Here is a 122,198-nt window from a genome sequence, read left to right as displayed (position 1 = left end):
CTCCTCCTAGTTTATATTGAAAGGATAATTAAACAATTGAATATGCTTTTTCATTTATTATATATATATGTATCATGACTTTTAGTAAGTCTCTTCCCGTAAATGAGAAGTTAGTCACTACAGAATAGAGAAATTCATATATTGTTTGTGACTTTACTCTTATTCTAATCAAGGAAAATTCATCTATTGTTGTTTAAAAAAATAAAATGTTGTCCTTTAATAAAAAGTTTCTGTTTTATTATTTTATGTTCTTGTACATCCAATGATTTTGATATTTCTGTTATATTTTATGTTTTTTTTTACTACTCTCAATTTATTATATTTCTTTCATAACTTAAAAAGTGATTGCAATTTTACTAAATGATGAAATTTTATGTTTTAGATTTAAATTTTTAAGATGATCACTAAAAAAAATATTTTTACTCTGGATAAGTATAAATTAAAGTTTAAACTTCATAAATTTAGCTTAAATAGAAGTTTAATTTCTTTAAAATAATATTATTTTAATTTTATTTTTCATAATTATAATTATTTTAATTATAATTCTCCTAATTTTAGTTATTTTTATTTCAATCCTTCTAAATTTTTATTGTTTTCATTTTGGTCCTTTTATTTAATTTGGTCCACATAATTTTTGCTTTTCTATTTTGGTCCCTACTACTTTTTGTCTTATTTTTTTTTTGTTAGATTTAACAATCAATCTGACGGTATGGACAAAAATGAAACAAATTTTTTTTACAGAAACACAAATTAAAAAAAATTAAAAGGATGACTAATGTTAAAAAAACCTCCAATATTTTACATGAACTAAAAATTTATTTAAATTAAATTTATGATATGAATATAAGATACTTAATTTATCAAAAATATAAAACACACATACGTTAATATATATATATATATATAGTTGTATAAAAATATTAAATTGTGTAAATAAAAAAAATTACAAATAAACATAATTTATAATATAAAAATATAAATATGTTCAATAATAAAAATTATAACACTTAAACGTGATTATAATATAATCTATAACTATTATAAAAGAGATATAGGAGATGTAATCGTTTTTTGGTCTTTATTTCTTAATGGATCATTATACTTCTAGATATATAAAAAAATCTTAAATTTTTTTTAAATAATTATACCCAACTTTTTAATATTTTATTAGTGAATAATTATTAGAGGCACGAACTGCTCTACCCCTCTATATATCATAATTTAACTGTTTCAATTTAATCATTTTCTATCTATCATATTAGTAAAAATAATTACTTTAGAAAGGATTGTAAGAATTTCAGCTTCTTCAACACTCTTACATGATTATTTATCACATAGTTTTTTTTTTAATAATAAGGAGGCATAAATCCTTTCAACAAATTCAATTTTAAGAGTAAAATAATATTTAAATTGATAATCAAACTCAGATCTTAATTAGTTAAGATATATAATCCCTTTGACGGGGTCCAACTTTTAAATCATCACTTAATTTAGAGAAATAAAAAATTATACAAGAAATTTTACATGATAGAATTGTACGAGCACAGCGGTCTACGAGAAAGTTGACACCAACTAATTCCCACTCGATTATTTGTCAAACAATGCATGACTTCCTAATTAAGATATTTTGTATAAACCCACGACTTTTTGTCACCGATAATGATATATACACCTTCCATTAACAATGATTAGACTTTTAACATTTTAAAAATATTGTAAAACAAATCATATTTTTACTTTTTAATATAATATTAATTAATTAATTTTAATTTATTCTTTCATAAGTTATTTAACTATGAAAATTAAAATGTTATATTTATTATAAAGTGAGCTATTCTAGTAAAATATTAAAAAGTAATGTAATTATTATTTATAAAATTCATAAATTTTATATATTAGGAAACGGAGGGGTATAAATTTATTTAAAAGCCACGTTTTTTGACAGGAATAACTTCAACGTGATTGTTAGAAAGAATAATATTATATGCATGACAAAGCTAATAGATGTGGAAATTAAAGGAGCGCTCTTTTTTCCTTCATAAGACTCTTTCATGAAAAAGACGGAATCACCGCTTGATACTGAGATTAACATCGTGTCTTTAATTTTCAATTCAAAGTCGTCGTCTTTAATTTACCGGAGAAACCATGTTGATGAAAGAGATGAACCATTTGATACTTATCTTAAACAGATCCTTGAGTTAGTCTTGCTTAGCTTAAGTTGTGGGTTTATCCAAAAATATCTTGGGAATTGGGATCTTGGACTCCATCGTTATCCGTTTACTTATGCAACTCTTAACTTGTGTCTATATTTCCGAATTCTAAAACACGTTCAATGGTATTTCTCTCTCACATTCCTTTCGTATTCAACGTAACTCTATGATAATTAATACAAACACACTATTAATTCTTCTCCAACAAACTAATTCGTGGATGTGGGGCATGCGCACAGAAAATGATCAGAGCCATGTCTCATCATTCATCATTCTACTAATTAGTAGATTTTTGAGTTATACCTACATTAAACATTTGTAGGTAAATTTCTTTTTATAGTTTTACCTACACTAATTCAAGTCTATAGGTAAAAGTGTCTGTAGGCATAGGTTATTTTTTTTTTTGTAGTGTAATATTCCAGACGCTGCATCATCCAAAACCTGTTTCAAATGCTAGCTAAGCTATGCTTTTGGGATCACACCTCTTGTTGCTTATGTATCAACATTTTAACATGAATACCAGGAAATTAAACCGATAACTCTCGAATCACATTTACTATATACATTTTTTTTTAAATATAATATTGATACATATCTATCACTAAAAGTAATAATTAATTATTTTTTTTAAGATCCTAAGTACACACAATCCAACATATTCTGACCGCAATCAAGATTTGAATTCTTGGCAAATTGATTAGATCATATCTTGGAGTTTCATTTCTTTTGACAGTGTTTAATTATGATGGATAAAAAAAAATAAGAATTAAAATGCTGCAACCCTAAACACAATCAAGGACTCCGGTGGCAGTCTGCTTATGAATTGAATATGACTGACTATATGAGAATGTATACCATATACGTACCATCCAATGTATATATAGTGCTTATAATTTTTAATCGATTGGTAAAAGTGAACACGAGTAAGCAGACAACTAACACTCCATTGAATTATTTCACGGGACCTTAATAGCGGGAGAGTTACAAAAATATATATGGGTGTGTGAGACTGTCTAAACATGTTTCTGCCTTACTCATCAATATCTTCAAGTTATTTTTATTATTATTTGCATTGTTTATCATTTTCTATCTTATTTTTGGTGGCTTGCAAGGTGGTGGCTCTGTTGGATTTTGGCTATTGAGTGTTTTAACTTTTCAAAATGCAATTTAACCTTGATTCCGGCCAGAAACGAATAACCTCAACCAATGTCTAATTTAGAATGACAAAATAATGTCTAATTTAAGGTAGAAAAGGTTTTTGTACTTCGTCACTTCAAGCATGCCAGAGTTTTATTTATTTATTTTTATTATCTAAACTAAACATATATTTCGAGCAATGATAAGAGACTAATTCCTTTCAAAAAGAGACAACTTGTATATTTTAATAAAGTCTGTTTACATATGCATGCATGTGAGAGTTTACACACTAGCCACAACACGAAAAGTTTTTAGTAATAGTTGAAAAATATTATCAAATTATGTATAAATGTTACTAAATTATTTTAGTAACATATTATCAAATGTTGTATGTAGTCCATGTTACTAAAGACTTTTAATAATATTTTTATATAATTAAGTAATATTTTTTAAATATTATCAAATTATTATTTCTGTAACATTTTAAAGATATTGCTAAGTTTTTGTTAACTTTATAAAATGATAATTAATTTTAATTTAGATATTATTATCAATTATTATATTTTTAGGTCTCTTAAATCCTTAAGAGTTTTTCAAGAGATTAAAGACATTATTAATTACTCACTACTATTTATATATCAAATATTAAAGTTTATTTATCTTAAGTATAATTATATGATTATATATACTCTTTTTATGAGTCATTCATTTATTTGATGTGAAACTTTAAGGCTTAAATATATTTTTAGTCCCTCAAATTTAAGGTAAATCTGTTTTTGGTCCCTCAAATTTAAAATTATTGTTTTTAGTCCATGTAATTTCAAAAAATCTTATTTTAATCCTTATATTCAAATTTTTTTAAGAAATTTATCAAATATTATTGCATAAAATCTACTTATTGGTGTCCATATTAGTGAAAATATTACATTAAATTCGGTTGATATTGTATAATTGTTTTAATTAGTCACTTTCAAATATGTTATTAGTGACCTAAGGGACTAAAATAATATTTTTAAAAATTACAGGGACTAAAAATAACAATTTTAAATTTGAGGGACCAAAAACAAATTTTTCTTAAATTTGAGGGACTAAAAACATATTTAAGCCAAACTTTAATTATGGATAACAACTAGAGATGAGAGAAATATACTTTTTTTTATTTGATGTGGGACTTTGATTCTAGAAGTAATTATAGTAACATTTTTCAAAAAAAAATGTTATAAAATAACTCATGTGACATTTTTTTAATGGGACTTTGATTTTGAAAATAATTAAAAAGAATAATATTAAAATAAAAAATATTACTCTATCTATAATGAAACTTTTCAAAAAAAATGTTATAAAATAACCTATTTATTTAATATATAATAACATTTTAACAAATGTAAAAAAGAAAATGTTACTAAAGAGTTAAAATATAGTAGTGATCTTAGTCTTCCCTTACATTTCCTACGGAAAAAAATTCACAATGACATGTTTAATTTCTACATATCTTTGATCATTTGTTGTTCTTCTTCATAATCATAACCACAATGTTGTTCCATATGCATGAATAAAAAATGAGTGTGTTGTCATCTTTGTTCTCTTGTGATAATAGAGTAAATGAGGATAAATTATTTGTTTATTTAACATTGAAGTGATTCACCTGATACCTACACAGATTGCTTTGACTTCCGGCTCAATTCCAAGTAATGATCACCTATTAGTTGTAAAATCTCCTCCCACAAATTTTCTGAAGAATCTGATAGTGCCCAAGCCCCCGCAACATCATTCAAATTACTACGTGATCCAAAGCATAGTCTAGGGATTACCTCTTTAAATCCTATAGAAGCTTCATCTTCTCTATTTTCAACCAAATCATGTTTACCTCAAGTGGTTCACTGAAATGCAGAAAACAATAGTAGTTAATAGATCATGATTTATAAGTTTCAATTGTTTGATTTATTTTTGTGTTGAGGACTGTTGATAGCAATTCCAAAATGTCCTCCTTGAAAGTGAATCTTATCGATTCTGGTTAGGAGGTAGTAAGACATGTTTTTGTTGGTATTTAGAGTTTGAAGAGTAAGGACACCTTCGATCCACTTAATGAGTTTTTGATGATAAAGAATATGGAAGTCATGAGAATATTTTGAAATGTAATATAGCACAACCATTTGGGGGCAGAGTGCTTGACAATTAATGTGATGGCTTTTAAATATATTGAAGTGGAAAAGACAGCACTATCATGAGAGATGCATTAATTACCTAATTTGCTTAGGTTAATAGGTGGACAATTTTAGCATGCATGTATTATGTTGTTGAGTAGGAAGCTTTTAAAGAATTACTTTGCTAGATAACTTATGCATTTATTAAGATAACTTATGCACAATATTTACAAAGGAAAAAAAAATATAATACTAGGTTAATAGATCCTGTAAATTTCTAATTTAAAAATTGAGTTAAACTAGATCCTTTGTGCCCTCTTTTCTCTTTAACCTCTATTTCAATCCTTTTTGATACGTTGATATTCAACTATACACAAATATATGAGTAAATAAAAATGATTGAAATATATTAAAGGAAAAAACATATATTATTCTTTAATTATAAATTTAATGAAATTTTTATCATATATAGATTAAATTATATAGAATAACAGAGAAAAAGGAGAGAAACAGAAAATTTTATGAAAATGTAACTGATTCTTGATATTGATTTAGTGGAGCAAAGCCACTTATTTATAGGACAAATACACCTATAACAGACTAACCACCCGAGAGTCAGTCTTGCAACTGCTCTCTTTACAGTTCACTCACATACCCCCTCACAAACCTAAGTTGGGTGAGCAGCAGAAGATAGCTCAACAACTTTGAGTTTGTCTCGCAAAAGTAAAAACCGGGCAGATGACAAAGGTTTTGTGAGAGCATCAGCCCACTGATCTTGAGCTGGAATATGTTGAACACTGAGTTGCTTGGCAAGAACCTTTTCTCGAACAAAAAACAGGTTGATTTCCATATGTTTTGTCCTAGAATGAAGAACAGGATTGTGAGCCAGAGAGACTGTGCTTTGATTGTCACAGTAGATAACTGGAACAGAGAAAGAAATTCCCAATTCACGAAGAAGAGTTTCAATCCATAGCACTTAAGCAGTTGCTTGAGCCAGGCTTTGATATTCAGCCACAGTACTTGATATGGCAACTACAGGTTGTTTTCTAGACCACCACGAAATTAGATTTGGTCCAAAAAAGATAGTTGCACCAGACGTTGATCTTCTGTCATCAGGATCAGCAACCCAATCAGCATCACAGAATGCATGTAGTTGAAACTTTTGAAGAGACCCAGCAGCCTGAATGTGTAACCCATGATATAATGTACCTTTAAGATACCTTAAAATCCTTTTTACTGCATTCCAATGACTCTCAAGAGGACTTGCCATAAACTGACAGACTTTATTGACAGCAAAACTTATTTCAGGGCGGGTTATTGTAGCATATTGCAGTGCTCCAACAACTGACCTGTAGAATGTAGAATCAGTCAACGTATCAGACCCATGCTTAGACAGCTTGGAAGTAGAAACCATAGGTGTTGAAATTGGTTTGGCTTCAAGCATGTTAGTTTTCTGAAGAAGGTCACGAATATACTTGCTCTGTGTGAGAACTATAGAACCATTTGGCTGGTGTTTGACCTCTATTCCCAAAAAATAATCCAACTTGCCAAGATGTTTTAGAGAAAATATAGTATTGAGTTGACATATGAGGTGTTGAGTAAACTGAGATGAACTTCCAGTGATAATAATATCATCTACATAGACCAAAAGATGGACAATATTGTTATTTATGTGATAAATGAAAAGAGAAGGATCACATTTGCTAGCTTTGAACCCAAATTGCAGCAGAGTAGCTTGTAATCTGTCAAACCATTGCATGGGAGCTTGTTTCAGGCCATATAGGGCTTTGTTTAACTTGCAAACCATAGTGGAATCAGTTTCAAAACTTGGTGGTTGCTGCATATAAACAGTTTCATCAAGCAGACCATTTAAAAAAGCATTATTAACATCTAATTGATGAATTTCCCAATTGTTTGTAATAGCCAAAGTGAGAATCAGCCTAATGGTTACAGGTTTAATGACAGGAGAGAATGTTTCATTGAAATCAAATCCTGGTTGTTGATGGAATCCTTTAGCCACCAATCTGGCTTTGTACCGATTCACAGTACCATCAGGATTTTCTTTGATTCTGAAAACCCACTTACAGCCTATAGCTTTCCTGTTTTGTGGAAGATTAACAAGTGTCCATGTGTTATTGTTAATCAAGGCATTATATTCTTGTTGCATAGCTGCTAACCACTTAGGATCCTTCAAGGCTTGCCTAGCACTCTTTGGTTCAGACTCAACGAGAAAGATAGAGGAATGTAATTTAGGTTTTGAAATCCCAGATTTAGATCTAGTTTGCATAGGATGAACATTTTGAGATGTGAGAGGTAGAGAAGATTCTGTATTAATAGGAGACACAAGAGAACTAGTATTGTTAGACAAATTTGTGATGGGAGAGGGGTTGAGACTAGAATCTGGACTGGAATCATGATTGGAATTAATCGTGACAGCAGGAATACCAGAATTGTGTACAGCAGATTGTGGAGATAATGTTTTTAGGACAGGGATTGAGGCTGAAGTAACATGTTGAGAGGAATCTACTGAATGTAATGGTGGATTGACATTATTGGGAAATAGATCATAATAAGGAAATCTATATTCATTGAAAACAACATCTTTGGATATGAAGATCCTTCCTGTTGGAGAAAGACATTTATAACCTTTGTGAGAGGTGGAATATCCCAGAAAAACACACTCATGAGACCTAAAGTTTAGTTTGTGATTGTTATAAGGTCTAAGAAGGGGAAAACAAGCACAACCAAAAGTCTTTAGAAATTTGTAATCTGGCATCTGTTTGAACAAAACATTATAAGGGACATCAAACTTGAGAGAGGTAGTTGGTAATCTGTTTATAAGATAAACAGTAGTAGTGAAGGCTGAGTCCCAAAATTTTAAAGGCAGAGAAGCATGACTGAGCAATGTTAAGCCAAGTTCTACAATATGCTTGTGTTTTCTTTCAATAACCCCATTTTGATGATGAGTATGAGGGCAAATGAGTCTATGATTAATCCCGAGATCTTTCAAGTATTTGGTAAAGGGTCTAAATTCACCTCCCCAGTCAGTTTGAAGATTTTTAAGAGGAGTATTAAACTGTAATTCTACCATGGGTTTAAACTGTTTAAAGACAGTAAATGTGTCACTCTTATTTTGCAGCAAATATAACCAGGTAAATCGAGAATGAGCATCAACAAAACTTAGATAATATTTGTAGTTATTTGAAGACTGTATAGAGGTTGGTCCCCACAAGTCACTGTACACTAATTCTATAGGAGTATTATAGACAGATTCAGACAAAGAAGAAGGCAAGCGATAGGCTTTTCCAATACAACAAGCAGCACAAAAGAACTGATCATTTTTATTCAAAATAGGAACATTACATTGTTGTAGAACAATTTTCTGAACATGAAAATTTGGATGTCCTAGTCTAGCATGCATAAGGCCTGAGAACTAGTTCTAGAATTATTCAAGATATCAACATCAGTATTTACATCATTAGAAACATTTGACACTAAACAGGTGACAGAAGTGCTTGGAGTAGCTTGAAGTTGAAGACTGGGAAAGCAATAGAGACCATCAGGACCCACTCTGCCATGTATCAAAACTTCATTGGTGGCCTGAGATTTAACAAGACAGTGAGTAGAATGGAATTCAAAAAAGACAGAGTTATCCTTGGCAAATTTACTAACACTGATTAAGTTTTTGGTAATATTAGGAACATGCAGCAGATTATGTAAGGCTAAAGAAACTTTTGGATTATGTTGAGATAAAAAGAATGAGGAACCAGAAGAGTGGATAGGCAAACCTTGACCATTGCCAATGAAAATTTGATCAGGACCTTCAAAGGGACTGATCTAGTGAATATTTTGTTGATCTCCTATTACATGAAATGACGCACCAGAATCTGGAAACCAACTTGTAGGATTTGGAGCATTATTCGTGTTGGTTACCATAGCATTTGGTTGCTGAGAAGTTGATCTGGTGTTCGGATTCCATTGACTATAAGTTGGCCTGTTGTTCTGAGTCCACTAATTATTGGATCCATTATGCGAAAAAAATTGTTGTGGTTGATTGACATAACTCTGTTGTCCAACATTTCCACTAAACGAGTTTTCATGATTCTGAGAAAAATTGCCTTGAAAATTGTAGGTAAAGATAGGTTGATAGTTTTGGTCAAAACAATGATAGCAATTTGCTGCAATATGACCAATCTTACAACATACTTGACACTGAATGCCTGAATATCGTCCACTACGGCCACGACCACGACGACCACCACGGCCGCGATACGCATTTCTTCCACCATTCATATTTACATCAGCACCTTGTGAAGAATGACTAACCTGATTGTCAACACTACCATTTTGCTGAAAATTAGGGTTCGAATTAGGGACTTGTGTGAGATTGACTGCAGCTGATTCAGATAAGAGTTTCTTTTTGTATTTTTGAGTGCGCATTTCATGTGCTAACAGCAACGCTTCCACTTCTTCAATTGAAGGAGTATCGAATTTGCTTTCAATAACAGATATGATTGAACTATAATCTTGCGATAAACCTTCAAGAATCACATCGACATGTTCTTGTTGTGAAACTGATTCTCCAACAGATGCAAGAGCATCAACCAAGGCTTTAATGCGAAGAAGAAATTCTTCCATAGTTTTTTCTTCAAGCAAAGTAGATCGCAACTTTGTTCGTAATTGTCGAGCCCTAGCTCGAGTTTGTTTGTGAAAATAGTCATGGATTTTATCCCAAACTTGATAGGAATGAACACTTCCTAATACTCGCGAGAGAATTGCAGGAGATAAAGAACATTGCAACCACGACATAAGCATTTGATCTTGTTGCTCCCAAACTGTATATTCTGGATTGATTCTTCCTTCATTTCGATCATATTCGTTTAAGAATCGCAAAGGAATTTTCGGACACACCACAAAATGTTGAAGACAATGAGCCTTGATGACCGGTTCGATTTGTTGACGCCAGAGCAGAAAATTCATTTCATCTAGTTTCGTTGAAATCGTGTGCGCGAAAGTGATTGGCGCAGAGGAAGAGAGGTTGAGAGATGAATCAGCCATTGAGATCGTCACGCTCTGGATACCATATAGAATAACAAAGAAAAAGGAGAGAAACAGAAAACTTTATGAAAATGTAACTGATTCTTGATATTGATCTAGTGGAGCAAAGCCACTTATTTATAGGACAAATACACCTATAACAAACTAACCACCCGAGAGTCAGTTTTGCAACTGCTCTCTTTACAGTTCACTCACAAATTATATTTTTATCTTTTATCTTATTTTTAAAATTTATTTTGTTTATTTATCTTTTAAAATGTTGACTTTAATTCTTTATCTCATAAATTTGGATAGATATAGTCCTTTTGAAATGATGATTATTTACAATTTACAAACATAATTTTGAATTCATTTTTTTAATGATTCAAGACTTGAAATTTGTCTAATTAGATTTTTTAATATAAAAACTATTAAATGCAATTAAAGTTCAAACAAAAAAATTTCATAAACATGATGAAAATCCTATAAAAAAAATTAAAAAATTTCAATTTCATATTTTTTTTCTAGTTACTTGTGAAATATATTTTACACACAATTTTCATTAATTTATAATTCTTTTAAATTCAAAAAATAATTAAATTTCATAATTTTTATATAGATAAATTTATTGTTACAAATTTTATGTCTTAAATCAATTAAAAATTGATTCAAAATCATATAACAAAATTAAAAATGGTCATTTTTAAAATAACCAAATTGATCTAAATATAACAAATAAAAGATCAAAATAAATTTAAAAAATAAAAATATAATTTAGTCTTATATATATTATCACAGTAAGACTTCAATTATAATGAAAGAAACACTTATATATATATATATATATAGTATTGCATCTAAATTTTATCTTGTTATTTTTATATCTTAAATAAGACATAAACCTTATGTTATCTTAAAAAACCTAATTCAGAGTAACTTGTCGAAGCATTGACATCAAAAGCATGCAATGTACGACGTAATTAGTTATTGTGTAAGATTTTGTGTAAGATTTTTTTGTTTTTGTACCATAATTAACTAGAGTTATTATATACATGTTGACGTGTTTTATTTAAGAAGAATGAAAGTTCTTGCTTTGTAGAGAGTTAAAAATATACTTCATTTAAATAGAAGATATGCATATAAATTTGACTCGATTTAAATCTTAAAATATAAAAAAAATAAATAAATAAATAAATAAATAAAAAAGTTATGATTTACATACCACGGTTTGTAGTTTCATAGATTTCAATTAATGGATGTAATCATGGCTGCATCTCCTGTTGAAGAAAATGGCTCCCACCAGAACTCCCCAAAATCCAACGACAAATCCAATTCCCAAACCCATGCAGAACCACGAATATACTTCTGATTTATCACTATCATCATTATCTTCTTCTCCAATGGGCTTTGTAGTGTTGGAATTTTCATCTTGTGAACATGTCTTTGTAAGTGGGACTCCACAGAGATCAGGATTGCCGATATAGCTAAGGTTTGTAAAACCAAGTTGGGTCCCTAATGGGATTTTTCCCTCAAAATTGTTGAATGACAAATTCAATACCTCGAGATAATGCAAGATAGACATGGTCTGAGGAATTTCTCCAGAGAAATTATTTCTTGAGAGATCGATGGACTCCAATGGTTTCAAGTTACCAATCTCTTGTGGTATGGTTCCCATGAATTGATTATGGGACAAATTCAAGGACTGTAATCCAGACAACATAAACATCTCTGAAGGCAGACTTCCAGACAATTTGTTGTTTGAGAGATCAATCACAGTCATCAAATCAACATATGATAACTCATTTCCTTTTATAAGAATCCGAATGCTGCTGATAATTTTTATGTGAAAACCTGAAAAATGAAGTATAAAGCCGACTCTTCGAGTTGAAACATAAATAGAAAGCATGGCTGTGATGTTATGTAAGCAATTGGGTATTGGTCCTGATAATCTATTACTTGAAATATCCATCACCATTAAAGAACGAAGTTGGCATATCTGTGTTGGAATATTTCCACCGAAATGATTAGGTCCCAATTTAAGACCTTTAACACTTTGCCCCAAGCTTGGTATTACTCCAGAAAGATTATTGTGACCAAGATCGAGTATCCAAAGATTCTTGCAGTTTTTTATAGAAAACGGTACCTCTCCAAAGAACTTATTGCTTCCAAGATGCAAAAAACGAAGGTTAGACAAGAAGATTGAATTAGGAATCTTGCCTGTTAGGTTGTTGTGTCCTAAATTAATAAGAACCAATGATTTCCAATTATTCCAACAATTTGTTAGTTCTCCAGATAAATGGTTATAAGCCACGTTCAATTGCACTAAATTGCTTTTATCTGCCATATTATTGTGACACAATGTAGGAGAAAGTGATCCTGACAGTGAGTTATTACGCAATTGTAAAACAACCACTTCTGATGATATATGAGGCATGCCACCTTTTAAATTATTGGCCACTAGCCAAACAACTTTCGAGTTTAACAACACATTTGACATGTCCCCATTGATTGTGTTGTTTTGCAAAGAGATAAATTCAAGTTGAGAAGAAAAATTCCAAAACTTGTCAAGAGGTTCAAATGAAGCAGATGAGTCTTCAATGGTTAGATATTTTAGAGAAGTCTGTGTGAATAGCCATGCAGGAAGTTTGTCTCTCATATAGTCCAATCTAATACGTAAAAGTTGAAATGGAGGCACCCATTCAGGATCAAAATCAAAGACCAAGGCCGGAGAACCCATGGAAAACTGCTTCAAATTGGAAAATGAAAGTAAATTTCTTTTAGATACATTTCCAGTCAAGACATTTTCTGCAATTTGAAGGGTCTCCAAGTTGATGAGTTGCCCAAGTTTGTCTGGAAGATTTCCATTCAATTCATTTGACTCGAGTATCAACTCGACCAATGATGATACGTTTCCCAAACTTGTTGGGATTGGACCAGAAAAAAAGTTATGAGAAAGATCAAGTTTTTGTAGTTGTTCAAGTTGTCCTAACCAATTTGGAATGGGTCCTTTGAGATAATTATGAGATAAAACCAAGGACTTTAATCTTCTAAGATTTGGCAATGTTTTAGGTAATTGGCTATGCATCTTATTTTGGCTAAGGTCAATATGAGAGATGTCACGACTAAGATTGAATAACCAACTAGGCAACTCGGACGCAAAATTGTTTTTAGCTAGATTTAGAACTTGAAGTGAAGTAAAATTAGCATATTGAAGAGATGGATAAATGTTTTCAAGTTGACAACTCTCTAAATGTAACTCTAGAAGTGTAGGAAGCATAGTGACTGATTGAATCCAATCAATTTCCCTATGAATATGAACACCACCAAGGCTAAGATATTGTAATGAGGAAAGACGTGAAAGCCAATGGAGATTATCGACAAGAAGATCATAATTATAGGATAAATCAAGATAATGGAGGTTGGTCGAGTTTCCACACATATGGGGAGGGTTACCTCCTGACAAGTCGTCACATTTTTTGCTACTCGTTGAATTATATTGCATAGATTTGAAATCATTGTTGCTCAAGTTTAAGTAGCTCAAAAATTCAAGTTCCAGCAAATTCAAGCTGAATTCACCTGTTAGGCAGTGTGATTTGTCGTCCTCCTCTATGTAATCAACAAGTTTATGGTGATTTGTATGACAAGGGAGATTAAGTTCTGAGACTCTAGCTTTGATATTATCACACTTGACTCCAGTCCATTGGCAACAGTCTAATTTTGGAGACCATGAGGACAGCATGCCTGAAGGATCTATGACTCCTTGTTTGAAGTGTAGGAGTGTGTTCATGTCCTTCTCGCTGCAATGAATCTTTGAACTGCACATGACAGAGTTAAACATGATTGAACATAGTAAGCAAAGTAAAAGGTACTCAATATTCGAGGGAGAGGCAGCCATGATCATGCAAGAAGATGTGTTGTGTTGATGATGGGAAGGCATATTCAGTCCAGTACAAGCATATATGTAGTTGAAGTAAGTCTGCCAATGTCATTGTGTGGAAATTAAATTATTAACTAATCCAATGGCTTTCGAGGTGTATGGGCACGTGGAGTGGGGTTTAATGAGGGAACTCTTACACCACATGATTGAAATGGATCAGATTTTTATAGTTCTTTTAATTCTAAAAGCACTCAATTAGTCTTATTTAATTTTATTTTTCAATAAAAAAAAGGGCTAAAATAAAAGTGACTCAATTAGTTTTGGTTAACTGAGTTGAAAAATATGGTAAATTTCCTGCATATCCCATGTATTGTTAAAATTCTGAGTCGATGGACCATCCAATTTCTCCACTATTTAATCTCTGATAGTTAATAATGTTTTTAGCAGAAGGTGGTGGGCAATGCAGATAAGATATTGGGAATAAATGGTGGGGTTGGAGAGCAATGAAATAATTGCCTTATCGAGAAAATGCAGTGCAAGAAATAAACGTGGATAAATGCGGTTGTAGTTTTCGTCCCACTACAACTTTTGAGCAGTGGAGTACTCATATATTCCCTTCACAATCTGCACAAACAGAAAAGGACACAAACCTTTTAGGCTTTTTCAAGTGGAGGAAGAAGATCGTCATTCATATTCGAGTGTATATAACTTTTTCATTAAGGCCGTAAAATATCAAGTCCCATATGCATGGATCATGGATGGACAACTAGAGGAGAAATTAAATAATGATAAAAACTGTAACAAACTTTTATGTGAAACAATCCAAAATATAGTAGTTATACAGTAGTAAAAGTAAAAGAGAATATATCCGTAGAATAAAAATTGAGGAAAATATAATTGATTTTTTAAAAAATTTAAATACGTTTTTGTCTCTTAAATATATAATTTTACAATTTTAATATCTAAAATACTGTCATTGCATGATTTTAGTTATAATAAATGTATATTATTTAATACATGAATAGAAATTATAATATATATATATATAATTTAAATGTCAAATTAATAATTACAATATTTAAATAATTAAAATCTTACAATTGTGATAAGATTAAAATTATTTAATAAAAATTTGAAGAATTAAAATCGCTTAACCACTATATTTTAAGAAAAAAATGCATTTAATTTCTTTTACCTTCCAAGTCTTTATGTATATTTTCTCTTGATTTTCTATTCTTTTCTATTGATATGGTGTTTGAACTAAAAAAAAAATATATATATATATATATATATATATATATATATATATATATATATATATATATATATATATATCCGCAACTTAGAAACTATTATCCTTTTTATTATAACAAGTATCCTTTTGTGAATAGTCGTTCAAACCTTGTACTGGCGGAAGACTAATTTCATTATCATTTATATATTTTTCAAGTTACGAGGACGATTTGTTCCATAATCGTTTTATCCACGAATGAGTTTACATACTTCCGTATATCAGGGAAAAGAAGTATTTCGTCCCACAGCATTATAAATGAAAAAAAAAAATGAAGAGCGAAAATAGAAGTTAAATAAGAAATGTGTAGATACTTTGAAATTAAATTTTATATGTAGTCAATGGAGTAAAAAAAAAAAATTTCACATGTACAGCTAATAAAGGCAATTCTCTGTTTTCATGTAAATATTTTGATTGAACTATTTTATTTTCTCTATTATAATTCACTTTCTCTTTTATCTCAACTTCCATTTTCTCTCATTTTTTATCCAAATAAAATAAAGATACAAAATACCTTTGAGCCAGTGATAATAATATAACTTGTGTTTAAAGGGAAAATAATAGAAAAAATATATATTAAAAAAGATAAATTATTATTGTATTTATAGATTATATAATATAGATTTAAAAGTGAAAACAATTTTTTTAGGGGACGGTGTTCTGTTTGAGCAATTGACAACCAAAACGAGTATACACAGAAAGATCCAATCTTTGAACAGAAGAAAATATTTGCAGGAAGAAAAAAAAAATGGACCCTAATCATGCTTTTCCCACTTCAGTCATCGTCCTCGGGATCAATCACCATTCTCAGCTTCCTTCTGGATCCAGCATTGTTAGGAAATGCACTAACAGCCACTTCATCCTCTGAATCTGCCAAGTCATCCATTTGCTGATCTTCTACTTGGGAGGAATCCATGGAACCAACTCGATTTTCCCTGCAATACAAATTCAATTCAACCACCAAAGTAATCAAATTAGGCCATAAAAGAAGCCTGAGATAAACTGTATCCGCGTATTTCTAATTCTACATTGATTTATAGATTTTGTTGCTTTATGTTAGATATGAAAACACTGAAAGAATATACTATATCAATTCAGCCATCTTCTATTCAGACACAATCTGTTTGACCCCACTACAATTAAACAGGAAAAAAAGTAAACAAAAGCAGTAAATGTTCCGTACAAGCAAACAGTTAATAGGAAACTCAGGTAGATTGGTGTTCATTTCCATAAACCAGATTGTTGTGTTAGTTTAGCTGAAGCAGACATTGATTCTTATTAACATCTGAATAACAAACGTTATTACAATTTATTGTTAAACAAATAGACTAAATACCCAGGAATGTTCAAACACTAAAACCAAAATTGTCTGCCTAAATAATCAAACTAGTGAAAGGTGCTATTGCAACAAGAAGTCTTTTCCCACTAGGTGGCAAAAGTGTACCGTTAGTCTATTACCAAAATAGAACCTCATTGTTGCCACGATTATCCAAGAAAAGTGAAAGTACGGAATATTTACTTGAGAGCAGAGCTGAGCATTTCATCATCAGAATTATCTCTTGTCGATGTATCCTTACTGATGCGTTCAGGTAATTGTTCAGTAGACGATTTGCTATTTATTTTTTTCCTAAATTAAAAAAAAAAAGGACAGTTAATCCCAAATAAAATATAAGTTTAGATATACAAGAAAAGTCTATCATTTTTTTCAAGTCAAAGCAGATAGGATCGGGAAGAATTACCAGATCAAACTAAATTCCTGACAAAGCATTTATGAACCTATCACTAATCTGTGAACTTCTGGTCTCCTAGAAAAGGAAAGGCAACGAACATTACCTGAGAACAGAGCTGAGCATTTCATCATCAGAATCATCTGTTGACAATCTATCCCCACTGGTATGTCCATGCAATAATTTGCTATTCTCCATTTTCTTCCTAAAATTATAAACATTAAACAGTAGTTAAAGGGAGGAGAACTAGGAGACACTCATGCAGCTGGTCAGCACAATAAAAATGCATTTGACAAAGTACTGAAATTCAGTTGAAGCATATATTTATGTATATGATTCGAAACAATGTCTATTGAAGAAATGGTAAATGGCCTTTTGCAAGTTTCACATGACGAAGAGTGAATATTATTTTGCAAACAGGTGGAAGAATTAATGCCTCAGCTTTGTAAAACTACAGACTAAACACAACATTACCTTTTTACCAATGATATCAATGTCTCATCATCAGACTCATTCATTCTATCAATTGAACCATCCATGAGATCTGCACCTTTTGGGTGCATTTTGCCTCCAGAACTCTTCTTCCCGGGAATAGATAAACCAAGCTGCTTAAGTTTTCGAGAGACTTGGGCAGAAGTGAATTTACCATCCTTATCCAGTGCATTGGCTATCATGTAACTACATCTTCTGTGGTCCTTGAATCTGCAGAAATAACAACCCAAATATTAACAGAAAATCTAAATTCTTCTGTTATTAGTCAATTTGTGCAAAATATTATTGAAAATTCAGAAAACATGGAATCTTCTTATTTAACTATCTGTTCAGAAATCCTCAAGTAAATAACAGAAAGAGATCAAACGCAATCTTCCACCAAGCAAAACCAAGTTAAGTGGCACTCACTGCTCATATAGAACTTTGATTAAAGCTTCCTGGTTTTCATTGAAAGCTCGAACTCTTTTCTTTTTTTGCCTGTAAATATGAAATTGAACACACTCAGAAGAGCTAAACATGTTTAATACATTAACATGTATGTAAAAAAAATTGTTGAATTAGGATGAACAATAATGACAAAATATGTCATTTCCAGGAGTAAACATAAATTTAATTGAAAAAATCCAGTAATTATTAATAAGCACAAGAGTAATATAAACTTACAGGGGCTGAACCAACAGGCTTCCCTCCGAATTCACTGATTTTTTAGTTTCTCGTGTTATTCCGTCACCATCTAATTGTTTAGGACTACTAGTAGACAAAGGTCCGTCACCATCACCCTTCTTTTTCTTATGTGTAACTGTTAGTCCTAATCTTTTTAACATATTGGAAATTTGAGCTGGTGAAATTTTACCGTCTGGATCTAGCACTTCAGCTATACGACGACTGCATTGTTGGTCTTCTTTGAATCTAGAATATTTGGAGAAAGGAAGAACCATTGATGAAAACAGTTAAATCTTATATGCAAGAGAGAAACAAAAAATTGAAAAGCTACGACTCAGTCTATCATGCTGACTCCTTTAAGTATGTTGGTATCAATGATGTTAAAATATATAAAAGAAAAAAGACTGAATCATTCTCCAAAGTTCAGACAAAAGTTAGATCTGGTTAAACCTACTTCTCGTAGAGATTTTTAATTTGTCTTTCCAAATCACCATCAAGAACAAGTTTTTTCTTTTTCCTTGGAGCTATTTGAGATCCATCTTCCATCAATTGCTCCCCACTGTTTTGTCCAAGTGAACCAAGTATCAGAAACTACAAAATCTCAAGTAAAATTTGATTTTGATGTCAAATTGTAAACGTACTTATGGTCATCTTTGCCACTGTCACTGCCAGAGGTAGATGCAAAGCCTTCAACATCATCAAGCCTGTCTCCATAGAAAAAGCAACGAATAAAAAAGTTGTCTCATTGCAGATAATTCTTTGCGGTATACTTCCTTGTCTTGATCAAGAATAGTTATGAACCAATCAAGCATAAATTGAAAATTGGTTCCACATTCTGAAAATGGTCATCTTTCCAAAATTTTCCCAAAAGAGATAGAAAGTACAAATGTTACATAAGAAGCTTACAAGTTTGAGAATTGTATCTTACTTGTATCCTGAGCCATGAGTAATTATAATATCAGCTTCGTCATCACCAAGTGCATCAGCTATGCTTCTACGAGTCCACGCCCTAGCTGGGGATGAACCAATTTCTTCTTCTCCTTGAGTGCTATTCCAATTCATACTTTCTTTCTTCAAATGGCCAAGCTCACTCAACATATATTCAGCATTGATGTAATGGCATTCCCGTCGAGTCTTCCAGAAAAGGACTTCCACAAACAAGAGGGGCTGCTTTTTCATTTTCTTTAGCATCTTTCTGACCAAACAAGTCAGGAAATCAACTATACTTGCATATTCCTTGCAGGGACATGACTTTTGTTCAACAAGGATGTCATAAAAAGTTGTGAGCAGTGACAACTGCAAGAATATATCAACAAGATTAATAAATAGTATTCAGTATTCACATTCAGAAACTACAAACTCATTGAAGATGAAATGCTTTCTAGACATAACCTGGTAAAGCATAGGATGGAGTTCAAGGTCATCACTTATTCTCTGCAGCATGCTTATTATGTAATGATTTGTAGCAAGGGAATTGCTCTTGTAAAACTTGAGCAACCAACATAATTTCTGAATGATATTGTGATTCGCAAAGGCAGAGACCACCGTTGAAACTTTGAAATCAACTTCATTAATTGCATTTAGCTGCTCATCTTCAGAAAAATCATTAGTGCCATCCAACATATCCTCATTAACATGTTCATAATTTGTGGCTTCCATTGGTTCCAAACCAACTTGAGAGTTCCCATCTTCCTCAGCATGATTTTCATGTTCGTTATCATCAGGGCCAACATTATCCCCAGTGGTAGGCATTCCTGCATTTGGTAGGAATTCCTGCGGGGGCTGATTTTCTGCTGATTGATTGACAGTTGAGATGCCAGTTTCATTTTGAATGGAAGAATGATCTCCAGTTGGTTTGTCTCCTGACTCTACTCCTTCTGGAAGTTTCTTTTTTTTTACTTTCCTTGATTTTTTAGACACCTTGAGTTTATAAGATATAAAGTAGAGAAAAGGATCAAAATTTAGGAAAATTTTAGACAGTATGCTCTGCAGCATATCTTTTAATGATTTTTTCTGTACATATCTGTATGCATGTATTACATTATTAATTATTAATGTCAAGGACCAACTCTCCTAAAAGTTTGAGCTGTTAGTGAAGGATCATTAATGGCCTTATTCCATTTCAAACAAAGCCAAAAGTTATTACTTTAAATGTAAAATTGAAAGCACTGAACGATTAGGGTATTGCACATGATGTTGAATCGATAACTATGTGGTAAGGTGGTAACACCGTAACAGGCAACTCACCTTGTTTGTTCTAGATCTTAACACTTTATTTCAAAGATATAACTAACTTTTAACTTGACAATTGCATATTCATAGACATAAACACATAATTTCAGCTTACCCTCAATGCTCCTCGAGACTGAAGAATATCCATCAGCTCAACAACCTTGTGAATCATTTCTACCAAATCTGCAAGATCACTGACAAACAACAATCATAAATATAGCAGCAAAAAAAGAACAGTGGATTATACACACAAACACACAATAAAAATATGTATATAATAAAATCACTATTATCATTGGAGTTACATATGACAAGTGACAGCAATTGAACCTCCCATGGCAGTCAATTTTGCATACAATGCATTTGAATTGAAAAGTGCAAATTAGTTGAGTTGATTATAAAGGAGAAAAGTTATTTGATTGGAAAGAAAAGTTTTTACACTTTATATCACAATGCAGCTTTCCACCATACTTAGCTTTCTAACAAAGTAACCGTTGACACTCATACACCAGAAGAGTATATTATGCTTTATTTTTTTATACAAAGTATGAACTAAAAAGACATAAGAAGTTGTTGACCAATAAAGGTCCTTTGAATAGCCTTTTAACTATTCTAGGACCAGAAGGCTGCTGAAATATAAGTTTAAGACATGAAAAAAGAAGTCAATATGTGTCAATGATAAAGGAATATGAATAAAGAGGTCAAACCTTTTGGGTTGCTTGTGGGTGTCAAAGGTTTTCATCAAATTCAATAGGAACTGAGTCATCCCTTCCTCTGTCTGATCATAAAATAACTTGTACAGAAGGATGCGAGCTGTTTGTGGCTCCTTTGAGTCTTCAGGCAACAATTTAAGTATCAAATCCAGCATACGGATCTGAAAAATCAAGAAAAAGGGCAATTAGGAAACATTTAAGGTTATGCACAGGGATGGGGTGGGTTCTTGTCACCAATCATATGCCTAACTTAATGTAATGGGGAAATTGCCGAATTTATAAAATTAACCAAAACAATAATAAATCAAAGTGTGAGCCATGGAATGCAAACAAAAATGGAATAAGATGAGATTGACAAAGAAAAACTGTTTATAGAAGTGAATTAGCTAGTTAGATATATTTACAGTTAACCTAAGCACCTTGGTTAAAAATGAGTGCACAGAAATAAAAGAAAGAACGTCGAAAGATGTCTATTTCCACCCCATGATGTAAGGAAACATGCAAAAAACTAAATAAACAAATCATAGCAGAACATATTAAGATTTGGTAGTGCATATCACCATGTTTTTCAAAAGAGAACCAGCTGCAGATAGAAACCCGTAGTCATTTGTTTCCTTTAGACCATCATAGGCATGCCGCCACTTTGAAATGACCAATTGGAACATTGACTCATTCAAGGATGCTGCAATTGGGCCACATATTTGACCACTGAAATCTGATGTATCTGCATCTTTATCACCAAATGTCTCAAAGGTGTCCCCTCCCTCCTTGGTCTTATTAAGAAAAGAACATATGTAAGAATGACATCTTTTCTCAATTGTGTAGATTGAGAAATCACGTATTGACGTATATGCTATTTACAAACAAAGCAGCAAATGATACCTCACTTCGGTGAGAACAAGAGATGCTGTTAATTATAGTCTAATTTCATTTTGATTTCCCTTTGTCCAGCCAAAATTTTTCATGTATAAATTTATCATTCAGCACAGAAATAATGACTAATCTCATATTCACCTTAATAAAATCTAATATCAATGATCAGGAAAAAGAAAAAAAGCAAGAAAATCAAATCAATTGAGATTTTATCTTCTTGTTGTTTCCTTTATTGTATTATGAAAAAAATAGTAATTAGTATGCTCTACTATAGATGTAAGACCTATAAACAATCATTACAAAAAAGTTTGCTTCAACATGCTTTGAGAAAATGAGAGTTACACCAACTTAAACAAATCAGAAATTCATTATGCTTAATGCTAAAAGCTAAGTAATTAGATTAGAAAACAGCTAAATATGCATGGAGAATCTATAAAATCCCAACATTTTCATGAATAAGAAATTCTACTTGATCCAGACCATGAATACTTAAAAAGTTGCATTTAATAGTTAATGACTTGATGCCTCTAACCAAGGGGGCAATGTTAAGTATTTCAGATTGAAAGAGAAAAGGAGAAAAGTATGCTGAGATATGCAATTCACATATTATCATTCTCACCTTAGAAGCTGAATACTTGTAAAACTGAAATGAGGTGACAAATTCAGCCACTTGAAAGAAAACAACAACATCACTTTTTTGAATTGACGGATGTTCCTTTTCAATATCTTCACGAATGGATCGCATCAAAACTGAATCAGGTTCAAATTGCAGTGACATTACTTTTAGCTTTTCAATTGGAAACCAAAAGAAGAGAAACATTTTCAAATAATACTATTTATTCTGAAAAATAAATCATACCATTGTATCCCCCAGAAAGAAACTGATTCACAAATCCCTGAAGCAACTCCAATATATTATCTTTTGTTGAAGGCAACCTTGGATGATCCCACGCAATTCTTTTGGTTGGACCCCGAGTGACATTTTGTGCTTTAAGCAGCACATTATGAGAAGAATTAGGATTTCCCTTAAATACTGCCTTAGAACCATCCTACCAAACAGAGACAACCGTTATCACTCAAGTCCATCATGATAAAAGCATCACTAGGGCAAAAAAGGTAGTACCATGGTAAACCGAGCAAATGTTCCACTAAATTGAGAATGTCGACATATATTGCTGAGCTTACAAATATTTCTTCTCTTCTTTTCCTCCTCCATAATGGACTGGAGACTATTTAGAGAAGTCTGGGGGTCTTCATCCGCCTAAAATGAAGTTTACAAAATGTAACTGACAAAACAAAATACTACCTAAGAATAAGATATAACAGCCTTAGATAGGAGCAGTTAAAAGAGGAAATCATCACACATTCCACAAAACCTTAAGTTATGTTAGCAAAGCACATTCCAGAAAGAATAATCTAAATTAGTAGGTTGCTCCTTGCCAGCTTGGGGAAAAAAGACATTAGTCACAATGAGAGGGCTAACCTTTGATCCCTTTGAATGTGCCCTAATAATTAGCTCCGGGTCCTGACCCACAAAAATGTAATGGAAAATTTCCAGTAGAAGCAAGTTATCCTGACGGAGATAAACATTCGAACCACCAACATATTGAGATATAACCAGGATTATATCCATTACATTCTCGCGAAACAAAAGTTCCAGAAATCGGTCTCTCAACGACAAAAACTGAGTAGCAAGTCCCCCTGACTTCTGGTGCAACGGAATCTCTTGAACAGCTAAGATATTCCTAAATAACGTAAGCACTAGCTGTACCAATTTCCAGTCTTCCTCACTGAATGCATTACTGCACACAGACAATTAAAAACACACAAATAAGCAAGTATTCCACCTCTCTCTTTCCTTTCACACTCAACGACAACAACACCGGGAAAAAAAACACATTCCAGTTCAGAACCACTCACCGTTCCAAATTCTCAAGCGGTTTTTCCAGAAACGACACTATGACTGCAGCAACATCACTGTTCGTCACTGCAGACTTCAAACCCCACAGATACTCCAACTGCTGAGGTATATCCGTCGAAGAAGGCTCGATAGGCATCGTCAGGAACACCAGAACCTTAACTGAGAGAAGAGAGGAAAAAAAAAACTAGTACCAATCAACCAAAGGCCAAAAACGCATTCAATAATAAATTCAGGAAATTGAAATAAGATAATAATAAAACCTGCATTCAGAAGCAAGTTACGATCCTCGTGGTAGTACTCGATGATAGGAATCAAGTCCTTGGAAACGGTGTTCCACTTGCAAACTTGCTTGAAGACGTCGCGCGTTTGGGGATCGTCACGCCGCAGAAACCTCAGCAAGTCTTTCAGGTTATCTGGAAATCGGTAACGAATGTGAGCAACGAGGAACAGGAAATTTTCACCGAATCGAATTTTGAAAAATAAAATAAAAAGGAACATCGGAAATGCGAGAGATTCTCACCGAGACAGTATTCGCCTTTGGTATAACCAATTCGGTTGCCTTCAAGGTCCTGTTCTTCGGTTCCGAGGCCGGCGCAGATTAGGGATAAGCCTTCGGTGTCCATGGTGTTGAGAACCAGAAGATTGGGTTGTTTCGGTGACGGAATTTGGGAGTGTGGCTGGGGTTTTGGGATCTAAAAGAAGGTGTGAGTTGCGTTGAGTTGAGTTGAGTTGAAGAATGCGGAAAATCTTCCCGCGCTTTTCAGAGTAGGACCAGGGAGACCAAAACGGTGTCGTTTAGGTTGATGGTTATTTGGGCCGTGGGCTTTAATAACGGGCTATCGTGGACGGATATTGAGGTGGCTGGTGATAAACACACTTCCATTTTTATATAAATACACCTCTCTTTTTTTTTAAATATATGAAATCCCTAAATTACCCTTATTTGCACCTTTTTTCTTCTTTTTTCCTCCGTGCACCTCTCTTCTTCTTCCTCCTCCACACACACACCTCTCTTCTTTTTTCTCCTCGGCACACCTCTCTTCTTCTTTTTCCTCCGTGCACCTCTCTTCTTTATTTACACCTCTCTTCTTCTTCTTCCTCCGCACACACACCTCTCTTCTTCTTCCTCCGCACACACACCTCTCTTTTTCTTTCTCCTCCGCACACGCACCACTCTTCCAGGGAGACTGATCCCATTAGAAACAATATTCTATGTTTGGACTTGATCCGGACATTTGGCTGCATAGAACATCCTTTTTCTTACTCTTCCTGGGGGATCATGACATCATGTTGTCTTATACTCTTATATTAGAATACAATATCATGAAGTGGATCTATTTCAACTAGACGTTCCCAATCTGTATTAGAATAACAAATCGCCTATGTATTGCCTTTGGCTTCATAAATAATCCCTTAGTGGGTTCTCCGGATGGATTTCACATTCCAATTTCTGTCACATGTACACATACTTCATTGTTCATGGCTGACTAACGTTGCTTTTGAGGTTCCCTTTAATTTTACTGCCAAGAATAAAAATCATGAGCAAAAAGGGAGCTTTTGTTTTCATTTCCTTTACTTGGCTTTTCAACTGTTTACTTGGCTCTTAGAATCCATGGGATCAGTCTCCCCAGAAGAGAGGTGCGCGTGCAAAGGAGAAAGAAAAAGAAAGGCGTGCGTACGGAGGAAGAAGAAGAGAGGTGTGCATACAGAGGAGAAAGAAGAAAAGAGGTGTAAAAAAAGAAGAGAGGTGCACGGAGGAAAAAAGAAGAAGAGAACTGTGCGGAGGAGAAAAAAGAAGAAAGGTGTGAAGAGAGGTGTGCATACAGAGGAGAAAGAAGAAAAGAGGTGTAAAAAAAGAAGAGAGGTGCACGGAGGAAAAAAGAAGAAGAGAACTGTGCGGAGGAGAAAAAAGAAGAAAGGTGTGTGTGCGGAGGAGGAAGAAGAAGACAGGCGCAAAGAGGAAAAAAAAAGAAAAGAGGTACAGATAAGGGTAATTTAAAGATTTCATATATTTTTTTAAAAAAAGGGGTGTATTTATATAAATATGGAGGTGTGTTTATCACCAACCTATTGAGGTTTGCCAACTGTTTGAGTTGAATCCAAATTATTTTTCATATGTTTCAGGATTAATTCATTTTTAATTTAACATGTTTTATAATCAAAATATTCTCTCTGTCAAAGAAAAAAAAATCAAGATATTCTTAAAATTTTAAAATACTAAAACTACACATTGTTGACAACTTAGTTTAAATACATTAATAATATGAAGAACAAAAATTACATTGTTATCCATAAACTTTATGTATTATAAGATCAATACTTTTTATAATAATTATTTAAAAAATTATATATATATTTTTAATTAATTGATAATATAAGAAGTATTTATACTAACAATGCATTAAAAATTAAAGTTTATTATTAATTTCTCCCTCAAGTTTTACAAACTGTTTTCTTTTTTATATTAAAAAAAGACAGACTACTCCTAAAAAAGCAAATGTAAAACTTATCAATCACTGTTAGCAAAGAAGATTATAAGAGAGAACCAGAGGTGGCTGAAACATTGTCGTTTTTTTTCGAAAATAAGATGGCTGAAGAAGACCCGGGAATAAGATTAGTTTCAAGATCAAAAGAGACTATTAATACATGTTAGTTGTGAATTAAGTTTACTAAATTTTCTCTTATAAAAACTTTTCCAATTACTTCTTTATCAATTTATTTCCTTAGAAAAATTTGTATGTAAAGAATGAATGATGATGCAAACTACACAATTATAATTAATAACAAGAAATTAAAAGTGTAGGGAAAGAATAATTACAAACTTGATTTTATACTGGTTCGGTCAATCCTGCCTACATCCAGTCCTCAAGTCTCTCACTTGAGATTTCCACTACTCTTGTAAACCTTACAATAAAATGAATCATCCAACACCTCGGAACTTCCTTTCCTTGTGTTGAGATTCAAACACCAACAAGGAGAAAAATCCTTTCTCCTTTACAGATCCAATGATCTATTAAGTATTACAGAATGACTCTCTTGAAGAGTGGATATTACACTTTTATGATCTTTGATGAACTCTTTAGAAATTTTGCAAATGATTTTTGGCCAAGTGATTTGTAAAGATTATTTTCACAATAGAGTTCGTCACCTTTCTCTGAAAAATTATAGGTATTTATAGACAATTGTTTCTTGAGTTATGTCTTTTCATGAAGAGTTGTAACTCTTTATAATTTTTCAGAAAATAGGCTCTGGTAATCGATTACAAGACTTGGTAATCGATTACCAGAAACATGTCACTTGTTTTGGCTTATGAAAACTTAAGATATAAAAAGCTTATATTTTACAGTTAAAAATATTTTTGTTTAATCTTTTGAATACTATTTTTGCTTTCTTTTCAAACAACTTATTCTTATATTCAAAAGTATTAAGTTTAGGTTTTCTTGAAATTCTTATTTTAATGGCCAAGTGAAATTTGCAAATTCTAAAAGTTCATTTTACATACTAAGCTAAGCAATCAAGACTTATATAGTTATCACTTGAGATTTTACTTCTTGATCAGCTTGCTTTAACTTGACCTTTATTTTCTTCAATGTTTTGGCATCATCAAAACTTTGTGCATATTTTCTTCCACGATACCAATTAAAAGTAATTTTTAATATAATTATTTAACAAATTAATCTGCTCCGTCCATTTAATTTATAATAAGTTTAATGGTATTAATAAATTGTTGCACTCATGAACCATATGTTTCCAACAATTTAAAGCGAATAAGAACAAAAATAAACATGTCTAAACTCATCTTACTTTAACCCACAACATAGTCAGTAAATACTAAATAAGGTGATAGGCCGTTAACAGGAAATCTGAAACTATTTTGACACCTACTAAAGGTTACTAATCACGCCAAAGCAACAAAGAAAAACCATAATTTAGGAGGTGGTTTGTTCCAACAAACAATACGGGTGATTAGGACTCAAAAAACATTTTGTTTCATAATTTAATCACCGTAATATTAGATAGATACTTAAATACTTGGTTGCAAATCACAAGTTGGTAATGAAATAAACGCATTAACTGAACACAAGAGTTGCAAATCAGAGTGTTACTCCCACTTCTTGTTGTAGTATTGGAGAACAAACTGTTGCTTTCCTTTCTTAAACAGATTCTCTGCGTCTCTTGCTAGTCAGTGTCGTATTCATATTAGTCCTTCTGTTGCTGCTCTCTGTATGGACTTATTAATCGAATGACAGAAATCTTACGTTATATGACTCTCTTTTTTTAGCAGATTTTTATTATTAAATAATTTTATCTTAAAAAAAACTACCACTCTTTATTTTATTTTTTAAGAACAACTTTTGTTTATTTTTATGTGTTGTTTAAAATTTTTATATATACAACCCACAAAATCACAATGGGTCAACGGATTATAAAGTAAACAGTATTTTGAATATAGTGATTTTAACGATGTCAATAAATTTATAGTCTAAACTTTTAATACTTCTAAAAGTCTCTTATCATTTAAGGGTTAAAGTTAATGATTACTTATAAATCATCTTTCCCTTCATTCATCAAAGCATTTTTTAAAGGACCAGATGATCTAACAAACATCAAAATAAATAATGTTAGAGAAAAATATATACACTAGAATGAGGTTAAGGATTTATGATTAAAATTTTTGTGTCTAAAAATTTCACATCACTTAATAGTTAAAAACAATAATCATTTATAAACACCTTCTTTCTTAATTTCTTGAGACAACGAGATATATAAAATTATATTAGGTCAACAAACATCAAAATATATAATAAATCAAATATTATAACTCTAACAATGTCAAGAAATTTGAGATCGAAAAGTATATATTTTTTTAAAATTAATAAACTATAGAGATATTAATGGTTACTTTTAATCATTCTTAAATTACTCTTATTTTTTTTTCACTAAAAAGATATAATTCATTATCATCAATTATCTTTTAAATTAACATAATTTTATATTATAAATCAGAATATACAAATTTTTATTTAACATTTTTAATATTTCTCCTATTTTACATTTTAGATAAGTATTTTCCATACCACTTCAGCTTCTAGTAAAAACACTTTTTTCTATACCACGTAGACTGTTTTTTTAATATTTATTTATATACTTTTTTTTATAAGCACTTATCTTTTAAATTTATCTTTTCACTTTTATCTTACTTCTAAATTGAATATCAATAATTTTTAATAGAAATTATCAATAATTAAAAATAATCGTATTTAACAATTTAAATTATTTATTACAAATTTAAATTATAATTTTTTATAAATATTTATTTATTATAAAATTGAAATTTAATATTATTTATATATTTAAACAGTACTATTACAAACTTTAAGTATATTAAAAAAAACATATATCCTATTTAACGCTAATACTAATTAGACGTACACATTGCTATAAAAGAAATTCATTATTAATTAATGAAAAATATTTACATGTAAGATTTTTTTTTAACGGTTGATACTTATTAGTTATTATGGATAATAACGGATATTTTTTATTATTGGCTAGAATTTATATTTTTTAATGACAATAATAAAAATTCAAAAACATTGTATATACATTATTTCAACCTTTATTATTATGTTATCTATAATAATTATGAGTATTCATTAGTTAGTGTATAATTATTAATTTTTATTATGTATCCAATAGTCTCATATAAATGATAGATAATGACTCTTTGACTGTGTCATCCTTAAAAGATTATTGAAGTAGTATGTTGTAACTCACGTGATAGATCATTTTGGATTTGACTAAACATGATTGAGATCCCAATTACTAAGTATTTGTGTACCCATTTGTCTTAAAAGTTATTTAATATCAAAGGTGATCAAGTTGGGAAGTCCATTTTGAGTCTAATCCTAAGTCAATACTATAATAACACTAGCCATTTTATTAAGGGATCTCTCCAAACCTCTTCATAGTTTTCCGCTCAAGTCTAGGAAAGTTGTGTACCCTCCTAAATATGATTCTAAGGTGATACTATAAGGATGTTAGTCAATTTATCAATCAACCTCTTTGAACCTCTTCGCGCTTTTGCACTTGAGGCTTAAGGGATGTATACATTCTTAAGTTTGACCTCGAGTAAATATTATAGTAATGTTAGTCAATCTACCAATTGACCTCTTTGCACTTTCATACTTGAGACGTAAGGATTGTGTACCTTATTAGGTTCGATCCCGAGACATCATTATAAGTGATAAATTGCTTCATCAACTAACTTATTAAGGTTTTTCGTGATAGATACTTAAGGTTGAAGAGTTGTATATCATCTAAAATCTAATTCATAATCTTTGTATAGTCAACACATATCTAACATGTTTATAGAAAGAGACAATTTTTTTTGACTTTTTTCATCTTGAAATCATATTTGGAATGATAGGTTACCAACTTTTATGCAAGGTTGACTCAAATCCAACTTGACAAAGGGTGAGGAATTGAGTTTAAATGTTCATTGTATTATCCCCTTAAATTTCTTTAACGGATAAATTGATCAAGTCAATAAATACAAGATTATGACCTAAAATTTCTAAAGTAGTAATTGACATGTATATATATATATATATAAGGATTTTTTTTAAGGTTTAGAGTGTCACAATACACTTTCGAAAGTTTTAAACTTAGACACTCGTTAAATTTTCTATAAAAAAATATTTCATATCATAATAATATATAATATTGTTTTTAGGGTTTCAAACCCTAGATTATACTTTTGAATATTATAAATTTTGACAATCACTAGTATTTTTTTATAGGAGATCATCCATATAAGAATAATTATCATAAAATAAATCATTAATTTTATTATATATATGTATACACAAATAAAATCATAAATCTAAAATAACTAAATACCTATTGTAAACAATTTTAAAATTCAATTATAGCATTGACTAGCTTTGAAGGGCATGGTTTAGGGAACTAAACATATCATGTTAAGCGTCTCTTCGATACAAACGAAGTGGTGTCGTGTCTTGAGTCCTTCCCACTTTATATTTGTCTCATAACCCAACCTTTGCCGAACTTAACGGCGATTTCTCCAATCCTTCAATTCCACCTTCATCTTCTCAACATCCTCTCCATCTTTATATTTTCACACCTTCTTCACACCCCATTTCCTTCTCTTTCTCTCTCTCTCTCTTAACAATGTCTCAGGTAGTGGCCACTCGATCCATTCACACCTCCCTCACGCGCCCCACTTCAGGATCTGCACACCACAGGGCTCAAACGTTGTTGAAGCCTCCAACTTTTGCTTCCAAAGTGCTCCCACTTCAAAGGAACAGCCCCTCCAAGGTTTGTTCCCGAAGTTGCCTCGTCAATGCAAGGAAATCTGCACCCACTGAAGTCGTTCCCGTGTCCCCCGAGGATGATTCAAAGGTTCGTGCCTTCTCTCTCTCACTGCAATTTTTAGGAAAAATATGATGGGGGTGAGAAAATTTGATATTTTGGGAAGGACCCAAAATGAAAAATGATTCATGGGCATCTTGTGCTAGTGTTAGCGAGATAAAGAGATAGAAGAGGGAGAAGCGTAGATGTGATAAATGATATGATGCAACAAAAAGAGAGATAGAAAGAGACGAAGAGGGTCAACCAGATGTACGAAGAGTGTTCATGTTTTATTACTCAACCCAAAATAGAAGTAGAGTAATGATAAACATATACTTTTGGGGTGGATTGAGGTAGAAAGAAGTAAATGTCTGAAGAGAGAAAGTGATAGATGTAAAAAGTGATGTGATAGAAAAGGAAGTGAGAGATATGAAGAAAATTGGGTGAACATGAGATGAAAGTGTGTGTCTTGGGACTTGGGAGTATTTTCCATGAAGTAAGTGGAGGTGGTTGAGGAAATCTTGTGATTGTAACCCTTTTCATGTTGTGGTGAATAGATTGAGGAGGAGTTGCAGCACTTGCGTGGTATACAGCAACTTAGTGACACTTCTGTTGGAATGTGGTCCAAACCCACGTTTAGGAGGAAGACGAAGATTGTTTGCACCATTGGTCCTTCTACCAACACCAAGGAAATGATTTGGAAGCTGGCTGAGGCTGGGATGAATGTTGCCCGTTTGAATATGTCTCACGGAGACCATGCTTCTCATCAGAAAGTTATTGATTTGGTTAAAGAGTATAATGCTCAATCCAAGGACAATGTAATTGCAATTATGCTTGATACCAAGGTAATAATTAAGTTCTTCAAGTTATTGTTTTTTTAAGGATACTTTGGTCATGTCATATTTCTGTGATCACAGTTTAATTTTGCTGATATGTATTTTTTTCTCGGTTTTCAGGGTCCTGAGGTTAGGAGTGGAGATTTGCCACAACCAATCAATTTAACAACTGGGCAGGAATTCACTTTTACCATCCGGAGAGGTGTTGGAACTGCAGATTGTGTTAGCGTGAACTATGATGATTTTGTCAATGATGTGGAAGTGGGGGACATGCTTCTTGTCGATGGTATGGAAATTGACTTATTGGTGAAAATGTTTGAATTATAAACAATTTGTTTTGTGCTCATGGAATGATAAACCACCAAACATGGGACTAAGTTATTCTTTTGTGGTTTTCTTTAACATTTAGTCTCTGGAAAAAATTGTGATCTAAGGAATGAGTCTTCCAAGGCAGTGTAGCGTGGTGGTTTTCTGGTGCAAATATGTTATAACCTGTCTATACATCTTGATCCGTTTGTATTTTCCTGAATCATTACTGGTTGTTTGACTTTATCAACATGGTTTTGGGTTGAGGATAAAAGCATTACATCTTACCCCCATCTTTTATCCTTATACAAAGTCACAAACTTGTGTTAGATTCATAAATCATTAATTATGACTTATAAAAATTTCAGTCAACATAACATGAATCAACTAACCAAACTATTGGAATATGTATTTGTTTTTCTAATGAAGCATATGATATACTAGAGACAATGTTTTACATAATGCATTTATTGTATGTGTAGCATTATTATTGTTGGACTATATCTTTAGTTGCCTATTTATCTCAGAAAGAGTTAATACCGAGTCTTTGATGTGTACTATTGCGTATGATGTAGGTGGTATGATGTCTTTGATGGTCAAGTCTAAGACAGAAGATTCTGTGAAATGTGAAGTTGTTGATGGAGGAGAGCTCAAGTCAAGGAGACATTTGAATGTTAGAGGAAAAAGTGCAACACTGCCTTCCATCACTGGTTAGGTTTTGGATTATTATTTATTCTTATTTTTGATAATTTTTTTCTGCCTCTTTGTACACACCTCTTCATATGTGTGGGTACTGGCCACTAGGTGAGGATTAAGGTTATGTTGATTTCCCAAAGACATAATATTTGTATTGATTTGCTACAGAGAAGGATTGGGATGACATCAAATTTGGAGTGGATAACAAAGTTGACTTCTATGCTGTTTCTTTTGTTAAGGATGCCCAAGTAGTTCATGAACTGAAGAATTATTTAAAAAGTAAATATTCAAGATACTTGTAACTTTTTTAATAAGTCCATCCTATTAGTTTTTTTAATTATTTTGAAATATGATAAATTCTCCACTCAACACTGCAGGCTGTGATGCTGATATACATGTCATTGTAAAAATTGAAAGTGCAGACTCTATACCAAACTTGCATTCAATTATTACAGCATCTGATGGGGTGCTAATCTAATCCTTAAACTATTAACATTATGGTCATTGCCAGATTCTGTGAAATAGGGTTGATTTAGCCCATATTGTAAAAACATGAATCTTTATATATGGAGTGTGTTTTGTTTAGAGGTTGTGGATTACGTTTGTGGAGCACTTGTTTACTGAATGTTGATGTTGAACTGTCTACTTTTGCCATCCTGTTTAGGCCATGGTTGCAAGAGGAGATCTTGGTGCAGAGCTTCCTATTGAAGAGGTTCCACTTTTGCAGGTAAAGTCCTTTTAAACTGAAATAATATTAATGGTAAAGATAAATTATCAGTTGGTTTGCTTCCATAACTGGAAATCAATTTGAGTTCTTCTAAATATCCATTATGCCTGCTAATATAGGAGGAGATAATCAGCATATGCCGTAGCATGGGAAAGGCTGTTATTGTGGCAACAAATATGCTTGAAAGCATGATTGTTCACCCAACACCAACCAGAGCCGAGGTATCTGATATTGCAATTGCTGTTCGAGAAGGTTCTGATGCCGTGATGCTTTCTGGGGAAACTGCTCACGGAAAGTAAGTAATAATTCAATGGCTTGATGTGCCCAAATACCTTTATGGGCGATATTCCCCAATTTGAGTTCTTACAAATGAAAGGAAATATCAGTCAAGTTAGTGTTACCTTAAAAATTTAGGTTTTAATTATTTGCGCAATTGAGAGTAGGTATTGTGATTTTACTTGCTAGAGTATCAATATCCGGTTTCATTAATAGCATTGAATCTCGGTGACTTGGATTCTTGGAAGACTAATCTAAAGCAAGAGCATTCATGGGATGTGACAATAATAATTACATTTATTATAATGCAGGTTCCCACTAAAAGCCGTGAAAGTAATGCACACTGTAGCATTACGGACTGAAGCCACTATACCTGATGGTCAAATGCCACCTAATATAGGTCAAGTATTCAAGGTTTGAAATCTAAACTCAATGACTCTGACTTTTTTTTAATCACTGTGTTCTAATTTTACTCTTGGAACTAAAATGTGTATTTATTTTGGTACTGTGTAGAATCACATGAGTGAGATGTTTGCTTACCATGCAACCATGATGTCTAATACCCTTGGAACCTCAACTGTTGTCTTCACTAGATCAGGCTTCATGGCTGTCCTTTTGAGCCACTATCGACCTTCAGGCACCATATTTGCCTTTACAGATCAGTAAGTTCCTTTTTCCCTCTCTCTTGATACAATAAGAAACTAATTTAATCAGTAGCCAAATGCATCTGTGCCTAAATACCTTTAAGAGATTCTTTCTAAATGTATTTGGTAACGGGGTTCCATCCTTTGTTATTGTATTTTCCCTTAATATTTAGTTTTATCATTTTCTAAATTGGATGTCTGTGCTTAGTAACAAATGAAACTGATTATGTGGTGACTTATAAAAAATGATTTCCACAATCTAAGAGTTGGAAGATATATCTAATGAATCAACTATTTTAAAGGTTCATGATGTTCTGCTTTTTCAGAAGCTGTTTGAACTTTGAAGTAGTTCTTAACCAATCAATCTGATTTCTTATGTTGAAGTACATATTCAATTGAAAACCGTCACCTAATTATTGTTGGCCACGCAGAAAGAGGATACAACAGAGGTTGGCTTTGTATCAAGGAGTCTGTCCTATTTACATGGAATTCTCTGAAGATGCTGAAGAGACTTTCACAAGAGCCTTGGATTTGCTGCAGGTAATGTTTGGAGGATATCTTCAGTGATTGAAAATTTGAAATGTTACCTAATACCTGTAGAAGCATATAACCAGGTTCAGAGTTCTTATAACAAGAGTAAAGTTCTTGTAATAGCTTTCCTCTCATGTTCATACTATTGAGGCCGGTTCTACATTCAAACATTCAACCATGTCAATCATGCAATACTTTAACCTCGTTACCTGGACCTTTATGCTTTATACTAAGTTTTTTGTTACTGGTAAATAAACAAATGCTTCGGCCTTCACTTGCCAGAGCCAGTTACTAGCAACAGTTGGGCGTCCAATTGTTTTTATTTCTTTTCAAATGGATTGTTAACTTGTTGCAACAAAATGAAATTCTTTCACTTGTTAAGTACACTTGGAATGAGATACAATGCCACTTATATAATAAGGTTCTTTTGGGGCTAAAAAAGCATTCACATGACATGTACAATTCCCTTTTTATTTAGTTTGTTTTTATGATCATATTCATTGGTGTTGTTTCCATATGCAGAAGCAAGGAATGGTGAAATCAGGAGAAGAAGTAGCACTAGTACAAAGTGGGAGGCAACCCATATGGAGGTTCCAATCCACTCACAATATCCAGGTCCGAACGGTGTAAACAAAAAAGGTGAAGAGAGGCTTTCAGGACACACCACATTTTAATTTTAGAAGAGCATGCTCCCTTTAGTGGGTTGATGCCAATTGCATTTTGGTTGTTTGTTTGTTGCCTAGGTTTTTCTTTTATTGCCTTCTTCTTGCCATTTTTTCGGTGATTTTCTATATTTAGCACGGACATTAGACATATGTTAGTACTTGTCATTGAATTTTTTATAAGAAATTGGAATGATAAATGCTTTCAGTCACATCCTGGGACCTGGACCGTGTCACTCACTCAATCGTTCAGTTGTTATATTTAATATCCAAATTATTTGACCATCATCTATTATTAATAATATAAGGGGAGAAGTTTTTCCACAACTTTTTATTCTTCAAAATTCTCAATTCTCTTCCCTCTAAAGTTTCTTTCAATAAAATCAAATATAAATGTAATTATATAAATGTTTATTATAAAAATAAAATAATCTAATAAAAAAATTAATTAGTTTACCCCAAAAATATAAAATCAATACTAATAATTACTATATTTTTCTAATATTATATCATAACAAATATATCAAAATTAAAGAAAAAAATTTAGATTAAAATATTATAATAATTAGTAATCATGATTAAATTTTTGCAATAGTATAAAATAAAGTGCTATTGAAAAAAATGAAAAGACAAATATATAAAAAGTAATATATCAAAATTAAAGAAAATTTTGATAAAAATATTTCAATAATTAAGACAAACAAATATATTCTGTCAATGAATGAAAATAATTTAAGGAAATATTTTTTTTCTTTCAAAATCCCTCCAAATATATCAAAACAAAAAGAAGAGAATAAATATTCTTTATATATTATATTTTTATCAAAACAGATTTTTAATAAAAAAAATAAATATATCAAAATTCTTATTGAATGCAAAACTTATATTATTTATTAATAATTACTAAATGTTTTTTAATGAAATAATATTTTTTCAAAACTTCCTTCAAATATACTAAAATAAAAGGAAGAAAATGAATATTATTTATATATTTTATTTTTATCAAAATAGATTTTTAATAATTAAAACAAATAAATATATCAAAATTCTTTTTAAATGTAAAAGTTATTTTATTAATTAATAGTTAATAATTACTAATAATTATTATTAATGATAATTACTAATTATTTATCGTTCTAAAAATATGTTACTCACACATTAATTTTCTTTTACAATGAATTGGAGAAGAAAAAGTAATATGCAATAAAATAGGCGATATGATGAAGTGAGAGAGGGTGGTGAAATAATTGTGTAGAACTCGCAAAAATTTGGTGTTTGACTATTATTATTTTTTATTTAAATGTCTTAATATAAAGTAAGTGCTTTAGACATTTTGGTTAATTTGGATTTTGAACGAGGCTTATGACACATCACGTGCTGCTCAGACATTTTAATTAAATAATCATGTAACCCGTTTTTTATATAAAGGTTTGTAAGCATGCTTTAACATTTTTTATTCAAATTGTTGGCCTATAGCAGTTTTAAGACCTATCTTGGTTTTTATAACCTATTTTAGTCCAGAGCTAATTCGGTGGAATCTAGGTTTTTAAAATTAAATCGTGTATTTTAAGTTGGTTTTACCAATTGAATGCCATGCAATTCCTTAAAATATTTTTTTTTGAAAATTATTAATAAATTGTTAAAATTATACCAACTAATTTTTACATAATAACATAATAATGTTATTGTTCCGGCTAAAGGGTAGACTAGAGTTTCTTTCTAGATTAAGTCTTAGAGTCAGAACATTCAAAAGTGTAATCTGCTCCCTTAGCCTTATGGTTTTAGGTTTTATATTTTCTTGTTCATGGGCCTCGTGGGCCCCGAGAATGTGGGAATTTCCTTAACCGTTTCTATTGGGAATATTTGATTATTAAAGATAGGATTTTCATCCTTAGTTCACGGATCAAACGCGAGAGGTAATACCCGCTCGGGTATTGGCTGAGCTCACCCAGGCCGATCCTATAATGGCCGAACTCACTCTGGCCGATCTCACCCACGTGACCAGATAAGATCGGGCTTTTGCCGAGATCACCCCCATGGAGGGGGATCAGGTCGGATTCCAATCGGGTTCACCCTTGCAGTAAAATCATATCAGTCCTTTTCCGAGATCTACCACATGGTGAGGTGAGGAGGGTCTCGATTATTTTCCTGAGTCGTATCGAAAATAAATCGATACGGTACACTTGTTTTCTAGCCCTAACCCTATAAGGCAAAAGAGCTTTAATGGATTACTCTCCGGGACCATATCGGAAATAAACCGAGATACAGTTATATCAAAGTTATATCAATATAATTCTTTTGAAACATATATATCATGAACTATTTTTTAGGTGTAAAAGTTTACAATCTATAACTATCAAAGTATAGTCTCCTAAAGTTGATAGTCTACACTACACTTCACTTTATGAATAAACAAAGAGTCATAGACCATAGCTTTCGGCATTTATGACTATCACGTGGCACTATCATTTATGCGAGTACATACCATTACTCTTGGCGGTAAAAAAAGAAAAATGTATAGAAAGAAATAATAATGTGATAAGCAATATAATGAGAAAAAAAAATGAGATGAAGGATAAGAAAAGAAAATGAAGAAAAACAAAACAAATGTATGTTTACAGTTTTTCTAAATATTTACTCTTCTAATGGTGCAGCTTCTATTGAAGATAAGACAGCCCACGTTTCTCATAATCACAAGCTCCCTTTAACTCGTTCTACTCTAAAACCTATACATTTCCTCCAATTGGGTCATCCTACATATCCACGCGCAACACGAGTGGGTGGGCCAAAAAGGAGAAGTACTAGGCCCAGTTATAATTTTTTTTTAAAAAAATTATAAAAATAAACCTCTCCACACTTTATTTACAAAAGTTGATTCCTTTATGTAACACAGGTCAAAATTCGGTTTTCGTCGAGTCAAATTCTGACCTGACTATAGTAGTCTTCCCCACACTTTTTTTTTCGTTTATAATTTTGAAATCACCGAAAATCATTATAGTTAAGTCAGAATTCGACTCTTCGAATATCAAATTTTAACCTGTTACAATAAAGGAATCTACTTTTGTAAATAAAGTGCAGGGAGGTTTATTTGTATAATTTTTTAAAAAAAATTCTAAAACAGTAAAAAATTCCCAATTATACTTGTAAATATAATTTGGCCTAAATTACTCTTGTGCTCCTTTAATTTCTTTCAAACGATGCAATCTTATTCTTTTTGTTTAATTGAAACTAACAACTTAACTTTTTGTTTCTATTATACCATGTGTACTGAACTTGGGAGATGTAGTGACAACAATAGACTTCTCCATATTTTCTCTCATGTTAGAGGGATGGTTTTTTAGTACAGGGTTTACACACAAAAAAAAAAAAAACTACACTTCCTTTCATTTCTTTCTTATTAAGCACATCTAATTTTTCAACTTGTTTACCATTTTTCACATTTTTTTTCTCTTCTCTTCCACTTTTCCTTTACTAATAACACACCCTTAGTAAATGTTAAAGGTGCAAAATAATACTTTTTTTTTACAAAATTATTAATTCTAACAAAAATTACTCTTTCCTGTTTGCAAATGGTGAATGACTCATCAAAATGTCGAATACAAAAATCTTTCTCAACTGGAAAAACACTGATTCTATCTTAAACTTCTTGTTACTTAAAAGGGAGTGTTGTAAGTTATAAACTGATTCTATTAGTATTTAACTATTAACTATATGACTGGCAAACCTTTGTGCTATATGCAACCAATGAGTAGAAAGAGTTGATGACTAAAATTTGATGTTTGGAAGGAATCCTTCGTCCAAAATGCACACAGCTAATCAATAGAGACTTGTCATAATATTCTTCTGTTTCTTATTTATTTGTTTATGATTATATACGTGTTGTTTCCATATATGCTGAAGCCAGAAAGCACTTAATTTAAAAACCGACAAGCAACCCTTATATATGTTTATGCAATGGACGTACCAATACGGAGGTTCAGGACATGCTATATGCAATTTTGGAAGAGCGTATTCCTCTTTCATGGCTTGATATATAATGGTAGCTGTCATGTCATTGAAATTTTGGTCAGAATTTGGAATTGGAAACGCTTTCAGCCATGCAGGACTCAGTCTTTCATTTAGCTGCATTAACATCCGAATTATTAGGCTTTCTTAACTGCCTTTAAAGAAATGTAAACTTGCTTTATATTTGTCTCATGCATTTCAACATGGTTGGGCTAGTCTCGAGTTCAAATTTGATTATTTTATTAAGAGGTATGCTTTCTAGAATTCACTGAACCTTTTGGTTTACTTATGCTTCTGTTCTCTCCCCGTTGCCATTACATCTCTTCCTTAAATTAGATATCATAATTAGCTAAACCTTTCCCATGGATAAGCTCTGCCTTTACCTGTGCAACTTGTTTTAAAATATATACCATTACTTAAGTTGAAAGTAAATGAAACCAGCGAATGTAAAGTTATAAAAAAAAAAAGTGCTATATATTCATTTCATGTGGCCACAATTGCAGATAACAAACACGTTTGGAAAAGTACAACATTATTCTTTTTTCTCAATCATTAATCTTAAAACCAGAACTTGATGATAATAAAATCATTGGTTAATCAATTGCCACTACTACTACTCTTCACACGCTGCCAACAATTGAACTACTATACCCGTTCTGGACATCATAGAATCTTGACCACAGCATCACCCCACCATACTTTGGCGACTTCTTAATAACCGGCAAGATCTGAGAGGTCAAAACATCGGCGGGAACAAAACCGCTTCCAGCGGCGGCCGGAGCCGCCGGCAACCCCAAAAAGAATTTCCCTGCTGGCACAGTACTAGTCCACCGGTTCCATGAACTCACAAGATTACTTATGTTACCATTAGCATACTGACACGGAGGGTTATTGTAAAACTGAACCCAAACAAAGTCAAATAGGGCAGTGTCAAGGGCAGTGCCCAAGAACCTATCAGGAATAGGACACTGAGGTGCAGCACTTAGGTACACCCTCTTACTATACGCCTTGAGAAAACGTGCAAGGTGGTCATAGTTTTGCGTGGAGCCAAGTTCAATGTCAAAGTCTATGCCATCTAACACAGCATCACCTAGTGGCCTTGACGATGACTTGCCACCCAAGAAAGTGTTCCACAAGAAAGATGAAACGTTTCTTGCATCCTCAACGGAAGACAAAGAATAGCTTCCAACTCCACCACCTATGGAGAGAAGTACCTTGATGCCTTTGCTTTGGCAGTCTTTGATTTCGGGGCTGAATTTTGTGCAGGAATTGGTTGCAGGGTTGCAGTGGCCAGCGAGGTTCATTTGTGGGGTTTGGCTGTTGCCGAATGTGTTGAGAAAGGCTATGTTAACGTGAGTGTATTTTCCTGTGGCGCATGCTTCGGCGAGGGTGCCCTCGTTGCCGTTTTGGCCCCAGTAGATGGCTATGCCACCGCCGTGAGAGGTTGAAACGAGAGTGGAGAAGAAGAGGAGGGGAAGGAGAAGATGTGATGCATGATGAGAGGTTTTGGTCTTGCCCATTTTTGTCTTTCAGCTTTTGGTGTGTTCTGTGTTGTGAAGGGTTCCTTGTGCTTTTGATATTTATAGACCCAGTGATGGCTCTTTGCAGCTTTTAAGTTTGGAGATTGGAATGAGCTTCCCATACGGGGAAAAGGTCAAAGAGCTTTAGTTTTCCCTTTTCAACAACTCCATTTTTGTCAATTAATAATTAAGGAAAATGTTGAGTATACGATAATATATATAACAACAACTGATAAAATTAATTTGTGGGGTCTGTAGTATATCGTTATCACTATGTTTATGATTATCTAGATGAACAAAAACAATGAGAAGAAGGGTAATTATTGAAACTCAAAAGAAGTATGATGTTATTATTGTGTTATTTTCTTCATGGTTTGCTTAAAACTGAAATCAGTTGACTCGATTGCATTTGCATGACGTATGAGCTGGTTACCTTATAATAATTAATTGCAGCAGAAATCAAAAGAAGTATTGATGCAACCTGCCACACTGTCTCCTTTCTGACCGATTCTTGTGTCTAAGATATCCCTAAACTTTTCTAAAATGTAAACTTATCTATGAAATCTGCAGATTCGAAATTGAAAGTAATATCTTTGTTGATGTCAACTAATTGACATTTTCAAAACTCCCCCTTTTCAATTTATTCTTGCTGTAAACTGATTCCCTTAAAGTTGACTACACATGATGAGCTTCAGCGTTATTGAAAAGAATGTCACTGGCACTGCATAATTATACATATACTCTCGCATATAGATAAATTTCTTTATGTAGTCACTAGTCAGAATTAATTATACCATACATGCACGCTAATTCTATCATGTCATACTTATGACGATGAATTTACACCAAGCAAAAAGTTTATCTTGTTATTTATACACTAAGTTGACCAAGCCACGCTTTTGACACTGAATGTGCGCTTCACATCATGTTCCCCCATGTTCAAACCACTTGCAGCCATTGTGGACTGAATTTGGATTATTATTTTGACATTTTGAGACTACTACCATATTCAAATATTAATTTTTCCCTACGCCCTAACATTATTCCTTTTGACATAAATAAATCCACCGAATCAAATTAATTCAGATTTATCGGATTTCTTCAATTATATTTTTCGACTATCACTATCTAATTCATGCCACTAGTGCAAATAATTCTTAAACTACTTTGATATTATTAATTAGTGAGAAGGGTAGGTAACAATTTTTTTTAAGATATTCATTTTAATATATTTTTATTATTAATTAAAAATTATAAAATTATAAGTGAAATTTATTACTTATAAAAATTTATAATTTTTTAATAAATATCAATTAATAATAAAGATCGTTTTAAAATCTATTCCATAAGTCATCTCTTTATAAAAATTTAAAGGCCATTTTCAAGGACATATTAGACTATGCAAAAGAAAATACTCACATCAATTAGTGGTATAAGCAAATCAATATATATATATATATATATATATATATATATATATATATATATATATATAAATGAGGAACAATCTATTAGGATTATGACTGTGTTATTTGTCTTTTAGAGAATATATTTATATCAAGAGAGTTATATCTTTTTATTTAAGGTATTTGGAATATTTGCACGTACAATTTTATAATAGTAAGATATTATTTAATTTGAATTTTTACCAATGGAGTATGTATATATTTTATAATTTTTTTTCTTATTCTAACAATATGAGACCTTGTTTGTATCCCTAAAATCTTCTTCTCAAACAAAGGATTTAATTTCTCATTCAAAGAGATTTGTCTTTGAATATCATTATATCATTTTTTTTTATAATCATGAGTTATTGGTTGTCACTGAATTCAACTAGCGACTCTAATACCACTGTTAGAGTTATGTTTTATTTTTTTAATTTTGTTTGAGAAGATATATTTATCAAGAGAGGTATTAAAGCCTTGCAAGTTGATTTTATAAGGTTGAGTTAGGCCTTAATCTGCTTTCTTAATATGATATCAAAACCTACTTAACGATTGTTGTTGAACCTATCATATCACTCTCTATCAAGTTGTTATCAGATTTATACAAATTTCACGTACAAGATGTCCGGTCCTCAACATGAAGGAGGTGCGTTGGAAATCTCATATCAACTAATGATAAAGTCCTATATATATAAGTGGGGGACATTCAAGTTATTATTAAACTTACAAACTTTACACTCTAAGGCTTTGTTTGGATTTGAGGATGGAAAAGGAGGAGTGAAAAAGGAGGGATTTGAAGGGAAAGTGAGGTTGTTTGGATTAAGGGAAAGTGTAGAGAAAGTTTGTGAGTGAATTGATTGATGTGATAGATAAAAATAAATTTTTAATTGATAATTTTGTAAGATTACTATTTTGCCCTTAGGTTAAAAAAAGTTTATAATTATTATAATTAAAAGATAAATATAAAAAATTTAACTAAAAAAATAAATATAAAATCTTAATTTAAAAATAATTTAATTTAAATATTTTCTTTAAATTTAATGATAGATAAAAATTAAAAATTTAATAGATGAATACGTGATTTACACTTTTACCCTTGAATTAAAAATGAGTATAATATTATTTATTGTAAATAATAATAATTACAATAAAATTATATTAATAGGTATAATTTATTAAAAAAATAATAAATAATGTTAATAATAATAATAATAAATATTAGAAAAATAATAAGAATCATAATAAATAATAATACTACTACTAATTATAATAAATAATAATAATATTAATAATAATGATAATAATAATAATATTTATAATAATAAATAATAATAACAAAATATATTATGATAATTATAATTTTTAACATTATTTTATTAATATTTATGAATGTTATTATTTTAATTTTATAAGCATGCATTATTTTATTTTATTCACTTTTTGATGTCAATATTTAAATAATAGAATTTTCTTAATATAAAAAAATATATAATAAATTTTTTGAAAGTTAATTAATAAATTAATAAATTATTAACATAAATTAGAATGAAATTTTTAATTTTAGAAGTTAATTTTTACCAATTAAAAAATTAAGAAATTTTTAACATGTTGCATTTTTAAGAAATTGGAACGGCCCGTTCTCAACTAGGGTTTTTAAGCCAATTTACTATTCTGGAACGGCCCGTTCCAATTTGGGAACGGCCTGTTCCAGTTTTGGAACGGCCCGTTTTGGGCAAGCCTGGAAGCGAAAAAAATGGCACATAATCGATTATGTATGACACATAATCGATTATGTGCCATGCATAATCGATTATGCTGCCACATAATCGATTATGTGCCCTGCATAATCGATTATGCACGTAATTTTCAGAAGGGTTTTTACATCTTTCAATCCTTGCCAACGTGGCTTTCTTCGCTTTTCTTCACGGTTTATCGAAGAAGCCTCCGTACACCTCTCCCGCTTTTCCTCGCTTTTCTTTCTTCGTATTTCGCTAGAAACAAACACCTTCCATCTTCGCCTTTCCTTCATCGTGTACAGTAAATCAGTGGAAGCAAACAGGGGTTAAATGTTTAGTCCTCGACGCAAGAGAGGTGTGTTAAAAATTCTACATCGACTAGTGATAAGGCCAACAAAATATATATAAATGAGAGTTTGCACATTTTATAAATTAATTTTATAGAGTTGAATTAGGCTTATAACTCACAATTTAAGAACATCACATTATACACACACACACACATATATATATATATATATATATATATATATATATATATATTGTATGATAATGAGTTTTCCTTCCATCTTTTCAAATTTCTTCCAAACCCTATGTTGGACAAAATTTAGTATTTGGGTCTTTGATCTACCAATAAAATAGGAAAACCTAAATATAATTTGTGACTCTCGGCGGCCTTTGTTCAAAGAATTCTTTCTACTTCATTAATCCTGGTGCTAGGTACTTTTCAACTACATGAAAGTTTCAATTTCTCCAAATTTATATTTTGGCATAAAAGCTAGCTTCTAGAATTTTATAATATGGACAAATGACTCGCCACTTCTCGTGTTGCCCCTGCATAATGATAGTGTAGGAACAAAAATGAAATTTTATAATATCTTCTATTTTTAAATAAACGTTACCTTTTGTGATAAAAATCGACGAAGGAGAAAATTAATTGAATTTGTTTCTTTTTTATAATAGTTTGGGTGCCTTTTGCACATTAAGTTTTATCCTTCCCACATGCAAGACCTCAGAGTACGTCCAAATATAATACATTTTACACTAGACATCCTACTTCTAAGTACGCTTTCTTGCCAATCCAATAGAAAACAGACAGAAGAACTACGGTAAAATACATGTTCAGATCCAATGAGATTCAGCAGACTGGAAATGAGACCAATATTCCTTGACAAGCTTCCCAAACAGTGATCCTTCTCTCTTTATCAACTTCATTGGCTCATCATACTCCACCAGTTTCCCTGAAATCACAATCACTCTTTTATTTTCTTTAAAGACTATGACTCACATGTGCGATCAAGCACCTCAGATTTTACATCTTCCTAATTTTGTATCATCAAAGCTAAAAAACTAAGTCTAGTAAACTCGCAGTGGGTTAATGTGAACCTTACCATCACTGATGGCAAGAACCTTGGTGCAATCCATCACAGTTGGTATCCTGTGAGCTACCGTGATCACCGTACAATCTGCAAACTCTGTCCTAATGCTTTTCTGCAAAATCAAATCAGTTGCATTATCAATTGACGCAGTTGCTTCATCAAGCACCAATATCCGACTTCTCCTGAGAAGAGCACGCCCCAAACAGAATAGCTGTCGTTGTCCCATGCTCCAGTTTGCTCCAGCTTCAACAACTGTATAATAATTTGTTTCTAGCTATTAGTACTTAAACACGAATTCGTCACTACAAAGTTGTAACAGCAAAACATGAAGTGTACCTGAAGAGTCTAATCCCTCTTCTTTCTCTTGGACAGCCTCTTGCAACTGACACTTCCCAAGAACCTTCATATGGAAGCTACAATCAGTTCAAATGTACCATGGAAAGTAGAGATAAACAAACATAAAAGACTAAACATGCTGAAAAATATTGAAACGTGTATTACCTCCCATATCTCTTGATCAGAGTGTTGAGATAAGGGGTCCAAATTGTATCTGACTGTGCCATTAAAAAGAGTAGGATCCTGAGGTATAATACCAAAACGCGACCTCAAATCATGGAGACCAATGGAGCTAATGTCAATGCCATCAACAATGATTTTTCCACCTGCTGGCTCCACAAGACGGAATAAAGCACCTATAAGAGTGGACTTCCCACAGCCTGTCCGGCCAACAATACCAATTTTGTGCCCTCCTTCAAATGTGCATGTGATCCCACGGAGTACTAGTGGTGCATCTGGCCTGTAACGTATCTGGTTTGATATCAAAAATCAAATTATGTACTTACAGTTCAAAGTGTTCAACTCCAATTTTTCAGGACATTGTGCAACTAGTTTTAAAATATAGTAACAGATACCTGCAATTCATTTATTTCTACTCTACCAGCAATAGGCCAATTTACAGGAGGACGTTTTCCTTCTATTACTTCTGGAGCTTCACTTGGTATATGCATATACTGATTTAGCCTCTCCACTGATATTATATTATTCGCTATATTGCATTGATTTTGAATCGAAAGTACCAAGGAACTGTTAAGTGAAAGGCCATAAGAGAGAGCCATGCCAATAAATCCTGGAACAACATCATGTGTTGAAATTATAATACTTGCATTAGACTGAAAGTGCATTTTCAAAACCAATGATAGCAAAAGTCTCACCAGAGGTGCAAGTTCCAGGTGGAAGTACAACCATGAAAAGTGCTGCAGATGCAAGAACCACTGCACTGACTGTTTCTAACCGTTGAATCAACCACTCATTTGCTGCAAAACTATGGAAGAACGGGCTAGCATTGACATCAATTAGATCAAGACTTTTTTGAAAAAAACGATCTTCCTCGTCAAAAGCCCTTATTGTCACAGCCCCAGCGGCGGATTCAGCAAGATGGTTAGCCACAAAGGATTTTGTTGTGCCATTCATCCTCATCAGTTCTTTTGCAGAGGCAAAGTAATATCTCTATTTGAAAGAAATTATTACATTAGTATGTCGATTTTCCACTAAGAGAATTTTAAATCTATGAAAATTGATTACAAAGTTACTAAAATAAAAAAGATAAAAGAGTTCCTATATTATGAATTTTCTTTATGATTATTTTCTGGTGAACAGAACTCCCGGTGTATCAAACTATCAATATCCGACTACCCATTTCCTGTACCTGTATTTCCTTAATTTGTAAGTTAAACCCTGACTGAATCAGACTCTATTATAAACTTCAAAATTTTACAGATGGAATAAGTTTCAAAAATCTATATTGCAATAAAAATTCAGGTCTGAAATCTATTTATGTCATGCATTCATCTAATGTCAAAACATAAATTGCGTGGTTAAAAAAATACATTCTCAAATTAATTTTAAAAGAAACAACAAATTATCCATGCAACATAATCCAAAGAAGAATTTGTTCATTACCTGCAAGCGGATTGCAAAACAAATCATTGGTATGGAGACAAACAAAACTTGCCAAGTAACAACGGCTAAAACTGCAAGACTAGCATAAAAGTTCATAGTAGGTGCCACTGCGAAAAGAATGCCGAATGGGACATCAAGGTCCACAATGCTGAGATCTGAGGAGACCTAGACAATGAAATAATAGTCAAAATATTAATGCTTCCATTCATTGCATTACACTGTAAGGGGAAAGAAAAACTGTTTAATATGCTTACCCTGCTAAGTATCCGTCCTAAAGGAGTGGAGTCATAAAATGACATGGGGGCACGGAAAAGGGAGTACAGTAGCTGTAAAAATAGAGACTTTGATGAACGAAGACACAAAGCAACTGTAGTAAGACTTCTTATCAACAAGAACATTGTTGAAATAATTCCAATGAACAAGTAAACTAGAATCAATTGCAAAGTGCTGACTTGAGGATTGTCAACATTTGCGGCCATCCATGAGTTCTGCAATGTTTGGCCAACCACAAATGTTAGTTGACAAAGAGCAGCCACAGAGAAGTATATATATCCTTTGTTCTGATTAAGATACTGTATATATGGTTTGAACCCTTGGTCTCCTTTCTCTCTCTCTTCTTTCTTAATCAATTGATCACCTTTTGATGCTTCATAATGCTGCTCCGTATGTGTTTTTCTAATTTCTCCAGCCCTATTTGAATGTTTCTGAGAAGAAGTAACATCCACAAGCCGGTCAGTACCTGCAGTCTCTTTGTGTGCATTCACTAGTTCCTGAAATGCTTGGCTTGAGCTCAACAAATAGCCATAAGGAGCAGCTTCTATGATTTCCGCATCTGACATCAACTGTAAACAAATAAATCATTACAGCTATTCCAATTTTCAGTCAGCTGAAGATAACAAAACCATAGCTTCAAACTTATTAAAAATTTACAACCATTAATTATAAGCAGAAAAAGAAAATGAAACAGAGACGATAACCAGTGCATTAAGATGAAATAAATTACCAAAACAGAATCAAACGCCGGAAGGAAATCAACTTGATGAGTCACGAGCAAGACTGTCTTCCCAGCAAGTCCTTCCATTATGTATTCCTGTCCAGTTGAAAAGCCATCAATCAGTAAAAAGCAAATAACACCAAGATATAAATGCATTATCTGAATAAAAGTTGTGTACATTAAACAAATTTGTTGCAGTATGTGCATCGACAGCACTGAATGGGTCATCTAGGAGGTATATATCAGCATTCTGATATAGAGCTCGTGCAAGTTGAATTCGCTGCTTCTGACCTCCACTCAGGTTGACTCCTCTCTCTCCTATTTCAGTGAGATCACCGTGAGGAAACAACTCAAGGTCCTTCAATAGGGAAGACCTGTGAAGTGTTTCTTGATATTTTTCAGAATCCATGGCTACTCCAAACAATATATTCTCTCGAATTGTACCTGACTGTATCCATGCTGTTTGAGAAACATAGGCAAACTTCCCATAAACTTCAATCTGTAATTAAGATACACAAATCAGATACCTATTGGCTATTAACCTAATCAATAAATAATAATTATAATATCACTACTCTAATAAGGACAGAATAATGCACTCTAGTAAGTTGAATTTATGTGCTAGATATTTTAACCAATGAAAAGTATCACAAGTGGCAAAGTTTATAATAGCCAAAAAGGAATAAAATCTTACTGTCCCCCGAGTATTAGGAACTTCTCTGAGAATTGCTGCTAAGAGAGTTGATTTGCCTGAGCCAACCTCTCCACAGATTGCCATCTTTTGCCCAGGTCTAACCTCCAAATTTATGTTTCTCAGTGTTGGCTTTGATACATTATCTTCCCATGAAAAATCAGCAGACTTGATTAAAATCGAACCCCTCATATTGTCATTGAGAGACCTCTTTGTGACATTTGCACTCAGAAGTTCCGGTGCCTCCAGGAATTTTACAATTCGAGAAAATGCAACTTTTGCCTGAATGATTACCCCAATAACATCAGGGATGACTCTAATAGGATCTTGAACAAGGCGCAAAGTTGCCACAAAAGTGAAAACATTATTTGCATGTAATGGAACATTGAGAAAGTAACATGCCCCAAAGGAAGCAGCAGAGACCAAAACAGGGGAGGACCAAAAGAGAAAGGTGCTGTATGCCTTTCTTAATTGCACAGCAGATAACCATTTGAGTTCCTCATTCCTTAATCTCTCTATAGCATTTCTAAAGTTGGTTTCCCACGCATATAACTTCAACACCTTCATATTCACAAGAGCCTCAGAACAAGCCTTCAATCTCTCATCTTGTGCCACCATAAGTTTGCTTTGAAACTTGTGTTGTAACTTTGCAAGTGGAGTATTGCAAAGCACTGTGATTACTATCACCACCAAGGAGGCAATTGTTGCCATCCCAACAGCACGAAAAAGTATTACTAATGAGATACATAGCTGAAAGCTAGTTGTCCAAGTCTGGTGAAACCAATAGGGAAATTCACCAATTCTATAAGCATCCACAGTCACGTAATTCATTATCTCGCCACCAGAGTGCATCAATCTAGCAGAATTGGATAACCTCAATTGCTTTCTATAAATTGCGGCAGTTAGCAATGACCTAACTTTCAGGCCAATAAGTCTGCAGCGGAAGTACCATTGCCTTTGTGATAAGGATTCTATGGTTTTTGCAAAGAAAAGTGAAATGGCCAACACAAAACCTTCATATTTGAAACTCTCGTTACCCTCAGAAACCAATATAAAAGAATTCAGAAGAAGAGGTCCTGAAGACTGAGCAAGTACCTTAAGCACTGCAAAGAATCCTGATATTAAAATTTCTCTCCAATGGCATAAAATTATTGTCCTCAAAACTGATGGCTGAGAGGATGGGTCCTTCTGTTTCTGTCTGTTCAATTGATCCCGAAACAGCAAATAACAACTTTCTGCTTGATCCTCCTCCCGCAACTTTGGAATGTCTTCATCCTGAAGTGTTTTCTCTTTTCCTATTTTCATCAATGGATTCAACCACCAAAATGACATTCTGCTGAAGAATCCAGTTTTGGCAAATGAGGTTACATATCTAGTTGAACCGTTTTTATTGGACTGACCATTTAAGGGTGCATAAAGACTTTCATCAACTTCATTGTCAGTGTCCTTATACTTGGATTCCTTATACGTGCATAATAACAAAAATATTGCCCCGGGAAAAGATAGAATATCTAAAACTACCTTAAGGGATACTTCTCTGCTACTAATAGCATAAAACAATGATGAAACACAGAAAATACCAGACACCAAGAAGATTAGAATAGAAGAAAGCCTTGACAGTGCTCTTGGAAGTCGTTTCAACTTAAGACTTATCATAAAACTCACAAACAACCATATTAATCCATGAAATATTTCTAGCAACCACCCATTAAGAGGCAACACAGTTTGTGTTTTCCCCAAACATTCCTGTAAATCCCAAATGCCTAAGCACAAATGCGCCAACCCAAGAGCACCGTTGGCCATGGCAGAAAGTAGCTGAAAATATGAATATCTTTGCACCTGTGTTTGACCATGAGACGGTTTTAATGTTGACTTCTGAATCATAATGAATAAAAGCATGATAAGCAGCAGTACATCAAAGCAAGAGATCAATAAATGGTTGACACAGGTGGAAGGATCAATGAGAAGCCTCAAATCATAACTGCAAAGCTTTCTTCCAGCCTCTGAACAATCAAATTCCCCACAAAACACGCTCCAAAAACCCGCCATTTTCCTTGACTTCTCTTTGCTCCTCAAACTCTGTAGAAAACTAAACAGAAAGGGCAATCAAATCATGCCTTTGTTGAACAAACCATTGTTCTAAAACATTGAAACTAAAATCCATGAATAGTTTATCAACAAGCTTCAGCAAGAAAAACACATTTGAAAACATGTCCATCGCTAAGTTGATTATTAAGAGCAACAATAAAAGGATTTAAAGCTTAGACAATAATGAAAATATATATTACCTCTCCATTTGACAATATGAATAATTTTTTGATACTAGTTAGATCAAGACTCTAATTCTAAAGAGAAGTGAACTTGGAAATACAAATGTGCACATACAGTCGTCACTTATCACCAACATGCAGTAGTAGATATGATAATGGGAAATCATAAACGGGCAAGGGTAGCACGAGTTTATTTTCTAAAGTGGAAGACTAGCATTATCATATTCTTGTAGGCTAACCTAAAATTCACGTGAAAATCACTAATTTCAAAATAGGAAACACTAGTTTAACGAGACTCATAAATTTCACTGGGAAAAAATATATTTAAAAGTTCAAAATTATCAGCGTTCCTGCAATAGAGCTGTCGGGGTGTCCAGAAAAATATTATGTGGTTTCATACAAAAATTTATATTTGATTTAATTACTCTAATAATTTAATTAATTTCTTAATAATAAAAACCTGTTATAAAATAATAATCATAGTTATTGTGAGTTATAATAAGTATATTTTATTAATTCATAATGGTGGAACTAATCGAAAAATTGAGGACTATTATGGTGCAACCTTACTTGGCTGGACATATTTATAGACACAGACACATATTTACCTTCTTCTTTTTACCAATTTTTAAAATTAAAAATATAATTGTAATAAAAAAATTGTATTTTCCTTTTTAAGTATTTTTTTGGGACTCTTTATTAATAAGGATCTTAGTATAACGTTAGTTAATTTTTCTTATGTAAAACGACAAGGTTATAGTATTGTAGAAGTTTCTTTTTTAATGATAATGATATCTCTTAATAATAAAAAAATAACTTAAGTTCAGACAGAAGATGGTGAGAGAGAATCTAAAGATTTGTACACACATTGTGTAAGGAAACATGAAATAGAAGAAAAGCATAAAAAACAAATGCCCAGTTGCTGTTCTGAGTGCGACGACGCGTTGAACTATTGCTATAACAATAATAAAAAATAAAAAGGGGGAGACATATAAAAATAGATGAATGGAAAACGAGACTTAATTTAATATGATATCATAAAGTAAAATAAACAAATGTAAGGCACGAAACCTGAGATGGTCGGTTGCCAAAAATCTTGCATTTGTCTCTCAGCCAAAACCGTAATGGATAACTTTGCCTTAAACAACCCAAAAGGAAAAAACAGAAGTTTCCTTCTCTCTTGGTCAGTATTGTTAAAGTTCTGTTTCACGAGATATGATGTTGATTTTGGGGATTGGAAGGTGAAGAAGGTGAGGACTGAGGAGTGATGGCTTAGGAATGTGCATTTACATGGCAATGATCTGAGGCTCATAGTCATAGCCAAGCACCATGTCATAATGACTCTGCATTATTATATGCTACCTCTCAGTCTCACTCACTTCATTATTGAAATATTTTCTAATATACTTCCATCCTTATATCAAAACCAACTAGTCATTCTTTACCAAAAAACAAACCAACTAGTCATTACTGCGACTCTTGCTTTACTGAATACTTAATAAATTAAAAAAAATACTTTAATTTAAAGTATTTTTATTAAAAATATTTAACGCTAGAGGTGTTCATGAATCGATTTTTTGAAAAATACAAACCGAATTGAATTGAACTATTTTCTAAAAGTAGATCGGTTAATCCATTTTTTATAAAGTGAATCAGTTTGATTTTTTTTTTAAATATGCATCAATTTTTTTTAAAATTAGATTAGTTCGGTACGGTGCAGTTATCCATTTTTCACTCATATATGAATTGGTTTTTTTGAAAAATCAAACTGAACTGAACCGATTCACTTTGTAAAAATGGATAGGATAACCGAACTAATTTTATAAAGTTCAGATTTTTTTTTCAAAATGGATCGAATTTTTCAATACAAATTAGATCGGTAACGGATCGATTTGGATTAATTTGAATTTTTTGTATACCCCTGTTTAATACAAATTACATTATAGATTAATTATACTATTAATTAATAAAGACAATATCACTTTTATATATACTAGAATCGAAGCACTTTGTACCTCTAAGAGTTATATAAATAGTTACATTTTTCTTTATTTTATCCTTTATCCATAAGGAATTATTATATAACGGAATGGAGAAAAAAGCTCAAAAAATAAATGGAGACAAAATCAATTATTTAAAATTATATTCCCTTTATTAATAGTTATATACACAATCCCTACAAAATTAAATTACTTTTCTTTTTTAAATTTTTCCTCTCTTTTATATAAAAACTAAATACTTTACATTTTTTAAATAATCACTCACTATATTAACTATTTTCTTATATTTTTATTTTTATTTTAAGATAGAGAGATAAAATGTTTCTTTTCTTTTGGTTCTTATAAAAAAAAAAAAAAGTAACATTTTTTATTTGTTACGTATAAAAAAAGACTAGACGGGATAGCTTTAATTCCCGCATATAATATTCATCTTAGATATTTTTTTTAGTTTTTGTGTATGAGGCATGCTTGAATACTAATATTTTGTTTGGGTTGAGAGTGAAAATAGAGTAATCAAATAGAAAGAAAATAAATAGGAAGAACAAAATAAAAGAGAAAAAAAATGTATTATTTGAATGGATATAAATAACAAGGAAAAAAAATTAACAAAAATTATCTGAATTTGTTTGGACAAGTGAAAACAATAAGAATACCATCTCAATTTTTTTGCTCATGGTAAGAAGACTATGCCAGACTAATGGCTAAAATTAGTTGGAATAGCAGGGTTTATGATAATATCCAATAATTTTTCCAATTGTGAATCGAAAAATGTTGAGCAACACAGAACTCACATATTTCTACAGACGAGGGGAACATCACCACATAGAAAAGTTTTCTACTTTTTGGTTGACTATATTTGGCACTACAGTTGTTTGTTTCACTCTAGCAGTATGCATATTTTTAAATAGTTTGGATGCCTTTTGCGAGATTAATTGTGCAGAAAATAACGACCACCATATTATACAACGTGAAGTGTCGCCCAAAAATGTTCAATTTAAACGACAATTGATATAATACAACTTTCCACTGTGAAATAGATCACGTCATTCTAGAAAATGTTACATTTGATTTTGAATACCTTTCCACCATTTTCTTCTTAGTCCCCTCATTCCTTCCCACTTCTCAGGCCTTAGAGTTTGTCTAAATATTATACATTTTATCCTAAGCACACTTTCTTGGTTTCTTGCCAATCCTACAGAAAAAAAAAAGAAGAAGACAGAAGAGCTACCCTAAAATACATGTTCAGATTCAATGAGATTCTGCAGACTGGAAATGAGACCAATATTCCTTGACAAGCTTCCCAAACAGTGATCCTTCTCTCTTTATCAACTTCATTGGCTCATCATACTCCACCAGTTTCCCTGAAATCACAATCACTCTTTTATTTTCTTTAAAGACTATGACTCACATGTGCGATCAAGCACCTCAGATTTTACATCTTCCTAATTTTGTATCATCAAAGCTAAAAAACTAAGTCTAGTAAACTCGCAGTGGGTTAATGTGAACCTTACCATCACTGATGGCAAGAACCTTGGTGCAATCCATCACAGTTGGTATCCTGTGAGCTACCGTGATCACCGTACAATCTGCAAACTCTGTCCTAATGCTTTTCTGCAAAATCAAATCAGTTGCATTATCAATTGACGCAGTTGCTTCATCAAGCACCAATATCCGACTTCTCCTGAGAAGAGCACGCCCCAAACAGAATAGCTGTCGTTGTCCCATGCTCCAGTTTGCTCCAGCTTCAACAACTGTATAATAATTTGTTTCTAGCTATTAGTACTTAAACACGAATTCGTCACTACAAAGTTGTAACAGCAAAACATGAAGTGTACCTGAAGAGTCTAATCCCTCTTCTTTCTCTTGGACAGCCTCTTGCAACTGACACTTCCCAAGAACCTTCATATGGAAGCTACAATCAGTTCAAATGTACCAAGGAAAGTAGAGATAAACAAACATAAAAGACTTAACATGCTGAAAAATATTGAAACGTGTATTACCTCCCATAACTCTTGATCAGAGTGTTGAGATAAGGGGTCCAAATTGTATCTGACTGTGCCATTAAAAAGAGTAGGATCCTGAGGTATAATACCAAAACGCGACCTCAAATCATGGAGACCAATGGAGCTAATGTCAATGCCATCAACAATGATCTTTCCACCTGCTGGCTCCACAAGACGGAATAAAGCACCTATAAGAGTGGACTTCCCGCTGCCTGTCCGGCCAACAATACCAATTTTGTGTCGTCCTTCAAATGTGCATGTGATCCCACGGAGTACTAGTGGTGCATCCGGCCTATAACGTATCTGGTTTGATATCAAAAGTCAAATTATGTTCTTCAGTTCAAAGTGTTCAACTCCCATGCTTCAGGACACTGCAACTAGTTTTAAAATAGTAACAAATACCTGCAATGCATTTATTTGTACTCTACCAGCAACAGGCCAATTTACAGGAGGACGATTTCCTTCTATTACTTCTGGGGCCTCACTGGGTATATGCATATACTGATTTAGCCTCTCCACTGATATTATATTATTTGCTATATTGCATTGATTTTGAATCGAAAATACCAAGGAATTGTTAAGTGAAAGGCCATAAGAGAGAGCCATGCCAATAAATCCTGGAATAACATCATGTGTTGAAATTATAATGCTTGCATTAGACTGAAAGTGCATTTTCAAAACCAATGATAGCAAAAATCTCACCAGAGGTGAAAGTTCCAGGTGGAAGTACAACCATGCAAAGTGCTGCAGATGCAAGAACCACTGCACTGACTGTTTCTAACCGTTGAATCAACCACTCATTTGCTGCAAAACTATGGAAGAACGGGCTAGCATTGACATCAATTAGATCAAGATTTTTCTTGAAAAAACGATCTTCCTCGTCAAAGGCCCTTATTGTCACAGCCCCAGCGACAGATTCAGCTAGATGGTTAGCCACAAAGGATTTTGTTGTGCCATTCATCCTCATCAGCTCTTTTGCAGAGGCAAAGTAATATCTCTAAATAAAGTAAATTTTTACATTAGTATGTCTACTTTCCACTAAAAGAATTTTAAATCTATGAAAAATGATTACAAAATTACTATAAAAAAAAAAGAAGATAAAAGAGCTTCCATATTATGAATTTTCTTTATGATTATTTTCTGGTGAGCAGAACTTCCAGTGTATCAATATTCGACTAACCATTTCCTGTATATATGTTACCTTAGTTTGTAAGTCAAACCCTGACTGTATCAGACACTTCTCAGTTATTATTATAAACTTCAAAATTTTCCAGATAGAATAAGTTTCAAAAACCTGCATTGCCTAAAAATACAGGTCTGAAATCTATTTGTCATGTATTCATCTAATGTCAAAACATAACATTGCCCGGTTGAAAAAAGATACTCTCAGATGAATTTTTAAAACAACAACAAATTATCAGCGCAATGTAACCCAAAGAAGAATTTGTAAATTACCTGTAAGCGGATTGCAAAATAAATCATTGGTATGGAGACAAACAAGACTTGCCAAGTTACAACGGCTAAAACCGTAAGATTAGCATAACAATTCATAGTTGCTCCCACAGAAAATAGAAAGCCGAATGGAACGTCAAGGTCCACAATGCTGAGATCTGAGGAGACCTAAACAAATAAATAACAGTCAAAACATTAATGTCAATGTCCACATTGCATTACACTAAAAGGGGAGAAAACAACTGTTTAATATGCTTACCCTGCTGAGTATCCGTCCTAAAGGAGTGGAATCATAAAATGCCATGGGGGCACGAAAAAGAGAGTTCAGTAGCTGAAAAAATAAAGACTTTGATGATTGAAGACCCAAAGCAACTGCAACAAGACTTCTCACCAACAAGAATATTGTTGAAATAACTCCAATTAACAAGTAAACTAGAATCAATTGCAAACTGCTAACTCGAGGATTGTCAACACTATCAGCCATCCATGTGTTTTGCAATATTTGACCAACTACAAATGTTAGGTGAGAAAGAGCAGCAACAGAGAAGTATATATATCCTTTGTTCTGATTCAGATACTGTATATATGGTTTAAACCCTTGGTCTCCTTTTTCTCTCTCTTCTTGCTTAATCAATTGATCGCCTTTAGATGCTTCAAAATGATTCTCCATATATGTTTTTTTAATCTCTCTAGCACTATTTGAATGCTTCTGAGAAGAAGTAACATCTACAAGCCGGTCAGAACCCGCAGTCTCTTTGTGTGCATTCACGAGTTCCTGAAATGCATGGCTCGAGCTCAACAAATGGTGATAAGGAGCAGCTTCTATGATTTCCCCATCTGACATCAACTGCAAACAATGAAATAATTACGCCATGCTGATTTTCAATCAGCTGAAGATAACAAGAAAAAAAAAGAATCATAGCTTCAAACTCATTAAAAATTTACAACTAGTGCAAGACCTTGCAGTCACTCCATGCAAGTATGACTTTTTACTTTTTGGATGAATATAGAGATTTTAATAAAAAAAATTGAAGAAAAGAAACACAAAAATTGAGTTGAAAATAGAAACCACATTTATTTGTTACAGCAATCAGTTTTAACAATTCAGAAGTTAAAAGAAGAGAGAATAAAGATTAAATAGAAAAGAAAAGAAAAAGTATATTACGTACTTAAAGGGATAAAATAGGTAAAAAAAAAATAAAGTACAAACCAAACTGGAGTATTGCCTTTATTATTATTATTATTATTATTATTATTATTATTATTATTATTATATTATAGATAATAAATAATATATATAGATTAAATGAAACAATGACATAACCGATGCTTTAAGATTAAAGAATTTACCAAAACAGAATCAAATGCTGGAAGGAAGTCAACTTGATGAGTCACAAGCAAGACTGTTTTCCCAGCAAGTCCTCCCATTATGTATTCCTGTCCAGTTGAAAAGCCATGTATCACTAAAAAGCTAATAACAACAAGAATAAATGTATTTTGAAGAAAAGAAGTTTTCATTACATTAAACAAATTTGTGGCAGTATGTGCGTCAACAGCACTGAAAGGGTCATCCAAGAGGTATATATCAGCGTTCTGATATAGAGCTCGTGCAAGTTGAATTCGCTGCTTCTGACCTCCACTCAAGTTGACCCCCCTTTCGCCTATTTCAGTGAGATCACCGTGAGGAAACAACTCAAGGTCCTTCAATAGCGAAGACCTATGAAGTGTTTGTCGATATTTTTCAGCATCCATGGCTGCTCCAAACAATATATTCTCCCGTATAGTACCTGTCTGTATCCATGCTGTTTGAGAAACATAGGCAAACTTCCCAGAAACTTGTATCTGTAAATCAGAAAAGAAAATCTATGAATCAAATTAATTAATAACTTTACTACTCTAAGGAAGGACAGAAAAATAAACCATTGTAAGTTGAATATATGTGCTAGATATCACTGCTGGCAGAAAGTGAAAATGAAGTACATGTTATAAGTGATAACCAATAAAAGTATCAATAGTGGAAAAGTTTATAATAGCCAAAAAGGAATAAAATCTTACTGTCCCCCGAGTATTAGGAACTTCTCTGAGAATTGCTGCTAAGAGAGTTGATTTGCCTGAGCCAACCTCTCCACAGATTGCCATCTTTTGCCCAGGTCTAACCTCCAAATTTATGTTTCTCAGTGTTGGCTTTGATACATTATCTACCCATGAAAAATCAGCAGACTTGATTAAAATTGAACCCCTCATATTGTCATTGAGAGACCTTTTTGTGACATTAGTACTCTGAAGTTCAGGTGCCTCCAGGAATTTTACAATTCGAGTAAAAGCAACTTTTGCCTGAATGATTACCCCAATAACATCAGGGATGGTTCTAATAGGATCTTGAACAAGGCGCAAAGTTGCCACGAAAGTGAAAACATTATTTGCATGTAATGGAACATTAAGAAAGTAACATGCCCCAAAGGAAGCAGCAGAGACCAAAACAGGGGAGGACCAAAAGAGAAAGGTGTTGTATGCCTTTCTTAATTGCACAGCAGATAACCATTTGAGTTCCTCATTCCTTAATCTCTCTATAGCATTTCTAAAGTTGGTTTCCCACGCATATAACTTCAACACCTTCATATTCACAAGAGCCTCAGAACAAGCCTTCAATCTCTCATCTTGTGCCACCATAAGTTTGCTTTGAAACTTGTGTTGCAACTTTGCAAGTGGAGTATTGCAAAGCACTGTGATTACTATCACCACCAAGGAGGCAATTGTTGCCATCCCAACAGCACGAAAAAGTATCACTAATGAGATACATAGCTGAAAGCTAGTTGTCCAAGTCTGGTGAAACCAATAGGGAAATTCACCAATTCTATAAGCATCCACAGTCACATAATTCATTATCTCGCCACCAGAGTGCATCAATCTAGCAGAATTGGATAACCTCAATTGCTTTCTATAGATCGCTGCAGTTAGCAACGACCTAACTTTCAGGCCAATAAGTCTGCAGCGGAAGTACCACTGCCTTTGTGATAAGGATTCTATGATTTTTGCAGAGAAAAGTGATACGGCCAACACAAAACCTTCATATTTGAAACTCTCATTACCCTCAGCAACCAATATAAAAGAATTCAGAAGAAGAGGTCCTGAAGACAGAGAAAGTACCTTAAGCAGTGCAAAGAATCCTGATATTAAAATTTCTTTCCAATGGCATAAAAGTATTGTCCTCAGAACCGATGGCTCTGAAAATGGATCCTTCTGTTTCTGTCTGTTCAATTGGTCCAGAAACAGCAAATAACAACTTTCTGCTCGATCCTTCTCCCGCAACCTTGGAATGTCTTCATCCTGAAGTGTTTTCTCTTTTCCCATTTTCATCAACTGATTCAACCACCAAAATGACATTCCGCTGAGGAATCCAGCTCTGGCAAATGGGGTTACATATCTAATGGAATCCTTTTTATTGGACTCGCCATTTAAAGGTGCATAAAGACTTTCATCAACTTCATTGTCAGTGTCCTTATACGTGGATTCCTTATATGTGCATAATAACAACAATATTGCTCCTGGAAAAGATAGCATATCTGAAACCATCTTAAGGGACGGTTCTCTGCTGCTAATTGCATAAAACAAGGATGAAGCGCAGAAAATACCAGAAACCAATAAGATGAGAACGGAAAAAAGCCTTGTCAAAGCTCTTGGAAGTTGTTTTAGCTTGAGACTTATCGTTAAACTCACTAACAACCATGTTAATCCGTGAAAGATTTCAAGCAACCACCAATTAAGAGGAAACACAGTTTGGGTTTTCCTATACCTTTCCTCTAAAACCCAAATGCCTAAGCACAAATGCGCCAACCCAAGAGCACCATTGGCTATGGCAGAAACTAGCTGAAAATATGAATATCTTCGCACCCCCCGTGTTTGACCCCGAGATGGTTTTAACGTTGACTTTTGGACCATAATGAGTACAAGCATGATAAGCAGCAATACATCAAAGCAAGAGATCAACAAATGGTTGATGCAGGTGGAAGGATCAATGAGAAGTCTATAATCATAACTACAAGGCTTTCTTCCATCCTCTGAGCAACCAGATTCCCCACAAAACATGCTCCAAAAACCTGCCATTTCCCTTGACCTCTCTTTGCTGTTCAAACTCTGTACAAAACAAAAACAGAAAGGCAATAATGAGCAAATCTTTTGCCACCTCTAAATAAAAGTAAAGAGACCAAGCATAGACAATAGTAAGTGGTCATGTAACATACGCTAAAACTCCACTTGTTTTATTTATTAGTACGACATTACTTGTTATATCTATCATTCCAACTATATTTTTTTCATTACAATCTTTCTCGTGTGACACATACAAATAGAGGAATGGAAACGACATGTTTAATTTAATAAGATAAGAGAAAAATGGGAATGAACAAACCTGAAATAATGAGTAGCTAAAAGCAAGTAATCGGCATGGAAGGCGTTGTTGGTCAGAAAAAGTGTAATGGACGTTGAACGATCATTTCCTTCTTCCTTGTTCCGCGAACGTGAAAACAGAGCAAAGAGGTGAAGAAGAAGAAGAAGAAGGTGTGGCTTAAAGAGTGAGTGAATGCATCATCCATTTATAAATACAAAGGAGAGGAAGGAACGATGTCGTCATTGCTCACGTCGGTTACTGTGTTTTCTTCTGATTCGATTCATGTTTCATTTCATTTGCTTCAAAAGGTTTAATTTTAATGTATAATTAATTGAGTGAATTATTTATATATTGTTAGTGAATTTTTTTTTATACGGACAACTAATTATATATTTTAATTGTCTTATATCATTATTAGAAGTAAATTTTTTTTTTTTAGTTCGTCCCTGGAGTATAACAGTGACGAATCTCCTTACGAAGGAGACACTTCAAAAGGTGAGATAGCTGGCCCCAAAATTTAAAGCGGCTGCATACACAAGACAGGATTCGAATCTCTGACTTTACTTAAGCGTGAATCAACCCTTACTGGTGAACCACACGCTTGAGATTAAAAGTAAATATATTTATAATAATATAATATAATTAAAATATATAATTAATTATCAATATAAAAAAAAATTTAGGTTAAAAGAATTGAAAATGTATTGATGATTAACCTAGTTAATTTATCTGCTTTGAATTTTAGTTTGCCGTCCAATCAACCCCTTTTTGTCATCATACTGCCGGGCTTAACTATAAAAGACAAGTCATTCTTCTCCGCTCAATTACGTAACTTTACTAAAGTAACAAAATAATCTAAATAAATTATGAAACTTATCAAATAAATGATTTTCAATCTATTTCAGTCGATGATAATAAAAAGTGTTATGCCTAGCATGCCTTTTTTTATCTTTTATCACTCCCTTTCCGTGCGTCCAGTGGGAACTTGGAGTGTCAAATTAAATTTTTTATTAATTAAAAAATAATAAAATTTATCATTTTCTTTAATTTTTTTTAATTTTGTTTTAATTAATAATATGATAATATATAAATATAATATTAATATATATATATATGAGTATATATAAAAAAATTAATATAATATTTAATTTTATTAATATATTATTTATAAATATCATGAAAAACATATTTTGGTGCAGAATATTGTTTATTATATTTATTGAATATAATATGGTATTTACAAAACTAAAAATAAAGTGATTCTTCATTATATACTACTAATTAATTTATTTAGTAAAAATTATATATAATTAACTTTGATAATACTGTGAACATTATATTTATTAATATATTGCTTTTAGTGTCAAATTATGTGCATTCAATATATATTATTAAACTAAAATACAAAAAGAAATAAAAAAAATTATATAAGCACTTAATTAAATATATATATATATATATGAATAAGAAATATGTTCTTTATATATTATTATTTATTAACTGTAATACAATTTTTATAAAAATAAATAAAGTGATTCCTTTCTTTCTTATATAGTATTACTTAACTGATTGTTTTATATAATTGAAATTTTCAATACTATAAAATATTATATTTATTAAATAATATATTTATTAAATTTATCAAATATAATATATATTTATTAGACATATTACTTTTCATATCAATTTATGAATATTATATGTATTATTAAAGAAAAATACACAAAGACAAAGAATTAATTTCTTTTTGGTACACATGAGAGAAAGGAAAAGAAAAAAAATAACCTAAACCACCCTCATTAGAAGTTGATTTCCAACCAGTCAACTAAAAGCAAATGTTCAATGTACATCGGTGGTAAATGAAAAAAGATTAAAAAATTTGTTTGGTAAGATAAAAAAAAAAAAAAAGGGAGAGAAGAGAGGAATTTCTACACACATCTTAAAACTAACAACTAATAACTAAAAATTAAAATCTTAAATCCTAAATCTTAAACTTAACTTTTTTTTTTTATTAAAGTAGTATTACTCTTGTTTAATTCACAAGAAAATGAAAGAAATTTTAATTTTTTTTAATTTTATAACCTTAATTAAAAAATGTAACCATTAAATTGTATATAATATAGTAACTAATTTTCTCAAATATTGTGAACATATATATAAAATGAATATTTTCATCTTAATATAATTTATTTCATAGCTAAGTAAAAAAATACAAATAAAAAATATCTTCTCTCAAAGTGATTTATTTTTAATTTAAAAATACAAATAAAATATTTTAAATATTATATTAAAAATATTTCAAAATATCTTTTTCTCTCAAGAACTATTGATCTCAAAAGAGAATATTAGGAAAAAAATTCTATTTTTTTTCCTAAAAATGTATCAAATAAAAAAAGTTATTTCTCCTACTCCCATCTTTCATCAACCAAACATTGTTTAAAGATGCAAGAGATCCTCATAAAAAACAATTGGGTCTTTGGCATTTTGATTGTGTGAATAGGGGTCGCAATGGAGCAAGTATGAGTTTTATTATTATCATTCTCGTTTTTGTATTTTATATTTATTTTCGTTTTTATATTCGACAAGTATGAGACTTATGTTTTTATTTTTGTCTCTGTTGGATATTAGTTATGCTTGTATTCATCCTGTGTTGTTCAAAAATTAATAAAATATTAAAAAAACTAAAATTTTAACATAGAATAAAAATTATAAAATTATATTAATTAAATTTCATTTGAAATAAATTTAAAATAGAGTAAGAATTACATAATTATCAAGTAAATTTTACAAAAAGTAAATGATAGGTATATGTATATTCATCTCCATTTTTATTAATCTATATAAAAAAAAGTACTTGTAATGTGTAATCAATAATTAGTAATAAAAAAAATAGTGTTATGATTATAGTCTAAAGATTGTTTAATGTGTTTTTTTAAACTCGAGTCAAGTATAATGTGTCCATGATTTTAGGAAAAGTTAAAAATGCTTGGCTGGGACAATCTTTATATGTCAATTTCCCTCCAAATAAAAAAATGTCAATTTTCCAAGGTCGATGACATGTCATGTCACATCACTCAATGTAAGCAGTAGGTTTGTCGGTTATTGACACGTGTTCTTTTCTTCTTTAAATGTACCCCTATGTTGTCCTAGTGTGCTACGGCTCTACCAACAGTTGTAGCTGATTTTACCACTAATTTTAAATTAAAAAATTTAAGCTTAAAAATGTTTTTAATTTTGTAAAATGTACAAGTTTTTTTTTTAAATTACAATAAATTTTTTTAGTTCTTATTATTATTATTTTTTTACATAAAATAACCTTATTTACCTAATAAGAACTAAAAAAATTTATTTAATCAAAATCTTGTATCTGAATAAAATGTAGATAAAAGTTTGGAAAATTATTGACAGACACTAGCTCCATTATTAAACGACATCTACAAAAATAAAATATAAATTTAATATACGTGATATATAATATGCTGAAAATAAATAAATAATAGATATTAAGAATAAATGATTACTTTATTCCTCAAATTGAAAGACACAATTGTATTAATCTTGAAACTTAAAAATGTGCTAGGTATTATTGAAAATACAAATCGACAATAACATTAATTCAGAAATAAATAAAAATATGTAACTTAGATATTAACATTACCACATGCTTATAGGTTAAAATAATAAAAGTAATTAATATTAACTTATTTGATTTTTTTTATTTTAATATCTAGTGTAATAATGTATTTTAATTTTGGTAGACTAATAAGACACTCTTTATCTTGCATATATAATAATTATAAATAAAAAATATTTTAATTGAAATAATTGAGTTCATGCTAAATAATTAGTTAAGTAGTTTCAAATTTTGGAAGAGGTTATATATCACAGAATAACTAAGTGCAACAATAATCTCTAATAAAAACATAATCAAATAAATCTGTTTTGAACAAAACCTTCTAAACTTTTTTCCTCGGCTTTCTAGATAAAGGATTTTATAGAGAATATCTCTAGTCCTTAAGCTCATTTTTCACTTAATCTTCTCTTTTCCCTTCTCTAGTCCTCATTATGTTGTCTTATTGGTGATTTTAGGTGTTTAGAAGTCTTGAATTGAGTTGTAGATCCATTGTCATAGTTGCATTGAAGATCAACTATAGTTTATTTTGCTTCTTATACCTCGGCTTTGTGTCACCCCAAGATAAGAGAAGTTGAAATTTGTTGTATTTTAGATGAATTCTTAGTTGGTGAACCAATTCTAAGTTGTATGTAGTGTGAAATCTCACTGATGTGTGGCCGTTTTGATGAATTTGAAGTGTGAAGCATGTGGGAGGTTGAGTTTTGGATTGTTGATGAAAGTTATTAATTCTTTATAAGATCTTTGTTGCATGTTGAATTTGACAACTTTTTTGAGTTGATTGTGATATACTTAGTTGGTTTGTAGTGTCGCATGTGTTGGATCATTACTACATTTCAAGTTGAGTTGAAATTGGTTTTGCATATGTAAAATTATGATATCATGCCAAGCATACCTTTGTGGTGTCGAAAGCTTTTAGATTTTGAGACTTTTAAGTTCTATAGATAAGAAAAGAGTATAATAAGTAAGATTGAGAAACATATAAAAAGAGAAAGGACCGAGTGATATTGTGGATTGAAACTTTTAAATTTTATAATTTTTAATTTCCGTAGATAAAAATATAATAAAGTAAAGAAAAAAATTATAAAATAACATATAAATTTTTTCGTTAACATGATAACACGTCAAATTTATTTTAAAATAACATAAATTAGATGAATTAATATTCTTGAAATTAAGTTGTAAATTTTCATCTTATCACTATATGTAGTTGTATTTTAACTTCTCAAAGTGTGAGCTCATTATAGATGTTGGAAGCTAAATTAAACTGAAAGCTAAAAAATAAAATAAAAAGATCAACCGTAAAATGAATTGATTGTCCCTATCAATGTTTCTAACTTAATGTACTGATAAAAAACAATTGTTGGTCTACGCACATGAGCTGTTTAGAAAAATGGATGAATTATGGCCACACAGTTTTAGTGGTAAAGAAAGACACGGGATTGAAATGCAAGATGTATCATGACCAAATATAATCCAAAAAACCACATTTTTAGTTATTAAGTTGTTAATATTTTATTGTTAAATTTTGCCTACAAAAGGTACGAGGCATGACATATTATAGCTAGCTCTCATTGCATCAATTAATAATTAAATGAATAGAAAATTCTGAGCTGCTTTTCCTCATTCTTAACTTTCATGTGTGGGATATTTAAATTAATAAAATGCCCTAATGATGTTAAATTAGTATAAGAGTTTTCGATTTTAAAGTACATTTATCATCTGTAAAAAGAAAATTTACTTGAGTCGAACAGGAATTAGTATTATAACTAGTCAAATTTAGCACCTATTTTTGTTGTTTTTAGAAAAAGAGGATTTTCACTCTGTGAAAACTCCTTTAAAATATGAATTTTTCTAGAGAAAATTGTTTGAGATTAGTCAAATGAAAATATGCTCTTATTACTAATATTAGGCAGAGTGGCAATGACATATTAGAATAAAAATTTACTACATATGCTTAAACTATGAGTAATTTTATTGGTTAACTCTTAAATAATAAAAAAAATTTGTTAAAGAGGGTTGATTGCCCACTAAACAATAAAAGTGATGAAGGAGATTTAAACTCACCAAAAAAGGTGAAAATTCATACCAAATATTAACTGCGTTGACCCTCAAAATTTATAACTTATTAAATCTAGTATAATTTTTTTTATAACTTCTCTATAAAAAAAATACTATTTATTTTCGATACTTTTTTTAAAACAAAACATATAAATTATATTTAAATACTTTCTTTATTCTCTATTATAATTAATAAAAAAATATTTTTTAAATTTTAAATATAAGTAAATTTTAATTATTTTTACCTTATTTAATAATACTTTTTCTAAAATATTATTGTTTTTATGTATGACCTTTCAATTATATTACATTTTTAATAATATTTATAACAAAGAAAATTTAAGAAAAATAACATGATATTAGTAAAATTTAATATAAATAAATAATTTTTAATATGTATAAAATTAATTTTGTTTAAAATAAAAAATTGAAGAAATAAGTTAGTAAATATTATTGTGTTAGCCAGAAAGCAAATTATGTCCGTTTCATTTCATGTCAGAAAAACATGACTTCTCAGTGAACAATTTGCATATCAGAATCCGTCATATTTTTTTTTCTCTTTTTTTTTTTTACTTTTGGTTTTATAACATTTTGATTTCTATCAATATTTTTCTAATTATTCATAAATTTGTATTTCACATTCTAAAGTGAGTTTCATAATCTTGACACACGTCATTGACTTCAGTTATCTAGTACTACCCGAATATTATTTTCAAACATATTTTTGGATTAGAGTAAAAAATATTATCAAATGCTCCTACCAAACTAACCAAAAATCCTATATTAGTTGAAATACAATTGTAAAATCCGAGAAAAATTATTTTACACTTTAAAATATTAATTATAATATTTAAAATATTTTTGAATAAATTGTTTGTAATTGCCTTTTTTTTAATAAAATTATCAAAATATCCTTGACATTTCTTATAAGTTTGTGTTCATTCTTAAGCGAGAAAGATGTCTTTAATTATTAAGAATGTTATTTTGATTTTTAATGTAAAATATATTTCATATATAATATTTCGAGAATTATTATTTTTAGTACTAGTTGCACTAAAGTAAAAAATAATATATTATATATTATAGATAAATAGTATAAGTTCAGTCGATATTTTTTTATACTATAATTATTGAACTCATTTTAGTTTTTAGATATAATTGATGAGAATTAATCTTAATAATTTAAGACAGTTTTCTCACTTAAAAACTGGAGTCAGAGTGATGAATGGCATTAGATATAGGCATATAGCAGTTCCCTGGCTTGCTACTGAAGCTCCTCCAGTGTAAAGGCCCAAACTCTTTTTTGCACACACCTTGGGCTTGGGCCTTTTATTATCTTATACTCTTTCTTTTCCTGCATCCAAAACTTTCATGGCTAACGATATATGTACCTTTTTTTTTTTTTTTTTTTTTTAAATAAGTACACCTCCTTTATTAAAAAAAATATTAAATTCCTAAATTATCCTTAATATTATTTGAAACAAAAAAAAATTATTTTGAAAAATATTTTTCGGAGGAGGTGTGTTGTACATATTATGAAAAGTACTTTCCGGAATACTAAAATTACTATTCTGGAAAGAACTTTCAGGCGGAATAATTCCGAAAAGTACTTTCCATAATACTAAAATTACTATTCCGGAAACTTTCCGTCGGAATAATTCTGGAAAGTACTTTCCATAACACTAAAATTACTATTGCGGAAAGTTCTTTCCGAAATTATTATAACAAATACACACACCGTTAATATTCCAAAAAAAAGTTTCTAAAATTATGTAAGAAACTCACTTTAAAAAAGTTGTTTCTGGAATAAAAAATTTCTAATTCCAAAAGACTCATGATATATACACCTATTTTTTTTTTTTTAATAAGTACATCTCCTTTATTTTTTAAAAAATTATAAAATATTGTAGTTTTTTTCTTTCTAAATTTTCTAATTTTACACTCCAACTTTCAATTTGCTACTTTCTTCTTCTTTTTCACACACTTTTTTTTTCTTTTAGTTTTCACATACTACCAAAATAGGTGGATGAAGAAATGGTAAGGGGGTGCATATAAAATTGAAAAAAGGAGGAAAGATGTGTGAAAAAAAAATACTAAATTAAATGTTGTGGATGTAAAGTTAAAAAATTAAAAATTAAAAATTAAAAATATTTTAAAATTTTATTTTTTTTTAAAAAGAGGTGTCCTTATAGAAAAAAGGAGGTGTATATATCATGAACCTATACTCTTTCTTTTCCTGCATCCAAAACTTTCATGGCTAATGATATATGTACCTCCTTTTTTTTTTTTTTTTAATAAGTACACCTCCTTTTTTTTTTTTTTAATTTTTTTAAAAATATCTATAATTTTTTTATTCTTTAAATTTTTAATTTTACATCTCTAACTTTCAATTTACTATTTTTTCTTTTTCACACACTTTCTTCCTTCTTTTTTCCAGGTTTTCACATGCATCATCTTGTCTTCCTCTAATTCATCACCTATTTCAGTGGGTAGTTTTAGTTCTCTCGATTTTATATTATTCTCTTATTTTCTTACCTTTTTCACTTTTTCGCATGCACCTAAATCATAGAACTGGTAGGCGACAACATTGTAAGTACGTGTAGCTTCATGACAGTTTCTATTAAACTAGACACACATTTTTTTTTCCAACACTTCCTTTTCTTTCACCCCTCCAAAAATCTTAACATTAAGTTTAGTGTTATGAAAAAGATATTTTCACTATTATAGAATACTATGCGGATAGTGAAGTCAGTGAGAAACCTGAGAGATGAAGGAAAAAAGAATAATGTAAAACTAAAAAAATTAAAATTACTTTCCAAAATAAGTGGGAGTAAAGAAAAATTAAAGGAATGCATGTGAAAATAAGGAAAAAAAGATATGTAAAAAAAATGTTAGATTAAATGCTAGGAATGTAAAATTAAAAAAATTAAAATAATAAAAATTAAAAATATTTTAAAATTTTAATTATTTTTTTAAAAAAGGAGATGTACAAAAAAAAAAAAAAAAAAAAAGGTGTATATACTATGATCCAACTTTCATTTGAGAGTTTTCTAATGGCACCCTTGCTTTTTTATTATTTTTTGGATTTGAAACATCATAATTGGTGGTTGCAGAGGTGTCAATGACCATACAGGTTCACCAAAGTTTTTCGGAAGAAACGCTGATAGGATAATCGGAAGGTGGGTTTTGCATTTTCACCTCAGATTAGTTCGATACTTAATTCTTCGCCTTCCGGAAACTAAATTCCTGTAAGTATTAAATTATAATGTTTCTCAATTTTAGTTTCCAGAATATGTTCAATAAATTTTTTAACCTAAAGTGTGGAACATTTACTATTATAAAATTAAAAACTAAGTACATTCTGAAAATTAAAATTTAGAACATCTCTTACTACCAAAAGTACACTTTGAAAATTGGTTTTTGTAATGAAATATTTTTAGGAAAATAAATTACAAAAACACAGAAGGGATGCCAAGAGAAAAGATGGGGAGCAGAACAGGATTCCCCCTTTTAATTATACAATGGAAATGGACAATAGCTTTAGTGTGATTCTGCAGACTGCAAATGAGACCAGTATTCCTTGACAAGTTGACCAAACAGTGATCCTTCTCTCTCCATCAAGTTCATTGGTTCGTCATACTCTACCAATTCTCCTGAAAACATTCACACAATTTTCTTTTTCTTTGAACAAGATCAATTGTTTTATTCTCATCTTTATACTATAGAAGTTCAAATGTGAAACCAATTGCACTAATACAAGTTTTTAAAACTTTTAGAGTTTTTTTACTCAAAATAAATAGTTTTTTTTTTGTGAGAAGTTCTAAAAAACACTTCTAATTTGTATCTAACCTGGTTCCGTGTTTTATGGATTTACAATTTTCTGCGAATCAACAATCTTATATTTTATTTTCTTTGCTCAAACATAAATAAGCATCTATTTTCTACTTGTCAAACCAAATGGTATATCATAATTCTCATGCAGTGTAGGAAAACTATCTCAATTGCAACCTAGTTATCTTGCAAGATATATGGATCAATATGAAAAAAAACATGTGTGCAATTGGATAAGGGGTAGATAAGATGCAACTTGCCTTCACTGATGGAAACAACTTTAGTGCAATCCATCACGGTTGGTATTCTGTGTGCCACAGTGATTACAGTACAGTCTGCAAACTCTGTCCTAATTGTTTTCTGAAGAATCAAATCAGTTGCATTATCAATTGATGCAGTTGCTTCATCAAGCACCAGTATCCGACTTCTCCTCAAAAGGGCACGCCCCAAACAGAATAGCTGTCTTTGTCCCATGCTCCAATTTGCCCCAGCTTCAACAACTGGATAACAGTTTCGTCATGAGCCATTAATTAATCAAACATGACATGATTCCTGCAAAGTTGTTTCAACAAAGCTTAAAGGTGTACCTGAGGAGTCCAATCCCTCTTCCTTCTCTTCAACAACCTCTCTCAACTGACATTTCCCAAGAACCTTCACATGAAAGCAAACAACAATCAGTCCACTTCAGCCGTGCAAAGAAAAGATAAGCCACCAGAAAGACTTCCTCTTGTTATTAACTAAAGGTTTGTTGGGGTAAACTTCTCCAAAAAAAAAATATTTTTATTGACAAAAATAAAAAAAAAATGAAATAAATTTTTTCATAAGTTAAAATTAACTTATGCATAAGTTATGAATTAATTTATAGAAGCTCTTTCCTGCTAACTTTTTCAAAATCTTATTTTTAGCTTATGCATGAATTAATTTAAACTTATGAAAAAAATTGTTTAGATTTTCTTTTTTATTTTTTTTTCTCCTAAAGTATCTTTGGAGAAATTTAGGCTAAAAATTTATTTTGGTCCCTTATAATAATTGTTTGTTTCAATGTAGTTTCACTTTTATTTTTACTCTCAATTTGGTCCCTAATAAATTAATTGGTTTCAATGTCGGACTTCCGTCCAAATTATTTAAACGGAGTTAACTGTTGGTCACGTGGATGCTACGTAGATGCATAGGTGGATGCCACGTGAATGTCAAATTTCTTGAAAAACACCTAGAACCAGAACGGCCCGTTCTGAAACCAGAACGGGCCGTTCTGGGTGCACTTTTGGTATGTTAATTTTGCATCTGAAACTGGTCGTTCCAGATGCAAAATTAACACACCACCAGTACATCAGAACGGCCCGTTCCAGAATGTCGTGAGAACAATAAAATATTCTATATTAATTTTATTAAAATATATAATAATTTTGAAAAATATTTTTTATGGTAAAAATTTTAAAATTACTTATTTTTATAACATACAATTGTCTTATACATAGAGTAATAACTTTTTGCTTTTTCTCTTTCTATCTGAAGAAATATTTAAGCGTCACTTTATAATTTTTTACAACTTATTTAAAATTAGAGGAATAAAATGATAAAAATTAATAGAATAAACATAATAAAATTATTAATTTGTTTTCTTTTAGTGTCCTCTAAATTTTTACACTCATTTAAAACAAAAATATTTTATATGTTAATTTGAATTAATTTAACGAAGTATCATGATTTTTAATTTTTTTTATAAATTTGATCTATACATGAAAAGCTTTTTAATTTAACAATTAAATTTTTATAAATTTGATATAGAACATTAATTATTAAGTAGAATAAATCTATCAAGACTTACTCTTGAAGTAAGTAAATTTTTTCTTCATTAAAAATGAAGATAATTTTATCACAAAATAAAAAACAACTAAACAATAAAATAAAATATAAAAAAAATATTAATGTATTTATTATATTAGATATAACAACATAATTAAAATATAATTAATAATATATATTTTGTAAAATTATTAATATTTTATATATAAAAAAAATGAAAAATATTTTAGTGGGGGCAAGTGCCCCACAATGATTAACTTAGATCCGTCCCTGCATGTGGTTGTGTGGTGAAATGTTAGTCATGTGTATCTTCTTCCTTTACTTCAGGTTCTATCTCTTCAAGAACAGGTTGTTGTTGTTGGGGTACATCGTTAATGACTTAAAAGAAAAATACCATGTCACTTAGATGCATAGGTGGATGCCATGCCAAATTTTTTGCAAACACCTGGAACCAGAATGGCCCGTTCTGAAACCAGAACGGGCCGTTCTAGTTCCAGGTGTTTACAAAAAATTTGGCATGACATCCACCTATGTATCTACGTGGTATCCACGTGGTCAACAGTTAACTCCGTTTAAATAATTTCGACGAAAGCCCAACATTACAACTAATTAATTTATTAGGGACCAAATTGAGACAAAAAATAAAAATAAGACTAAATTGAAACAAACAATTATTATAAGACACTAAAATATTATTTTAGCCAGAAATTTATCTAATAAGACCCTAATACTTATGTTGAAAAACAAGATAATGCTAGTTGTTAAGGTTACCTCCCATATCTCTTGATCAGAGTGTTGAGCTAAGGGGTCCATATTGTATCTAACTGTTCCGTTAAAAAGAGTAGGATCCTGAGGTATGATACCAAAGCGTGACCTCAAGTCATGAAGTCCAATAGAACAAATGTCTATGCCATCAACTATTATTTTTCCACCTGCTGGCTCCACTAGACGGAATAAGGCACCTGTAAGAGTGGACTTTCCACTACCTGTTCTACCAACAACACCAATCTTGTGCCCTCCTTCAAATGTGCATGTGATCCCACGTAGCACAAGTGGGGTATCAGGCCGGTACCTTATCTGTTTGGCATCAACAAACAAGTCATGCACTCCAGTTCAACTCTAATTTTTCATAACTTCATGCCACCAAAGTTTTAAAATAACTTGTAGTTAGTTCTTTTTTATTTTTACCTTCAAATCATGTAATTCTACTTTTCCCTCAGCAGGCCAATTCTCAGGAGGACGATTTCCCTCCACTACTTCTGGGGCCTCACTTGGTATATGCATATATTGATTTAGCCTCTCTACTGAAATTATTTGATTTGCTAGAGTGCATTGGTTTTGAATTGCAAATACCAGGGCAGAGTTTAATGAAAGGCCATAAGAGAGAGCCATGCCAATAAATCCTGGAATAACATCACATGTTGAGATCAAAACACTTGCATAAGAGAGAAAATGTTATAGTTTGACAAAATAAATAAGTTATTAGAAGAAACATAAAGTGACATTAATTTCAAAGATAGTAAAAACTGAAGACTCACCAGAGGTGAAAGTCCCAGGTGGAAGTACCACCATGCAAAGTGCTGCAGATGCAAAAACCACTGCGCTGATTGTTTCTAACCTCAGCATCAACCACTCATTTGCTGCATAGGTATGGAAGTAAGGACTGGCATTGACATCAATTAGGTCAAGGTTCTTTGCGAAAAAACGATCCTCCTCCTCAAAAGCCCTTATTGTCACAGCTCCAGCAATAGATTCAGCAAGATGATTGGCTACAAAGGACTTTGTTGTGCCATTCAACCGCATCAATTCTTTTGCAGTGGCATAGTAATATCTCTTCAAAATAAAATTCTTTTTAGGTTCTATTTCCAACAAAGAATATTTTATATTATGTATAAAGTTAAAAAAAAGAGCTTTCATGTTATAGAATTTTCGCTCATAGAAGGGCTAAAATATGTATGATGCTTTCTACCGCTTCTAATATTTTAGGAAACTATTTTTATTCTCAGTGATCCAACTTTCAGAAACCATATTCTTTTTTATTGTTTTCTAGTTAACAAAACTTTGTGCAATGTGTATCCATTTCTCACCCTTACCATCCATTTCCTGTACTAACGTTTTCTTAATTCTTTAGTATGGAATCTTGACTACATCATACACTTTGTAGTTATTATTATAGCCTTCACACTTTCCTAATTATATAAACATCATAAAGTAAAAAGGTTATCAATAAGATGTATTCATCTGCTGTCAAACATAAGCATTGCATGGTTAAATATAATGGTTTTGTGGCTTTTGCCAATGTTAATTACAGATAGAAGACATGAAGTCCTTACAGCAAAAATAAATCAAAGAAGAATCTGTTGAATACCTGCAAGCGAAATGCTATGTAAAGCATTGGTAAAGAGATAAACAAGACTTGCCAAGTAATGGCTGCTATAACTGCAAGATTTGTATAACAAGTTGTAGTAGCTCCTACAGCAAAAATAAGGCCAAATGGGACATCAAGATCCACGATGCTTAGATCTGAGGAGACCTGAACAAGGATATAAGATTCAAAATATTAATATTTTCATTGCATTTCTCAGCAAGGGAAAAAAAATCTATTTGATATGCTTACCCTACTAAGTATCCTTCCCAAAGGTGTGGAGTCATAAAATGACATAGGTGCACGAAAAAGTGAGCTTATTAGCTGTAAAAATAATGATTTTGATGATCGAATACTCATAGCAACTACAACAAGACTTCTGATGAATAAGAAACATGCAGAAATAAACCCAATCAACAAGTACACAGCAATCAATTGCAGTGAGCTGACATAAGGATTGTCAACATTAGAAGCCATCCATAAGTTCTGAAATATCTGGCCAATCACAAATATAAGGTGAGAAAGAGAAGCCACAGAGAAGTATATATATCCTTTATCCTGATTCAGATACTGTAAGTGAGGCTTGAACCCTTGGTTTCCTTTCTCTCTCTCTTCCTTCTTAATTAATTGATTGCCTTGTGATGGTTCAAACTGGTTCTCCATGTATATTTTACGAATCTCTGTAGCAGTATTTGAATGTCTCTTGGAAGAAGTGACATCCAAAAGTCTGTCTGAACCAGCAGTTTCCTTGTGAGCATTGACAAGGTCTTGAAATTCTTGGCTTGAGCTCAACAGATGATGATAAGATGCAGCTTGTATGATTTCCCCGTTAGACATCAACTGTAAGTAAAGATTTTGTCATGTCTATTCATAACTTTGAACAAACAAAAGATAGAAAGAAAACTTTGGAATCACTAATCCGCAGTTATTATTTAGAAGAAAAAGAAAGATAAATGACATAACAAATGCCTTAAGATTAAGGAAATTACCAATACAGAATCAAAGGCTGGAAGAAAATCAACTTGATGAGTCACCAGTAAGACTGTCTTCCCTACAAGTCCTTCCATGATGTAATCCTGTGACATTCCAAAGCCATCTATAAGTAAAAAAGCAAACATAAATGTAGTATCTGAAGAAAAGAATTTTTTTCTCTCATTACTTTAAACAAATTTGCGGCAGTGTGTGCATCAACAGCACTGCATGGATCATCCAAGAGATATATATCAGCATTCTGATAAAGAGCGCGAGCAAGTTGAATTCGCTGCTTTTGACCTCCACTGAGGTTGACCCCTCTCTCCCCTATTTCAGTGAGATCACCATGTGGAAACAACTCAAGGTCCTTCTCTAGTGAACACCTATGAAGCGTTTCTTGATATTTTTCAGCATCCATATCTGATCCAAACAATATGTTCTCACGTATTGTACCTGTCTGTATCCATGCTGTTTGAGAAACATAGGCAAACTTCCCATGAACTTCAATCTGTAATTCAGAAAAGATAATCAGATATTTAACTATACAATAATAACATAAATACTTAAAATAAGGATAGGATAAAAAGCACCTTTTTAGTTTAGTTTAGGTACTAAATGATGCTGGCAAAAAAGTGGCACTGTTATCCAAGTACTAAAAGCCACTTAAGCTATCACAATTTTTTGAACTGTTTTCTATATATAAGCATACAGGAGATTAAAACTTACAGTTCCACGAGTAATCGGAACTTCTCTGAGAATTGCTGCTAAGAGAGTTGATTTGCCTGAGCCAACTTCTCCACAGATAGCCACCTTTTGCCCTGGTGTAACCTCCATTTTTATGTTTCTCAGTGTTGGTTTTGACATGTTATCTTCCCATGAAAAGTCAGCAGAATTGATCGAAATTGAGCCCCTCATATTGTCACTGAAACACTTATTGGCATTTTCACTTTGCAGTTCAGGCGCCTCAAGAAATTTGACAATCCTTGCGAATGCAACTTTTGCTTGAATGACCACTCCAATGACATCAGGGATGGTTCTAATAGGATCTTGAACAAGGCGTAAAGTTGCTACAAAAGTGAAAACATTGTTTGCATGCAAAGGAACATTAAGCAAGTAACATGCCCCAAAGGAAGCGGCAGAGACCAAAACAGGCGAGGCCCAGAAGAGAAAGTTGCTATACGACCTTCTTAATTGCACCACAGACAACCTTTTGAGTTCCACACCCCTCAACCTTTCAATGGCATTTCTAAAATTGGTTTCCCATGCATATAACTTCAAAACCTTCATGCTCACTAGAGCCTCAGAAGTGGCCTTCAACCTCTCATCTTGTGCCACCATAAGTTTTCTCTGAAACTTATGCTGCAATTTAGCAAGTGGAGTATTGCAAATCACAGTTAGAACTATCACCGCCAATGAGGCAAATGTTGCTAATCCAACAGCACGGAAAAGCACTACTAATGCAATGCATAGCTGGACGCTTGTTGTCCACGTCTGGTGAAACCAATAGGGAAACTCTCCAATTCTATTAGCATCCACATTCACATAGTTCATTATCTCACCACCAGAGTGCATCAGTCTTGCAGCATTGGATAACCTCAGTTGCTTTTTATAAATTGCTGCAATGAGCAGTGATCTAACTTTAAGTCCAATGAGCCTGGTGCGGAAGTACCACTGCCTCTGTGATAAGGACTCTATGATCTTTGTGAAGACCAGTGATATGGCCAACACATAGCCTTCATATTTAAAACTCTCATGACCTTCAGCAACCAATATAAAGGAATTCAGAAGCAAAGGGCCAGAAGAGAGAGTGATTACCTTTAGCAAAGCAAAGAATCCTGATATCAAGATCTCTTTCCAGTGGCACATAACTATTGTCATAAAAACTGATGGCTGTGATGATGGCTCTTTCTGTTTCTGTCTGTTCAATTGGTCTAGAAACAGAAAATAACAACTTTCTGCTTGATCTGCCTCCCCCAACTTTGGTATATCCTCATCCTGAAGTGTTTTCTCTTTACCCCTTTTCATCAATGGATTCAGCCACCAAAATGACATCCTACTGAAGACCCCAGCTTTTGCAAATAGTGTGACATAACCAATAGAATCAACTTTATTAGATTCTTCTTTTAAAGGGGTGTATAGACTTTCATTATTTTCTTTCCCATTGTCTCTATACTTAGATTCCTTGTAAATGCATAATAGCAATAAAATTACCCCCGGGAAAGATAAAACATCTAAAGCTACTTTCAGGGATAGTTTTCTGCTACTAATTGCATAAAACAGGGATAAAGCACAGAGAATACCAGAAACCAAGAACATCACAACAGAAAACATGAGTAACCATGCTCTTGGAAGTTGTTTCAGCTGAAGACATACTATAAAACCCACCAGCAACCATGTCAGTCCCTGAATGAATTCTAACATCCACCAATCAAGAGGCAAAGCAGTTTGAGTTCTTCTCAGATTTTCCTCTAAAAACCAAATGCTTAAGCACAAATGTATCAGCCCCAGAGAGCCATTGGCCATGGCTGACACTAACTGCAAATTTGAATAACTTCGCAGCCGGATTTGACCCTGAGATGGTTTCTGTGATGACCTCTGGAGGATTGTAAATAAGATCATGAGCAGCAGCAACACATCAATGCAAATGAACAGCAAATGGTTGACACATGTGGAAGGATCTTTCAAAAACTTAAAATCATAAGTGCAAGGATTCCCTCCTGTCTCTGAACAGCCAAATTCACCACAAGATATGCTCCAAAACCCCTTCATTTTCTTTGTCTTTTAATTGCAGCCCAAAGCCTCACTCTGTGTTATGAAACATCAAAGGTCAACAACAAAAAAAATAGTTAGTCCTTGGTGAGAAAATTTGAAGCTTTAGTAAAAGAAACACACTTGAAACATCACGAAGCCGGTTTTAATAGTGAAAGAAAATGTTGGCTTTGACAATAAAGGAAAATGTAAGCCTATAAAGGAGTTTACTCCTACCATGTTTTGGACTTGCTTAATTGAATAACCCCTCTTTTTCTATTATAAACTATTTTGAATACAAAATAATCTAATGTGGTCCGAACAGACTTACATAATTAATTTGGAAAGTCACATTTGTTTATGCAGTTATGATCATGATCATCTCATGCAAACCTCAAACTCAGAGAACAACAAGTGTTCATAAGGACACTGAACACCGTGTTTATGTGAAGTACCTTGTGAAATAGTTTTTTTTTATAATGCATGCAAAGTCGAATTTTTTACTGTAATAATTTTTATAAAAAAAATACCAAAATAGCACCCTGCACAATTTAATTCCCTAACTAGCACCATTCACTGTACAAGGTCAAAATTCGATTTCCCGGAAACCGAATTCTGACCTTCATTAACCGAATTCTGGGCAGCCAATTTTTTTTTTTTTTTTTCCATTTTCTGTTTTGCGTTTTTAGTAAATAATAAATTATGAATAAATAATAAATAATAAATAATAATTATAATAAAAATTAAATTTAAAAAATTTAATAACTTATAATGTTAATAAATAATAAATTTAATAAGTTATATTCAGAATAAATTTTAATTGTAATAAATAATATTTATAGTAAGTTATTTTGAAAATAAAATTGGAATTTAATAAATAATAATTATAATAAGTTATATTTATAATTTTTTAAAATTTAAAAATATTTTAAATTTGAAAACAATTTGAAAAATATGTAATTATTAAATAATAAATTATATTTATAATAAAATTCAAATAAGAAAAAGTTAATAAGTTATAATGTTAATAAATAATAAATTTAATTAGTTATATTGATAACAAATATTACATTTAATAAATATTTAATAAATAATATTACACTAGACCAATTTTGTGGCCAAATCCTGAATTCAAAAGAACTTTCAAGGGTCGACCCGAGTCTAGCAGGATTAAAACAGAGATGGACATTAGAGAACAATATAATCGTGTCAAAAATTATTCTTATTGTCACACCCCTGGTCACACTAGGAAGACATGTCAAAATATTGATCATGCATTTAGTTCTCGCCACCAATAATCTTTATTCTTGTAATCAGTTTTAAGTTTAATGAATTTAATTTTCATTCTAAATATAATTACTATTTTTAATTTTAATACATACTAATTTATTAAATTTAGTAATTATAAGCATATTTTAATTGTACATATTATTAATATTTTTAAATACACACACGTATAAATATAACTTATTATAAGTATTATTTATTAGATTTCATTTTTATTTAAGAAAAACTTATTATAAATATTATTTATTAAATTTAATATTTATTATAATTATAACTTATTACATTTTTTATTTCTTAACATTATAACTTATTAACTTTTTTAAATTTGAATTTTATTATAAATATAACTTATTATTTAATTATTATATATTTCAAAATATTTAAAAATTAAAAATATTTTTTAAAATAAATATAAATATTAATTATTATAATTACTATTTATTAAATTTCAATTTTAATTTCAATATAACTTATTATAAATATTATTTAGTAAATTTAAAATTTATTATAAATATATCTTATTAAATTTATTATTTATTAACATTATAAGTTATTAACTTTTTAAAATATAAATTTTATTATAATTATCATTTATTATTTAATACTCATTTAAAATTTGAGTTTTATTAAATATTTAATTTAATATTTACTAAAAACGCAAAACAGAAAATGGAAGAAAAGAAAATTGGCCGGCTGAAATTCGGTTCTCCAGAAACTAAATTCTAACAGCCCACGCCGGTGGGGAGGACAAAATGAAGGTCAGAATTTGGTTTCCTAGAAACCAAATTCTGAACTTGTATAGTGAATGGTGCTAGTTGAGGAATTAAAATGTACAATGTGCTATTTTGATTTTTTATTTAATTTATTACGGTAAAAAATTGTGCAAAGTCACAAAAGAAACGGCTTCATCATTGTTACACCGAATGGTTGTGATCCGGTGTTCAAGGCAAGTTGCTGACGCACACAAAAGCTTTCACTTTAGAAAGAAAAAGGATAGGAAGGGAAGAACACACGATTCCAGAGCGTAGTGTGTGCCTGAATAAAGAAAAGAATCAAAAGAAGCTTTAACAAAAAGTGGTCCTTGTATATAACAGATTCGCACAGACAAACATAGCATGTATAAATGCATGTTTATGAACGGAAATAATATAATGGACCGGAATCATAGCACACAGTGCATAAGCATTAATTGAAGTCTAGTGAAGTGAAGCCAAGTCAAATGAATCATTTGAGGACACAAGAATAATGCATTAGGGCAAAACTCTGTGTGAAAGAACAACCAAATTAGATAGACAAGTCCGAAATGACCGGTTGGCGTGTGGTACAAAGATTCTTTGCATTTAAAGAACAAACTATAGTAATATTAGTAGCAAATAATATTTCCACTTCTTTCTTTTCAATGGTTTATTTGTCTATATGTGAATGTGTTGTTTCCCGAAAACAACGCATGTAAGACGAGAATCATGTGTGTTCTGTTTGTTAATGGAATGTCCATTGTTACGAGAATAAAGATGAAGAGAATGAATAGTTGGTATAGAAGGAGGTGAACATTAACCAAAGTTAGAGCAAAACTGTCTCCGTCTATAAAACTATCATTTTTTAAATGTAAAATACAAACTTACAGAAAAAGAAAATAAGAGATAAATAATTTCAAGGAATTCCAAATTAATAAACTTATTTATATAATTAAAATAGTGAGATATAATTTATATAATAAGATTGTAGTAAAAATATATTAATGTGGTATTTTCATAATATTACGGGAGCATTAACTCTTGCAATTCCGACCAAGTGTGATAAAGGTCAAAAGTCGTCTAATTAAGAGTGCTGAGATTTTTTATTTTTTATTTTCTCAGGTGATTCAAAATTCAAATGTCCGCTTTTCACCATTGCAAATTTGCAACCAACATCAGCCTTTTTTACTCTGGTTCATGTACATGTGTAAATGTGAATATATATGTTTAATTTGGAATGAATTAAATTGATTTTTAAAATTAGAAAAACATAAATAATCTAGTCAAGTTAAATAAATTGATTTTGTTGCTCTTTTTTTTAAAAAAAAAATATTTATATTATTTTATTGAAAAAATTAAATCTCACATAAGATCAAATTAGAGTATAAATATAAAGTAATCTTCATTTTATAAATTAATTTTATATAGTTCAATTAAGTCTAAACTTATATTTTAAAATGATATTATATCAAAGTTATCCTAAATTCTCTAAAAATGATCACATATTTTTTATACACGCAACAAATTCAATAATAATATGAATGTAGGGAAATATATATATAAAAAAATATTTATGAGAATTAGTTACTCATGTCCATAAACCCTCTCTCAAGATAGTGATCATGTCTATGACTGCTAAGGCCTGAATTTATTGAATAATACTCTCTAGTTTATGAAATTTTAAGCCTAGTTTATTGAATAACATGTTCCATCCAATTCTTTTTCTTTCATGATTTTCCCGCACTAGAGGAAATATGGTGATAAAGAATCAAGAGGGAGGAGAGATGAGCCTAAAGGAATGTATTGCTTAGTAACATAATATTAAACAGAGTTAAAATATTCTTTCACATGTACGTACGATTTGAGTGTCATGATGATTACAATACATGTTTGATTGGGTTCTTTTTAATTATATGGTTAATTAAAATAGATCGACGAGTGGATTGGTTTGAAATTGTATTTTTATTGAAGCATAATGACTCCAATAACTCAGATGCACGTGAGAACTGGACCTAACTTACACTACACATGCATGCAAAACCCGAAAACACAAGAACATGTATATGTCATATATAGGAGAAAAAAGTTGCAAGTATTAGTTGTTCCATCCGTTTCTTACTGTGAAGTCATTTCTGTTAGTTTTGTTTGTTATACATTGGCAATTAGCTTGTAGAGTGCTGACAAGATTCAGGATCCGTGCCATTATTGCGTTCTCTAAATTATTAAGTTCATTGGCAAGTAAAGACACTGTGGCTTTGCTGGAAGAAGCTCTCCTCAGCTAAGGAATTGCTCTAACTTGGGTAGATTTGTAACATATCTCATATATATTTACTTAATGCTATTTGATTTCATAAATTTTGTCACAATTTTTAAATTTTCAAACATTCTGTTATTTCATTAATTAAACGTTTAACTAATATAATATGTTGATAATTAATATATATGAATGATTAACTTATTAACTAATAAAGACAAATGACCAATTAATGAAAGATAAAATGTGCGAAAGTTTAAAATTAAATGATAAAATATTTAATTTGTTGAATGACAAAATTCATGAAATTGTGAAACATAAATGAAAAAAGGTGCAATTAATTTTTTTTTAAATAGATTCTCTTATATTTGGATTAGTTTATTTTTAGCCCAATTTATTGCTACGATGGAGGCTTTGGTTTGGTGAAGGTTCTGCTTTTATTTTATTTTTTTCTCTCTCTACTTTTAAGAAACTTATAGTAAGTAATACTTATGACGGATGCTAACATGAAATAGTAAAAAATGTATGTTATGGATGAGACAGTAAAATAACCGGAAATAAGAGGTTTTTAACTGGAAAAATATTTATAAAAAATCACAAAAATATTTGAGAGTCACAACAATGTTGCATGTGTGGCCGACCATTGCTTGTGCAACCACGGTGATGTTGCAGGTGCAATCATGGTGACAATGTTACTTGTGCAACCACAGTGACACTGCTAGTACAATCGTGCAGCCATTGTGACGTTGTAGATGCAATTGTAGTGGTGACACTGCGAGTGCAACCATGGTGACCGCTGCGCGTGCAGCCTCAGTGACATCACTACATGTGGTGGTTTGACGGGGATGAGTTGTGAAAAAAAAATTACTTTACTAGTTATGTGAGTTGCTTTCCTTCAATCTCGTACGTTGATTTTTTTTATTAATATATCAAATGGCTAAAATTAATAATTCATCCATGAAACATATTTTTTACTACTTCATGTTAGAATTCGTGAATACTTAAAAGCAATAATGTTTATAAGTGTTGATCACCATAATTACACACTATTATAGGGTTATGACCTTATCATTTGTTTTTCCTCTTCCAGATTCAAAATAGATCTTTGTCCAATAAAGTTACAACTTCTGTGCTTATTTGTATTCCACATATATATATATTTGCTAGATGTCCATTCAAATACTGATGCATGTTGTACTTGTTTACTACACTTCAAATTTATCTCGTTGCATCTACTGCCCCGTTCTTAACTTCATTGTAAAAAACAAACTTGATATCTCTTGAAGATAAACGATGTTAGTATAATGTGCTGCTATAGCATTTCTCCTCTTAAAACTGTTGAATGTTTTTGTATTTCATCTTTAATATAAGCATATTTATTTAGTTTTAAGTCTCTTAACGTGAGTTGAGACTGTTTTGGCTTTCGTAAAAGTAATATATAAAAAATGAAAGAGAAGAAAAATTGAAATTGTTAACAGCTACGCTCTAGCCCTTTTGTCGCTTCTACTTTGGGGGGTTGCTTTTTAAACAAACATGTTTGTTTTCTTTGTGTGGATGACTCTATAAGCTATACGCAATGCACGTGCTTAAAGTGATTTTTGAGTCTACACAATTTTTAATGTCTAGATAACATAACACCCAAATATCAATTCTATAACCTCCTCCAAAATCATCATATACTTCATATATATCAACTTCTATATATAAATAGGGACTGTTATTTTGAGTGATAATTTTTTTAAGAATTCTTTTAACATTATATCTAATTTAATTTTTATTTATTATAATTATTTATAAATTAATTTTTAATATTTTTAAAATAATTTGTTAATAAATAAAATTAATATTATCTTATAATATAAATTATTTATAATAAATCTAAAATATAATTTATATATTTAAATTAAATATTATTTAAATTTTAAATATAATTTATATATTTAAACATAATATTTATTTATATATATAATTTATTTTAAATTTTAATTATATGATAAATATTTAGCGTATGTATTTACATACTAAAATATTATTACCTTAAAAATTGAAGTACTTATATGTTGTTTTGTCTTTATTATAAAAAAAATAATTGATTCTTTTTCATCATGAATTTCATTCAAACATACTAATTATATTTCAATGTTTTAACTAGAATCATGCTTTTGCTTCCTTGAAATTTTTGATATATATATATATATATATATATATATATATATATATATATATATAATATGGTGTCTTGGGTTGAAAATTTATACTAAGATTTTATTTTCAATTTATTTCTAAAATAAAATTTCTCAACATAAAACCTTTTCATTTAAATTAATTTTTGACTAAGGTTCTCTTTCTTGTTTATATTTTTTTTTACGGATTTTAAAAGATTTAGTTTATTTTTACAAGTTTCATAAATTTTATAAAATTTTTGAATGATCTATGATTACTAGAGTAACTTCACAATAATTCTCTCTAATCTCTCTAGAATTATGTTAAGAAGAATATTGAATGATTAAATGGAATTTAAAGACCTCATAGAGACCTTATTTTTTTATAATAATTCCTGATAGGCTTTTAGATTAGATTTACTCCCTCAAAACATCCAAATATCTCACTTTAAGCAAGCATGTGCCTGTTTTCAATGGTGCTCTCTTTGATTTCACTTGCTCAATGTGCTCTTGTGGAAGTCTTGAGCGAATTTTACTCGCTCAGAGTGCTCAAGTAACTCACTCTAAGCAAACATGTGTATGCTTGCAAGGGTGCTCTCTAACTCCACTTACTCATAGTGCTCTTGTGGTAACTCTAAACGAGTTTTGCTTGCTTAGAGTAACTTATTTTGAGCGAGCTGGTAGAGTTTTCTAGGTTATTCTCTTATCTGGTTCACTTAGAGCAAGTTATTGGTCGTTATGAGCGAAATTTACTAGTTTTGAGCGAATCTTCTATGTAGCTTAGAATGAGTCTTCTATGTAGCTTAGAATGAGTCTTCTATATAACTTAGAGCAAGTCTTTTATGTAACTTGAAACGATGATTCCCCTTTGAGACTTGTAACTTTCAAATAATTTTCTCCCTATATTAGATTTCAAAAAAAAAATACATAATATATTTAAACAATTAAATTTTAAAATAAAATTAACTCTTAACTAAATAATTTATGATAATTTTTTTTAAAAGTACAAGACATATTTAACGATTATCATAATCAAACACCAAATATCAACATACAAATATATAAGACACATTGTTTATTTTTACATTTTTGTAAGTAGTTTATTTATAAACAATCCTCTTTAACTTATGGGCTAATTCAAATAAACTCACATCTAAATAGGCTAGGTAATACTAATTTCTTGCTCGCGTGAGTTGTGGGTTAAATGTGTTGAATATGAATAACACAATGAAACTAATAATTGTGTCCTTGTATCATTCAAATGATAGGCACAAATCAAAGCACTAATTAAAAGATAATAAAATATATATATTTTCTCTCATTATATGAAACAAATTAGTGACTAGTGAGGGTCTCTAAGATGTGTTCATGCTTACGTTGAGATTCGTTTCTGATTGTTGTTATCTGAAATCAAATGGGTGTTACAAGTAATCCTAATTTCTGATAATGTCAGTCACATCTCATGTAGCCATATAAATAGGTAGACATTAGCGTTTTAGCCTTTTAGGAGCATCACCTATAATGAGCTTAGTTTTAGTAAATATTGACCCATCAAAGCAATTCTGGTCCAACTAGATTGTATTGTTTCTAATGGAATTGTTTTAAGTACTTGCTTTTATAGGTTCTTTAATAATAGGCTTTAATATTTAAATTTTGGGTTAGTTTGTGAACCAAGGCTAATATATTCACATCTATCCTTCAAATTTATACAAACTTTCTCGATTCATTCTCATATTTAGGAAGAAAGAAACATCTCTTGATTAGGATAATATGTTATTTTAAGTTTGTCACTAATTATTTACAATAAATATAATTTAAAAATAGACAATAATACTATTATATAAAAATATTTTATATTGAAAAAATATATATAAATTCAATTCAATTAACTTACAAATTCGCTAAAAACCAGTCTTCTTAATAATAATATATGTTGTCTATTTAACATAATGTGAATAATACATTCATGATTTTTTTTAGTCATGATATAGGTAAAAATATCAACTACTGAAAATAGTGATTAATCTTTATTGAAAATGATAAATGTACATAAGATGGATTTTTTTTTCGACAACTATTTCATGTTAAGGAATCCTTTACAACTTGATTTTAAAAGATATAAATTATTATTACTTATACCAATCAATGATGGTATCACGCATATATGATTGCTCTATTAAAATTAACTTTTGTCGTCTTCTAGGTTTTCAATAAATGTCTCTAGTAATAAATAAATATCTTATATATTTATATAAAGATACATTCATTGTTCATACTAGTGTAAAAGAGGTACTTTTGTGTCTTTCTATATTTAAAATACTAATAATAATAATAATAATAATAAATAATAATAATAATAATATAGAAAGAAATTGAAAGAAAAGGTTTAAAACGAGTTAAAGATAATGATAACTTATAAATGTATAATAGTTCAAAATTATATACATGAAAATAAAAAACCACTTATATATATAAATATAAACTCATACAAGTTTCTAGTGTCAAATTTATTTTATACTAATTAAATTTAGAATCATTTGTACATTATAAATTTATAATTAATGAATTCAATCAATATTTATTGAACCAAACTTAAATAATTTATAAACAATAAACAACTCATTACATTCTTAAAATAAATAAAAATATACTTTAGAAATTTTGAGATAGGGAAAAGTTCAACACAATAACAATTCTATAAAAAAAAAGTAATAATGTAGAAATTAAATCCCTTACTTACAATAATTTGTTAGAAACACCAACAAAATATAGCAAAAATAAATAATTAAACGCACAAGAGATACAAATATTTTTAATGTAAAAAATTCCTCAATATAAGGATAAAAATCACTAATCATTCAGATTAAAGAAAAACTTCACTATGATCAACAAAACGTACAAGAGAGTCCCCAAAGAATACATCAATCAATGCTTAGAATCGATCAAAGCAAAATTGAGCACAATTACTTACAATTAAGAAATAAGAAAATAAAAAGACTCAAAATAGAGTTGCTACTACCAGACATTTTTCTTCTACTTCGAACTTTCTTTCAATGATTCAACAGCTGAATATAAAATATCACATCACATAAATTTATTGTCCAAAAATCAATCTAATCAAATGATAAACGAATCTTTAATTACAATTCAATAAACGTTACTAAGTAAATATACGACTTGTAATTTTTTTCTTATCTTTTTTTTTCTATATTTTTACTATTATTTTCTCAAATTGAGTCACTCTCAATAATCTAATTTAACCTTTTCCCAATTAATTAAATAAAATATAATAGCAACTTAAACCTATTTTCCACCCAATAAAAGTGATCAAAATCCAATAATTTGCTCCATGGTGGGTTACTTGTCAATTACCCTTATCTCGTGCAACAAAAAGTCATAAACTTACTTTGTACTCAAATCCGTACATTTCAACTTTTTTTTTTTTTTAAATTCTTTTTTACTTTCTCCCCTATCTTTTTTTTCCCCCTTCTTTTTCACACTTATGATAGCAGGCCCACAAAATATGGAAATGGACCTAAATTAAATAAATAATTCATTTTTGGAAACTGACTGCTCGTCTTGGTGCTTTGCTTTGTTGGAATTTCATGATCACTGGTTTTCTCGCGACTATTCTATTTTAAAAAAATTCCATATACACGAAGAATATAAAATTAAAATGAATTTAAAATACTCATTTATATATAATAAAAATATGAATGAAAATATAAAGTTGTAATACTTTAAAGTTTTAATTTAATTTTTTAATAATTAATTTAAATAATAATATGCTATTTGAATAATCATTTATAAGCATTTTATTAAACGTTCGTTTACACCAAGCATCTTATTATACTTAATATTTTGTAAATACTGATTGAAATAATGAAAGAATTGATTTTTAATCGGATAAGTAATTAAAAAGAAGTAAATAATAATAATTTGATTTTATGTGAATACTCATAAGACATGTGCTGTGAAATAAAAAATACATGAATGTATAAGTATGATAACACATATATAAGAAGCCATCTTATTATTAAAACTAAAAACTTAATTTTATCATATAGAAGTGAATAATTTGTTTAAGGAATTGATTAAATCCTTCCTAAAAGAACTTAATTTTAAAATAAATTAGCGTTGCCTCAATTTTTAGTTTAATTTAAATGGATCCGATTTTAATTTATTAGCTTATTTTTTATAAAACAAATTGTCTTATTTATCCTCTTTAGATTTTCTCATAGATTAAAAAAAAAATCTCGAACACCGGTTTCCATTTGCAGAAAGTGGAAAACAATGGATAAGCTCTACCAGTTCCCAAGTGCTATCATACTGAATTACACAATGTCATGATATTCGTGAATTGATAAATAATATTTATAATTTAATTTAATAAATTAAATTAATAAAAAAAAACAGGAAACTAAAATAAAGAAGAAACTCCCTTCCTCCCATTTTCCCCTCTTTTTATTAGATAAAAAAGTCTCTCTAATTTGTTCTAGTTAATTGGCAACATCATCAATGTGAAACACTTCATGTAATTGCCCACTTTTAATCTAACAAATAAAGTTGATTGTTGACAGTAAATACACCTTTGTTGACATTAATTGGGTTGTTGCCAACATTGTAATCTAACAATAAAGTTGATTGTAATTACAACTTTTTTGAAATTAATATCTTCTCAACTTTGCTTTATAGATTAAAGTATTATTTATTCAAGGGATACATTAAAAAAAATTAAATATATTTTTAGTCCTTTAAATTTATGATAATTTATTTTTGGTCTTTCAAATTTAAAATTATTGTTTTTAGTTTTTATAATTTTAAAGAATATTATTTTAGTTCTTATATTTAAATTTTGTTAAAAATTTTATCAAATATTATTACATAAAATTTATCTACTAATGTCTTTGTTAGTGAAAATATCATATTAAATTTAATTGATATTGTATAATTATCTTAATTTTTCACTTTCAGATATGTTATTGGTGACCTGAAAAACTAAAATAAATATTTTTAAAATTATAAAAATTAAAAATAATAATTTCAAATTTAAAATACAAAAAATAAGTTTATCTTAAATTTGAGGGACTAAAAATATATTTAAGTCTTAAAAAAATATTAAGAATAAGAATATAAATTTTGTAAGCATTAAAATTTGAGTCATTGAATATGTTCGACCGTTGGTAAATTTTGCCTTATCATGCTTTGATTTGACAAGTAATCTTATATTAAAATCAAATTATTATAAGAAATACTAATAGATATATAATGTGTAAAAAATACTTATCTACTTCTGTCTGTGTGGTCAATACATACTTCAAATGTTACATAATATTTAAATGTTACATAATATGTTTACTTACTTATTATTAGTTTATTTACTTATCTACTATTTAAATGTTACATAATATGTTTATTTTTAACTATAATTTTATTTTACAAGTTTTAATTAAAATATAAATTTTTTTAAAATATCTTTCAAGTCCATATAAATATAACAATGCATACTTCAAAAATATATTACAACAAATTAATTTGATACCTTTATCACAAAAAACCCAACAACTACCAAATAATTTTAAAATTATTTATAATTTTATTTACTTGATCTAATTAGTAATATCATCAAATATAATGGTTTGATCATTTAAATTTACATTTTATAAAAAATTATTAAATATGTTATTTTACTAATATATATATATATATATATATATATATATATATATATTAATGTAATGCTTATTCAAGAGTTTTTCATTACATAATATATACTAATTATTATATTTATTAAATTTAAGAAACATAATATAATAATTTTCATTTGAATTTTTATATATTATTAAATAAAATTAGTTAAAATAAAATTTCATAACTCGATATATACATATTAAAATATACAATAAAAACTTTATTATTTTTATTATTATCCAAACAATAGTTTATAAAAATATTTTATAATATAATAATTCAAATGTATAATAATAACACACACATATATATATATATATATATATATAAAATAAAATTTCTCTTAATTTCTATCCTTAAATATTATTCTAAATAAAATATTATAAATTATTTTAATTCAACTGTATATTTTAAAATTATTCTTATTGTTCATAATATAATTTTTTTAAAATTAATCAAATTTAAAATTATATATAGTAAAGAGGTATAACCCTTTCTCAACAAGTTGAGCTTTTATAAGGAAAAATGATACTTTCAATAACTCCATAGAAAAGTAAGAGATTGATCGCTAACTTTTTTTTGTTAAAAAACACAAGTGGTATGTTTTTTTTATACATTACCACCGCAATATGAATTTCAAAATTCATAATGAATCAAAATGAGAAAAAAAAAAAAAAAAAACCTTAATTCCGATGCGACCGCTGTGTATGTCAACATTGTGAAGTTGTTTAACTCGGTCTCGATGTGATGTTACGTTGTTTTCGTTTGGTACGGACATCACCACATGTGCTTACTACTGCCCCAATACACGAAGTGTACATACGCAAGACTTCAACATGGTTTTTTAGAAGAAAGTGTTACCAATGGAACAGTTAGGCAAAACCACCGTAGAAATTGTCATAACATTTATTTTTGTTTTTTGTTTTTTGTTTTTTACACGTTAATTATAACCACGTTAAGAATTTAGAAAATTCACCCAGAATATCAAAAAGAAGAAAAATACAAACCTGATTTTGATGCATCCACCACATGTACAATATTGTCACGTTTATAAATTTGGTCTTGATGTGTATGTGATGTTACATTTTTATTTTATTTTTTGCTGTACGTGACACCCCATGTGCTTACTACCGCCTCAAAACACGAAATTTTATTTTATTTTCTTTTCTTTTTTGAGGAAAAAGCATTACCAATCCAACAGTTACACAAAACCAGCATATATGAAGTCTCTTATCCTAAATTGATGAAGCCAGCCCTCACCCCTTCCACGTACATAGTGCACTCAGCAACCCAACACTAAATAAATGCTATTGCTATCATATAAGGTAAAGATCAATAATATGACGACAAGGGTTTAATTTTATTCGCACTTCCATTTTTGCTCCACAATACTATAGAGGACTGCTAGGAACTCACTTGTTTTTTTTAATCAATTCATAAATTTATTTTGAAAAAAAAAACTACAAAATCATGAATAAAATTTATTAAATAAGTTGGACTTGCATATTTTTGTAATTTCTAATCAATAAAAATGTTCTAAAAAGTGTTTAGTAACATTTCTCATCACCTGGTATAAATAAAAACATTTTTCATCACCTTTTATCTAAGTTTATAGTAAGGACAACATGAAAGCTAAGCTAGTCTAAATTGGTCGCTAGTCTATTCATCTTTGGCTCTTTGTCCATATTCTTCGCGTCTCGATTAACATAAAAGAGAGGGAATAGGTACACTTATGCAATAATTGTCTTCTTACCAAGAAAATAATATTAGTAATATTTTTTAAGTCATAAATTTAGTGTGCTTTTCACTAATTAATTATTCAAATAATTTAATAAAACTACATGAAATTAACTTAATAATAGAAGATATAATAAAAAAAGTTTACCTTTATTGTGTAACTATATATATATATATATATATATATATATATATTAGGATGCAAACATAGTCCCACATCATTCAAACAAGAGGATGGACATGAGTTTATATACACATAGTTGTCTCCATTGGTAGAGAGACCTTTTGGGTGGTGTTCAAAAGCAAAACCGTAAAGACTTAGGTCCAAAGCGGACAATATCTCACCAACATGAAGACATGTGTATGTGTGTGGTAATTCCTGGTGCACAACAAGTGGTATAAAAGTCGATCATGTGGAGACATGTGTATGTGTGTGGTAATTCTTGGTGCACAACAAGTGGTATCAGAGCCGATCGTCTGATTAGGTGATCAGCTCGAGGGAGGCGTGTCCCACTATCAAAGTGTGAGTGAGCTCAATGGGCCCACATAGTCCCACATTATTTAAACAAGAGGATATATCACATAGTTGTCTCCATTGATAGAGAGGCCTTTTGGGTAGTGTCCAAAAGCAAAACCGTAAAGGATTGGGCCCAAAACGGATAATATCTCACCAATATGAAGACATGTGTATGTGTGTGATAATTCATTGTGCACAACAAGTGGTATCAGAGCCGATCGTCTGATCAGGTGATCAGCTCGAGGGAGGCGTGTCCCACTGTTAGAGTGTGAGTAAGCTCGGTAGGCCCACATAGTCCTACATTATTTAAACAAGAGGATATATCACACAATTATCTTCATTGGTAGATAGACCTTTTTGAGTGATGTCCAAAAGCAAAACTATCAGGACTTGGGCCCAAAACGGATAATATCTCACTAATGTGGGGACATGTGTATGTGTGTGGTAATTCCTGCTGCACAACAAGTGGTATCAGCCGATCGTCTGATCAGGTGATCAGCTCGAGGGAGGCGTGTCCCACTGTTAGAGTGTGAGTGAGCTCGATGGGCCCACATAGTCCCACATTATTTAAACAAGAGGATATATCACACAGTTGTCTCCATTGATAGAGAAACCTTTTGAGTGATGTTCAAAAGCAAAACTATGAGGACTTTGGCCCAAAACGAATAATATCTCACTGATATGGAGACATGTGTATGTGTGTGGTAATTCCTGGTGCACAACAAGTGGTATTAGAGCCGATCTTCTGATCAAGTGACCGACTCGACGAGTATCGATCTTCCTAAAGAGTGGAGGGTTAGGAGGCGTGTCCCACTGTCAGAGTGTGAGTGAGCTCGGTGGGCCCACGTAGTCCCACATCATTTTAAACAAGAGAATGGACATGTGTTTATATACACACAATTGTCTCCAATAGTAGAGCGACCTTTTGGGTGGTGTCCAAAAGCAAAACTGTGAGGACTTGGACCCAAAACAGACAATATCTCACCGATGTGGAGACATATGTATGTGTGTGGTAATTCCTAGTGCACAACAAGTGGTATCAGAGCCAGTCGTCTGATCAGGTGACCGGCTTAACAAGTATCGAAAGTCTTCCTATACTGTGGAGGGTTAGGAGGCGTGTCCCATTGTCAGAGTGTGAGTATGAGTGAGCTCTGTGGGCCCACATAGTCCCACATCATTTAAACAAGAGGATAGACATGTATTTATATACACAGTTGTCTCCATTGGTAGAGAGACCTTTTAGGTGGTGTTCAAAAGCAAAACCGTGAAGACTTGGACCCAAAACGAATAATATATCACCAATGTGGAGACATGTGTATGTGTGTAGTAAACTCCGGTGCACAACAATATATATATATATAAGGATTCAAACAACACCGATATAACTTTTACTAAATATTATACTGCTCAATAACATTATATTAAATGTAAATTTTGTAAATCTAACCACTAAATTAAAAATTCTTTACTCTTAGATCATATATACAAAATCTAAGATAATTTGACACTTCATTCTTATAAAATAAAAGTAATATAATATATAAATTTCAAAATATAATAAAATATTAACACTTAGATTACCTTCAAATTATTTAATTTTAACAAAATTTGATATAAACACATAAAGTAATATAAAGTTATAATTTAACAGTTAAATTTACAAAATTCACATTTGATATAAAATTATTAAACGGTATAATATTTATAAAAGTTATACCGATATCATTTGAACCCTCTTTTATATATATATATAAAATGAATTTATTTACTTTGATAAAGCACATTGGTGCTTCAATTGCGTAGAAAGATGTCACACTGGCCAGGCCCAGATGGAAAACGGGCTGGACTCATCCCAGATGTAGAGTCCACTCGAGTTGGACCAGCATGGATTTCCCCTTAGCAAGGTAACCACACTAAAAGTTTCAAATGCAGGTAACCATCATTCTTATTTGTAAATCGACTTCTAACACACTTATGCAGGGTCACATGAACACTTTCAACATTTAATATCATTATATTGCATGGTTTCCACCAATTTAAGCACATTCTTGTATTATGCATTGAACAAAAGAATTGTAAGTTACACGTCCAATCCTTCCTGAAATATAAGTAAAACGTGATGATAAAAAACTAACATTATAGGTAGACCAAGATTATAGAAAACTAGCACCGTGGCTGTTGAACAAACGCCACAATGCTTTCCACAATCAAAGACTTGGTGAGAAAATGAAAAAAAAAAACAAAACAAAAAAAAACAAAAAAAAGGTAACCCTGTGGACACAGTTTTACAGGGTTTTTGGAACATTTATGTAAATGTAAGCATCTCACCAGGACAATGAAGTCACAAAAAGGGTAACAGTGCCAGCGATCCCAACTCTTGCTTTCATCACACTCTATTCACTCAAAATTCCCATCATGCATGTATATATATGATTGATGTATAAGTGACTAGAAGCAGGGGAGTACTATGCATTAGAATAATAGCTACCACTATTACTTAAAGAAGTTAGATGGACAATGGTTATGTCAAGTTACTTAAGAGCCTTGTCAATCTCTGCACACAGCATCATTTGTCTAATCTGAAGTTCGCTTTCTTCTGAAGACACCCCACAAATAATACTTAGCTTCAAATCCTGCCCACAAAGGATTAAAAAAACTAAAAACATTAAGTTCAACAGATAATTATAATGAAAAGTGTCAATGAAGAGTCCAAATAAATGAAGCTCACTCCAATAATGGATTGGAAGCATGATAGAAGGAAAAATTAAGAGCTCTGAATTTTTAGCTACAACTCTTATGGCAAGTTCAAAGTCAATGATATCATCAACCAGCGCGTCAAAGACCTTTTCGGCTCTGCAGGGAATAAATATTTAGTTTAGGCATATTAAATTGAAGAAAAAAAAGAGTAACATTGCGTAAAAGTTGTCTGAGAAAAATCACCCCTCACTGTCAGGAAAGATAAATAGCGCAATGCTCTTATCAGTTGTCCCCTCGCTCTTGAAACTTTCAGGCCACACCATAGATCTGGGAAGCAATTCCGAATGAAGCACCTCTGGTAAATGTTCTGTCTCCTCCACAACTTTGGAGCATGCTAAATTGGACAAATGGACCAGAAGTCCACTAACAGTACCAATAGTTTCATCACAGAAGTACATACTTCCCCTATTAACCAGAAAATTCAATTTCAAATGATATTCAGTAATTCACCAGTCACCACAATAGCTTATAGCTATAGAAATGCACCAATTTCAAATGAAGGTAGCAAAAAAAAATCTTCCGTACCTCCAGATTGGATCAATAATAGGCTGTGCATCAACATGACCATCTAATACTACACACCCTGAATCGTTATTGGTAACTCCTTGAGAAACTGGAACAGATTTGAAACCTACATCAGAATTAGCTACATCCCTTGGAGGTGGTCCACACTCATTTTTTACCTCACTTTCTTCTTCACAGTTGATGGTACATTGAGGATGTTCAAGCTCAGGTAAACTGTGACTATCAGATAACACGCCCTTTGTTTTAGCAACTAAGTCAGAATTAACTATTCCTTTCTTCTGCTTCTTTTTAATATTCTTTTTTTGCTGTTTATTGCGTTTCTTCACTCTCTCTGTGCAATGTTCTACTTTTCTCGTGGCATGGATTGCATTGTTTTTCAAAACTACAGACTCTTTTGTTTCAAATGGGAGAGGTGTAGATTGGTCAAGAGAAGGTGGCACTCCTAGCTTTGTTGCACAATCCTCACAAAACCATGTAACATCACCAGTAAAAATCACAGGCCCCTTTAAACAGTACCTGATAAAAAGGACAATTAAGAAGTCAAAGGTCAATTAAGGCCTTAAAGAACATGAAATCACAAATTTCCTATTTTATAAAACATTGGGAGAAGAAATAAGATTCAATTTAAAAGGGTATTAACAAAATTCTGTAGCATATCCATTAATAATCCTTTGGTTTATCCAAACCTAACTATAATGGGTGCACTCCCGAATCTCACTTTCAATACCACTAGAAATTTTAAGATTGTCTGTATGGCAATAAAAGGAGAGGCACAATCAGCTATGTACTGATGATAAAAACTAGCTAAGGAAATTAAACATGATTTTAAAACACTTTTATTAAAACCCAAAAGCATATCTATTCTATATACACATGTGATGCATATAAGAATCACTACATTTTATGTTAAACCATGTTATCAAGGTATTAATACCAAGCAGTGAGTTATTCCAATTATTTGTTGGATTGTCCCACAATAGAGAGTACAGTCCTACCTCCATTACTCAAACGGAAGTTCTAAAGAATGTCCAAGGGGCATTAGTGGTAGTGGCATTTCAGCTAAGTATGATGAGAAAAACTTACTATAAGTGCATCGAAGAATACAGAGAAAAAAATGGAGCAAACAATAAGTACCTATGCAGCGCATAAGCCTTACACTCGGTGCAAAAAACCAATGCCTCTGGTAAGCCTCTATTGCCACACTGGAGACAAACAGTTTCCTACAACAAGGGTAAAGAGTTTTACTGAATATGATTCATAAGACCACAAATGCAAATCCAAATATGCCCCCTTTCATACAATATTATAACATATGCATGCATATAAAAGCTGTATCATTAATTAGGCTTATATTTTAAATCATGTATGGATCACTGAAAAGAACAATTCCAAAACACTACTAACATTTTCCCCAATTTATGATCCAATATCTTTGCTAGAGATCACAATACAAACATTTGCACTTGCTGTTGCAAAAACCAACAACAGTAATCTCGAAAATTGTTACCAAATGAATAATTATTTGGATGTTGGCTTTATAACCATTAAATTAAACCGAGATTGATAATACAGTAGACCTTGTAGGAAGGAAGCATTCAAAAATTATAATTACACAACTATTCTTGCGATTGTTCTATCATGGATTATTAGATTTATAGCATGCATTACAGTTACCAAGCGAAATAATAGCACGATGAAACAAAGAGCATCTCAAGAAAAGCAAGAAAGAAACTTGTATGGTATCACCTAAAACCAATGCACCTTCCCAGAACAGACAAAGAAAGACCCACTAAAGAAACACAACAAAGTTTCAAATTTTATTCATAAGGGTAACATTTTCACAGCCCACAAAATAGAAAACTTGAATCATTACTCATTCGCGGAGTCCTCCAACGGAAAATGGAAATAAAAAGAGGAACAACAAAAAAAGAAAAAGGAAAAACTGACCATTTTGTTGTGAATGGATTGAAGATCCAAAGGGTTTAATTGGGTTGTAGAATATTGCACGTGTAAGGAGTGTTTGTTATATCTGTGAGTGAGAACTGAGTAAAAGACATTGAAACCACACCGATACCTGCCTTGGTATAGAACTGGAAAGATGATTGAGCCATATAGGCTTTTCTTTCCCTTATGATATTCAAAAAAAATTCTATTAGATGATTGTTTCGCCTGATCATAATATATTCTCTTTCCAGAATTGATATAATCAAGAACATTATTTTCGAAAATAGTTAAAAATATATTTGATTAAGATTAAATATTTTTAAAAATATTTTAAAGTTTAAAATAATTAAACTAAAAATAAAATCAAAATTAAAGTTATAATTAAATTAGATAATAATTTCCTATTTTACAAAAAAAAAAATTCCTAAGTTTCTATGAGAAATTTTTTTTAATCTTTTTATTTGGAAAATTAAATGACTTAAAATATAAATAACTACTTTTTTAAATATTTAGAAATTTTCAAATGTAAAACAATCCAGCTGAAAAAATATATTATTATCTATTATAAAAGAAACTTTTGTATATAGATAATCATCACTGTATTTATTTATTTTTGCCTAAATTTAATCGATTTATCATAGAAAAAATATATATTCAGTTATAGTAATTAAAATAATTACAATGAACATATATTTTGATAAAATCAATCAATTAAATCATTTCAATTTATAAATATTTTAATTTAATTAATATTTTAACATATATAAAATACAAATATATTTATTATATATGATTAAAAATTATAATAAATTATATATATAAATAAATACCATGTTTGAATATATATATTATATTTAAAATTAATATACATAAATATTTTAAACATATAAATTATATTTTAGATTAAAGATAAATAATTTATATTATGACAAAATTAATTATTTTTATTTATTGATAATTTATTTTAAAATATTAATATTTAATTTATAAATAGTTGTGATAAATAAAAGTTAAATTAAATAAGAAGTTAAAAAAATTTCTACAAATTCTCTTATTAAAAAAAATTCCAAAAAGCACTCGTCCAAGATTGTGTTTAATATAAGTGTTGATATAATAATTATTATACTTTTTATTTTTAAATTATAATTATTAAGATTATCATATTAACTATATATTTATTAAATTAAATTAATAGACCTTTGTAAATTTGATATATATAATATAATATAATATTCAATTATTAATTTTATGAAATATTTTTATAATTATAATAAATTTTTATTTATTATCACAATTTTATAATAATTAACCATAAATATATATATATATATATATATATATATATATAATGATATATACATATTTTGCTTCAATACAATATTTTAATCAATTTATTATACTTTTTTTCCTTTAAAAAATATAATTATTATACAAATATACATTATGATTATAATTATAATATTATAAAAGAAAAATAAAATAAAATAAAATAAAAAAGATTTTGTCACATCAACAATTTCGACGGATATATGTTCTGATTTAAATTAATTTAAGATAAATAAAATAATATAAATTAATTAGAATAATTACGATTAATATTTTTCTTTCTTTCTTTCTTTTGACCACCCACTGCGCACACCATTCTTATCTTATACATTTTGAGATAATAAAATAGGATCGGAGAAAAATCATAAAATAAGAGGAATTATACTATACTAAAACAGCGAAACAAACTTACAAAATTTTAAAATTGCAAACCAAAATTACTATCATTCTATTACTCTCTCATTCTATCTGATTTACCCGAGAAAAAAAAAAAAAAAACTTCTGAAGTCTATTCTATTGTTCTCAAAAATAAAAAAAAAATTGGGTTTGTTTTCAACTTTTATAATAATCTCTCAATTTTTCAATTCCATTATTAAATAGCTGGAGATGACAGCCTACCCTGAGATGTATGCATAGATAGAGTAATTCAGATAACTTGGAAGTTGGAAACAAGTGCTTAAACCTGAAAATGAATCGTAGTAGTCTGACACAACAATCGATCATGTTCATTTATAATAACGTGATCACAGAAAAGAATCTACATGTATTTGATCCATGTTGAAAAGTGTGTGACTCTATAACTCTAATATGGTACGGAAAAATAGATACCACATCAGAATCAGAACTCACCACCACTAGAAACAGCTACTGCCAGCACCTTTACCTTAGTTTCTATAAATGTTGCTATCAAGTGGAAACTTCTTATGAGTCATACATCTTTTACTACTGGAACATCAATAGGATTGTCTGAGAAAACCCCCACTTTTGTTAATTTACTACTTCACAGGTCCAAGAGATATCTTCTGGCAACTTTTCCAAACAGTGACTGGAAAACCAAACAATAGAGTACAGCCAATGCCAGCTTATATTAAGCCATTCAAATGATATGCAAAAGAATATCAACCAATAACATATAATTGGAGTTTGTAAATTTACCAATTATTATATCCATAAACATATTTTCATTTTTCAAATGCGTTTTAGTTGACTTAATTAAAAACTATTGCTTAACAGATAACATTATCCTTGTTATAGGTTCATTCATCTTATCTAAACCAGGGTATTGGTAACCAACTGTTTTGAATAAATTACGTAGTAAAACAGCAAAACTGGGTCGATCAATATGATTAAATGGTCCTTGCAGGATGGCAAAGTCTAAAACACAAAGTCGCTAAGTTCAATTGGATATTGTTATTAAACAAGAAAACAAGTATTTTTTCCATCTGGCTGATCAAAGACATGCTACATTGTTCAGATTCCTGCACACAATATTTTCTCACAAATCAAGACTCTAAAATAATCTGAGTTCAATGTACAAATCCTAGTAAAACTGACTTCTAGGGGTCAAATAAGGAGCCTCATCTGTGCTGAGCCAATCCCCAACAACAACATTCTGTGCCTCAGGCGTATCATTAGGACAAATATGCCCAATTTTCACCCTTGGTTTACTGAGAGGCAACAAAGGAAGTGGTGCTTCCTTCTTAAGAATTCTAGCTGCTTCTCTCACTCTTGGCCTCTTCTCATAGTCAGGGTGCACACAAAGAAGACCCACAAGTAACATCCTCTCCATCTCCAATGCATCAAACTTCCCCATCAATCTTGGATCAGCAGCCTCAATGAGCCTCCTCTTTTCCCACAAGCTCCACACATAATCCGCAACCACAGTGCCATCATCCTCCACAGGCTTCCTCCCAGTTGCCACCTCCAACACCACCACCCCAAAACTATACACATCAGTCTTCGCAGTAGGAACACCAGAATAAACATACTCAGGAGCCAGATACCCCATTGTCCCCGCTGGTATAGTAGCATCCCTTGTGCTACAACTGTGCTCATACACTTCAGCCAGCCCAAAATCCCCAAGCTTGGCATTGAAATCCGCATCAAGCATTATATTGCAGGTCTTGACATCCCTATGAATGATCTGCCTCTCACACTCCTCATGAAGATAGGTGAGAGCAGAAGCCACCCCGAGAACAATATTTAACCTTTGCCTCCACGATAGAACAATACAAGAACCGAAGTTCCTGTGTAAAACCTTGTTGAGGCTCCCATTGGGGAGAAACTCATAAACCAAAACCAACTCATTCCCCTCACAGCACCAGCCCTTAAGCTGAACCAAATTCTTGTGGCGCAAGTAACCCACCATGGTGGCAAACTCCGTGGCGAAAGGGTTGTGCAAACAGTCCAAACCACTACCCTCCCTCGCAAACCTCTTGACCGCCACGTCACCTCCAAAGGGAAGGTACCCTCTATAAACCTTGGCAGAAGCACCCTCTCCAACAAGCCTATCTCGGTTAAACCCCATCGTAGCCGACTTAATCTCCGAAAGCGACAACCTTGTCGGCACTCTATTACTGGTGTGAATATTCCTACAACTCTGTCCACCTTCCCTAACACCCTCTTTCTTCTTTGTCAAGAAAACACAGACGACGAACATAGCCGCCAAAAGAGACACCACAAACGCCGTCAAGCCTCCCAAGCCAAGAACCATTTCACCGATCTTTTTCCTCTTCTGAGTCTGAAGATCGGAGCGTGAGGAATCATGGTCTTGATAACAGAAGAAACAGTCTGCATCTTCAGGAGAGTCGTCGTGGTCGTGGTCGTCGTAGTAAGCAAAGGTGTTGAAGTGGCAGCGGTGAAGAAGGTGGAGACTAGAGCCTTCCCCATTAGAGGCGGTGAATCCGACGTGCATGAAGTGGTTGAGGGTTTGGGAGAGGTCGAGTTGGGAAGAGAGAAGGGGAGAGGGGGGTCGGGTGGTGGAATAAGAAAGCCAGACGCGGAGGAGGTTGAGTGCATGGGCGTAGTGGATCCATGCAGTGATGAGTTTGTTGCTGGTGAGGGTGATGCCTTGGGAGGAGGCGTCGGCGGAGAGGGAGGGGAGGGAGGAGAGGTGGAGGGCGAGGCGGTTGCGGTGGCGGGTGGTGTCGAAGTGGAGGGCGAGGAAGGGGAGAGGGGAGGAGGGGAGGCCGAGGAAGCCGGGGGCGGTGGGGAAGAGGGGGGAGGGGGCGATGAGGAAGGCGAGGCCGTCGGCGTCGGCGGAGGGGCAGGAGGGGGAGGGGAGGATGGAGAAGGAGAAGCGGGAGGAGAAGGAGGCGGTGGCGTTGGTGAGGGGGTCGTGGAAGCGTATGGGGTCGCTGTAGAAGGCTCTTCCTGTGGATGGGGAGCATGTTGTGGTCGTCAGGGCTATGCCGTTGGGGGTCAAGACTGCGTCACCGTAGAGGCTCATGCTCATGCTCATGCTCATGTTGTCGGAGGAGAGGGTGATGGAAGGGACCCACAAGAGGAGAACCAGGATCATCAGAACTGAGGGATCATACTGCATTGTAAAAGAGAGCTTCTTGGAAATAATCGATCATTGCTTTCATTGTCTTTCATATTCTCCTCTTCAACATACAATATAACCAACTCCACCAAACAAACCATTAGTCAACTTTAGGCATCGCATCGGGGCGGGGCGGGGCGGGTTTACGTTCCCCACCGCCGCTCACGATACCGGCTGGGGATAAAATCTAGGTCCCCATCCCCGTTCCCGGCAGGGTTCAGGTTTCCCTTTTTTTTTTTAATAAATATGAACAATTTAAAAAAAAAAAGAAAAGAAAAGAAAAATAATATAAATTTTTATATATAAATATTTTTAATTTTGGTTTATATATATATATAAATAATTTTTTAATTATATTATTAAGCGGGACGGGGCGGGGGCGGGGTGGGGTGAGTATTAATATTTTCGTCCCCGCCCCCGATTTTATCAATCGGGAAAAACTCGAACTCGAACCCAATAAACACGAGTTTTTCTCGCCAAATCGGGACGGGTTCAGGCAGATACCCACGGGGGGCGGGTTAGATTGTCATGCATAGTCAACTTATCATTTTCCTTTCTCTTCTTTACCCAAATTCCCTTTCTTTATTTACTTATTTATCTTTTTACTCAAATTTATATATTTCTTTTAAATATTTTTTTAGTATATTACAATGAAGATTGAACCTAAATCCTCATATTTCTAATTACTACAACCTCTCCTCACCTAACCACTAGACTTAATCTAGTGGTTAGATATAGAAAACGTTTTAAAATGATTATAAAGTATTCTCTAATTATTTAACTTTTCAAATCAGAAGAACTAAATAAAACAAAAAAAGAAATTGGAAATTTTCCACTCTACATTATAAAGTTGGAGCACCAATCATCCACAATCGCATGGCCTGTGGATCACCAGAGTCTAAACAATAATACCTTTGCGGGCTGAAAGTTTTTTATTGGCCCAATTCACTTATTCGTAGAATGTGCGGGCTTTGTTTATGAACTGATTAATTTAAAATATTTATAAAAAAAACCCTCTAAAACTATTTTCTTAATTTTTTTAAGTACACAAACTATTTTGATTATTTAATAATCAAACATAAACATTTTTAATTTAAGTAGTAAATTATATTTTCATCCTCTGAGATATGCATAAATTACAATGTCTCTTCTTTTAATTTTAAAAACTGTAATATTTTTTATTTATTATTCTAATGGAACTAAACTTCTTAATGATAATGAAAAACTATAAATAAGCCTTCCAATAACATTTTTCGCTCGTTCTAATTTTTTAATGGAATTACGTTCGTGTAAATTTTAACTCTAGACTCCTTATTTGAATACTTTATTATCAACTTTAGTCTTTTAGAGACTAAAACTAAAATTTTTAACAGCCTTATTATTTAGTCTTGAACTTTTTTTTTTACAAAAAAAAAATTTAAATATACTGGAATCATTATTAAACTTCACCTAAAATGCAATTTCATTTTCTAAATTTTAGAAGTCGTCAATATCAAAGACTCAAAATTGCTATTAATGATATGAGAAAGAGAGAGGATCCTAAAAAATAATAGACTTAAATTGTTTTTTTCTCTTCGGATCCATAAAAAATTATAATGACCATGATAGAATTCAAAATTTTAAACCTACAAACTATGTATATGTTATCTCAACTATCTACCATTGGATTGATCTAATAGCTCAACTTAAATTCGTTTAAAATAGACTAAGTGTAATTTTAAATTTTTTTTTTAAGAAATGATAACTCATTTTTGTTACCTTTCTAATAGAAGTTATGAAAAATAATAAATTATTTATTAAAACTTAAGTTATTCTAAATAAATATTAAAGTATAACGATTTAAGTATTTATCATGAGGGATTTTTTTAAAATACAAGGATGATTAATTAAGATCAATTTCAACTATACAATTCAAATAGATGATTGAGGTTAAAACTAATTGGAATAATCTTAAAGGTGTGTTTGGTTTCACATCTAACTCTTTATGATACAAGAAGTAAAAAATAATATTTTTTGCATATTTAATCGAACTTGAAGAGCTTTTTCTCGTGACACATGTATTTGGTTTGGGTGTGTTAACTAGTAAAAAAATGAATTATTCATTTCGGTAATAGTAATAAAAATAAAACTACTTGCACTTTTATTGAATTAATAAGTGGTGAAAATGGGACACACTACTTGTTGCATGCTATTGAAATTAATTTGTTAAATTTTTAATTATATATAGGAATTAAATTAAGCACATATTTGAGTTAGTAGCAATAACAGTTAGTACTACATTTTAACAAGTTTCTACGACAGAGGAAGGTTAGTATAGCATATTATTCAATGCACTAATTATATGTAACTACTCTGTACTTGAAAGATGTAGTCATTTATATTGTTCAACTATAAATGGAACAAAAATTCTTGAAAAGGTATGCCTTCATTGCCGAATCATCCGAATATCTTGTTATAAAGTTCTGGCCATAAAAATAAATAAATGAAGGCATGGAAATCAACAAAGTCAAAATCACACGTTAACATTAACATAGTAAAATGAACGCAAATGGGCAAGTTTTTTTTTTTTGGGTATATTAACCTGACGTATGATGTTACAAAATATTAATTGTTTCAACCTATTTAAAAGTACTTGCTCTGAAACTATTGAGTGGAATCACTTTAACAAAGTGGGGGCAACTAAATATAATTGTGTGTTTGAGTGTTGTGACTGATAACAGTACTAATTTCTTTTCTCTTTTTGGCCATGGTCATGGTTGATCTGAACATATTAAAGGTAGGTTAGATGCTCCAAGTTCTTAGCTATGTGCAAGCCTCATATGGGTTAGGTGCCCCACCATTAGAACCCATTTTATAGCTTTACATAAATAAGTTAAATTTAGAGTATAGGGTTGACGTAATAATATGTCCGGTTAAATTTAGAATGTACTCAACATGGAACAAGGTATGCTTTATGGTATTATTGTTGACGACGACAACAGTCACCTATGAGTAAGACAACAATAGGCAAAGCAATGGCAACAAAAGAAATACAGGATTCGTGTTAGGAATGTTGCAAGCACTCCTGGTTTGGCCCCTCAATACAAAGTTGAGTTTAGCCTATCTTTTCTCTCTCTATGTTTCAACTGGGTCACGGGAAGTTTGGATGAGGTGGGTGCTACAATGCCCAAGGCCCATTGCTAAAGTTTATTGCCAACTTGGATGCCACTTTTATGTAAATAAATTAAAATTATTATATATTGATGAAAAATTTGTATGGTAAAGTTACAACTATTTTGGTTCAAGTTTGTTTGTTTGTTTATATTTTTAGCCTATTAGTGGATTGACCATATAACCAATATGCTATATGCATGAGTTTTACACCAAACTTTTGATCGCAATATAGATTTTTTTTTTCATACTTGTATGTTTTTAAAATTTAGTTTATCATATCCTATTTTTATATAAAGGGACTGCGATGATTATAAAGTATAGATGGGTTTGTAGAAGTGAGCAATGGTAGTCATCGGATGATTGAAGGTACTTTTGGACATTTTGTGTTGTCCTTACATGATAGTTATAAATAGTTGTGCTTGATTTGTACTTAGGATGCATAGTTTACTCTTACTAGATTCCTCTGTGTGTGTATATATATGTGTGTGTTTATGTTGTTTATATTCATATAGTTGTTTTACTTTTATATGCATGTTATATATTACATATCTAATTATTAGTGAATGTATGACTTAAAGTAGTAGTAACTCCTTTTTAAGTGGGTGATTTCACGAAGTATAGCGATCATGATGGATCATTACATCGTAACTATTACATGCGCGTACCCATTAACAATACTCATTTTTTATTTATGACAAATATTGTTTACAAATACTGGTGGGTGCAATTTTTTTTGTCCTCCTTAACTGTTACCCACAATAGACTTTTAGTCTCAATTGTCTCTTGATAGTGAATCAAATTCATTTTACTCTAATATATATTACAAATGTCATTATAACTTATAAAATTACGATATACATTATTATTATATATGGTGTGATTTTTATCAACTTGATCACTAGAGTTTATTTGACATGTACCCATCCATTTTGCACAACAAGTCAATCACGTCGAAGCATCAACTTACCTTGAGAAAACTTGAATTTTGACCGATTGAGCTCCTCATGATCAACACTCATAAAGAGTATGGTATATGGGTGTGCAAAAAAATCCAAGTCGATTCGAATTGCTCCATAACTAATCTAATCCATATAAAAAAATAACTTTGAGCCATTTTGAAAAGAAATCCAAACTAATCCTCTTTGTAAAACAGATTCGTTTATCCGATCCATTTTTAAAAAGTGAATTGGTTTAGTTTAGTTCAATTATTTAAAAAGAATTGATCCATATATGAGTATAAAGTGAATAACCATATCACACCAAACCATTCCACTTTAAAAAAAATATCCATATTTTTAAAAATCGAACCGATCTACTTTATAAAAAAAATAGATCAATTAATCAATCTATTTTTAATCGATTCGATTTAGATTTTTCAAAAATCTGATCCATTAACACCCCTAATATAGTCCAACGTCAATTATCCATCTCAAATGTGTTAGGAATCCACCTTGAACATATCATCCCAACCATATAAAAAGGTTGGGTTTAATTTATATATACTATATTTATAAAATATTTTCATAAACATCAAATAATATTTGACTATTTTATCGTGTCATCTTATTATTAATATGATATGATGATTGGATAAATTTTTAATATATGTCTAAATAAAAGTGGTTTACATTAATAATATATGGAGTAAACATTCAATTTGGTCTTTGAAAGATGATAGAGGTAGTCAATAGGTTCTTAAAAGATTTTTTATGATATCTAAATTCTTAAGTTTTAACTTTGTTATACAAGTTAGTTATTTTGATATACTTACTAACTTTGTTAGTCTTATGACCAGACAACAATTAATTATCACATTGACACATATTCTCTCTCCCATATGGCATGTAAAATTACAAACTAGGTAGATTTATATATATGGTATAGTAAGGTTTATATTTTAATTTAATTTAAAAATAACTTAAGTGACGTTTGAATCACTTGTTTCTTCCCACACACTCCCATTGTCACTAAGCTTTTTTTTACTTCTACCAGAGGAATTTTGCGATTCATTAAATATAGCATAAACACCCATATTTGATTAACACATCTTTTCTTGAGATATTTCATAACGATCACTCATTTTGTTAAATCTAAATTCAATAATTTAAGATTTACAATCCTAAACGTGTAGTCAGAACATATGAAGAAATTAAGGATAAATAAGAAATCCTAAAAAAACCCAATAATAACCTTCAATTTTAACAAAAGCACCTATAGTTGAAATATTTAAACATGACAAAGTGTTCGTTGCTAATTGAAAAATACTAAAACCTTACATTATTGTCTATATAGGTGATTACGAGAAAGAATAACCAACTAGGAGAGAAAAATAAATGTTAACCTAACACTTAATTATTGGTTATTCAATAAACTAACATAAATAGTAATCGAGTATAATAGAAGGATTAACTTGCATAACAAGATTAAAATTTAGGGACTTAAATGTCATAAAAAATCTTTCTAGGATCTATTGATCACATCTGTCATCTTTCAAGGATAAAATTGAGTGTTTACTCAATAATATGTATATACAATTAAAAATAATCATTATAAAGTATGATTGAATTATATATTATAAAAATACAATATTAGCACCGAGTGTGTGAACTACCAGATAAGTTGTTGTTCTAACTCAACCTATAGTATCAAATTTGAGTAATGAATATGTAAATGTGTTAAAATACTTATATAAATAATTTTATTATTTATAAAAATCCTACATGACTTTTTTTGTTGAATAAATAATCCTACTTGACTTGAGCAACCTAATTGTATTTGATAGAAATATTTAAAGTCTATAAAAATATCCTTTACATTATCTATATGTTTCGATTAAATTCATTTAGCTATAGAAGAAAAATTCATTATATATAAAGATCAATAAGTTGTTGATCTGAGTAGTATCAAACTCGGTCTCTTTAAATAAAATTTTAAATTTGAATTTTACATATGAAAGAAAAAATGTAATTAAAAAGAAAAATTCCAGTAAATATGACTACTTAACTTTTTTAACGAAAATTAATCATTAATAAAATTGATTATTACTTTATATAATAACGTGATTAAAGAAAAACAGAGAAAAGTCATGATCAGGAATAATACAAAGGGATTCACGCGATTTTCTTGTTTTCCGTTTACATATACTCGAAACTAAAAAAATAATGGATTTCACATTTTGACTTGTATGAGTCCATTCACGGTCTTGATTATAAGTTACAACGAACTTTTCTTTAAATTTGAGACAGTTATTCTATTTCCCTTAATTGTATTCCTGCATTCAATAACTTACAATTAATATGTTAGATTTTTTAAAAATCTTGTGTGAAATAATTACAAGTAAAAAGAGTCTGATTTTAAAAACTAGGTTAAACAAACTGGCGACTTTATCAAGTGAAAAGGAAAGGAATAAGAAAATTGGTGATTTAAAGGGCATGGTTGATCCTTTTAATGAAAATAAGATACATTTATCTTTATGAAATAGGGTCCCACGAGCATATGAAGAGAGAGACCAAGGGTGGTTGGTTAGTGTGATTGTGTTAAATCAAGTGGGGACGTTCGCCATATAATTTTGGCTTCTTGTCCCCAAAGTAAAGCCTTTGGATTTTGGAACCATCTTCATCTTCATTCTCTCTCATTTCTCTTTTTCATCATTCCAAGCTTGCATCGAGATTTTACTCACTTTTTCACCCACCAAATCAACAAAGTCGGCTTTCAAGGTGATCATGTTCCTATTATTGTAATTGTGTAATTATTTCCATTAACCAATAACACCCCAACCTACTATATATGTAGCAATGCCCACCATGAAAACTTCTCTGTTATCAGCAAAATTAAGTTCCACCTCAATGCTTCATTTTCCTCCTCGGTTTGGCCTTCTTCTACATGTATGAACTTTCGGTCTAATAAAAGCAAAATGTACCACAAGAATCCAAACACCACCAAGCTATACTACAATAAGAGAAGGATTATAGTGATTTTTTTTATTTTTTATTTTCATTGACTTCACAAATGAAAATAGAAAGAAATAAAGAAACCATATGTTAATTAAAGACTTTTCATCTTTTTTATTTCTAAATTATTAAGTCACATATCACTGTTAAGAATGACAATAAAGTGAGACAAGTAAAAGTTTCAGTACCTTTGTCTCTATTTCTGTTCTCGTTCTCATACTCTATATTTGTACTCATCTCCATACCTAGTATGTATAGAATTTTCATTCTTATCCCCGTTCCTATCAGATATCAAGTATATTTGTATCTGTTCAAAAAATAATTAAATATTTTTAAAAATAATATATATATATATATAATTTAACATACAATAATAATTATAAAATTACATTAATTAAGTTTCATTTGGAATAAATTTAAAATAGAATAAGAATTATGTAAATGTAAAGTAAATTCTATAAAAAATAAATTAAGTTTCTAGAAATTTAAAGTGGGTACAAATACAAATGCAGGATGAGTATGTATATATTCATCTTTATTCTCGTACTTGATTCAATAAATCAAGTATTATTTGTATTCATACGTGATTAAATTGAGTATTTTTCATAAAAGTCGGAACGAGTTCAAGTATTATCTACAAATAAAAAGTTATTTGTACTAAACAAATAATCGTCATAAAAATTTAATAAACTCATGTTACTAAAAAAAATTGATACTACATGAAAATTCACGACAATAATTTAAACAAATAAAAAAGGTAAGTACAAAACTAAGAAATAAGAAAAATTATAAGAAACAAAAATGTCTTTAAACTATAAAATAATTTTCATGTTACATTAATTACACACAAATTAATAATACAAATTTGGGATTAAAAAAGTGGATTTAAGACTAAAAATAATTATTTTAAACTATAAAAATTTAAAAATATGTATGAATTTATATAAATAAAAAATATTATAACTTACGATTAACATACTCATAACTCAAAATTAAAACTATAAATTAAGATGAAACAACTTTATATCAGTTGATATATTGCGAACAATTTAGATCTACTAGGTGCAACGGGAACCAATAATTTTGATGCGAGATCTATTGCAGAAAACATATTTACCTAAAGTCTAATCCTCGAATCACAAAGTTGATATAATTCCTTTCTGTGGCTAGTTCTCCAACATCGTCCAGACATATGGTTGCTCACCTAACAAATCACAAAATTTGGTCATGTGTTGTCTGGCTTCACAAAAAGCAAAGAGAGATGCATTGAACTTTGCTAATTTGCGAAGTAAGGAAAATAGAATAAATTTTTAACCCTTTTTCTAAACCAAGTGAGTTATAAGAAATAAATAGAATTAAAAACAAGTGGATTAAATCCCAATAACTGTGTATAATCTTTCTTAGGTTGCGCGTTTGGTGAACAGCCTTGGGAATATAAAATTGAAAGTGTGGGTTTGAAGATCTAATCTTTTGAGTAGTTTGGATTTGAATAGGTGAAGAGGCTAGTTGATTTTGAGAAAGACCATTGTGATGACCATACCCAAAAAGCATGGAACATTGTTGCCCATTGCAATGACCATTCATGATCCACCATTGTCGTTTCTAGCTAGCTAGATAGCCTTGCCCAAGCTACGTCGTTTCCAACAGTTCTCTTGCTTTTTATTTTTATGTTTTTAGTTTCAATGGTATTTTCTCTTCTTTTTTTATTCTTCTAATCTTTACTTCTCTTTAATCAGATAACTCAAAATTAAATATAACCCCGTGAACTTAGCCATTCTACCAAAATAAGACATATTTCGAACCAATCAACCAATTCTCATCATTTAATTTATTTGATAGTAACGCGTATGCTGACATTTTTTTTATAAAAAATTTCCTTGTGAGTTGGTTTTTTGAATTACAAAATGGAGTTCTTACTTATCTTTCAATCTTTTTCTCTTACAAATTCACATCATATTATCCTAAATTATCAACAAAAGAAAGTTTCTGGCCATGGACATTAATTGATTCTGCCTCTCCTTCTCCATCACTCGTCGTCCTGCCAACTAGTTCCACAAGTACAAATTATTGCAAACTAAAGTTTCCGTGACTGATACATTTGGAAAATATATGTCTTTCTCTGAAGAGACATGAACACACGTAGCATTTTGCAATTCACCACCTTTGGTTAAAAAATAAAATAAAATTTGAAGCGTTCCAAAATTTTGAAGCCTAGCTAGCAGGCTAGCACACTAATTGTTACACACATATATATAATATTTATACAACAAATTCCACGACTATAACAGAAGAAAAGAAAAAAAAAGGAAATTTGAAATATCATAAATAATAGGATAAAAAAAAAGATAAATACAAAGATTGATGTTGTATGTGTATTGCATCATTTTATCAGCATAACCTTTTTTTTTAATTCAATTAATATTGACGTACGATTCTGTTGTTGCATGTAAATTTTTGTTTGAAGACATGCAAATGTAGAGTAAGTTAAAGATGTAGTGGTGGATTGGATTTGATAAGAAATTGTGTGTTGCGTAGACCCACATCACTGAGGATTTAAAAGGAACAAAGTGATAGGTATATATGTTTAGATAGTTATATTAATTTAATTATTAAATTAAAAACATGAAAAAAATTACATTTATAAATATTATATAATTTAAAATTATTATTTATTTTATCCTAATGCTTTATTTTAACATGTAATGTTTTATTTAAAATATAAATAATTTTTAATTTTTAAATTATATATTTACAAATATTTGAATTATCTTAAGTTTATAATATACGTGATCCATACAATAGTATTCGTAATTTAGTAATTCAATTAACAACATTTAAGAGTTATCAAACATTATATTTTTATTAAGTTTAACACTTTATATCAATTAGTATTATTGCATATTGTATGCGTGGTGTTAAACATATTAGCTAAACTTCATGAAAAATGAGCTAACTTCAAACTCATATTCATTATAACTATTTGTCCAAATAAAATTTTAACAAAATTGAAAATAACTTATCTTTTCTCATGAACTCTTCAATAAATAATATTTTTAAGGTAAATATATATATATATATATATATATATATATATATATATATATATAATTAATAATAGTGGTGTGGTCCCTATTTCCCTCCCACGGTTATCAATGGAGGATACATATATATATATATAGGTGACTATAGTCTATACGGCATTTATTAGCTAAGAAAAGAAAAACAATTATTTTAGTTTTATGTCCATATCAAAGTTATAAATTAAATATTACCTGTCTATTATAATTGATAAATATAAACAAATAATATATATATATATATATATATATATATATTTATTTATTTAAGGATTGTAAATTCTTACAATTCATTATCATGTTACATTAATATGAACGACAAGTCATTGATGGGTGATGTCATTAATATTCAATGGTATATGCCACATTTTTTCCCTTCTAAAGAAATATTAATGGTTGTAAATTCTTACAAACCATTGTTATCTTATATACATTTAATATGATTGGCAACTCATCGATGGACGAAGTTATTAATATTCAATAGTTTAACATGTGAATATGTTTTATAATATAAATATTAATAGCAGGTTACTATTTGATATTTTTCTTTATTACTCAATATTTTCTATGCAAAAAAAATGAAATCTTAATTATATAATCACATAATCATACTAGAACTCAACTTTCTATGTGAGACATTTATGAGTATTTGTGGATTAACTTGCGTAAAATTGTTTTCGATAAATTATCAAAGTGTTCATATTTTAATATATTTTGAAATAAATATATTATGTCAATTTTATTTTATAAAAATAAAGTATCAAATCATTTTGGATTAATATAAAATTTTGTATATATGATCTAAGAGATGTGAACTCACTAGTGCAAAAACTGGATTTAAAATTGGAGTTTTAAGATCGGTTAAAAGGTAACCGATTTTAAAAGTGACGCGGTGACAATTTTATAAATAATATGAACACTTTTAAGATCGATTAAATTTTAATTGATCTTAGATGACAGATCTTAAAAGGTATGTCTGACACAACTTTTAAGATCGGTTACAAAAGAACCGATCTTAAAAGTTGTATAAACATAACTTTTAAGATCGGTTATTTTATTATCGATTTTAAAAGTGCTACTTTTAAAATCGATTATTTAATAACCGATTTTGTATGTAGTATACAAAATCGGTTCTTAGATAACCGATTTTAAAAGTATCGTCATAAACCTTTTATCTTTCTCGTATTTTCTTTGATTTTTCCCTCCATTCCTTTTTTTACTCTCTAGTGCTCTCATCTAAAGTTTCCAACTTTTCATTTTCTTTGCAAGACTATTATATCAAGGTAACATTCTCATGCTCTTCTTGTGTCTCTACTTTCGTTGTTGGTTTATTCTGGCTACTTTTTCGTTGTTGGTTTATTCTGATAAATTTTGAATTTAGGATTTTGCAAGGAGAACGACTCGTTATGCGAGGAGGATGACTCGTTCTGCGAGGAGGACGACCCGTTCTGCGAGAAAGACAGCCCGTTCTGGATAGGTTTTAACTCATGACAAACTATGCTGGAACAATCCGTTTTAAACGACAATTTTAGACCTTTTTAACAACCTGGAACGGTCTGTTCCAGTTTTGGAACGGCCCGTTCCAGTTTTATTTTTTTCAGAACCAAAACTTTTTAGATCGGTTATAAAACAACCGATCTTAAAAGTTAACTTTTAAAATAGGTTAAATAACCGATTTTAAAAATCTAACTTTTAAAATCGGCTCTTTTAAAATCGGTTTTAAAATCGGTTAGAGAACAAATTTTAAAAGTTAAAAATAACCGATTTTAAAAGCTTTTTTTCCACTAGTGACTTTTAATCTAACGGTTGAATTTTTCAAAATTCACATTTAATATAAAGTTATTGAGCGGTGTAATACTTCGTAACACTGATGTTATTATAACTCTCCACTATATATATATATATATATATATATATATATATATATATATTAAATAATAAAATAAAATAAAAATAGGATGTGCACCAGCTAACTTATCTTAATAGTATGTATGCTTTTTTAAGTAGTTAGTGTAAACATTTTATATTGACAATTTATATCTATTAAATTATTTTAAAAATAATATATTATTGATAAAAAAAATGTGTTGAGAAATATAGTATTAATATTTTTGTTTGAAACAAGAGGGAAAAAATTGGTATAACAATTGAAACAAGGTAAAGGATGCTTTGAAATAAGAAAAAGAAAAAGGAAAGTGACAGGGTTGGTTACTTGGCTTGATAAATGTTTGAGAGTAAGTTGTAGTGATCTTAAAAAAATGTTCTTTATAAGGTGACCTACATGAAAAAGATGGGCTAATTTCCACTCCAAATCCAGAGAAATTACTCAAGATAATAAATTACTCAATCGTATACTGAGTATTCAAAACTCCAAACTTGGGAAAAGAATGTTAAATGTGTGAATTGTAATAACGCAAATTTAGGGCAATGTTAGATGGAGGGTGAAGATAATTTTATATAAGAGCAGTGTTAAGCAAACCATTTTTTTTATTAATTAAAATTTGTTAGAAATTGTAAAATTAAGAGATAAATTTATTAAATAAGAAAAGTGACTTAAAAGAAGTGTATTCACTAAGAATAAAAATATGTTTAAAATGTATTATGAAATATATTTTCAACATTTATCATCCCTACTAGAATGACTTTGCTTTGGTAAATCTTTTTCATCACCTTCACTTGCCATATTATGTGCATTTGGTTTCACTGAACCACTACATTACATTCTCTTTGCTTCCATAGTTCCATCTTTCTCTCACGCCAACTCGTATTTCCTCACACCGTAAACTCCTGCAAAAACTCTGGTGTCTTTTTTTTTCTTTTCTTCATTTTTATATTTTTCCTGAAAAATAATACTGCTTGATATAAAACAAATATTTTAACACAATTGATTAATAGTTGAATATATATTTTTAAGCATTTTGACACAGTTCAATTTCCTAAATGTGAGTATGAAAAAAAATTGTAGAAGAGAGACAAATTCTAATAATTTTTACATTTTGAAATAAATTAGTCAACTATTAATAACAGGTATTTTGGTGTATACAAAAAATAATAATAAATAAAAGGTTAAAATATTATTTTAATTTATATAATTTTACTTACTTTATCTTTTAGTCTCTTTAATTTAAAATTAATATTTTTAGTCATTATACTTATATTTTTTTAATTATCTTTAGTCTCTGGCGTTAGTTTGTTCCTAATATACTTAAGTATGAGTGACATGGACTTATTAAATCTACATGATGAAATGTTTGGTTTCGTGGACGGTGTCGTTTCAGCTAATGCTTTAACAGGGGAAAAATGAAGAGTCTTTAATAATAAAGTTTCTTTTCTTTCTCGGTCCGTCGAAGGTGTATTCATGAAGCTACTATTTTTTGATTTTTTTTTCATTTGGGTTCATGATATAGGAGGTATGAAGTTGTGTGTGCTTTCGATGACGGGGATGAGGAGACTTTTGAACATGTGGATCAACTTATTGAAAATCAAAAATAACTTGTTTTGGATTTGAAGAAAAGGGTTGGAATTTTGAAGAGTTGTTGTGTTATTCATGGGGTCTTTTTTGTTATAGCATTTATTATTGCCTCGTATATGTAGAACAACCAATTCATTTGATGTTTGAGATTTAGAAGTTGATTTTGTAATTAATAAATCATGGCATTAGAGCCATATATAAGTTTGATGTATCCATATAAAAACTAATTTGTAATTACTTAAGGGTTATTTTTATTGATATCTCTATTTAAATTTGGTTTGTTCATCTTTAATTTTGTCATTTTTTTATGTTATTGAATATGAACATAAATTTGAAACATGAACATTGTAAACAAATATCATTCATTGGATAAATTAAGAGAACTTATAGTGTCAAGTACATGAAGGACATTGTCATATGTCAACAACCTATTACAATGCTCCATAAACAAAAAGTTAAGCAAATAGGTCAACAAGTCATATAAAGCCAAAAAAAGTTATATTGGCACAAAAAACTCTAGTTTCCTCTCCAAAAAAATAGTAGGGAATCTAATATCAATCATTTTTCTTCTTAGTTTCATTTTTGAAGCACTTGTATACAACATCATTCAACTGTTGTGGGTGATAACTTGTTTTCCTTTCCATTGGAGGTTGGGTCTATTGATCTACAATTTAACTTGTGAAGGTTTGAGCTTGAGATTGTTGTGTGATATTTATTTGTGTTGGTTGAGTGTTTTTTGCAATACTTGGTAGTTGTGATGGTTGAGATGCTTGGCTACTCTATGCAATGGTGAATGTTGATGGTTGACCAACAACAATTGTGGGGGATGTGATGATTGCATTTTCATTCTTTGATGGTTTAGTTGTTGCATTTTTACTCTTTGATGGTGTCTTAGGTATTTTTGGAGTAGGGTATAGTTTAGTCATTGTCATCCTTCTCTCTTCTTCTAACCATTTTTGGTCTGCTAACTAGAATTCTAACTTGTGGAAGTAATATAGTAGGAAGTCCAGTCTATTGCCACAAGTCTTCATCATTGATTGGTTCCATAATAGGTGCATTACATGTTAGATACGCAAGTGATAATATTGATGAATAAAATTCAAGAGTTGTAATCCGCAATAAAAAAAAGTAGCATGTTTGCAAAAAATAGCAAAAACTTTTATTTGAAAACCAAGGTCAATGTGTGCATGCGTGCATTGGTTTAGGTTGGAGTTTTATTTGTAAAACTTTTATCAATAAACCAAGGTCAATGTGTGAATGTGTGTGCTAGTTTAAGTTGGAGTTTTATTTGCAAAAACTTTAGTCAATAAATCAAGGTTGTTGTGTGCATGTGTGTTGGTTTAAGTTGGGGTTTTATATGTGCAAGTGTGTGTCCAACATACATAATAAATAACTTGACGTTGCTTATGTAAAATTTTTTCTTAGTCATTGTTCTAAAGTTGAAAAAACTTAAAAATAAAGAATCAACTACAATTATAAAAATATTTGATTAATAGCTTTTGTTGGTCATCACAATAAAATGTTGGCCTTAATTTCTTTTATAAAAAAATTGGTGACTAAAATAGAAACACACACCAAACCTATATATATATATATATATATATATATAACGCAAAAGTTATACATGCAAGATATACTAGTTGGACTCCAAAACCTGCAAGAGCAACTTCTCATCTATATCAACCTTTAATGTAAAATGATAGTTTTGCACCTCAACTTTATTACTTTCATCCCAAACAAAAATCCATTTTATCAACTAAATAACTTATTTTAATCTCTTCATTGGCCTTGGACAAGCTTTGACTCCCTTTGCCTTCTATTCCTTATCCATTTTTGTATTCTTATCAAACTTGTTCACTAAATAAATTATTATCTATTCCATCATAGACACTATAGGTTGCTCTCTAACTTCTAAAATTATTCCATTGAATGCTTCAAACATGTTGTTCATAATCATATCACACCTAGCATACTCTAACACATGGGCCTTAGACCATAATTTTTTATCCATTTGCATCAGCCAATCATGTGCTTCCTTAGATACCTATATTAATAAATCAGTTCAAATAATGACATTAGTGTATAAAACTTATGCAAAATAACTCATTGCTAGAATAGTAGTCCACCTTTTTTAACATGACCACTCTTTTTGATGCAATCTCCCTCATACGTGACTTTACATGCTGCCAACATCTTGCTCTTAAGAACGAAATCACCTCCATTATACTTCTTCATATTTTCACATATGTGTCAAACACACTTTATATTCAAAAACCTCCACAATTTTCTGTAAAGTCGGGACTAAATCCCATGTAGAAATTTAAACTCATTAATCATTATCATATAATATCAACTTAAAGTTAAAAAATATTAAGCATATCTTTTGTTGATAAAAAATAAATACTCTTTTTTGATCATGACCAATATCATCCAATAAACATTGTATAAACCACTTCCATGATTCTTTATCCTCCCTCTCCACAACAGTTACAACTTATATAGCAAGAGAATAGTATTGGTCATTACGATCAAAACCAATTGTCACTAGTAATATGTCACCAAAGGGTGTCATTATGAAACAACAATCAAGACCTATAATAGGCCTACATGCAGCTAAAAATCCTTGCTTTACTGCCTTGAGGCACATATAAAACCTCAAAGAGAGAGAGAGTTTTAATTAATGAGAAGGGACAAAAAATAAAATGTCCAAATATTGAAAAATAGTTGAAGGAAAAATGTTTATTTATCATGTTTTTCTTACCAAACTTCTCAACAAATAAATAGTTTTGTCAAGTTTTTTTCTTCTTATTTTTATTACTCTTTGATTATCCTTTGGTAGAGATCAAACATATATAATTGTGTTTGGATATATATAATTGTTGTACACAATCTTTTGAGTATTTAATATAATTACATATTTAAGATTTAAAAGTAATACTATTAACTAAGTTAGAATAATATCATGTCAATTAATTTACACACTCAATAGTTATTATTCTTCAATAAGCAAAATGTAAAATAATTTATAGGAATATTTTTGTACAACTTAATGAATTGTTATGCAATAATTTGATATTTGACAAAAGTAAAAAAAATTTATCGTAATTAAATATTAATATTATTATTTTAGTCACACATTATTTTAATTATGTATTGATGTAATTGTTAATTTGTACTTGTAGAGATTTATTGGATATTTTTTTTATTCTTTCTGAACTTATATATAAGAAAAAAAATATTTTTTTAGAGTAAGTTTCAATTAAAACTTACGTAATAAAGAATCTAAGTCTATTTTTACGTTATTATTCAATTAAAACTTATGTAATAAATTAAGAATCCAAGTTTATTTTTACATGATTACTTAATTTTTAAAAAAAAATTGTAAACTTAATTTATGCATTAAGAACTTTAAATTCAACGATTGAATCATTGAAATTTGATGTTAAACATGAATTATAAAGTAGTCTAAATTTAAATAGACTTATTCTTGAGTAAATGAATCTCTCTTTTATCTCTCTATACATGTATTTTAATAATCATATTATCTGTGTAAAATAAAAACATTCTATATTGACATGAAATTTTTCTTATCAATGAAAATGACAGAAAAGAAGGAGAACGAAAAATCTAACTATTCCTATAATAGTTAATTGTCTTGAACATTTTAGACAAAACAAAAAAATTATCAAAAGAATTAACTCCTAATTTTGCCAACCAATCAATACATTTATTTTTCTCCTTATAAGTATGTCTAAAAAGGATATATCTAAGGAGATGAGGTAAAAAAAAAACTAATTTTAAAAATTAGAGAAGCATACAGGTGAAATAACAATTATTCAACATAATTTTTTATAATATATTTTAGGAAAAAAATCTAAAATATTAATAACAACTAATAATTAAATTTACAATATAGTAATATATTTTATTATGTGATTGATTTAAATAATACCTATTTAGTTTTCTCTATACAAAATATTTTTCTTAATATAAAAATAGTTAAACATTAATTTCACTATCTTCTAAAATTTTAATTCAAATAAAATATTTTCCAAAAAAATAAATCAAGACGAATATGTAAAAAAAAAATAGTAAATATTTTATTAATGGCTGAAATATATTTTTAGTTTTTATAAAATGAGTGTATATTGATTTTAATTTTTGTAAATTTTTTTTTACATTTTTCATTTTCTAAATTTTATAAATATTATTTTGATTCTTGTAAAATGAATAAATTTTAATTTTATTTTTGTAAAATATTTTTCTTTAACTTTAATTCCTATAAAATTTAAAGCCATTACTTTTAATTCTTGATGATTATTTTAATGTAGATAAATAATTATTATTTTAAAAATTTTGTATGAATTTTTAGAAGTGTCAAATATTAATATGATATGATTAATAATCATGGATAATAATATCTTAATATTTTAATAAAAAAACA

The 122,198-nt window shown here is 30.6% G+C and overlaps 9 protein-coding genes and 1 long non-coding RNA gene across 12 annotated transcripts; 2 read left to right on the top strand and 8 right to left on the bottom strand.

The window, feature by feature from the left end:
* Positions 1–4,730: 4,730 nt before the first annotated feature.
* On the bottom strand, positions 4,731–14,812 carry LOC109795507 (uncharacterized). Of its 2 annotated transcripts, none has more exons than XM_020355037.3 (2): positions 11,751–14,809; positions 4,731–5,227 (listed from the first exon to the last, which is right to left on the bottom strand). In XM_020355037.3, the coding sequence occupies exon 1, from the start codon at positions 14,463–14,465 to the stop codon at positions 11,778–11,780; it is 2,688 nt and encodes an 895-aa protein (XP_020210626.3). In that variant the 5' UTR covers positions 14,466–14,809; the 3' UTR covers positions 4,731–5,227; positions 11,751–11,777. The 2 variants fall into 2 exon arrangements, with proteins under 2 accessions (XP_020210626.3, XP_029126433.2); XM_029270600.2 differs by lacking the exon at positions 4,731–5,227 and adding an exon at positions 10,423–10,564 and having other exon boundaries at positions 11,751–14,812.
* A 1,458-nt stretch (positions 14,813–16,270) lies between these two features.
* On the bottom strand, positions 16,271–25,104 carry ATIM (timeless family protein). Its single transcript, XM_020355034.3, has 20 exons — positions 24,838–25,104; positions 24,578–24,730; positions 24,317–24,476; positions 23,880–24,198; positions 23,520–23,657; positions 23,256–23,445; positions 23,016–23,146; positions 22,084–22,296; positions 21,518–21,684; positions 20,926–21,004; positions 19,971–20,498; positions 19,507–19,874; positions 19,220–19,282; positions 19,033–19,137; positions 18,579–18,824; positions 18,324–18,392; positions 17,898–18,125; positions 17,530–17,628; positions 17,216–17,323; positions 16,271–16,631 (listed from the first exon to the last, which is right to left on the bottom strand). Exons 1-20 carry the CDS (start codon positions 24,938–24,940, stop codon positions 16,472–16,474), a joined length of 3,627 nt encoding a protein of 1,208 aa, XP_020210623.2. The 5' UTR covers positions 24,941–25,104; the 3' UTR covers positions 16,271–16,471.
* Positions 25,105–25,982: 878 nt separating this feature from the next.
* LOC145949604 (uncharacterized) lies at positions 25,983–26,458 on the top strand. Its single transcript, XR_014427974.1, has 2 exons — positions 25,983–26,119; positions 26,237–26,458. It is a non-coding gene; the product is annotated as an uncharacterized LOC145949604 (long non-coding RNA).
* A 4,863-nt stretch (positions 26,459–31,321) lies between these two features.
* Positions 31,322–36,581, top strand: LOC109795505 (plastidial pyruvate kinase 2). The gene is made up of 12 exons (XM_020355035.3): positions 31,322–31,742; positions 32,249–32,536; positions 32,648–32,813; positions 33,409–33,543; positions 33,698–33,808; positions 33,907–33,995; positions 34,194–34,256; positions 34,376–34,551; positions 34,844–34,946; positions 35,046–35,194; positions 35,608–35,716; positions 36,230–36,581. The coding sequence occupies exons 1-12, from the start codon at positions 31,512–31,514 to the stop codon at positions 36,335–36,337; spliced, it is 1,728 nt and encodes a 575-aa protein (XP_020210624.1). The 5' UTR covers positions 31,322–31,511; the 3' UTR covers positions 36,338–36,581.
* Positions 36,582–40,826: 4,245 nt separating this feature from the next.
* Positions 40,827–41,973, bottom strand: LOC109795506 (hevamine-A). The gene has a single exon (XM_020355036.3). It carries the CDS (start codon positions 41,892–41,894, stop codon positions 40,995–40,997), a length of 900 nt encoding a protein of 299 aa, XP_020210625.1. The 5' UTR covers positions 41,895–41,973; the 3' UTR covers positions 40,827–40,994.
* A 4,035-nt stretch (positions 41,974–46,008) lies between these two features.
* On the bottom strand, positions 46,009–52,629 carry LOC109795503 (ABC transporter C family member 10). The gene is made up of 12 exons (XM_029270597.2): positions 52,387–52,629; positions 50,102–52,187; positions 49,586–49,906; positions 49,417–49,503; positions 48,668–49,255; positions 48,414–48,578; positions 47,666–47,960; positions 47,366–47,580; positions 46,956–47,261; positions 46,791–46,854; positions 46,467–46,706; positions 46,009–46,316 (listed from the first exon to the last, which is right to left on the bottom strand). The coding sequence occupies exons 1-12, from the start codon at positions 52,392–52,394 to the stop codon at positions 46,198–46,200; spliced, it is 4,494 nt and encodes a 1,497-aa protein (XP_029126430.1). The 5' UTR covers positions 52,395–52,629; the 3' UTR covers positions 46,009–46,197.
* A 2,667-nt stretch (positions 52,630–55,296) lies between these two features.
* LOC145949603 (ABC transporter C family member 10) lies at positions 55,297–62,397 on the bottom strand. Of its 2 annotated transcripts, XM_083060056.1 has the most exons (12): positions 62,232–62,396; positions 59,879–61,957; positions 59,345–59,665; positions 59,174–59,260; positions 58,083–58,670; positions 57,827–57,991; positions 57,074–57,368; positions 56,774–56,988; positions 56,369–56,674; positions 56,204–56,267; positions 55,880–56,119; positions 55,297–55,729 (listed from the first exon to the last, which is right to left on the bottom strand). In XM_083060056.1, exons 2-12 carry the CDS (start codon positions 61,925–61,927, stop codon positions 55,617–55,619), a joined length of 4,443 nt encoding a protein of 1,480 aa, XP_082916182.1. In that variant the 5' UTR covers positions 61,928–61,957; positions 62,232–62,396; the 3' UTR covers positions 55,297–55,616. The 2 variants fall into 2 exon arrangements, with proteins under 2 accessions (XP_082916182.1, XP_082916181.1); XM_083060055.1 differs by having other exon boundaries at positions 59,174–59,665; positions 62,232–62,397.
* An 8,873-nt stretch (positions 62,398–71,270) lies between these two features.
* LOC109812631 (ABC transporter C family member 10) lies at positions 71,271–79,806 on the bottom strand. The gene is made up of 11 exons (XM_020376624.3): positions 77,603–79,806; positions 77,064–77,384; positions 76,894–76,980; positions 76,157–76,744; positions 75,908–76,072; positions 75,078–75,372; positions 74,728–74,942; positions 74,311–74,616; positions 72,321–72,384; positions 71,994–72,233; positions 71,271–71,555 (listed from the first exon to the last, which is right to left on the bottom strand). The coding sequence occupies exons 1-11, from the start codon at positions 79,643–79,645 to the stop codon at positions 71,443–71,445; spliced, it is 4,437 nt and encodes a 1,478-aa protein (XP_020232213.2). The 5' UTR covers positions 79,646–79,806; the 3' UTR covers positions 71,271–71,442.
* A 16,212-nt stretch (positions 79,807–96,018) lies between these two features.
* On the bottom strand, positions 96,019–99,496 carry LOC109791586 (PHD finger-containing protein 1). Its single transcript, XM_020350894.3, has 6 exons — positions 99,236–99,496; positions 98,423–98,508; positions 97,289–97,804; positions 96,947–97,168; positions 96,735–96,859; positions 96,019–96,639 (listed from the first exon to the last, which is right to left on the bottom strand). The coding sequence occupies exons 1-6, from the start codon at positions 99,236–99,238 to the stop codon at positions 96,581–96,583; spliced, it is 1,011 nt and encodes a 336-aa protein (XP_020206483.1). The 5' UTR covers positions 99,239–99,496; the 3' UTR covers positions 96,019–96,580.
* A 2,453-nt stretch (positions 99,497–101,949) lies between these two features.
* LOC109812620 (Concanavalin A-like lectin protein kinase family protein) lies at positions 101,950–104,336 on the bottom strand. The gene has a single exon (XM_020376614.3). It carries the CDS (start codon positions 104,100–104,102, stop codon positions 102,099–102,101), a length of 2,004 nt encoding a protein of 667 aa, XP_020232203.2. The 5' UTR covers positions 104,103–104,336; the 3' UTR covers positions 101,950–102,098.
* Between the last annotated feature and the right edge of the window lie 17,862 nt (positions 104,337–122,198).

This window comes from Cajanus cajan, chromosome 7 (genome assembly GCF_000230855.2).
Source record: "Cajanus cajan strain Asha chromosome 7, NIPB_CcT2T_4, whole genome shotgun sequence".
Taxonomy (NCBI): Eukaryota; Viridiplantae; Streptophyta; class Magnoliopsida; order Fabales; family Fabaceae; genus Cajanus; species Cajanus cajan.
This window is presented reverse-complemented; position numbering and strand designations above follow the sequence as displayed.

Coding starts and splice junctions, on each gene's coding strand:
- ATIM (XM_020355034.3), bottom strand. CDS start 24,940: ATGGACACCGAAGGCTTATCCCTAATCTGCGCCGGCCTCGGAACCGAA. Junction 18,393..18,578: donor AGCCTGTTGGTTCAGCCCCT/GTAAGTTTATAT, acceptor TCATATTTACAG/GCAAAAAAAGAAAAGAGTTC. Junction 17,629..17,897: donor TTGATATCATTGGTAAAAAG/GTAATGTTGTGT, acceptor TTATAATTTTAG/GAAGAAAATGGAGAATAGCA.
- LOC109812631 (XM_020376624.3), bottom strand. CDS start 79,645: ATGAAGGGGTTTTGGAGCATATCTTGTGGTGAATTTGGCTGTTCAGAG. Junction 74,617..74,727: donor TAGAATTACATGATTTGAAG/GTAAAAATAAAA, acceptor GATGCCAAACAG/ATAAGGTACCGGCCTGATAC. Junction 72,234..72,320: donor AGAGGGATTGGACTCCTCAG/GTACACCTTTAA, acceptor ACTGTTATCCAG/TTGTTGAAGCTGGGGCAAAT.
- LOC109795506 (XM_020355036.3), bottom strand. CDS start 41,894: ATGGGCAAGACCAAAACCTCTCATCATGCATCACATCTTCTCCTTCCC.
- LOC109795503 (XM_029270597.2), bottom strand. Junction 47,581..47,665: donor ACCTGGAACTTGCACCTCTG/GTGAGACTTTTG, acceptor ATGTTGTTCCAG/GATTTATTGGCATGGCTCTC. Junction 46,855..46,955: donor CTGATCAAGAGATATGGGAG/GTAATACACGTT, acceptor TTCCATATGAAG/GTTCTTGGGAAGTGTCAGTT.
- LOC109791586 (XM_020350894.3), bottom strand. Junction 97,169..97,288: donor ATTATTGATCCAATCTGGAG/GTACGGAAGATT, acceptor TCTGGTTAATAG/GGGAAGTATGTACTTCTGTG. Junction 96,860..96,946: donor ATCTTTCCTGACAGTGAGGG/GTGATTTTTCTC, acceptor TATTCCCTGCAG/AGCCGAAAAGGTCTTTGACG.
- LOC109795505 (XM_020355035.3), top strand. CDS start 31,512: ATGTCTCAGGTAGTGGCCACTCGATCCATTCACACCTCCCTCACGCGC. Junction 32,537..32,647: donor CAATTATGCTTGATACCAAG/GTAATAATTAAG, acceptor CTCGGTTTTCAG/GGTCCTGAGGTTAGGAGTGG. Junction 34,947..35,045: donor ATATAGGTCAAGTATTCAAG/GTTTGAAATCTA, acceptor GGTACTGTGTAG/AATCACATGAGTGAGATGTT.
- LOC145949603 (XM_083060055.1), bottom strand. CDS start 61,927: ATGGCAGGTTTTTGGAGCATGTTTTGTGGGGAATCTGGTTGCTCAGAG. Junction 57,369..57,826: donor ATTTTGCAATCCGCTTACAG/GTAATTTACAAA, acceptor TACTTTATTTAG/AGATATTACTTTGCCTCTGC. Junction 56,989..57,073: donor ACCTGGAACTTTCACCTCTG/GTGAGATTTTTG, acceptor ATGTTATTCCAG/GATTTATTGGCATGGCTCTC.
- LOC109812620 (XM_020376614.3), bottom strand. CDS start 104,102: ATGCAGTATGATCCCTCAGTTCTGATGATCCTGGTTCTCCTCTTGTGG.
- LOC109795507 (XM_029270600.2), bottom strand. CDS start 14,465: ATGCCTTCCCATCATCAACACAACACATCTTCTTGCATGATCATGGCT.